General features: G+C 40.6%; 1 protein-coding gene across 2 annotated transcripts; it reads left to right on the top strand.

Annotated features, from left to right (window-relative positions):
• Window positions 1-430: 430 nt before the first annotated feature.
• On the top strand, window positions 431-120,217 carry GABRB3 (gamma-aminobutyric acid type A receptor subunit beta3). Of its 2 annotated transcripts, XM_068424458.1 has the most exons (9): window positions 431-510; window positions 699-790; window positions 961-1,028; window positions 87,122-87,342; window positions 92,961-93,043; window positions 94,152-94,289; window positions 103,843-103,995; window positions 107,721-107,965; window positions 119,867-120,217. In XM_068424458.1, the coding sequence occupies exons 1-9, from the start codon at window positions 431-433 to the stop codon at window positions 120,215-120,217; spliced, it is 1,431 nt and encodes a 476-aa protein (XP_068280559.1). The 2 variants fall into 2 exon arrangements, with proteins under 2 accessions (XP_068280559.1, XP_068280567.1); XM_068424466.1 differs by lacking the exons at window positions 431-510; window positions 699-790; window positions 961-1,028 and adding an exon at window positions 114,680-114,685.
• Window positions 120,218-144,179: the final 23,962 nt, after the last annotated feature.

Genomic DNA, 144,179 nt, shown 5'->3' on the forward strand with positions numbered 1-144,179 from the left:
CCGGCGAGCCCCGCTCCCCGCGGAGCCCCTCCTCGGGCTCTCCGCCCGGAGGGACGGCGGCGCCCTGCCCTCCCTCCCTCCCGGCTTCGGGAAGGCGGCAGGGCGGGCGGCGTCGTGTGGGGACAGCGGGCGGCGGGGAGGCAGGCGGCCGGGCTCCGGCGGAGGGCGGCTTCCTCCGGGGCTCGGCGGCGTCCGGCCGCGGGCTGGGCGCAGCAGGGTGCGCGGGCGGCTCCCGCGGGCCGGGCAGCGGTGTTGGGGCAGGGAGTGGAGGATTTTTTTTTTTTTTTTTGGGGGGGGGGGGTGGGGGGAGGGCCGAGAGGGGGAACGGGGACTGTCGCCTCCGCCTCTTCCTCAGCGGCAGCCGGGGCAGCCGGATCGCAGCGGCGGCGGCTGCTGCTGCTGCTGCGCGGAGGGAGCGCGGAGCGGAGGGATGTGGGGCTTTGGAGGAGGCAGGATCTTCGGAATCTTCTCCGCTCCCGTCCTGGTGGCCGTGGTCTGCTGCGCCCAGAGGTAGGAGCCAGCGTGCCCCGGCGGCGGCGGGTCGGGATGCGTTTCGCCAGGGGAACAAGCTGATGCGCTCGCCCCCCCCCCCCCCCCCCCCCCGCCACCCCCTTCCCCGCTCCCGCCGTCGCCCCCGGCCCCCCGCACCCCGTCCTCTGCCTCCCCCACCCACCACCCTCCGTCTCTCTCGCCCACAGTGTGAACGATCCCGGCAACATGTCCTTCGTGAAAGAAACTGTGGATAAATTGTTGAAGGGCTACGACATCCGCCTCCGGCCGGATTTCGGAGGTGAGTCGCCCTAGCCGGGCTCGCTGCCCGGAGCCCCCCCTCACGCCCCCCCTCCCCGGGTCTGCCGCCGCTCCCGCACGGCTGAGCCGGTTCCCGCGGCCCCAGTGCCGCGGCCCATCTCGCCGCCAGGTCGCGGAGCGGCGGCGGGTAACGGTCTCGTCTGCCCGCAGGTCCGCCCGTCTGCGTGGGGATGAACATCGACATCGCCAGCATCGACATGGTTTCCGAAGTCAACATGGTGAGTAGCGGGGGGGGCCCGGCCGGCGCCGGGGCCGGGGCTGCCGCCCGGAGGGTCACGGCCACCCGTTCCCCGTTTCTCCCTTCGCACGAAGTCGCTGCTGCCTGGGCGGGCGGCGGCCGAGCTGAGCAGGGCGCCGAGCGCTGCCCTCCTCGCCTGAAAACTTTATTTCCCCGAAGACTCGCTTTCCCCCCTTCCTTCCTTTCCCCTCCCGCTGCCGGCGGCCGCCTCCGCGGGCGTGCGTGTCCCGGCCGAGCCCTGGGGTGCTGGGCCGCCTGACCCCCTCCCCTCCCTGTTCCCCCCCGGTTGCCGCCGGCCGGAGCTCTCTGGGGCTCCGCCGGGCCACCGGCACCTGCCGCGGCCCCGCAGCCGGCGGGATGCGGAGCGGAGCGGACCGGGCCGGCGGCGGCGGTCGAGGGGGTTCCCGGTGGCGGTGGCAGAGGGCTGCGGCTGTCGGTGTCTCCGCGTTTCTTGCGCGGTTCAGGCTTCCCGACAGCCCAGCTTGTCGGTGGATAAACTCTGACATGTGCGAGCGTGTTAATTATTGTTGAGCATCTAGAGCCGGCGCGATTGCGTCTGGACTTCGGAGGAATTGTCATTTTGCTTGGCGAAGGGAGCCTGTTGGAGGGCTGTCAGGTTGACTGAGGAAAAGGCAGGTGTTCAGGGTGTTTCTGCGGTTCGGTCCCTGGCGCTGTGCAGTTTGGTAGCTCGGGATTGGAAGGCAGAATTGCTGTTTGTTGCCCTAATTGTAAATCTGAGGTGGATTTTTTGTGTTTATGAGCAACTTACTCGTTCCCCCTGTATGTCAGATTTTTCCTTTTGCAAACTTGAGGTAAAAACACCAGCCTACTCTGCAATGCTGTGGTTACATTTATGGCATGAAAAATAATTCTGCACATTTGGAAGCTGAGCTCTCTTTTAGTAAATATGACACTAACACCTGCACTACCCTTCCTTCCATGCACTGTGGCAGTGTTACAAGCTGGCATAGCTTGACTTTATACATCATCTGTGTATTTTCATTAATCCTGCCCCTCCTTTCACCTGCTCTACGCAAAATTCTGAGATAGAAACTTTTTGCTTTACTCTCAATCTTTTAAAAAAACGGTTTTAACAGAGATACAGTTACCTGTTTGAAGCTAAAAGTGCCATCACCGTCTTGTCTTTCTACTCATTCAGGAGGGACACATGAGATAGTTCTTAGTTATAAGAGTTTATTTTAGGCTTCCTGCAAATTCAGGCAGCTGCAGAGACATGTGTATTCCACAGGCTTTTCTGTACCTGTAGGATCGCTTCTCAAAAAAAAACGAAGCTGAGTCTTTGAAGAGTAATTGAAAAGTCTGACTTCACTGTCCCCACTGCCACCTTCCCCACCTTTGGCTGTGCTCCAGACTTAGGGAAGTACTTCATTACACATTAAATTAATATATAACACGTTGTGTATGTGAAGTGCCACATAAGCAACATATATCAGAGAAAGGCAGACTGAGACTGGAAAGAAAATGAGGGTATGTATGGGTTTTTTTTTTCCCCAGCTGTGGGAAAGCCTGTTAGGTTTAAATAACAACTTGTCAAACCCACTGTAGCAGGGGTATAAAGAAAACTAAGTAATTACACTGCTTGTTATGCTGCTAGACTGGGTAATCAGATCTTGAATGAGACAGGAGCTCCTCAAGAGGATGGGTGCCATCCCTTTCTCCTGGATCGTGAGCCAATGTACCAATTACTGTAGTTTCTTGCAGCCCCACAAGTCAGTGCCCACTGTTTCCCATGAGTTGCCAGAGCTGTAAAGAAGTGAAGAGGTTTTTCCCGTGCCCTCTCATGGGGCAATGCAAAGTCTGAAAAATATCAGTACAGATCTTGCAACAGAAACAAATGGGTGTTTCTGATGGGAGTTGCTAATGTACTGTTGTTTCAAAAACTGTATTAATTAACTTCAGGAAAAAATGGGCAGAAAGGGCTTCTGGTTGGTGAATGCCTTACTACCACCAGACTTTCAGCTGAGCTTGTGTCTTCTCCCTGTGAAAGAAGTCATCTTTGACTAAGCAAAGCTATATTCAAGTACTGCCTGAGTTGATTACTTCCACATTTTTAGGTAGCTTTATACTGATCTGCAAAGATTCTTGAGTAAGTATCAAGAAATGGTGAATGAGGATGAACAGAAGGAGCTTTTCAAGATTAGTTACTAAAGTATATGTTCTAAGATAGTAATTTGGAGGAGGGGAAAAAAAAGTCACAGTTACTTTGAAGACCTGAGACATAGCTGTTGAACTCCATGCTGGTTGCTAACTAAACTTTTAATCTTTGACATATTCTTTCATTTAATTCCAAGTAGATATTGTGAGCATTGACCTTTAGCCTCATCAACTATTGGAATTCTTACAAGAATTTATCTCTGTGAACTGTGATAGTATGGACATTAATTCCTTCAATTTAAATCTAGACATTGGTGTAACCTTTTATAAATGAGCTTGTTAAAATTCATCTCTATATTAAAAATAAAATAACCAGAGAATTAACATTCTTCAATTTTATGAATATAAATAAAAAGTTATTACAGCAAGTTTTATTAAATTGCCTTCTAGGCAGCCTGTAATGTAGCTGTCAGTGATATGATGACAATTCTTTATAACAAGAATTACAGCCTGTATCATACTCTTTTCTAATCTTAATCAAACTGTAGGCTTATATGTAATATATTCCTCTGTGAATCTTCAGTTACAAGTTATTCATTTGTCTTTCCAGCATTTTAAAAATTTATTTATGTATTTTTAGTCTTTTTGTTGAAAATTATTAAAAATCCTTTGCCCTCCGTGCATCCAGGCTACCTGTAGCTATTTTTCAGAATAGACTTATTGAATAATACTGTACATCTTCCTCACATTACATGGAACAGTTAACATTTTTCTTTACTTTTGATGCTGAAATGCTAAGATAGATCAGGAGGACTGATGTAAGTATCAGGACTGCACAGCATCAAATGGTTTTACTGAAAAGTTTGAAATAAGCAGTTTCTATTTGATCTCATAACATCTTGAAAATATTGAGTAGCATTATCGAAATTGTTGCTCTGCTATACTATTTACATCATACTGAAAATACTAAACATTTATGAAGTAAAAATAATATGCTTTGGTATTTATACTTTGAGTTACATATATGGTAGCAAGAATGAATTAATGAAGTTGCATGTAAGTGCATTGTTCAAGGAAGTGTTGCAGTCTGTTAATGACCTGCACATATATATATATGCATATATATGCATATCTCCATATGTGCTTTATTTCCCTGCTTTACCAGTGCATACTTTCCCATTATTATTTGCCTGTTTCACAAATTATACCTGTAATTGGGTACTTAACCACCTACCTGTTTTTGTGCATACCTCATATAATTGCATTTAAAACTGCTGTAAATGCCTGTAAAATGTAAGTAATGTACATCTCCAAACAGAATACTAATCAATAATGACAGATGTAATACTGAGAAAATACTGTAAGTCATTTTACAAATAAAGAGTATGGAAGATTACTGTTGTCAGATTTCAATAATTTAGCTTTATAATTTATCATTTTACATTATTTGGGTTGATCGTGTTCTGTACTTTCTGTGTTTTAGAGGTATGTTTTGCTTAGATTATGTGAATTGAAAAAGAAAATAGTTCTCGTGCTTTTTACTAGTTGGTCAGCCTATTTCTGATCAGACAGAATCCACAATTCGTGAATTTTTATAGTCTGATTCTTGTTCAACATTTGGCCTGTGTATCAAATGCATTAGTTCCAGGCATATAATTTTCAAGCACCCAAATACTCCCGTAGCTTTTCATCCTTAGGAAGTTAAATAATCAATACGTTGAGTCTCCACATAACCCCCTCTTTAAACTCATTATTATACCTGGAAGACTAAGGTGCTGTGTGTTCATTTTACCGTAATTTTAGGATGAGTTCTGTAGTTTGTGGGAGGTAAAGCTGTATAGTGGATGAAGTAGGGGATCACTGCAAAAATGAACCTTTCTCCTTAGAGATAATGTTTTGCGGAGAATAGTATGATCTCCTCTAAGAAAGGAAACTTGTGCTGCTGCTTTCTAAAGTGCTGTCTGCATTCTCCTTGTGTACAGAGGGGACTTCAGAGCTGTTCATCCAGGGTTTTTCAAAGACTCTAATTTCGATAAAATTAAACCAGCAAAACCCAGGCAGCATCACTGTCTGTATAGTCATCCTGCTGTTTTGAGAATACTGTACTCAGAAAATTAGTTTGACATAAAGTCAGACCATAAAACTTACGAGTTGTTGTTTCTGAAAAAGAAGTAGTCTGTTCTATGCTAACACTGTAATTTTTTATTTTTACATATGTTCCATTATAAAACTGCAAGTACACATATGGGCTTCATTTGGTGCCTGCTGATTTTCAAAGCAATTTTGATATCTTTCTGACAAACTGTTTTAGTTGCTGCTTTAAGGTCAACTAAAGTTCTTACTCGCCCAGGGCAAATATTGTCTACTTTCCTTAGACAGTGATGCATAAATAATTATTTTTAGGTGAATTAATTCATACTTCACCTGAAGTACTGAAGGTGCAGAACCTTCATACTGTCACGTCTTACTTTAAATGTCAAAAAAATGGGGTGGGATTCCGTTCATGTAAATTGAGTTGTATACAATTAGATGTCTAAATGTGAGCTGAAGAGCTGAATTGCTAAGCTCTACAATCATAGTTAATGGGGATCTAGAACAGAATGTGGCTGCTTAGGCAAAGGTGTCTACTGTCATTTCAGTTTCATGGTATCGTACTTGTCCTCCAATTCCCAGTTCAGGTTGGTGCAGTTCTCTTGCAGGTCCTCTGCCATGTCGGTGTGCTCTGTGCACATGTGTTAGACATGACATCAGCTCCTGAAGTTGAAACAACTAAGTCTTGTTCTTGTTGGTACAGGTGATGGAGTCCAGAGAGCTATTTATCTTAAAATAAAGATGACACTTTAGTAGTGCTTCTTAGCTATTTTAGGTGCCTCCAGGTATCCGGTTTGGACTCCAGACAGCTCTCCAGAAGGGTAGGGGACTCCCATAGATCCTGTGCTGTACCTGCCAGCCCTATGCAGGTGTCCTGCATAATCCAGGGCATCCAAGATGGCACCAGACACCCTTGTTTAGGTAAGTGAGTTGTTCTTTAGGTGTCCAGCCAAAGCTCATACTCCAGGCTCCCTCTGAAATCAGGAGAAGGAGACAGGCACTAATTTGTGTCAGATATCTTAGACATCTGTGTTTTTTTTTTTTAAGGTGGAAGGATTTGTCTTTCTGGGAGGTGTCCATCTTTCCTGAATGGCTATGGAGAGAGCCAAGGCAATGGTGGTTAGTCTTCAAGTGGCTGCAGCTAGGCATGGTGAAATGTAACCTATGTTCCCTATGATAAATGTAGCTTTTATTTTCTGGCATAAACAGCTACTTTCTAAATACTTTGCAAACAGAATCTCAAAAGTTACCTCATACAGGAAATCATAACTGAGTTGGCATATTTTTCTTTGAAGATTCCAATGCAGAAATTCAATGAATTGTACTAATAGAGTGATTACATAATCATTTTTATTGCTAAGTTTTCTAGCTAGAAGATTAATATGTGCAGTGCTTATAACTTGATCACCAATCATGAGAATATAAAATAGAATATATCTTTATATGCTGTTTTTTGCTTTTATATATTTTATAATTAACGTACTTAGGGAGACTAGTAGATCATACTAAATAGATATGGCAGATAGACCATATAAATACTTTTGTGTATATATATATCTATATCTGTGTATGTGTTTGATAGATAACAGGGAAAAAAAGGGAGAAGAAGTAAATACTGCTCAAGCAGGGAAGCATCTTCTGAGGCCAGCATAGCCCTGCAAAGAGTGGTCTCACTGTGCTGGTGGTGAGCCAGCAGCCATCCCCAAGGAGACGGCAGCAACAGGTAGTGCTCCTGGAGGACAGTCTATCTTAGCAGGTTACCTGCCCTCTAGTTGCCAGCTGACAAGAGCATCCTTCCTTCTAATCCTCTGACTTTGCCTCATCCATTTTTCTTCCTCAGGACAGTACCTGTGAACTCCCCCAGCCTGCCTCACGCTCTCTCTCCACTCCTGTCATGTTTTGTAGTTCCTGTCGACAGAGAGAAAAGTGCTTATAGCAGGCGGTGTGATAGGAGAATGACTCCTGTTTGGCCAGGGGAATTGATGACAGGCTTCTGCACATCCACAGAGTAAAGTGGCTGCTGTGAAGGGGGAGAAATACCTGGTTATGCAGAGACAAGGACATAGTTAGTGTTGCTGGGAGGTGGCAATAGGCTTTTTAAAAGCCAACTCCAGCTGCCAACGTTGAATCATCCTGACTTGGGTGATGAAATAGATACAATCTGTGATGACATGAATCTGGAATAATTGCAAACATTTCAGGGGAAAAAAGGGAATTCAAAATGACATTTACAAATTAGAGGAATGGCCCTAAATAAAGAAGTAGCAAGCACAAAGTGCTACATTTTGTAAGGAAGAGAGAATCCAGTCCTTAAAATGAGAAAGAATTGGCTAAGCAACACTGCAGAAAAAAAGGATGTGGAGTTTTTACTAGACCAGAGTATAAAGAAGTGAAAAAGTTAATCCAAGTCACAAGTGCAATACAATTGAAAAAAGATGCATCTTACTCTTGGGTACATAAATAGAAGTGTCATTCATGAGACATGGGGATTTAACTGTCCAGTATTAGTGAAGCCTGAGAAAGAATGCTGTGTGCAGTGTTTTTGCACTGGCTTGCAGGGAGATGGAAACGAACAGGAGGTGTTAGGAAGGAAAACAAATGTTTCTAATTAAAATAATTAGAAAACAGGGCGTATGTGGCAGTGTTGAAGTAAATGGGTTTGTTTAGCGCTGAAAAACAGGATGGAGAGGACATAAATTTCCCAATATGTAGGAAGCTGGTGGTGAGAGGAGGATGATGAGCTGCTCTTTAGAATCAATTGAAGTTAAGACCTGAAGACATTAATTAATTGATTTCAGATAAGTTTTAGATAAATACATTTGTTGTAGCATCTCCTTTGTTGCAGGTTTTCAAGAAAGGTCTAGAAAAATAGCTCTTCCAGTGGTGTTGCTCTTGCCTCTGGAGAGGCTGGACTAGCTGATACTTTGAGATCTTTTCCAGTACTGTATTTCTGTGAATCTGTGCTCTGATTTAATTATAATTTTTGTCAGTGCTCCCCTGAGTTATACACACAAGTGTGTCTTGGTGTGGTTTCAAATGCCCCTTGCTGGTCTCGTGCTGATGCTGCAGAAGGTCAGGAGTCTCCCATAGGTCATTTGTAATATATGCCAGTGTCATAAGGATGTGCCATGCCATCTGAGATGTCATTAGTTACCAACGTTGTGTATGTATCTTCATCGTGTTCTCGGTATCTTTGCATTGATTGCAACAGGCATCGCATGAATATCCTTTCAGATAAACTGTTCATAAAAAAAATGAGTTGTAAGGTACAAAGTCAGGACTTCTGTGCATGTAAACATAAGTAAATTTTTACTTCTGTTGACAGCCTTTCATCGTGCCCAAGTAATGAAGTACACTCATTTAAGTTACACAGGAGTGGAAAATTCACAGAAACTTTATGGATTTATACCTACTCTATGCCTAGCAATTTTTCCTATTCCTTTGAAGACAGAAAAGAGAGAAGGGAGTGCTATTTATATGAATACTTCTATTCATGCACTGAGTGCTTATTCAGATAATTTAATGTCTGTAGTCACACCGAAAGCTTAGCAGTTTGATAAAGGCACAGCAGACAGTCTCATGCTTGGCAGAAGACAACATACAAATGCAGGAACATCCATGACACATCTGACTAAAGGTCCACCCAGCCGAGTGTTCTGACTCTGATACTGGATGGTGGTGAATGCTTAGGGAAGAATAAAATAATCACTTGTTAATACTTCTCTGGTGTACTCTTGCAGCCTCCCATGATTTGTAACTTGAGAGTTCCTGAGTTTCAAGACTCCGAGAGAGAGTACTTTTTGTTTAAGTGTCACCAGAGCATTAGGATCATTTACTAATGATACACTTCTCCCCACAATTTTCATTTTAATAAAGATGTGATTATATAAAGAATTTAAACTCGGGTAATACCAAGTGCAATCCATCAATACTGAAGGTTAATAAAAACTTCCAGTGGAATAGGTTGAGTAAAATTTAGTTACCATTAGGGGTTTTACCTTATCCAGGACAAACTTTCTTTTTTCTTCCCAGAGTCATAAAAAATAGCCGGAAGAAGAATAATTTCAAAAGGAGAGTTCATTTAATATTTGTAATTGAATTTCGCAGTTCCTTATAACTACAGAGATTGCAAGGAAAAAATCCCCAAGTCTAGGCATGTCTAATTCATTATTCACTGTTACAGATTTGAACCAATAATTTTGGCAAAATAATTTGTTCTTTCAGCAGTTAGGAACAGGTTACATTTTGCTGTGATAATGTAACCTGCAATATGAATGTAATATTGCATACAGCAGAGAGGGAAGGTAAAACAGCTGTGCTGGGAGGTCTGCAGTTACGCTGGATAATTGGCAGTTCAATAGCAGTTAATGACTTTTTTCTTCATACTAATATGAATGTTGAATTTTCATTAGTTCATGGGTATGTCTCCATGGCACAACACAGCACTCTGCAGAGATGCCAGAGGTACCTTTGGTGCAGTTTCTGGAAGCTGTGAAGTTATGTTGATACAGAGCTCTGTACAGGATAGTTGTATCAGTGGGACTTAGGTCCTTGAATATGGCTTGTTTCACAGGCTTTAAATAGGTTGTCCAGCGTATGACCAGCATCCAGCCAGAGCTGATCATCAGAACTCCCTTTAACAGAGAGAAGCACTTCCATAAGACAGTATTTTTTGTTCTAAGACAGATACTTAAGGCAGTAAGGGTAACTGGCCCTCCAGAAGTGCCTGTCTAGAAGTGCTAACAGGGTAATGGGATGGAGAAGACAGTGAGAGGAGTTGACTGTCCTAGTATAGATACCCAGTTAATGATGTTGGGATGAATTCCACCTATTGTTCCTCCTTAACCTGCCTTTTCAAAGGTAAGCAGAAGACTGTGCCGAACTGATACACAGCTGATCTTTAGCAGCACTAAGTAATATTACCCAGCAGGTTAATGCATGTAAAATTCTGTATACAGTTTGAACTATGGAGGGTTTTTCAAGTAGACTTTGTGTGGGTCTTGAATTGAAATACATGTCGGACAGAGAAGATAACCTTTAAAAGCAAGCTCAAGTCCATGTGATTAAAAAGAGCTCATCCCTTGCTCTTTTAATTGAGTTGTAAGATAGCCCCACTATCAAACACCGCTGGTCTGTTAACCCTAAAGTTACTTGAAAGGAAGAGCTTCATTCCCTTGAGTCACACACAACTATTTCCTGATCACATGAGGTATATTTTAACATCTCCCATTCAGGTCTTCACTTATCCATCATAGGCTTAGCACGTGAGCTCATTGCTTAGTTAACCAATCATTGAGGTGTAATCCAATTCACGTCCCACATGAGCTTGGTTGGGTAGGGCCCTCCACTCTTTGGGACTGGGCTGGTGCAGAATCAAAAGAGCTGAGGGCTTCCCCTTCCAAGAGCTGAGCTTGGCTATGCAGGGAGGCTGAGCCCTTCTCACATTTTTCAGTGGGGAAATAAGTCTGGAAGAATAAGAAATTTAATCTGCCAGACTTAGGATGCTAAAATGTAAACTAGTGGAAACCATTTTTCTACTTGATCATGAGTTATTTTGTAAGCAGATAGCTATTTTTCTTGGTGGTTTCTGATGCCACTGTGCCTTTTAAAATGCACTGAAATTTTGAAGTCGAAAATAATAGACAATACAAAAATGCATTTAAATTCTGAATTTTAACGTACACCAACTCAAGATGGGAGTACTGAGTAATGCAGTAAGTCTTGTTATTCATTAAAGATACAAAAGATGAACTTAGGCCTTTTTTTTTCATATAACACAATGACATGTCTGTGTTTCTCTGCACCAGCAGTGATTCGCTTTAGCTTCTGACCTCCTAGGCTATTCAGATAACAACACTTGGCCTTTCTAAGCATTTTCCCATCATGTAAAATAGGCTTTCTGTTTGGATACCAAAAACATCTCCCAAAACAGCTGCAGCTTTGCATACAAAAAATGTTTGAAGGACTTGCAGAATAGATATGACCTTTGATTTTGTTTTCAAAAAGACCCCATAAGCTATGGATCTGCTAGGTTTAAGAGTTGTGATGCTCCTGATAATTTGCAGAATGTCAAGACTTCTGTGCTTGAGCATGGCACTTGAGGTCAGGCACGCTCTTATCGTGTGTTAATCATTAGCATGGATTTGGCACAGCATTTTCCCAGGTGATGAGTGGGTACTCTCTGGAGGTTAGCACATGCCAGGTCCATTCCCAGTAGGCAGCTTGGATGCAGCTGCTTGTGCAGTGGAGTAAGTTAATCTAGATAGAAACAAGCTGTGCCATGCCACGCCAGCCTCCTGCCTTACTTTATTTGCTAGGCTGGATATATCCAAAAAGTGCAATTCATTGCATCCATGTGAAGTTATGTAGTCACCCTTCCTAGTGGGAGAGCTGTCACTCTCCAGAGGGTGATCCATCCTATCTGACTGGCAGTACCTGTATTAGAAGATAACTAATTGTAGAGACCTTGTTTCTTTCCATTCTCTGTACAGGGAGGGTGGCTTGGGCCAAATGTCTGTTACGATTCTGGACGTAGGTGAAGTGAATGCCACCTGCATGTCCTCTTGACTCTGCCCTGCTGTCACAGCTCCTTGTTTCTCTTGAGAATGTGTTTTCTAGAGAAACTAGGTGGACAAATATACTCAGCACCTTGGGAAACTGCTATTGCAAACTTGGTTTTCAGGGACAAGCTCTGTCTCTTGGTCTTGCTTGGCTTCATACATGTTGACAATGACTTCCCACGCAGTTCAAAAGCTGCGTGTTGAGCTGCACCACAGAGCAGAAAGCTTTGGTAGATGAGCGACAGCTATCAATGAAGAGAAGAAGGAGCTTTAGGTGGCATCCGAGCCAGCTACGCTGGGCAGTTAACATGCACTTAAATTCAGATGGAGATGTTGTTCACCTCAGTTTAGGTAGGTAACGGTCTTTCTGTGGAGGATTTCCAGAGTACTTGCCTCTCTTCATGAAAACAAACTAAAGAAAGTACCAGAGTCCCCTATGCAGCCTTTGTTAGGCACCTAGAATGTAGGTGCAAGTTAATTGCTTAGATGAGGTGGGTTGGACTTCACCTTTACCTCATGTGACAGAGAAAGTGGATAGTCCTTGGACAGTAAGGCATTATGGAATGTGAAGAGAAGTAGTTAGCAGTACCTGTGTGTTTGTGTGATGAATGAGAGGTGTTTAAGAGCAATTGTAAAGGGGAAATACTTCATTTCCTTTTAATCAAAAAATGGTGTCTCTTTTGACATTTCTACTGTTTTTTTTCTGGAAAAATAGTTGAGCTAGCTTTGGAATAGATTAGCTATTTTAAAAATGTTGATTATCTGCCTACAATTCTTTTTATAAACCCTCCCCCTTAAATGGACAGAAAAAAGAGGAAGAAAAAAATGGGCAGTGAATTAGAAAATGCATTTAAGATAGTTGATCAGCTTATCTTTCCAGTAGACCCACTTTAGTCACATGCTCATATATTATTAACCTGATTGTAAAGTACTGCATCAAGTTTGATACTGTACAACTTTCCCGGCATACCCATTTATGTGGTGTTTAGGTGCCTTTTGAATTGGATGCTGATGCTGTAATTTGGAAAGGAAGCCACAAGTTTGCATAAAGTAATCTTGTGATCCATTAGTGAAGTATTTGTCTTTACATTAAAAAAAATAATTTCAACATCTGAAGAAGGTCCCTTTTGCTTAGCCTTCCTAAAGAAATAATCTAGCCCTAACATGTGTGATGTTATCCCTTTCCTTCATTAGTCACATCTAAAAGGATCTAATTTATAATCTTGCCTTATATTTACCCACAGAGACACATGTATAATGGCATTTAGTAACTTGCTGGCACAAAGGCTTCTATATGTGCAAAGTGGTTTAACGGAAAAAAGAATTATTCCACTCAGATAAGTATACCTATTAATTTGACTGCTGGTGCTCACTGAACAGCTGTCTTTAAGAGAGAAGTCATAGTCATTTGTTACTACTTTTCTCTAAAAGTCCCTGAACGATTTGTTCTAATAGCTCAAAAAAGTGACCAATTCTCATGAGACTCCTGTATGAATCTTTTGCAATTTTTACTTCTCTTCCCTCTTGACTCTTGATTGTCCACATCTATTGTTCTCTGAAGCAGGAGGCTGCATTTCCTGGTTGTTATTCTTCTAGTCCTTTTCCTAAGGTGTGCAGTGTAGCAAAAAAAAAAAATAATCTGTTGTGGGAAAACCAGATTCCTTCCTCTCCCTGAAAACACCGCTGAATTAAGCTAAATACAAATGTAGCTTGCTATTTTCTGGCACACAATTAGCTAGTCCTTCTGAGCTTGAGTGTAGCTGATGCTTGCTACTGCATAGCGTGGTAATAAACGAGTTCTAAAATTCTTTGCAACACTATATGCTGTTTGATTGTAACATTTACAGAGTAATATTGAACGTCACCTGCAACCTACTATGTGTGGCATTGTTGAATGCCCTATGTCTCTTTATACGTTGATATGTTGTGACCTCCTTCATGATAATAAAATCAAAGCAAACCTGAAATAAAATGTTATGATGAATCTATACTTAATGGCAGATCACTTCTGAGGAATTCGATTAAAACACAGCAATAATGCTGACGATTCAGATGATGGATTTAGTTAATTGCTTCTCAAGGACACAAAATGAAATACTACCTTTCAAAGATGAGTGATAAATCTTCAGATATATGGAAATAATGTGTGTGAAGAATTGACTAGATGTAATGTTGATGACGGCAATCAAAGGATGAAAAGTGTCAGGGTTACTTTTCAATCTGTCATTGAATTGTGGTCATCTGTCACTGAAACCAAATTTTGTCCTAGCTTCTACCGAGACTACTAGTGTATTTCCATCTTTTTCTCCCCGTTGTCCCTTGCTGAATCGTCATGTCTATTACTCTCCAGTCATCTTTTTTGTCAGAAGTGCAATATTTTTTCATCAATTCTTGCAGCACAACCAACCCACTGCCACTTAGGCTTTTTCATATTCTACAAGATGCCCTTGCCTATAGCTGGCTGCCCTGCCTCATTGCTCAACGCTCAGCTTCAAGTCCTTTTCTGTGTCTCCTTTACTAGTGTGGGGTGGCTGTCAATACAGGCATGTTAATTTCTTCGAAAACAGAAAGTGCTTATTTTTAATGATACTGTTATGCTATGTCGTCTTGGTTTATTTATTTTGACTTGAATAGCAGACCTTTGTGCCCTATAAATAAATATAAGAAGGGTCAAATATTTAGAAGACTTAAGGGACCACACCTTTGCAAAAAACCCCTTCAGTTTACTCCTACCTGTGCTTTTGCTGTAGCGAGCCATACTATAAACCATGACTGTTTCTAATGGAGTTAGAGAATACAGGGAAGGAAGGCGGAGGGGAATTGTTCAATTTTTAGATTATTATTAAGATCATAGTGGAGTGAAAGTTCTATTTTATTTGGTTATCGTTGCTGATCAGGGACAGGGTATGTTTATTGTTTTTCACAAAAGCCATTGGTAAATAGGCAGTTACTCAGAAGGAGCTGTAGTCTCCACGTGATCAAAAACATGTATTCGGTATTCCTCCAAGTCACTTATTTTATTGATTGACTGAAGAAGCTCCAGAGGAGACTATTTTAGCATATTATGTCATATCAGACTTCTGAGGAACACATTTTCCTTTCCTTTCCAGGGAAAATACTGTGTCAAATTTGGCTATTACATGCAGTAGTGCAATTTCAGTGGTGTCAAAGAGAAAGAGTTACGGCCCATCTTCTGTCAGCTGTGACACAGACTGGCAGAAGCAAAGCAATCCAGTGCTAATGCTGATATCCTGACCATCAGCTTATCCCATTGTGTGTTCATAGGATGGCACAAAAGCTACAGACACACAGATCTTCACACCAAGACTGGAACTTTTAAGCAGTTAGGTATCATAGCCTGAATTTTTAGGTGCTTCGAAAGGGGAGAAGGGCCACACCTTCCATCTTATGTATATTCCCCTAAAAACTAGGACCACAGCATTGTGAGTATTGGAGAGTGTGTTAAAAGCAGAAGAAGAATTATATATAATATAAGACTAAATTCTGAAAATAGTTGAATCTTCATTTCTTTGGAAAAACTTCTGTCAGAGTTACCTCTGTTGATCGTCCCATGAGCTGTATGAATTTTAGGTCTCATTCTGCCCTCTTCTTGTTTCTAAAAGCAGCAGAACACATAGCAGAACTGCAGCTGGTATTCAGTTCAACATCTTCATACAGATGCAAACAGTATTACGTACTCCTTAGCTTTGCAAGAATATGGGCTGGAGTTCTTAAATGCTGATGTGTTTCTAAAACTTGCCCTTTTGCGTTAATCACTCTCGAGCTTATCTTTGTTGTTGTTAATCAAGTGTTCTCTTTAGTGGCCACCAACTGTAATGCCAGTCATGATTCATGCTGATATATTGTCTAGCATTGTACTGTAAGTTTTATGTATGAAAAGGGGCTTTTTTAATCCAGAGGTCTAGGAAGTAGCCAGATCCTTTTCTGGAGTCTAGCTGTTGGTTGTTGTCTCAGTGCAAGAGAGTAAATAGGAAACTGAGGATTTCCTTTGGGCAGAAGGGAAGAAAAACGCTGTTGGAAATATCTTCCTGGAGCTAATACCCCCTTTCCATCTAGGTGGGATATGGAGAGAAGCTTGTCAGGATGAGCAGAGGGCAGAATTTGTGTGCAACAGGGTCTGTTTGACGCTTAGATGACGTGGCAGCATTGTATTTCTGTAGTCCTTGCTCTGCTGCAGTTCATGCTGGGAGCTGTCTCAGTCTGGCCACTTCGGGATCAGAGGAACAAGAAGCTTATTTAAGACAACTTTTCCCATTTTTCCCTTCAGCTGTTCTGACTGTAAGCTCCCCCGATGAAGATCCGATCAGTACATTTTCAAAACATTGTTTTCTTTATACTTCTAAAGCAAAACTCCTGGTGAAAAATACAGAAACTGAATAAAAACTTTTGTTTGACTCAGTGTCTGTTATCTATCAGCAGGTCCAACACCATTTTTTTCTTCGTTTCCCTTCATGGGAATAAACATACTAGAACATTAGACACTGATAAAAGGGGAGAAAAACTGGTTTATTCATTATTCAGTAGTCTCCAGAGGCTTAGTGTCATTTAGAGTTAGCGTACATCCCAAAGACATTATTAAAGACTTTACAGTTCAACAGTTACTGCCAGACCACAAAGAAATATCCCCAGGAACTGAATTTCCCTGACATGCGTACGTGTGTGTGTTCTGCCATCCCACCACGACTCTCGGCTCCTTCTCTTGACTTACACAAAAAAGGCAAGGGGGACACACATACAGACACCGCTGCCAATAGGCTTCTTCATGACAGTTTTGGAAAATGTTCCTGAGTACTGTAAGTCCAACCAACCCTACCAAGAAATTCTTGGAGTGCTTCAGTGCCAGCTGGTGCTCCCTCAAAGGCTTCCCAGGCACTGCTCAGGAGTCCGCATGGGCCAGAAATGCTTCTGATACCCAGCTAGCCTGCAGCCACCCCTCTTTGGAAGGTGAGAAAGTCTGACAGGAAGGACTCGAGATGTTCTTGCCAGATGGCCTCAGTGCCAGAGTGTATGTTTAATATTCTAGTCATGTTTAATTCACTAGTAGAGACATAGCCATAGAGTCTCTTTGAGAAATTTATATACTGACCTGTAGGCCTAATAAATTCAGCTTTCTTTTTGTACCAGATGTACTGGCTGTACTGCATCGAGCCTTATTAAACATCCTCACTAAGCTGTACCTGTTGAACTTTTAAACGAAGGTGAATCCTCATCAGGAATTCAGAGCTAGTGAAAATACCCCACAGTTTTCTGTGACAGAAAGCTCCAGTGATGTTTGCAGTTCAGCTTTTCCCAGATAATTTTTTTCCGAAGGAAATGACTGGCTCCAGACTCAACAAGCCTCAGACCTGTAGCTGATGCTGCACTGGCAGGTTGTCCCTGTTAGATGTGGTGGCCAGCTGTGTGGATGCCATAACCGTATGTTTTTCATCCATGGCACCGTTAGAGCCTTTATGTGATGCAAACTTTCCTTCCACTTTCCCTTGTAGCGCTCCAAAGAAATATTTGATGTTCAGTCTGTGTGAGAGATGAGGGAGAAAATGTCAATAAAGCTAACACAGATGATAAAAATTTGTTTGATGTGTACTGATCAAACCAAGTGATTTTTTTTAATGCTATGTAGAATTATTTTGCAGGCTTTATGTTAACGAAAGTGGGAAACTGTCTATTTTGGAAACACGTCAGTGGAGAACGAAGGTGATTGACATCTCCATTTATAGCAGCAGTCTGTAAGATTTCCATTAAAAAATGCCTTCTCCATACTGAGCTGATCAGACCTACCTGCGTGCTCTGCAAACAGACCTTCGAGCCGCTCATGGGGTCCAGAGGGTCTGATTCTGCCCAAGTGCATCTCTTCTCTAGTGAAGAGCCTGACAAGTGAGATGTGGATGAGGGACAGACATTTTACAAAACCAAGGTACAATGCTGTACGTCTGTAAGGGAATTGTTTGCCAGAATGTCATGTTAACCATGCATTTGAAATTACTGGAAATTGCTTTTCATTGGATAGGCCTCCAAGTTCCACCTAAAGGAGCTGAATGGTCTTACGGTGTGGGGCCACAGACAAGAGAGGAAGCATGTCCTACATCCTTCAGCAGACCAGTGACAGACCCTGCTTTCCTGAGATCTGGTCCAGTTTTTGGTGACAAAGGCTGGTAATGTGCAACCCAGTAGGTCCAGAGCTGCAGAATGCAGCTGAGTGCCTGATGTCCACATTAAATGCTTCTGCAGGGAGTTTGCTTTGTAGAAGTAGTTCTGGTTTGGTTCAGTGGGCTGCATAACAATTTATAGTTGGAGCTCTAGGTGTGCTTATGGAGCATACCTGGTTTGTTCCCATCTAAAAGGAGTACAGTTGACATGCTCCCAAACAGTTTTGCAGCATGAACCAAGGTATAGTAAGGGAGAGCAGTTGGCAGATTCACTTCAAAAGCACGTTCCTGATTTGAACTACAGTGCTAATGTAGATAACTCAAAGCCATACTGACTCCCACTTTTAGAATGAATTGTCATTTCATTTTGGGACACTGAAGCACGTCCTCATCTGATGTGTTATTTATTCATCATTTAATTAGCAACTAGTTGTGAAGAGATATCTTCATCTTTGTTCTCATTTCTCTGCTATTTATGAGAAGCAGTGGTAAACAGGTGTAAGAATTGCTGAATCAGCTCATACCAAATGTCTCTTAGCCCAGTATCATATCAGATGTTTAACAAATAGCATAAAAAAGTAACACTTCCCTGGAAAAATCTCCCAGCATCCATGATTTTCAGTTCAGGAATATCTGTGGTTGCAGTCGGTTTCTTAATGCTTAAGCTAAGGGATATTAAATTAAGTGATTGCACTTATTTAGCTAATGTGCACCTAGATAAAGGATATCTCTATATATAGTTTTTGGCCACATTTTTGCTTGTAGATCATACTTTTTACAACATATTGTTATAACGCATGTCATCATCATTGTTAGTCATGCTCGTTAAATACCCAAAGCTGTCCAGTGTTAATCACTGACATTGCAGTGAAATCTACCTCTGCACTCACGCAGATTTCCGAAAGCTGATTGCTTTCACCGTTTCCTCTGAGTGCTAGAAAACTTCAGTGAACAAACAGTATAAAGCACTGCGTGGCTGTGTGACTGTAAAGGGGAAAACTGTAAACTCTCCCTTAAATTTCTGGACTTTTCGAGTCCTGAAATCTCAAAGCAGCAGTTCATTTTCTGTAAATTGCACTAGTCCTCAAAAATCTTTCTGAAATAAAGTTTGAATTACGTAATTGTGAATTCAGGAAGAGAAAATCCTAATGTCTTTGGATATTCGGTCATGGATTAATTTATGTCTGAGACTACTTTTCCTCAAGCTCCTTTTGCCTACAATACTGAGTTCTGCAGTATAAGGTATAGGAACGTGTAATCCTCAAGATGAGAGTTTCTGATGACTTCAATGAACTTGAAAAAAAGAAACTGTAATACATTTTGAAAGCTGTTAAAATCTGTATTTTTTTAATGCAGAATAGGAATTGAGAGCAGAAGCAGTATTCTTTCAAGAACTCGTGACTCCACCCTTTCCAAAAAGATAAAGATTCAGAACTAAGTCACCATGAAATCTTAAGACAGAAAATCGAATAGAGCTTGCATCTGTTGAAATGGACAATACAATTTTTATTTGCTTTATAAAAAGGTGGAGAACAGGATAGTTATCCTGTGGTCGGGCCATTCTGAGGTGTGGTGCCTGGAGACATGCACCCTTATTCAGGAGTTCATGAGTTCCCAGGTGTCTCAGATTAGGCATGATCTGTGGTACCCACTACACACACAGACCTTTCACTGACACACAGTCTTAACTTCTCAGTAAGTATTTCATAGAATCGTAGAATGGTTTGGGTTGGAGGGGACCTTAAAGATCATCTAGTTCCAACCCCCCTGCCACAGGCAGGGACACCTTTCCACTAGACCAGGTTGCTCAAAGCCCCATCCAACCTCGCCTTGAACACTGCCAGGGAAGGGGCATCCACAACTTCTCTGGGCAACCTGTTCCAGCGTCTCACCACCCTCACAGTAAAGAATTTCTTCCTAATATCTAATCTAAATCTGCCCTCTTTCAGTTTAAAACCATTACCCCTCATCCTATCACTACATGCCCTTGTAAAAAGTCCCTCTCCCGCTTTCCTGTAGGCCCCCTTCAGGTACTGGAAGGCTGCTCTAAGGTCTCCCCGAAGCCTTCTCTTCTCCAGGCTGAACAGCCCCAACTCTCTCAGCCTGTCTTCATAGGAGAGGTGCTCCAGCCCTCTGATCATCTTCATGGCCCTCCTCTGGACTCACTCCAACAGGTCCAGGTCCTCCTGTTGGGGACCCTAAAGCTCACGTTCTTCATGTCCACATCTTTAACGGTTGGACTTGATGATCTTTAACGTCTTATCCAAACAAAACAATTCTATGATTCTATGATCTTCTTCACTTTTATCTACCCTGGAACCAGTATAGAGTTTTCCAGATAGGTCAATCATTGTAGCTTCAGGTATGCTGAAGAGGAAGAGGAGAACAGAGAGTGGGCAGACAGAGGGAGAAGCTAATCCTCACAATAGTTTTCTCAGTCAGTTGGGATGCTGTGGACTGCTCAAATTCTTCTCTGTTGGGTTATTTAATCATAGAATCATAGAATGGTTTGGGTTGGAAGGGACCTTAAAGATCGTCTAGTTCCAACCCCCCTGCCATGGGCAGGGACACCTTTCCACTAGACCAGGTTGCTCAAAGCCTCATCCAGTCTGGCCTTAAACACTGCTAGGGAGGGGGCATCCACAACATCCACAATTTTAAAGGTCTTCCAAGAGTATTTTGGCAGAATGCCAGATGGTACAGGAGAAGTCATAAGTGTTTATACATTGTCCACCCCTCCTTGACCACAACTGTCAGTTGTCAGACTCCAGCATAGATTCCTGCTACGGTCAGATAGATAGACAACAGACACAAGGTGCCTTTTGAGGAATTAGAGCCCTTATTCTTGCAGGGTATGAAGAACCCCTGAGAGAAGTCTTCCAAAAGAAATCTGGAGTGTAGGGGAGGAGGACACCAAGTAGCAGACTTACTGTGATGTGAAGTCGTCTCTCGAGGCCACTTCCAGAGGCAAATCATTAATTGAGCTGTGCGGGAACCAGACTGTCCACTTAATGGCAATTTTGTTATTTACATGTTTGTTTTGGCCTAGAATCAACAAAAATTTCATATTGAAATGTTTTCAATAGACCGTATTTTAAAAAATACTTCTTGGGAGCAGTCAAAATGGTTTTTATAGTAACATGGATTTTTTTTCAACATAGGGATAATTTAATATGAAACTATACTGAAGTATTTACTGCAATATTGCAACAAAACACTGATTTTTCCCAAACAGGTTTTTTCTAAATGACAGTTTGTCAAAATCAATATATTCTGCCAGACAAAGCATGATTTTGATGCCATAATACTTTTTAGCAATGTGGAAGCAAGTACGGTGCTATTGGAATCTACTCATGGTGCTAAGTGCTCTTAGCAAAGTAGAAGTGCGTGTGTAACAAACCTGGTGTCTGTGTGCCTGCTGAATCTCTTTAGTACAAGTGGGACGATGAAGACTTGGAATAGCCCTTATTTACTTACTACCACGTAGCAGCAATGACACAGCTAACTCCATGAATGCAGAAGTGTATCGAAGCCTGAGCTTTCAAGGTCTTACTTTCACTGTTACTTTAGACAGCAAAGGTAACACCAGCGTTTTAGCACATGATGATCACACCGTTGCTTTGTAACTGGATTCCATGTCATGCTCTAGCAAGTCTCTGCTTGAAATCAATTTATTACATAGATATACTTGGTCATTTATTTGTTTATTTATTCATTCATTCATTTGTTTGTTAACTTTTTTCCAAAGAGGCTTCTGTGGAACAGTTTAGTCCTTCACAGTGGGATCCAGTTGTATCAGATACTTTCAGAGAAGTAAACATTACATGCCTATTAAGTATTTCTCTGAGGATTTATAGTAACAATCAATTCTGACTGACTAATCTCAAAAGATAGGGTATGAATATAGCCTTATGATCCTTTGTAAAGTTACGTCCACTCAACAAAGGTCTACTGATTTTGGAGTATTTTCTGTATTAAGTTAACTCAGTATATGAAGAATATGTGGGTCAGTATTTGGTCCTTCTCACTCTGGACAGGGACAGATGTGAAGGGTTGTTAATATCTTTTGCCTGATGAAGTCTAGGATGAGAGGTGTAGCGTTAGGACAGGTCATACCAGCCAGCAGTGTGCGTACAGGTATAACAGCGTATCCTTAAACACACAGTAAGGGGGTTGAACCGAAGCAGAGCCTGACTAAGTGTGTTTTTCTACACTGGGATTGTAAGTCATTAACTTGATGCATGCTTAGATTGGGCTGTTAATTCCTAGGTAAGACCATGGGTATCACAAAAATCATAGAATGCCCTAGTCTCTCAGGAGAGACTTATTACTGGGGCCATACTGGGATAATTTCATATTCCTCAAGATCCTGCTGTCATGCTTACAGTCCAAGCTCAGGGAAGTAGCTCCAGGGTGCATGCAGTGATGTGGCATTTGTAAAGACCGTGTCATTGCATTAGAGTGATTGCTGCTGGAGCAGCAAGTCAGGTTTAGAAATTACTCTGAAGGACGGACTGAATCTCCCGTTTGATGAATAATTTGCCCATTTATTTTTGCAACAGATTTATTTAATAAGGTTTTTTACACTTTAACCATCACAGAAAGTATATATTTTATATCCTCAGTAACATATCTATGTAATAGTGAATTATAGTGAGGAGAACAGTAAATATTCCAATTGAAACTGAAAGCCTTTCTTGAAGGTGCAGCATTTTCAGTGCTGTGTTCCAGTGAGACTGCTTGTAGCAAGCAATGAGCAACCTTCTTCCCAGAACCTCCTGAATTGCTGCAGAAAGTTTTTTTTCCTCTTTTTGGTGCTGACACATGGCCTGCGTCTCAGACTCTGTCTGCTTCCTCTATCACGCACCTGATGTAGCTGACAAACTCATTTCTTCGCTGAAATCATCCCGTGACCCAACATGTGTGCCTCTATCCACAATACCTCAATTCTCAAGTTAGTGATACTGTGACATTTTATATCAATTGGGAATTAGGGTTTTTTTAAGATGCTGTATATCATCTCCTGTATGAAAGTAAGATGGTGTTCTGCTATGCTACATTTCACTAGTTCGGTTGAGATTCGATACAGTAGAACAAAGTTACGGATCTGATTAGTCACCCCTCTGTCTGGGTTTTGTTTAGGTTATTCTTTTTTTGCAAGTGTTGCATTTTCTTCCTTTGCATGTGAAATAATTTAGTGTCAGGGTGGCATCACTTAACCTTTATTAGTTATATATATGGGGAAAATAATCTGTTTAAATTGACTGGAGTGACTGTAGAAAAACACATTTTAGGATCAGTGTTTTAGAAACATGTTGATTTTGGAATTGTTTCACAGAGGAGTACGACAAAATAGGCAGGCAAAAATCCCAACTTCAAAGATACCTCTGTAGTGGCTACTAAAAATACATTAACATAAAAAAAATATTTCTTGTAATTTTGACTGTATCTTAACCAATGCGTTAGAATTCCAGTACTGTGTGCATGTTAGGATAAAAAAAAATGTAAAAATTATTCAGGTAATAGTGCACAGACAAGCTCATAATTATTTATAACTTGTTGATTGATTAATAGAACATTAGTCATCTGAGTTTTCATTTTATTTTCCATTAAGATATCTCTTAATTTTAGAAATAAACAAAGACAGACTTTGAACGTTTTACATAAATGTGTCCTGGCTTATTGTAATTTCATTTTTCAAAATGACATTCTACTTTTTGTTCAGATCATGTTTCTGCTTGAACAGCTCGTATGCATTTTTGTAGTGTCTGAACTGCTTCTCCTCATAAGGTAGGCATTTGCCTCCTAGGTACAGTCCTGTGTTGCACTCCGTTTTCTGCAAATCCAGTTAACATTTTAGAAAGGTAAAATCATGTTCTCAAAGAGGAGTGAGTAAGATGAACCAACACTAAAAGTTATATTGTTTCACTCAACACTGTTTTTTGTTCCTGTGTATTAAAAAATACTGTTTTAAAGTGTATCCTTCTTTCAGACCTGTAGTGCTAGTAAAACTAACTCCTGTTTTCATTCCCACTGTGAGCATTTTTTTTCCAAGTACTTACCTGGATAAGACTGTAGGATAAAAAAAAGTGTTTATTTTGATATGTATTTCCTTTTACCAGAGTTGCTGTGTATTTTTATAATAATAAATTAGATGGCTGCAAGCAAAATGTAGAGAAGTAGCATTGAAAAAAAATTACTTCTTCCTTTCTTTCATGCAATTTCACTATTATATTTAAAGTTTTCAATACCAGCTCTAGACTTCTACTTATTAACGTGTTGTGGTTAAAACTCTAAGGTATACTTTTTCATTGTTTTTGTTGCAGAGTCTGATAAAAGTAATAGCAATTCTAACCATCTCCCTTCTGTCAGTTATTTTAAATGGTCTTTTGTACTTGGAGAGCTCATCATAAATTTCTAATGCTAGTGTCAATGAAGTTTGTTAGAAGTTCTTGTACTGCAGTGACATGTAGTGCATATTGTAATACAGTGGAGCGGCCACTGGAGAAAACCCCTTTAAATAAGCTGTGAGTGACTTCCAACCTCCCAGAGCAACCCCAAGAGTCTCTGGAGGCTCTGTGTAGGTTTTCTGCTCTGTTAATTAAAAACATTTTCTTTAATGTAGAGAACCTACCTTGATTATAGTCATAAATTCCTAATGCCTTTGTTGTCATCTGTTAGAAGTGCAGATGATTTCTGATTAGACTTCTTCATTTTGTCTTAAATGTTTTTATTGTCTTCTTGAGTGGAAGTGTGAGCAAATGCAGCTTCACCCTTTGGGAATAGAAGCTATTTTAAAATATAAAGTTATCTCGCTATTTTTATTATTTTCTATATTGTGAAGAAGCAGAGAACTGTAGAGTCAGGGAAAAAAAAAATTATTCTTCCTTCAGTCCTAAATGTACTGCTTCCCCCAGAAATTAGATAGAGCTTGAAATACTTACTGTCCCCCAGAGCCACTAGATTAAATCAAGTTGAGATTACTTAACTCTCCCAGTTAATGCATTTGAGAAATCGCAGAAGGATCTCATCACTCCTGTGGTGTGAGTGGCATAGGTGTGGCGATGGAGGACTTCTCTCTCCCAGGAGACTTCCCCAAGGATTTGCCATCGGGGTACCAGCACCACGTACCCCAGGCTATGGATGTTGCAGCAGCTTTGGTCTTTTAACCCCATTCCCCTCTTGCTAACAGCAGCACTGTCCCTTGTACCCACTTCAAAGAGAGACTGCCAACTGCAAAGGGGAAGGAAAAGATAAAATAAATGTCGTGTATGCTCTGGGTAAGCATTGTCAGTATACTCTGCTCAGTTGAAACACAGCCTCTGAGGGAGTGCAGCATGGAGGCCCACAACTTGTAATTTGGCTGCAGGAATTTCCTTTCGGTTCATCTATTGAAAACCGCCTCAGAAATGACAGCATCCTGGCTCTTCCAGCCGTGCTGTCGCAGGAGTCCTTTCTACTTGGTCTATAGTAGCGTTATGGCAGAGCAATGCAGAAAGGATGGCGAACAAGGGGAGAGCCTTGCCAGACTGGCGATGATGTTTGAAGGCCTAGGTTTAGCATCGCTGTGAGACACACTCTGGTCAACAGAGTTAAAATACATTCCTGATGCTAAATGATTTGCTAAATAAAAGTAGATAAACATGCTTTTCCGACTTCGTGTTGTACTTGGGGAATAAATCCTTTTTAAAGGATTCATTTGTGGAAAAATTTACTGGATACAGTTTCAAGATTCCTGGTCCATTTAAAAATACAATTTGATAAATTATACTTTAAGATAAAGAGTAAAATACTTTATGAGTAAAGCCTTATTTTTCCCTTACATTGTTTTCATGCTTTGCTAATTCAAGTGCAACATCATTCTTATGTACAATATTAATGCGCATCTTGTTTTATGCCACATAATCTTTTTTACATTTTAAATTTTAAAACCAGCAGCGTACATTCTGTAGGAAGGTCAGAAAGGAAAGTAAAAATAATTGCTAATAATTAATTAGAAATTGTTTACTACTCAATGACGGAATGGCAAACTGACTTAAGGGTTAGGTGACACCAGATCAAGCACAAGAATAGTTTCTCTGATCACCTGATGATACACTCTGAAGTAACATCCTAATCTTGACATAATCTCTGCTTGTAGTGCATAGATACTGAAAAGATACAGAGCAGTTCAGAATCATTACAGGAGACATAATATACTCATACTATACAAATAAAAATAAAAATTCCACATAAATATGAGGAAAAACTTCTTTATGGTGAGGGTAACTGAACACTGGAACAGGCTGCCCAGAGAGGTTGTGGAGTCTCCTTCTCTGGAGACATTCAAAACCTGCCTGGACACGTTCCTGTGTGATATGGTCTAGGCAATCCTGCTCCGGCAGGGGGATTGGACTAGATGATCTTTCGAGGTCCCTTCCAATCCCTAACATTCTGTGATTCTGTGATTCTGTGAAATAATCCGTATGGCAGTGGTTCAGAACAAATATGAGGGAGAGTTGGTCAGTGGGATATGTTAGGCAGTGGGGAAGATGGACAGTTAAGTGGTGGAAATCTCCATTTATAAACTGCATGCCAACATGCTTAGGAAGAAGTAATTTCATATCATTAAGTGACAGGATTGGCAGGATCAGTCAGTATCTTTTGCCATCTCCCAAGATACGTATGTAAACAAACAAAAAAACTCACTTAATTCTGCAGGATTTATTATATTAGTTTTTTGTTCTTTCAGCCCTCGTACAATAGTCTGCCTCATGCTCTTTTCCTGTGCACCTCCATTTGGTTTTGACTGATTTGTGTGTGCAGGTTGCAGGTGAAGCAGAGCGTGGTCTGCGCTTCTGGCTGGCTTTGGCTCCAAGGTTGAGGCATCAGTAAATTTCACCTGTTTTGTTAAATGAAATCAAATGAACAGCAACAGACACCTTAAAAGAAACTTCAGGAGGGATCTGAAGCTTGAGGGTGGTCAGTCCTGGGCTCTGTCTGAATGTCAAGAGCAGAGACCCCAGGTCAGCACAAGCTTTTGGGTAGATGATTTGCACAGTGTTTTTTGTAGATGCTTGTCAGTACTAACGTGTGGGGAAACTGGATAGCATTCAGATGTTTTAGTTTTATAAACTTACCTTTTAAGTTTGAATAATATAATTTTGGGTGTACCTGTCTCCTATGAGTAAAACATGTTTCTTCAGCACCATTGTGATCCTTAGCACTGCCAAATGACTGAGAATGTAGAAGTGTTAGATCTCTAATATTTGCCTTTGAGAAACTGATCCAACACTTGCTGTCTTCAATAAATTTTTGAATCGAGGTCTAAATCATGTTGGTGACATGACCTTAACCTCCAAGAATGTAGCATGGAATTTGGACAATGTGAAACCTGTATTCACTGCTAAATGAGAAAGCCAGCGCTGGAGTGGAGGGGCTGGGATCATCTGGCAGAAGGCGCAGTGCTGAGTGGGAGGGCGGCAGTGCTCCGTTTTACGGCCAGATGCCAGATTCGAAGTCTAATGATTGCTGTCGCATCTTGAAAGTGATTACAAAGCTGAATTGTGTTAGTGCTTGTCAGATATAAAAAACAATTTGTAAGGCGTTTTGTTGTTTTATGGATTTTGAGCAGTGAGAATTCACGTTTTAAAGTTTTCTTTCTGCAGCTGTAAGGGCTAAAGACTGAAAAACCTGGAGTTCTTCTGTAATTTATATGACTCCAAAACCCGAGTTCGTTTACTGTACCTTTCCCTTTTATGCTGACCTTTTATGTGAAGGTATGTACCTCTGAACGGAACTTCTCTAGTCCAGAAGACTGTGTGCCCATAAGCATATAGATGGGGCAAGAAATCAGAGGGAGGTAGTCAGGACTGAGAAGCAGAATTGGAGAGGTGAACTTGGAACAGTTCATCATACATAAAAAAGAAAGAAAAAAAATGTGTTTTTTAAAAATTCACAGGAGTCTGATAGGATTTATTTTTCCCTGAATTTTTAGTGCAGCAGACATTATTTTTGATTCTTCTCTCATGGGGTTGGTCCTTTAAAAAGTCTTTATGGGGTGAAAAAAAGTCTCTTGATGTGACTTTGTAATAATGTGAGTTAAGTTGTAAGTGACTGAAAGAAGCACATTATACAGACTCTGTAAAGTTAGTGGCTAAGTTTCTTCAGTCTACCATCAGGCCTTTGTATATAGAACAGAGTTCATTTTTCCCTTCTGATAGGAGGTGGAAAGATGTGATTATAGAAGTGGATAGTCCTTCATTTTGTAGCTGTTTCGCTTACCAGCTATGTGCCCAGAGCTCTCAGAGGTATTTCTAGCTATTTATATGCAATAAGCATATCTGAAAATGTTGGACAAGGAAGGGGTCCAAATTATCTGAAAGACACCATGATTAATTATTTCTCCTCCCAGTGAGACCTCTCTGGCCAGACAGCTCTGCAGCTCAGCCATTTCATTTAAATTTTTAGGCACTTCATAGAGAATGGTTCCATTGAAATCCTTTGACCTGTATATTACTGAGAAAACATAATAAATAATTCTCGCACTAGGGAGTTGTAATGTCTACATGGCATTTATCAAGAGTATAGATAGAATAGTTGAGTGTCATTATTACCTGAAACCTGGCTACAACAGGGCATACTATGGTTTGAAGACATCTTTTGTTAGAATTGAGAATTTTATTTGCGTATGTGCAATAGGCTCCCTTTTTTTCAGACAACGAAACAAGATTAAGAACCCATAAATACCTATGTCATGCATATTTAGAGACAGTGTTTACACTTCAGGGGGCTCTTCGGTGTTTGTCCGCTCAGTGAACTGCTAGTCATTTAACTAACTAATTGTGTATTTATTGAACAGATTTGAAATGATACGATATGCAATGAAACTGGGTTGGAAGTTGCAATTCTACCATATTTGTTAATCACAACAATTAGTCATTTTAAGTTATTTGGATAACAGCTAAAACATAATCAAGTTGAATCAGGGTTGCGAGGCATGCTTAAGAAAAAGTTTGCTGTATAATGAAAAGCTTAAGGGAAGGGAGAACAAATATGACCTGGGTTGTCTGCCACTTTGAGCTTGATTATTATTTTACCAGGACTACTTCAAACCATTTATTTGATGTCCATCCCCATTTCTTTGAAAACAAGGGATGGGATGATAGCTGCTGGAAGACTGGAAAAGACTGTGCTTGGGATCACAGAGATTTCAGTCTATATGGAAAGCAGCTGCCAAGCCACTTCAGAGCTTGATAGATTCTAGCATACTTAATTAAGGTAACTGTTTGTATTTGGGATGAATTCTTTGATTTGGAGAATGTGGAAAAAATGTTTTAAACTTTGTGTGTTTCTACATATTAAGCTGATCAAACTGTGAAAGTTTATCTCAGTGATCAGAGTACAGGACTAAGGCTGCTTTTGCAGTTCAGGGAAGAGAACTTGAACATAGACCTCAATTACTGATGCTCCAGTTTTAAAGTAAAATGAACCTTCTTTACTTTTACTGATCTTATCAGTGCTAGTGCACACTTCCAAGGGATGGAATACGAAGTCTACTTCAGATTTTCACATGCTGAGATGAAAAAAAGCACTTTAGTGAACATCAACCTGAATTACTCATGATAATACCTGTCACAACTTACGATTTTAATGATTTTGTAGTTGGATTAAATGTGACAAACATTTCACCTGGGTCTTAAGTACAGAACTCCTTCTTCTGCCCTCCTTTGTCCTACTGAGATGTATAGTAGGCTTTATTGAATGACTGCATGGAAATAATGCTTTGATTTACCCTGCTTATTGCAGGCTGGGATTTCAATTAGGATGAAAATGTCTTCTTTGCCTACTTTGCCTTTGTAAAAGAGTGTGAAAAATAAGGATTGAGTTCTTGGAGCTGTACAGATGATTCTATAATGTTTGTAGTCCTTTTAGTAATGTTTGGATATGATGCCATCATTTGTATCCTCATAAAACTTAATTAGGTATTGAATGTTTGCCTTCAAAAATGTTCAACCTGAGCTGCCTTCTTTTGAGAAGTCTGGCAGTGGACTGTGAAGTGGAGCATACTCAGTTCTCCTTCGGCATCACATCCTGCAATATTTTCTTCCTGAAATGTTCAGTAATGTTTTCATGTTTAGTTAACAGGTCCTATTTACTTTGCTGCATACTGCAGGTGAGAGGCATCAGACCACTTACCTATGTTCTTAAAAATATATTTAAGTGCCTAGGTCTATCTGGTTTAGGAAGACGTTGGCTGAAGTGATATGCTTGCCGAAATGGAGGGAATGATGAAAAAATTGTGGTAAAACTTGGAAGTTCTTGACTGTCAATACTATGTGCAAACTCCTATCTTACAGTATTAGATATCTCAAAACCCTTTTTAAACTTTATGTAATTATAAAAAGGTCCAGTAATTTCCTCCACTGCTGAAATCCGGCTACCTAGCTCCGTAGTATATAGTTTCTTGTTTTGCATTTGTAATAGCTTTTGGCTTAGAGGACACTCCAAATGAACAGTGCAGTAGTAGTACAGATACGGAAGATAAATTTCAAGAGAAATCTGCCGTATTTCTCCTGCAGTGAACAAAAACTGAGTTAAAAAATGATCCTAGGGCCCCTTGCCCTTTTTCTTCATCTTTGTCTTCATCTTCTTTGTCACCTCCGCCTTCTTATATCATCCACTTTCTTTCACCAGAATACTTCTCTGACATTTCTGGAGTGCAGTTTTTCTGTTTTTTTATTTATTTGGTTTCCTCCCTATTGGTAAAATGCCAGAGTGTTTTTCTACTAGAATTTTTCAGACTTCGCTGTTCTGAACAAGACGATGATAGAGCGTTAATGTACTTTCCTGCAAATATCCCACATTCAAAAACAAAATCGGGAGGCAAATAGCTTGTGCTGCGTTTGCACCCACCCACTTCTATATGGTGAACTTCCTCAAGTCATCCAAACCAAAAGTGGTTGGAGCAGGCTATATTCCTCCGTGAAGTTTAGTCTCAGTGGGACTGGTGCTTTCAAGGGCATATCAAAACACTCAGTGGCTGAGCATATTGGAGTGACGGTGTCACCATCCTGATATAGCTGTTGTGTTTTCAGGATTCAGCTAGTACCGCTGTGCCATAACGCAGTCCTACTGCTGCACCATGGGCACGAGAGCTGTCTGTGGGACATTTTAACTCTCTGTTCTCATTTGTACAGTGTATTTACTGGGTTTACTGAATCCTCCTGTGTGCCACCTACCACGCAGAAAAACCTGTCATGTCTAAACAATTTCTCTCTTGCAGTCCATCAGATTACTTCTGGAGGCAGACCTACTCAGACATGGCTGATAACTTGAATATACAGGAATGTACTACAGTACATTGCATATAGTTGCTGAAGTGACACAATCAAGCAGATCTTGATTTGCCAAATTTTATCTGTCAGCTTTCACTGACTGTCTACCTGAATGTTAAAGACCCACCCTGGCACACAATTAGGAGATTAATCTGGGACCATTTTAGTCCTGAAACTGATCAGGAAGTGCCTGCCCAAAATATGTCAAACAGTTTGCATTGTACATGAGACTTTTGATTCTGGAAATGACAGTGAGTTTTTGTCTGTTTGCTTACCCATGTCAGATGCATTTTAAGTGGTATCTAAAATAACTCTGAAAGGCTGATGGTTCAATACCATGGTAAAAAAGAATCAGAAGTGAGGTTCCTGAGCTTTTGAAGAAGGCACTGTTCACTGCAGTGCACTGTTTACCAGAGCAGGCGTTGCTTATATTTACACTGCTGCTGTGTGTGCCTTCTACAAGCACTGAAGCAATTTAAGTTTTGCCCATAGAAATGCTCTGGGTGTAAGAACATTAAGTTTGCAAACTGAAAGTCACGCCTTTTACATAATAATTAGTAGTTCAGTAGGAAAAACAATGTCTACCAGTATTTGGCTGACGAACATTAATTTAAGAGCCTGCTTCTGCCCTTCTAATGCCACTGGTTAGTAACTTGCTCTTAGTTGATGGAATAGTGACTCCATCTTATTCTGCCATTGCAAGGGATGGCATTCAGTGACTTTGATGGTACTTTCCCATTCTCTGTTCCTACGCTCGTAAATCTGCAGTGGATTTACTTAAATGCAGCCAGTATTTCACCCATTTACAGAGTAAAGGACTCCACCATGCCCTCTGTGCAACATGATTAAAGTTAGGAGAATGTGGTCAGTAAGGAGTTAAATAATAATTTTAACCTTCAGGGCTAGGGCTGCACAGAGCAGCGTTCAGGCTGAAATTATTTGAATATTTGCTAATCTTGCTTAATTGCTGTGTCTTGTGAAAAGTGTTCCTTTCCCCCATGAGACTCAGAACTCCAAAATGCTGAAAATATCTTCGTAGCAAAATGTCAGCAGGCTAAATTAGCCTAGACAGACAGTCCTATAACTGCAGCTGTAGCCTTGAAGTAATCTGCAAATAACCAGGCTAGGGTTTCTTTAGAGGTTGTTTGTGTATTGTTTATCCTCACATGTTATATTGTGCCACATAGGGAAAGCCCAAGGTTTTTAAAGCATTCTTCTGATACAAGTCATGGTTTTCCATTCCAGAAACAATTCTCCTAAGCTTGTTTGGCTTATCGGTCTGATATGTACAACTTGGGAAATGAATCTTCAGTAGCAAATTCTTCCATTAGTTGTTCTCAGCCAATCCACAGATGGAAAAACACTGGGTGAACTGTAAGGAATGATGTTTGTTTAATGACTGCTCGCTGTTGAGAGTGCCCGTGTGGCAGTAAATGAGTCAAGCTGATGAGATGCACAGACACCTGTGCAGGTTTATGTGTAATAAACAGTTTTTGCAGAACATTTCATGGTGTGTGAGCCAATGCCTACTGCTGCATCCTTCACCTTGCACACTGTTCCTGCTCAAGAACATGTTTGTGGCTGGGGAACTTCTCTGGTTCCAGTGGTAAAATCTGTAAATTATACTGTTCTGTGATTCTGGCATCCCATTCCAGCTGGAGTGGTGAGGTTAATGCCAGCTCAGCAGTTGCACAAATGAAGATGGATTTTCAAATTAGAAATACAAGAGTTTTGACAAGTCTGTTTTCCTTTGTAGGTGTTGGAATTTGTGTTGGGTATTTTGCTGATAGGTACTGATGATGTTGATGGATTGCTCTAACCCATCTTTTTGCTGTTTCTGTTACCTCAGCATTATCACTTTGTGATTTTGATATTTATGGTGGCTCAAGTTCTACAGGACCTTCTAATGTATACATCAGGTAGCAAAACGGTTGTATCAGAGATTTTGCTTCTCTCAAACTTCATTATGCTGTGGAAATCCCAGTTCTCTGTGTCATCCAGTTCGTGTTTTAAGTAGTCAGGAGCATGATAGACATGGCCGTTGCCATCACCTTCTCTCTGCATTGACTGGAGTTTCTATTACAACCTTTCAGTCTTATTTCCCTTTCCCTGACTCTGCATACTGTGGTTAAAATGGTCTAATTTCTGTTCTGGTATCAACTGTCTGCTGTAGCTTTCTTCACAACCAAACACCAAACTTCTTAGGGATCAAGAAATCAGACCAGTAGTCAGTAAATTATAATACAGTGCTTCTTTCTTTATTACTTTACCAGGACATTTCACAAAAAATTACACAAAAATAATTTACCTAAAAGAAAAAAACTGAGAATTGTTAGCTAACACTTGAATAACTGCAAATAACATGGGGATGGGTTTTTCAAAAACGAAATTTTCTGGAATTTTCTTTAATTTTCTTCCAATTTTTTGTAAGTCAAATCCGTATTTTAGTGAAAAACAGTACGTGATTTCACTTTGGCAAGAGAGAGAGTACGATCTCATTCTGATATTCCTACCCTTACTGATCAGTCCTTTTACATTTGGGGTTCTAGTGGGTTGTGATAGGCTTACTGTAGCAGAATGAAGATACTAGAGTCTAGCCTTCCCTACAATGTAACTTTAGCAAGTTTGTGCAATATAATGTAATCCTTATGTGATACAATTTGCATTAAAAATTCCCCCCGCCTGTTCCCACTCACACACATAACTTTGGTTGCTTTCCTGTTCAGAACATAAAGAGTGTCCTGGCTGTTGCCCTCTCTGAAGAGTTTTTCCAAATCCCATTAGGAAACTTCTGTTTTGTAAAAAAAATAAAAGTGAGATCATTTTTGCCCAGATGGTTTCAGTCCCGCTGAAGAAGACTTGTTTCTTTTTTTTTTTTTGCATGTTTACTTAAAACCAGCTTTTGATAGTAAACCCTGAAGTACTGCTTTCTTTGTATTCAGCTCCTAATGATCCAGAAAGTATCAATCACTGAAACAGTTATTAAAATTCTTAGTCAGTAGATGCAATTTAAGAGACCCAGACTGTCCAGAGGGCAGTAGACATAGATGGCTTTTAAAAATGCAAGACATGTAAACTAATTTTTGCCAGCAGTTAATCAATAGTATGAAAAGTAGAAAACTTCTGACACAGTAATAAGTTTAATTATTGTTCTGTTCATTCTGGTAGATAGAAGTTCCTCTAAATCTGTGTTGAAAGCAACAGAGTTTCATATATTGCTACAAAATTTTCTGGGCCTGTCAGCTCATGGGTGAACAGATTTTTCTTTTTTTGTTTGGACTCTTTCCCCCTTTCGGAGCAGGAATGTCCTCAGTGCATTTGATGTGGTTTCATGCTATAAATGCAGTGCCTAATTCTACTTTTCTTTTTAAACATCGTTTTGGTTGTTTAACCTGTAGAATAGTAAATATACACTTTAAGAAACGTTCAGTGATGTGCATGGAATTTGTTTCTACTGGTTGTAATTTTCGTTCTCTGTTTTCCTAATGCAAGCATCTGTGTGTATTTGACCAACCGTTTTCTTCTTTTTTAGTTTTAAAGGGTAGATTGGGAATGGCTACATGTGTGCACAAGGGATTTAAGTGGATTGTAAGAACAGCCTTTCAGCCTTGGCTATGCTACCTGCCTGTCTTGTTGCTGATTCGTAGGTTTTAGGTAAAGCCAATAGGTTTCCAGTTAAATAGTGCCAGAATAGAGAATGCTGCTTACAAATTACTGCCACCCTTAAAATGTGAGGCAAGGAGGCAACTTTGACCCTAGAAAAGATTTGCTGTAGGCAAAAATGACTGCTGTCATGATTGCTGTGATGCAGAAGCATGTATGCGTGCCCTAACTTTTGTCAGTATTCAGCAGAAAGGTGTGGTCCAGCTGGGTAGTTGCAGGAAAACTTACTTTGCTCCAAGACTGAAATAGGGAACACAAAACATAGCAGAACAGCAGCAGGTGATGTTTTTACATCACGACAGAATGATAATGTTGTAGAACATATGAGTCTTCAAAACCGGGGAGCGGTGGTGAGCAAACACGAAATCCCACTGTATGCCTTTATAGTTTACTAAGAAAAAAATATCAGAAAATCCTGCATGATAATCTCTCTGTGACAGCTAAAAAAGATTGACGTGGAGCTTCAAGGAGCACCTCAGGTAACTGCAATTTCTGCTGCATACAGATTCTTTGTTTATTTTGTGCTGCTTCAGCACTTTTCAAAATAAAGTCATTGTCACTTAAGTGACCATATGTAATGCAACAGGTTTAGTTGATGAATTGGTCCAAAGTCTTCTTTGTGTATATTCACTGGAATTGCACCACAAATGAAATTGGTTCTTTTTTTTTTTTTTCTATAGCACTGAATTATATTCTGAGTTATTTTGCATCAAAAGGCAAATGCTAATAATAGCAATCAGCTTGCTTAGTCCAACATTCTAAGTGTGTTAGCAGCATAATGTTTTCAGCTATTGCACTTTATCAGCAATATGCTTGGGGACTGTGCCAGCTGAAGAGTATATAGTATAAAGTAACACCACTGACATACTAAAATTAAGAATTTTTAGTATTCCTTAAATGTACAATGTTTTAAAAACTATTAAACATAAGGTTGTTCTCATTCAGTCCCTGACTCACTTTATTAACACTAACTATAAGATTCCCTTAAAGAAATTGCCAGTAGAAAGATATGCTTTCTCACTGCTGCATTAATCTAAGATTCTACACATGGCTTACATTATACATGATGGAAAAGGGAGAAGAGTAGAGAAATTTAATTAAATTAAATGACTAAGTTGTCTCAGTCCAAACACATTTGGTCAAAAACTGTGCCAGCAATTGCTGTAGTGTTCAGGCTGACCCCAACTGAAATACAGCTAAAATGTACTGTTTGAATTTTAAAAAAAGAGAACTAAACCAAACAGAAACTCCTTAAATAAAGACCTGGTGAATAATGTTAGCAATCAAAAAAGAATTTACAGCTACTAACTGAAGTTTTATTTGTGTATGTCATAAGGACACACACTTCTTGATGGAGTGTCTTGCTGTGAATCCTGGAAAAGACCTGCAGGGAAAGGTTCGCAAAGATTCATCATTTTTTCCCAGGTTCCCAGGTGACCAGCACAGTACCCATCTACTAGTTCCCCTACTACACGTTCAGGGGTGTTAGGGCACTAAAAGGTTTTGCCTGAATGTCCTGTTACTCATAAAAACAGATTTCCCCATACGTGCACAAAATGGTTATTCAGAGTTTTCTGGCTCTTACTCTTTCAGGTCACAGTCAAACTCTGCTGTGTCGCAGAGCTCTGTATGCTTTGTCGAGCTCATCCTTCATCCTAGACTGATGCCTAAAAATAAGGCCCTGGAGGCAATACTTTTCAAATGAGATAATACATGTATTCTACATATTTCATCTGTATCTTACATGTTCTTCTAAATACTGTTTTGTAAAATGAAGAAAAAACCCCAACCCCTGAAACCTTAGGTTTTATTCTTTTCTTCTCTACTGGTTCATAAATAGAGTTGTATTTTTGTTCATTTTGATTCTTATTTTTTCTTCAAGGTTTATTGATCTTGGATATTTTATTACAATGCTATTACAAGTGTTGTGATGCTTTGGTGCGTCAATGATATTTTCTTTGGTAGGAATTTTTATTATGAAAACACATGAAACAACATAAAGGAAGATAAAAAAATCTTCTGTTGTGTTTTTGATATCAAAACCATTGAAAATAATAATTTATCTTAGTAATCCATTCAATAGAAGCCAAAGCCTGATTGCTTAACATATACCATCCTTCCGAATTTAGCATTAGTGAAGCAATACCAGAATTCACAAAAGATTTAGAAATTAAGGACAATGCATTGACATCTTGTTTCAGGGAAAGGTGGACCCACTGCCATGGGAACTGAGAATGCCATATTGTCAGTATTTTCTCCACTGGCAAAGGTGGCTTTGCTGTTTTCTCCCTCCTGTGGCCCCATGTACTTCTCTCGCCTTCTCCACGGCTGCACAAGGCTCGTGGTTGTGGCAGTGCAGTGCTTTGTACATCCACATCGATTATTTTTTCAACTAATGTGCTTCACAGAGAGGCTCTGTATCAGTTGCATTGGCACAACCAAGGGACAGCATACAATGATAGAGAAATACAGACATAGAAAGCTGAAACAAGCTTTTATAGGTGTATGGGTGTATGATTTTGATTTTGGGTTTAGGTGGTTTTTAGTAGCATGAGAGAGCAATCTGCTGACTTTGCAAAACCTGGAAGTTTTGCAGAACTGGGATCCACTATCTTTACGAGTTCTGGTTTCTGGCTTTCCCCTCTAGAAATAGTCACTGCTTTGGGTTTCAGTTTTCCCTCAAATTTTGCTTTAAAAGTATTTCCGTTTTTAAATCCCATCCTAATTACAGTGTTATTAGGGCAATAGATCTCATTTGCTTGTTCGTTACTGTGGTATTGTCCTGGGAGTTTTCCTTTGTCACATAAGGATGCTTTGGGCACGTGTCAGCTGGTTAGACAGCATTGTGTTTCAGTTTGAGCTGTAAACAAAGTGTTCACACTAAATAACTGTTCCTTTTTCCAGGAGAAGAAATTGATAGTACTGAATTGCATTATTATCTCTGAAATGTATATGAACTAGGTCCATGATTTTCCTAACATACACCTGCAGAACTGATTATCATAGAAAAACATAAATCTGAGCAATCATAGTGGCCATCACTAGCTCTTGGTAAAGGCACGATACAAGTGTACAGGAACAAACATGGGGTGATTGTGCCCTTAGCTCAAACAACCAACAACTGCTCTTGCTGAGGACACGGAGATGCTCTAACCAAAGGAGAAGCTGGGATGGCACCTCAGCATCAAGTAACTGTACTCACAATCCTGCATTCCTCTTTGTGAAGTAAACTTTATTGGTTAAAGCCACTTGCGTGGTGTCCTAGATGGTTTTACTTCACTGGTGGGTTGGGCTGAGGGTAATCACTGCTAAGTTGCTGATTTACAACTGGAATTGCAGGACTTTAGTCACTTGTGTCCATCTGTCTGTCCACTAACTGTCTGCCTAAGCCAATTGCTTTTAATACGTTATTCTTTTCTACCACTCCCTCTCCTGTTGTACTCCTTTCCTCTGCCGTTTTTGCCTTCCCACTTCTTTTGTCATCCTGCCTTATGTATCTATATATAGAAAGCATGACACTCTGTGACACTAATATGACTTTTGTCACTGTCATGCTCTCCTCTCTGCTTGTTTTTATTCTTTAACTTTTCTTAGTGTAGTAAGTACTTTGGTTTAGGAGCTGGCTCAGAGACTTCTGGTGTGGGGTCCTGTTTTAAATTGATCCTGTATTACAGTCTTAAAACAAATCAGTGACAATAATTAATAGCGTCTTCTGAATTCTCTTGTGATGAGCATCGTGTGTAAGTGCCACACATTCAGTATAGCCAAAAGAATTTTTAAATTGGCAAAGAGAGGTCCTTAAAGGATAAGCTGGAAAAGAAATCTTTATTATGCTATTGTACGGTACTGTTGTGAGAAATTGGTTACAAGATTCTATGATTCTAAGGAAATTACACCAGCGTCTTTAGAAATTGCATTTAGTATCACAGGAACATCGCTGACTTCTATACACAGCACTTTGTCTTCAAGAAAAACCTTGTATTTATTCATTTTAATAAATAGAACCTACTGGAATAAAATATTCTACTATCAAGGACAAATTATATGTATTTTATTAAAACTTAGCATTTATGAAATGTATCAGGTAAAATATCAAATCCATGTGAAACACGTAAATAAATGATAGACATTATACTTATGACTGTTTGACGAGAAGTAATTTTTGAGTATAGTGAAAGTCATTTTTCTTGAAAACTAAGAATAGCTTCTTATTCAGATAGATTATCTAGCTATGTTGCATAGAAACCATTTTTCTCTATTACTGTACTTATGTAAGCGTACTTTCCCTCAGACACTGGCTTCAGGCTGAAAAGCACAATTGTATTTTTGTTAAATTAACAGTTTAAGGTCAGGTTCTTTCTCCTTCTGCCGCTTTATAGATATGTGTAAGTCTTATTTCACGTAACCTTTGTGCCTTTGTCTGACATACTGAGCTTCTGTAACATAATGGAAGGGTTCTCAGTAAAATGTTGTGGAAGGTTGACTTCCCTCTTCTGCTCTTAATCAAGTTGGTGTAAGTTACAGCTTCTGTTGTGCGCTCTCTGTGCATCCCAGAGGATGATATTAGTATAAAAATTTAAAAGTCGAATTTAAATAGTTCTATTTTTCTGTATCACTGATGAAAATGAACCCATTTTGTTGTGGCGAAAAAGGATATCTCAGAGTTACTGAACTGGGGTTTATTTTGTTGTTGGTTTTTGTGGTGGTGTTCCGCATGAATAGCTTTTGGGCAGATCCAGAGCTGTTTGGATAACGCGCTGTTCAGTGCTTTGAATCTTTGTGGTTTAGTTGTATTTAACGCTCAATTTCCCCCTCTTTTAATGATGGATTATTTCACTGCGAATAAAATACTTTTATATTACCTTTAGTTTGAAATATGTTCTGAACTATGATTTTAGCTTAATGAAGACTTTTTCCTCTATGAATTTCTTTTCTATATATTTTCTCTGCAAGACACCAGGACAAAACATTTGAAGAGGAGTTTTCATGGGTCCGTGGGTCCTCTATCCTACTTCATGATTCTCCATTTCCCCTGCCTCTCCCCCAGCCTTTGGAGAGCTGCATATGTCCACATTGGCAGTTTCTCGGTGTTCCTGCTGTCTGCATGTATTGATTTCTGCTTTCCCTCCTTGCAGACCTTCAGAGATACAAAGCTGTACCAAATAAGGCTGTGGTCCTCGGTGTTTATTAACACAGCGTCTGTATCTGTTACTGCTGTGATATGCCTTTATTATAGATGAAAAGATACTTCAGCCTCAGTGTTTGACTGGGTAGAGGTGTATGCCCTCTGAAGAAAATAAAAATAAGATCTCTGTGGTAGTAATCTTGAAGCAAACCATTTGACTAAGACAGTGTCATATGAAATGGTGCTTCTCTCCATAAAGCTCAGTGTGGCTGGGGTGTAAGAACAGGGCGGTTGTACACAGAAAAGACTGCACCGAGACTCTCAACAACCTACGAGAGAGCCTGGGCTTGTTCAGAGATCATAAATTGGTTCTACCCCTTTGTTTTAAGAGGGAACTCTAATGTGTGAATCTCCAGATTATGTATTCGTGTTAGCTGCTGTTGGAAACAGCTTTTTGCCCCTCTTTTTAAATATCCAGTGCCAGCATCCCTATAAAGATATATTGGGAAGCCTGTTGCTGATGATCATAGTTTCCCAAAAAGGGAAAACCTGCACAGGTGCCCAAGCTCAGTTAGATGTGCCAATTATCAGCCATTTTTTTCCATGTACAGCTGATCCTTGTCACACCCTGTGAGCTGAAGCACTGCAATACCTCATCCTCAGAGAAGACTCCAGACATGCCTTGAGAGCTAGTCCCCAGCGTCCTGTTCAGGGGCCTCGCTGGTAAGCGCTGTGATTATTTTCTGGCCTTCGTAGCAGCACCTGGAAGAGCTCTTGGGTCCATCTCTTTAGACATAAGATGCAAAGGGCCAGATGCGCTATACCCCATGCAGCATAGGGTCCATTCCTTGACCTGCTAAATCTCCTCCAGTTCAGTGGGATTATGTTTTTCCACTGCAAACGTGAAGGAAGCTTCTCTGATTCAGGAACTAGTGTCATCCTGAAAATGTCATCTTAAGGCACTGCTGGCTCTAAAACTTTCTTGCTAGTTGCCTTGAAAAAAATGTATGTCTCTCAACTGTGTGGAAGAGAGCTTAGTTCCACCATTTTTACTATCTTGTTACTCCATTATTTTCTCCAAAGCCACATTTGCCTGTAGTTAACCGTAAGGATTAGGACTCCAAATCTTGTTTGGTCATTTCACATCCTTTAAAAGTTTTTCAAAGCTTGTAATATTCTTCTTACCTTCCTAATTACCAAGAAATAATATCCCAGAATGCCTTCCTGCTTCTACTAATGGCCCTTTTCAGCTACATCTCACTTCAGTTGAGGTTTATTTGAAGTTTCCAGAACAGACAATTTTTGGAGATGCAACATGGCAAAAGTGCTAAGAGACTCTTCAAAACATAATTAGCACCTGTTTATCCTGAGTCTCATATCTTACAAGTGGCTTTAGCAAGCACTCTCAAATTTGGGCCAAAGAAGGGTCTGCTAATGAGAAATGTCTGCAATATCTGAAAAAAGAAACAAGCATTTTTTTGTTAGGCATTTCTTTCGGTTTTGTATTTTGTTTTTGGTTTTGGTGGTTTTTTTTGTGTGTTTGTTTTTTTTTTTGTGGATCTAAAGACTAGAGGTGAAGTTGAGAACCCTGGAAGGAAAGCAAAGAGCCAAATGGTGAATGATTACATCTTCCTCTTATTCCTCTCTTCTATAGCAGAACATGCACTAAGAAATTGAAACTTACTGTATTTCTGATTCTTGGAAGGAATAAAGTATAGGATCAAAGGAACAAATCTCACTGAAATGTTCTCCCTATTATTAGAAGAAAATCTCTTCTTTCTCCTAAAAAACAGATTAAAAATACCAAATCAGAGAAGCATCTCAATTGTGCAGTTTCATTCAGCTACAGAGCTTTTAGTCCCCCTGCATTTTCCATTCACCTATAGAGAGGCAGCCTGACAGGACTGCTGTGCACAGCTATTAGGTTTAATTGCCATGACTTTACTTTGCTTTTCTTTAACAAGAACATGTTTGTGGCTAAAAATAGAGCTATTCTTTTCTGATGTCGATATAACATCTCTAGGAGCTTAACGAGTTACATAGTTTGCCAGCAGAATAGGGATTTATAAAATACTTACAAGGGAGCAACTTTCTCTGTAGGGAACCTAAGTGTTCTCAGTTGAGGAATTGTTTTAGATGGTCAAGCCATATTTGTGTATTTTTTCTCTTAATTTTTACTCTGTAGTCCTTCCCCTGTTCAGCCCCCATTTCCTTTTTTTTTTTTCATATAAGATTTTTTTTTTTGCAAATGGTACATTTTGATGTACAGGAAGGAGCAATGCAGACCTCATTAAACATAAATGCTCAGATAAAATTAGATTATTACTGTTTAGCATTTTATATGCCCTGTGTAAAGAGTAGAGGACAACCCACAGAGTAGAGGCAAAACCAAATATGAACCGTGGTGCCCTGTCCTGCACCCCCAAATGGAAGACAAGCCTTGCCAACTCACCACTTCAAAAGCGAGTACTTTAGGCCAGCTACCTATAGCCAGCTGCATCTATTGCAGTTGACAGACTGTTTCGCTGCTGATTTTGGCAAAGTGAACTCAAGGTTACTATGCAGTGAATGTGCTCTTACTGAAAGTAAACTAAAATTTGCTAGCAGCAGCACTAAGTCCATCACCACCTGCCAAATGTTTTTTCTTTCTATTTGTTATGGTAAATTAATTACCATATCAAACAGCTAGACTTCTTTTTTTTTCCCTGAATTCTTGTTCACACAATGTGCTTGATCTCCTCTTGCAAGCTGGAGTGTGCCAGAAAAAGAATGACTTTTGTATTCTACTAGAATATAAACCCAGTAATACAATGTGCAGAAAATAATGTAAAACTCCTCAGGGTAGCTCTGTACCCTGGTTCTCAAAGATAATAGAAATACTAATATTGTCATCTTAGATATCAAAGATGTGGGCTGACCTATGGGCTACTTGTCAGTAGCATAAAAAGTCATCATCTTTTTGGATATGTATGTATGTATCTATATAGTTTTAAAATACAATTTTCATTGTTCCTGAAGGGACCAGAACCAGCCTGGTAGCCCTGAGGGTTGCAGTCTTCTGTTGATGCACCGGACAGGTAGCAGCACTCAATCCTGTGCCAGGATGGGAGGTGGACAAAGGGTTCCAATTCCTGAGAGTAGCAAGGTCCTGCTCCTGGAAGCCAAGCCCACCACCCCTGTGGCTGGAAGGGTACGACCCGCTGGTGCCAGCTCGGCCCCAGCATTGCGAGAGCAGTTCTGCATCACCCATCCACTGGTGGGCCATGCTCTCCTGGAATCAGCCACCTCTCAGCTGGATGTCACACTGAAGCAAGAGGCTTGTCTGAAGAAATACGTTGGTTTATTCTTTTGCAGCTGCTGATGTGATAGAACATTGTTAGCCGAAAAGACCTTATGGCCAAAACCAGTTTCTTTAAAAAAGACCTTCATTAGTTTATTGATCACCATATAATTTGAGTAAGTACATCGTAACAAACAGATAGATAGAAGACAGTAGTCAGGGAGTGGGACTCCCATCTCAAGGTACAGTTCAGTCATTTCTGCTTGAGAATTTTATCCTTAGCTCTTAGGTACTTGACTGAATGGTATGTGTTTTCCCAAGGTCTTACTAGCAGAGGTTATCCCACTCTTCTGAGAGAGTTTTTATCCTCCTACATTACTCCAATTCCTGCAAACAACTCTTCAAATCCAGAATAAAATTACCGTTCAGCATTTTGTCAGTGGATTTTCAAATTTTAATTTGATTAAAGACCATGACGTTAACATACTGAAAAACAGTATGATTACAGAGGAGGTGATGAGCCAGGCTGAGATCTGCTCAGGAGCTCATTTCAGAAGCCCAGGACCCCTGGAGTGCCAGTGGGAGCAGTGGAAGAGGTTGCCATATTATCGCTCTCCCTAGGTTGGACAGAAAAATCACACCTATCTTGTCACCAATGCAAAATTGTCCCCAGCCGTCACTGATATAATTGTGTTTGTGTCTGGAGGAAGGCATGTCTCAGGGAGAAGTGGTGATTTATTCTCTATGACTTTGGCCTCCCAGCTGAGCTTTCTCACAAGGGTGTAATTTAGGTCTTATTCAGCAGCTCACTTAGATGTGTCTTCAACTTGGAGCACGTATGTTGTCCCCTTTGCTTTCATGTGACCTCTGCCTAGGCATAAAGTTAGGAAATGGAAGTTAATGAAATATTTTGGGCAGCATGAATGTATTTAGCCAGGCTTATTAAAAAAAAAGTAGTTCTTAATCACCTTTCAGCATTAGTGTCTTAACTATGTTTGTGTTGTGCTCTTTAAGACTTCATAAAGGAGAATGAAATATTTCATATAAGCTGTGAACCACACTCGGTATGGGATTGACTGTCTGGCTCTTGTAACCTGCACTGGATTTAAGAGAAAAGACCTTCAGTGCAAAAGGATCTGAGCTGTCTGTTTTTTTTGTGGTCTTTCTAAAACTAAACACAGGTGAAAGTCTCTAGAAGGGAGCTCTTCAGTGAGTTAGCACATTATATCAATAGGAATGATAATTGTTACTGGTTGCTCCATGCTGTCTAGAGTAATTTCTACAGATTTTCATTTTGCAGCTATTATACTAATTATACACATAAATACACCCTGCACTTGTAGACAGATTTATTTTTGTTTGAAGAATGTACATAGTAATGGGATCTTTTCAATACAAATTAAGCCAGCTTGAACTATTTAAGTTAATTTATATAGTAGAACTTGCCTATGAAGCTTAGCATTTTGGTTTTGATTATAAACAAGGATATCTGCGAGTACACTCATTACTCCTGTGAAGTTTGCCTACTTGCAAAGAAGGAGTGAAGTTTTGTTTGGTTAGATTTTTTTTAAAGTTTACAATAAGATTTAAGCTGATACAAAGTATCTGTAGACATGTTTGGGTGGAAATGCTGCTCAGGTTCCCTTCCCCTCCCTGCCCCAGACATTAGACCCAGTGAACAGCAAACATTTCCGAGGTTTGTTGACTAGTACCCTTGTCTACAAACAGATACAGAGAATGGGCACAAGATACCAGTCCAAATGGCACCCTCTCTCTCCTCTTCCTTCCAGAAACAGGGGAGGGTACCCCAAGTTGCAAATACAGGAGTCACATTAGAAGTCATAAAACTGTCTGCTGAGTTTAGCATCGGGAGAAAGAGGGACTTCAAAGTAGTCTCGCCTTGCTTCCTTTCATGCGTGGCCTTCAAAAACATCTACCTCTCTGCAAGAGGAGGAGGAGGGGAACAGCAAAAAAGAGCGTGCAAAGGTAGTGGGAGAGGAAGTAGATCGAGGCTGCAAATAAGCGGGATGAACAGATGATTAGCAATGGGCTGTAATTCCAGCAGCTGGTCATCTGAAACAGACTGTCATTTCTCCCCGACAGAGCCCTGCATTGAATAATTAATAATTATGTCAGAGACACAGCAGTTAAAAAAAACAAACCACAAACAAAACAAACAACCCGCCCCCCAAAGTTCTAATTGTGCTGAATGTGATTGGAAAGAGTTCTTCAGCATTGGCTTTTACTAAGACAAGCTACTATGCTTGAATTTTTTTTTCCATAATTATAACCAAAGAATTCCCTGTGTACATATGTGATAGTTAAATCCTCTCATGAGTTCTCTTGTCTAGGTCTGAACCAGCACTAGTATTGTCAATATATTTTTATTTGGTCTCATTTGGATCCAAAGGTTTTAGTTTCCTTGATCAAGACTGAACAATACTTAGGTAAGTAAGTAGCCCCAGGCTTGCCTTTCCATTCATATTTTGTGTTTGTTTAAGGTTACAACTCATTTTATTTCTTCTCTTTCTGCCTGTAATTGCTAATGCATCTCTACAGTGTTTCTGAAACATATACTTGTGTGATCCAAGCTTACTTCAGTGCCCTTTAGTGACATTGCCTTTCCTTTTCTGTTTTCCTTCACATCTTTCTCATTTTTCCTTCTTCTTTTTAAGTATAGACACTCAAGCATTTTTTTTCTACCAGTAAGTTTGAATTCAGAACTCTCACGCTGGGAATCCCGCCACTGCCTCTTCTTCGCCTTCCATCACATTCGCTTCATGCGTTTCATCTTCTGGAAACAGCTGTAACTTTTGTGGCTGGTTCATTTTTGTATTTTATCAGATTGCTCTCTACCCCTCCACGAAGGGAGCTATCTTCCTCACCCTTCTGCTACTCAAATAAAAATGCCCACACCTTTTTTGATGCAGTTCTCCATCATGGGTAAGGTTTCAGGCTGCTCATGACCACTTTCTGCTGGAATGACAATGAGAGACCTCTAAATTTTAGTGCTTTCATGTGCATTGAGATGATGATGACATAAGAATAATTGACTATTATTTAATATGAAAAGATGTTAGTGTAGCAATACAATTGGTTGTATGTATTTCTTCTGAAACGTCCTTTTGCATCTCAGTATGTCTTTTAGAGTGTAAACTGTACAGAATGAAGACCGTATTCATGTCTATTCTGTACAGTAGCTAGCAAATACAGCCTAATCTAAGTCAATAGATTCCGGTGCTGCTTTAACATTGCTTTTTAATAATAATAAAAGGAGACCTTTTGTAGCACTAAATATTGTTTCAATTCACCATTACTGCTTGCTGCCGTTTTACCTCCCTGACTTTTTTTTTTTCCACCTATTGCCATTTAAAACAAGGAACACACAGACTGTGGGGACGGATGTTAACATGCAAATTCAAAGGGAAAGTCACTTGCTCTGTTTAACATTATGAACTGATGCTTTAAAAAATTATCTGCTTCAGTGGTAATTTTTCCTTGTGATGGAAGTTAGGCTTTAAATATGCAAAATGCAATGAGAGGGCAACAGCCGCTATCAGTAGGCTGGAAAAGTTGTCTTGTTTGCCTCAGAATAATTGTGTGACCTGCCTCTCAAAGCCAGGTCTATTTTAGTTACCAAACTACCTAGAAACACAGGAGAGAGAGTGCTGCAGAAACCAGCCAGTGGTTCAGCTGAGGAAGAGCTGCGGGAACTCCTGGAGCTTGGAGGGAGCTTGAAGGAAAGGTAGTGTCCTTTTAGTTCATGGGCGTTTTTAGGGCCGTAGATGCCTAGGAGCTCAGAAACTACTGTTCCAAGATTCTGCTGAAAGAAGACAACTGAGTCCAAAAGACTCAGAAGACAAAACTGTGATCATGTGAATGATGTGTGGCATAACAGGGAACAGTCTGTGGAGGGCTTTACAAGGTATATGCTAACAGTAGTAACCTCTTTGATGCCCTCCAACATGTATTAATCAATACATGTTCTGTATTGATTAATAAGAGAAAGGCAACTCCTAAATTCTGCAGAGGAAGGACAGCAGAATATTGACTTGAAGAAAACCAAGCAGCCCTCTTCTCTTCCTCCTCCTCGTCCGGTAGTATTTATGCATAAGTGGATTTCTTTAAACAGTCCCAAATTTTCATGGTTCAGAGAATGAAGCCTCTGTGGACTGTGTCGTTACTGACAAGGAAGAGACAGTTCAGTATCTTTCAGATAAAGCTATGGACTTTAGTAAAAAGGCTCTTATTTAAGTCAAAAAATAGCAATTGTAGCCCATGATAATTACATTATGCACTCTCCAACAACTGATAGCCATTGACCTGTATGGAATATTCCAGTTATAAACTGATTAAACCACTTCAGGCAATCGTTCTGTTTTAAGGGAAGCGCTGATGCCTGATGTAATGACCTGACCAATGCTAAGTGAATGCAAAGCCCTCTAAGCAGCGTGGTGCAATACAGACAGCCAAAAAGGCCATGCACTGTATGCTTATCAGCTGTGAATGCTGAGTGCAGGTTTCACAGCCATGAATAATCCTCAGCTGGCTAGTCATCCTCCAGCACATTCCCATGTAGCTGAATGTACAGCAGCTATTTATTTCTTGTCTGAACCGGATACATTTTCAAAAAATATCTTAGTATCCCAGGTAGTGCAAGAAGTTACTTTTATGTCCTATTTGAATTTGGTAAGTGGGTGAAAGTAACAGTGAGGAAAGTCATTGTTCTGCTCATGGCAACTCAAGCACTTCATCTCTTCCTCCAGCCCTTTGCTAGTCCTGGGTTAAAAAGAACCAAAAGATTGGGGATGTCACTTTCTGGTATATGTTTGTGTATACAAAAGGTGTGTCCCCTTTCCTGCCAGTAGTCCTTGAGGAGGTTTTATGGAAAAGGTAGGTATTTACGTATTAGGATACACATTTAAGGGCCACTAAACTCAAGAATGTAACTATGTTTGACATACTGTAGAGCCCTGAAGGCTTTAGAAACTTAGATTTGCTGTAACTGAATAATGTAGTTGTCATAAATTGATGCTACCCTTCCTGTATCTACATTTGACAGTATAAACCAAAGATTGCCATATTCTGCATGCCATACACCAAGACGTGAACATTTATCCAGGTTGCTTTGGTTCTTTATAAGCCAGATTTCTCTACTACATCAAGGTGATGCGCGACTTTCTCCGCACTGATGCTGCAATGAATGGTTAGAATGAATGCCCTTCTGAATAATCCTTTTAATTCTCTCTTTATTATTTTCAAGATGCTGAAGTTATTAAAATTCAGATTTTTTATGCTTTTTTCCTGTGGTGAATTGCTAAATAACTTTATTTTTCCATTTTCTTACCAAATTAGAAAAAAGAGTAAGGATAACAGATGCAGATCGTTTAAAGATTAAAAATAGGTCCAGAATGAGGAATTCTCCCTTATCAGTGTTTTATATTAAGTGATAAAAAGAAAAACATTTGCTTGAAATTTCCAGACACTAAATATTATTCTTGGGAAAGAGAAAATTGTTATGAATGGTCAGGTTTTGGTGAGTGTTTCAAAATCCAGCAAAGGTTAATTCAGAAGGAGGCAGATGACATAGCAGTAAGCAGTCATGAAGAAGTCTGGACATTCTTGTTTGCAGTTCAATAGTTCCATGCTTCCAAGCTCAATGTAAGTCAGATCAACTCCCTTACCTCACTAATCCTTTCAAACCACTTACATTACAGTTTGCTGCTGTTGTTGGTCAGAAAAGCAGAAAAGCAAGGAGAAGGCATGAATAGCAGGAGAGGAAAAGTTAAGGAAATCGAAAGCTGTTGGGAAACAGTCAGGAAAAAAGTTAGTATCCCTCTCTGTTTTCTGTAATATCCCAATCTGTTCTCCTCTACTTGGCTGGACCAGCTAGGATTTTAATTAGGTTAAAGGAGGATGTACACATTTGGTTGTGGAGTCTAATTGACGATAAAGTCCCAAGCTAAACAAACGGCAAAATTCAAGCTTGTACAGAGGTATTGGAATGGGGTAGTGCCCATTCTCCACCCGTATTCAATCAAAACAGATTCACAGTGACCCACATGTCACGTAAACTCCTTCTGTTTGTTTGTTTGTTTTATTTTTTCTCCCCCAAGAGGGTGCTGGCCCATTGCTATAACAACTTCATAGCATTATCAGAGTACCAAACACAAACAGCTAACCCATACCATGGAGCCTTAGCTCACCCCGTTTCACTGCGCCCTGTGTATCCTTTCAACAACAGTTTTACATAATGTGCACTGAGGATTCACATGGGCCTCCACACAAATTAAAGTTTCAACCAGATAGCACTCAGCATAACTGTGCATCCTCCCCAGATTTTCCATGTTGCTAGTTGATGGCTATTACAGAGAAGGTTAGTGTTTGGCATATGATTTTAAACAAATGAAACAGCATACATTTGCACTGTGAAAATTAATTACATTATTGTGTAAATTGGATTACGTTTTTTTCTCCTGTATCTTAAATTATCTGAGCAATAGTTTATCCAGCTATAATTAAATCCACAAACAAGGAAAAATGAGCTGCAGGATTATGCAAGGCTCGTGCTTGGGATTTACTATGATTGTGTCATTGGAAAACAACCAGTGAAGCAGTGTTTCCATGGCTGGCATGAAACTGGTACATCTTTTTCCTTGGAGAATCTATTTCAGATTCCAGGAGTACTATATTTTACTGCAGCAACTTGGAGATGGAGGGGTCTTAGCTTTTCAGCATTACAGAAAATGCTGTAGCAGCCCCCAATTAAGAGAGCTGGCCTGTTACTTTCCTTTCCACAGAGGGTCTCAGTTTTACTGGGCAGAAATTGTCTTCCCTCTCCCAACACCAGGAATAAACAAATGCAGACCATGAATTAGTACTAGCTTATATGTGGAAATATATAGATAAACTCAGAGGACCTTCCATTTAAAGAGGAAGAAGCCACAGTGAGCCTTTTTCAGCCATTTCCCTTCTTCAGAGTAATTCTTTTCCAGTAGATGTGGAACATTGCTCTTTATGGGATTTGAAAGAAAGGCCATTGAAGATCACGGTCTTTCCCAATATATCCTTTGACTTGTAAACCAGTTGGTTTAGTTTTCTTTCTGATTTTCTGTTTGGTCTCTATAGGTTTCTTTTGGAGTGGTCGTTTTTTCCTTCTCTAAGTATATTGAAATTAGAGTTGTCTTTTTGTGTGTGTGTGTGTGTGTGCAGAAAAAGTGAGATTGATTCAGAAGGCACTCATTAGTTTCCAAAGGAAAAAAAAAAAGGACTATTTAAGTCAGAATAATTAAATAGAAGAGGTTTCATTTTGCTTTATAGGCTTTCAGTGGCATGCTTATGTGTGGACATCTGAGGATCAGTTCCTTCCTGTGTTGAAGTGGGATTTGGCTCATTTGCTGTCTGGAAGACATAACCACGAGCATAGCTTACTCACATGTGGGGTCCTGCAAGTCTCTTCCATTTGACAATGTTGTACTTAGTGTGTAACACTTTGGTATTCACTCTCCTCAGGAAGAGGAGCTCATTGTACAGGTTAATGTCCTAGCTGTTTGGTGACAGAGTTAGTGTCACATTTGCTTCCTAATGGCTCCCTGAGTGTTTGAGTATTTTAAAACTAGTGAAAGAACAAGAAGCCTTAAGGATAGGAATGGCTTAAAGGCATTTCAAAATACCCTTCAGAATTCTCCTGGCAGGGACGCTTTTCTGAGAGATCTGAATTTGAATCTCTACAACTAAAGCCAGCTATCATCCCTGGTAGATGTCCTACTGGATAAAAAAAGTAACACCTCCCTTTTTTGCTTTTCTTCTTTCTTGTATTGGGAGTAGTTAAAAGTCCAGCTTTCTCTTCTGTTACTTTGTATTTAAAATGTTTGAAATGGCTGGTGATACTAACTATTGTCTCATTAGCATCCTTTCTTACATTCACTTTATAGTTGGTTTGATTAGTCCCTGTTGGAGATTCAAGAGATGTAACTTGTTGGCCTATATGCTGGCATGGGCAGTCTCCTATACGTTTTGGTACTGGAACAAAGAAAGAGGCAGAGCAAGATCTGTGTGGCTTTTGCTCTTGCACTGTTAACCCCAGCTGACACTAAGCCCCATGCAGCCGCTCACTCATTCCCCCCCCCCCACAGGGGTGGAATGAGGGAAAGAATCGGAAGGGTAAAAGTGAGAAAACTCATGGGTTGAGATAAAGACAGTTTAACAAGTAAAGCAAAAGCTGCACACAAACAAAGCAAAACAAGGAATTCATTTACTGCTTCCCATCAGCAGGCAGCTGTTCAGCCATCTCCAGGAAAGCAGGGCTCCATCATGGGTAACAGTTACTTGGGAAGACAAACACCATCATTCTGAATGTCCCCCCCCTTCCTTCTTCTTCCCCCAGCTTTACATGCTGAGCATGACATGGAATATCCCTTTGGTCAGTTGGGGTCAGCTGTCCCAGCTGTGTCCCCTCCCAACTTCTTGTGCACCCCCAGCCTCCTCACTGGTGGGGTGGTGTGAGAAACAGAAAAGGCCTTGACCCTGTGTAAGCCCTGCTCAGCAGTAACGAAAACATCCCTGTGTTACCAACACTGGTTTTGGCACAAATCCAAAACACAGACCCATACTAGCTACTGTGAGGAAAATTAACTCTATCCCAGCCAAAACCAGCACACCCACCCAGGTCTGGGTGGGGAAGAGGATGTGGATGGAAGTTCGGTTCCAGCCTTCCCAGGCCTCTGGCAGTTGGAGCACATGAGAAGCAGCAAGAAGCAGCTGTCTGCAGCAGAGCACCTGCTGGTGGGAATCACTGGTCTCCTCATGTGGAGATGATACGTAGGGATGTTACCTGACCCTGAAATAACTACCTGTCTCCGTTTAGCCCACACCCAGAGCTAAACAATAACCAGTTGTTCTATCACCCAAGACCCCTCCCCAGCTGATAAAGGGAATTGGGGAAAGGAGAGAGACTTGTGGGTTGAAACTTAAACACATTTAATAAGAGAGCCAATATCAATACTAATACAAAAGATGCAAAGTTATACTCACCCCGTAGAGTGGTGCCAAGTTCCTCCAGGGATCACAACCATTGAGAAGAGAGGAGAAGAAGAAAAAGAGAGGCAGAAGAGAACAGAGCAAAGAGGCCCCTATCCTCAGCAAACTTTTCCATTTATAGTGAACATGACGTTAATGATATACACCTGTGGGCCAGCCTGGGCCAGCTGCCCTGGTTTTCACTGCTAATGAATGGCCTTGATCACTATATCACAGCTGGCCACAAACTGAAACAAAATGTAACAGAAAATGGATTCTACAAATTTTATCCCTGCAAAACTAGGACACTACCTTATATGTAGACCATGGAAAAAGGCAAAGTGGGACTCTGAAGTACCGTCTTGGCTTTTCCAAAGTGATGGTATTCTTTGTTCTGTAGCTGAATTGTTAATAAAAATGGTTAATTCCGTTGCTGTCTTTTTTTTTTTTTGTCCCTCAGCACAAGTGACCATGTTTTCTCACACATTTTTCTGATTTAAGAGGTAGTGTGTTAACTTCGAGTGTTGAAGAAAGAGGAAGTATAGGGAGAAAGGGCAAAACTGTTGCCTATTTAGCATGGCTAATCCAAGCAGAAAAATGTTCACTTATAATTTTACGAATGGTTTTCTGATCATGTATATAAATCACGCCTGTGTAAACAAATTTATGTTTTTACTTAAAAGCAGATTGTTTCTGATCATATAATTTGCACACTTCTATCACAATTGTTCTAGTCCTGCCTAGCTCTATTAATTTTGCCTTATATCCCTGCTGGCATAGCTGACCACAAAGAAATTAGAGCAGTACACTTCTTGCTTACTGCCTAAACACAGGAATCTTGCCTCCAGGTTTGTTTGCATCTGCTTGTTTGGTTGGTTTGGTTTTTCCTGGTACTGTTTGTAAGTGGGTAATGAACACTGCTGTGTATTTGTCTCTGGTTTGCCTGAAGCCTTCAGTTTGATCTACAGATGCTTGAAAAAGCCCATCTGGCATCAGTACAGCAATACTTCTAATGTTAACCTCTTTTCCTGGAGAGGTAAAATTGCATCCTAGCTTCTAATGTCATCTACTGGTATTTAGACTGGTCTTGGTTTTCCTTGTGTGTTTGAAAACAAAAGTACAATTCAGATTCAGTCCTGCCAGTTGCTGTTCCTGTCCGTAGGTGCTCTGATGCAACTCATGCACCTGCATGTTTTACAGTAATGTTCCAGATTTGCAGTTGTCTGTCAGCCGGCTCTGGGCACTGCAGACAGCCCGGCCACCCTGTGCAAGGGGGCAGAAACACAGGAGGGGTCAGGGGGATGTATGACTTATTCTTGGGTGCTCTTCCAGAACTGCCCTGTACTCTGACATACAGATTCTGTGCATATTCATTCACAGGTGTTTTTTTTCAGATGGAGCAACTTGCTTTAAGCCCTTCTTCTCTCCAGAGAACCAGTGAAAGCTCCCCTCACCTGTGTCAAGCATAGGTAGTGTTGTACATCAGCAGCTATACTGTGGCTGTAGTGTGAGACAGCACCAAATCAGGCACCATTATTTTCAGCTTGTCACCCAAATCAGCGTACATCCGCAAGAGCTGGATTACTTACAGTCTTTTAAGCTCCCCCACTGGAATACTCTTATGTGGAACTTCTGATTTTGTTGACTACAATGGCCTGAATCTTACTGAAGTTCCTACCTTCCTTTCCTCCTTCCCTTTCCCCCTCCCTCAATCTCTTGGCAGCCACCAGCAGAAGTCAACTCAGTGCTGAACCTGTTGCAAGCCAGAATCTTTTTCAAGGTCTGTACTGCAGCTTTGCCTATAGAGGGCTGCTTTCATGCTTGTCTTTTGTAATACAGAGGTATCCTTCTAGTACATTTATCCTGGGCAAATCCCCCCAGCTAATGTACTCAGGAATGGCTGGGATGTCTTTTCCCAGTTTCTAAAGGTCATTCCCATAGGATGAGCTTCTTTTTGTTTCTTCTCACTAGATTTCTTCATGAGGGTGCACACAGTTGATATAGTATTGGTCATACTTTGTCCCAGAACTAAATCATATTACCTTTTTCAAATCCCAAAAGTTTATTCAACAGCTCTTCAATAATTACTGAAAAAAAAATAATAATATACAAAAATTGCCTTAGTTGGACAACAACTTGCATAGAGTATAATTTTACCCTTTAAAAGCTTGTGTCATACAGCTCTTTTGCTATCCATCCAATATTTCTTACATCACATTTTAATGACTCTGTAAAATGAGTGATGTCTGACACATACATTTCTGCTATTAATTTGCTTAATTGATTCAATGTAGAATTAATGAGAATGACTGAATCTTTTCCTGCTGTTCTTGTTGGCTCTGCTTTCTGAGTTTTCAAAGATTACTTCTGTACACAAGAGATGAACAGGATATAAAGACTCCTGTAGTCTCCAGATAATGCATATGCTTGAATACTTAAACTTATACCTTTTATCTGTTTTAGGTCATAAAATAGGTAGCAACTGTAATATCAGTATAATGAAGTTATATTTTGATTCCTCTTTGTACTTGGAAAAAGCTGGAGTACTGGAACCAGAAGACCATGGTTGCACAAGCACAGATGCTAGGCGTGTAATTCTAGAAGACAAATTCTGCACCAGCAAGATTCATTCTTCTTGAAGATGCTATTTCTATCTGGTCACTTACTGTACATATAGAGATGTTAAGAATTGATATGCCTGCCTATTCAAGGTAAAATCCTGCCCTCTTTGAAGACTTTGGCAATGAGCCATTCAGGAAAGTGAGCATTTACCCTGTCAGTGTTGAGGATTGTTTGGCTGGAGGTATTGACAGCTTTGGGAGTTGAAATTCCCATTTTGGTAACTTATTTTAAGGATGTCTGGGTGGAAAAGCTGCAAATGAACATCACAGACATGGACTGAAAAGGAGTTGAATGAGTTAAGTATTTCTTGTCTTTTATCTCATTTCTCTTTTGATTCATTTACAAAGAAAAAAAATGAAACCCTGATAGAGAAACAGCAGGGGCTTCTTCTATGACTAAGTTAGCAAAATGGAACAGAAAGTGGGAGAAGTTACATAGGAGGCATGAAATTTGTTTGACATCAGAATTTGCGGCCTGTGCTTTTGCCTGCTACTTGTGACTCAGTTGGCTATTTCAGTCTGATGTCTCTGAAACTTTGGCTCATCTCTTTTTTTTTTTTTTTTTTTTTTTTTTTTGATCTGTATTAATTTTGTAGTAGACAGGGTTGGAGTCCCTTGTTCAGTTACAAGTAGTTAGTGTCACTTTAGGTGCTGCAGGTATTCCATGTGGCCTTCAGGGATGGAGCAAGTCATCTGATGGTCATGTGTCCTACCTGCAGTCTTGTGCAGAAGTCTTAAATATCCAAGAGAAGTAGGTTTGTGTGTCTTTGTAGCTGAATCTTGCCCACAGCTACCAAAGGGACATGTGAATAAGCTTCCAGGCCAGCCAGAGGCACTACTACAAGGGGTTGTGAAGCACAGGACTAGATATGCCAAGATCTGCCAGAGCCATCAGAGTGCAGAAATACACTGGGCTCCAGGAGAATCAATTTTAGTGTCAGAGATCCATTCACCTCTATATATTTACACCTACTGTAATGAACTGCTTGGCAGGCAGGTTTTTTCCCCACATTATGCCTCTAGTATCGAAATACTTGCTTGGCTTTATGATTAATGAGCCGTCCAGACAGAGAGTTAATTTCTCTCTGGAATTAAAAAGAAACCCATGTTGGGCTTAGGGTCTGATTGTGAGTCAAAAATTGCTTTATAATGTTAAATATTTTATCATTGTTTGTTCACTTACCCTCTTTTTCCCTACAGTAAATAAAAAAAAAAGGTTTCTAATAAATATGAAATTAGAGCTTTAGGTAGCCTAACAAAATTAAGCTAATGGTTGTGTGTGCAAACAATTTATTTACCACCTTGGGATGAAAATTTAGAGTGTATTTGTAGGATGACAGCAGCACACCAGTGCTTGTCCAGTAGTCTGTGAGTCTGTCTGGCAAGTAAAACTGCCAGAACCAATTCTAGCTGAAGTAGGTGTGTTATTTCCTGCTTTATTTCTCTAGGCAAATGTGTCGTGAAATTTTTATAGAGGCATATGGTGTACTAGAAGAGGTTAGTTCTCTGTTTACTATCTTGAGTGGTAAGTAGACAATGGATGATCCTTCCTATTTACAGAACTTTTGGAAGCAGCAGAAAAGTGAAATATAAAGCTTTTTCTAAACCTGTTATAAACAGATATCAACACTTCAGCCCTAGAAATATAATGAGGGGCTGAAATGGACAAGAGTTGCTTGCAATTATGTGGTGAAAATTGGAATTGCAAGACTAAAACTGCATTTGCAATAGGCATTTGATTCAGATTCTGAGGTATTTAGTTCAGAGGTTGCTTTTTTTCAACCCTAATTAGTCCAAGTTGAGTAACTTGCCTGTGAAAACTGAATTGGGGTTCAAATGAGGTGCCTAAGTTATGAGTGCATTTGTCCTAGGATGCATATGCAGTCAGTGGAAAGAGAAGTGCACCTCCAGAGGCTTCAGCTTGCCTAAGATCTAAATGGCCCTCAAGAGTAGCTTGTCTTTCTCCACTGGCCTGGGGCAATTACGCATCTCACTCATGTAAGTGCTTAAAATTCAGCCGGATGATCCTGGGCCTGAGGACTTATGCTCTCTGAAGAAGTAATAGATGTTTTCTTTTTCTTTTTCCTGTCATTCATGAAAAAGAAAATGTGGTCGTCATATAGCCTGTATTTAGAATCACTGTCCATAAAACAAAATACAAGATTGGCTTCGTTTCAGATGTTTATTATGGAGTGTGGTATTTCTTTCCTTGGAAACATTTGCCTCTTTCATGTCCAGGAATATTTGGTATTATTGGCTGTGAGGGAGTTTTTCAATGATCACAAGTGTTCAGAATATGGAAGCTGTAACTGAAATATGCATTCACATCTTTCTGCTTAGAAATGATCACACGTCTGTGCCCGGGAGGGGTCCAGGGCTGGAGAATTAAGAATGCGATACACTAGCACTAAAATACAGTGAGAGTATCCTGGGTGAGCTTCTCATGGAGCACCATTCCTGTTGTTATCCAACATCCGCTTGAGTCTCTTTTCATTGCCTTCACTGCATAATGGCTCAGATAATGAACTTTGTTATTTTTGATAAGAAAAGAAAAAAGAGGGAAGGGGAGAGGTGGAGTAAGGAAAGGAGGGGTTAGGGAAAGGGAGGGGAAGGAGAGGGGAGAGGAAAAAGGCAAGTGTAAAGGAAAAAGAAGCAATGGTTTGGAGTGGGAAAATTTGAATTATTACTAAGTAGTCGGCAAGCTACTAGAAGGTTCAGAAAATGGTGTTTTAGTCTGGATGCCTAAAGTTGCGAGGCCTTCAGTTTGTGAGTCATCTTGTGTCAAGTATCCAGTAGAGTGAAAATGTTCTTTTTCTTGACAGATGTGAGATGGGTTACTGTATTGCAAGGTCATAAGCTGGTGTTTGGGTGCCAAATTCTGAGAGCTCTGAAAAAACAAAACCTTGAGCACTAAATGAGCTATAAGTAATACACTGAAAGACACTATATTGTGAACTAGAATTATTTTGTAAAGAGCCACTGAAAAAAACCCTAAGAAATCCTTATGACATAAGTACTGTTTATTTTGTTCATGCAAGAAAAAAAAAGTATCCACTTTCCAAGTTAATTTATCTCATAATCAATATTTACGTTTCTAGATTTGAACAGGCTTTTTCATGTTCATAATATTTGTATTTCAGAACAAATGTACTTCCATGACTACTTTATAGATTTCAGGGAAAAAAACTGTTTTGTTTTTATGTATATATCCTTTCAAGTGATGTGTACACACAGAGCATCAAAGCAATAATGCAAGGATTATAGATCTAGCTGCAGTTATGTTACATTTTTACAGACTATAAGTAAACAGTGTCTGTTGGATAGAATTTTCTTTTTATTTTCATCTGTAATTTGTTGTGCTGTCTCTTCATTAAGAGTCAAAAAGGAAAGAAAATCTCCTACTCATCATTGCCTTTGATTTTCCATCCTATTTATATATGTTGTCATTTGTTTTATGAAAGACAAAGGGAGAGCTTGTACTGGCATCAGTAGTAAGTGATTTACATAATTTACTAGTAGTCTCACTATTCATGTCTGTTGTCGGATCAGCATAGTGTACAGGTTAAATTTATCCTGGTTTCACCATGGTGTTTACTGGTGACTCCAGTTTACCAAAGTTATTTGACATTTGGGTACTTTCTTTTTTCCTTGTCCTCTTTTTGGTGAGTGCTTGGGCTTTACGTACTGCCAATGAGAGCAACATCAGTAAACCAACTGCTGAGGACAGTGTGAATATTAAAATGTTTTGTAAGACAATAAAAATGTCCTGAAATTGTTTTTTTGCAGCTGAAATAATAGTTTCTTTTCTGCAAACTTTCTGAGTGTTTTCTAAGGCCCAACAGTCCACAGGCTATCAAAGATGGATGCAAATATGTGTGGAGGAGTACAGAAGGGAAAAATATGAAGCGTTTTTGTCATAGGGAATACTATTTGGCAGAAACACACTCTATGAATTAGTGCCAGCCAGATTATATTGGTAGACAGAGATCACGTAATAGTCCAAAGCTACCGAAAGAGGACAGATGCAAGAAAGAAATGTGTTTATCTCATGTTCGTGAGGATGCAACTGATGTGCACTTGTGTACGTCAAATACCCTCAGAAGCATCAGAGTGGCTGCCCATGGAGTTTTGGGTTGCTTCTTCACTAAAACTGACATCATGGAAATTTGGCAGACACTCTAGTTTGATTAACGTAATTTTTTTTAATCTAAATAAGGTTACTTTTTAATCAAGTTTGCTTTAATATTTTCATTGAGCTGATTTCATTGAGCAAGTGAGCAGACAGATACCAGTTAGCATAGCCATTACATCCTATTGCATACCTTTATTCTGCTGCTCCTAATACTTCAGATTTATGTCGGTGACAAAGTAAAAGCGCTGATAGGAAAATGAGCACTAACAAATGCAAAAATATTGTATCTATCTAGTGCATAATATAAACTGTGTTACATTTTTTTTACAAGAGCTACAATAAAATTTGCATAGCAGGCCAACAGTTCTGCTGCTCTCAGCTATCACATACATCTCTGTAGCTTTAGCCAAATTGTATCATTGCTTTTATACAGATATTCATTGTGTCAGCTGACATTTTACTGCTTTCTATTTTTTGCAGCCTGAAATGGCAGTCACTGATTCTGAAAGAAAGAGGTGTTTTCACCTGCTACGCCCAGCAAATGCATCAAGCTGAAGAGGCTTGCTATTTCTAAGCAGACAACTTCTTTTTAAAATTAATTTCATTTCTAAAGATAATAAAATCTTGTATGAGCAAGAAATGAGCAAATCTTAGATTTTAACCACACACTCTAGTTAGTTATGGGCTGATGTTTTCCTGAACTGGAAACACTGAAAGTGTAATGCAGCTCTAGGAATGCGCTGATTCAACCTGGAGTTCAGTGCACAGGCAACTGGAAACTCATTTGTTCACCCTTTTTTAATATCGTAAGTATAAAGTAACACTATCTTTCTTTGTTCCACATCCACAGGGTGTCAATTACTTTTACTTCAACAGGGGCTTAAATCTCAAAAGTTGAAGTGAAAAATAAAGGTTTTGCTAAAAAATATTTCAGGCATATTAAAATACATTAATATTTGAGCATGTTTTTTTCCATCTTTTCTATTCATCTAGTGCTTCATAATGTGTATTCCAGACAGAATCAATTTTGTAAATACTAAATAGTGAAATTGGTTTTGTGAATATTAATGAATTAATCATTAAAACTGTAACAGCATGTGTGGATGTTACTGTGCTGAGGTTCATGCAGTTTGATAACATATACAGTCTTGTTACCTTTTTGGTGAGAAAGGGAAATGAATTAGTTTGGTGTTGCTCAGTCCAGTCGTGTTTATTTACAAAGGAAATACACAAAGTCAAGAATACATGCAATATATGCAACCAGTCCTGTTGTCCTGGTCACACTGTGCATAAACAAGAGGAATCTCCCTTGTATTCAGAAATAAGTGGGTCACCGCCACGAGCACTCTGCCCAAACACCCCTGCCCTGTGGGTCTTGGCTTTCTCTCAGGGCTGCACATGCAGATGTCTTCTCACTGATAGTGCATTTTTACTGCAGTCCTTTCTTCCTTTCACATATATTGTTGTAATTAAATTAGATCTCCAACATCTGCATTTTCAGATTGTCCTCAGACACTGGTATGATGCATACCTTTTCTTGCTGAGCTGAATCATGTGTAAGGTGCCGTCCTCTTAGTATTGCAGCTATTTCCATTCTTTCATTGGAAGTCTGGGTTCTCTAGTAAAACCATACCTGTGCAGATATTCTGTCTCCATTTGACTGAAGTACTTGCCGGGCTTCTTAAGGATAGTGCATTAGGGTTTGTTTTTTTTTTTTCCTCTGCCTTCATATGACAGATAGATAGATAAATATTTTTAGTCTTAATCTGTGTTGCATATGGTTGTCATTCTGTGTTCCTTTTGTTTATACGGGTTTAAAATGTATCAGCTAGTGACACTGTATCATGTGATAGTAATAGGTAATCAAAATATTTACTTCTTTTATTGCCAAACAAGGGAGATCACAACCCCTCAAGCCAGTCTGACTTCATTGCAACAGAGCATTTGTATTCCCAAATCATTTCCATCTCTGCTGCATGGATTATTTCTATGCTAAATCGTACATGTACAAAAGGGTAAAACTCAGTTGTGTTTTCTGTGAAGCTGTTTCTTCTTGTGGAGTGATAGCTACACAAAGTGAATGAGGTGTCATAATTATGGTTGGAGGCCCTAGTAACAACTGCACTGCATGTTTAAACAAACGTTAGGGCTGAAGTTGTATGGTTTTGTGATTGTTCCAGTTTGCTTCTGAGACAGAAGATAGCAAAGAACTTTGGAAGTTACTTCGTAGTTTGAAAACTTAAAGAATAAGACCAATATTGCTGGACCAAGACTGCTGAGGATTTTCTGATTAAAATTTTTGGGAACAACTTCTCAGTTAAAGTGATCATTGAAGGGAAAGTGTGTGCACTCCAGAATATTTTTTTAAGTATTGTGTTTAATACTATGTTTTGAGTAAAGGGTATCAGCTTTTTTTTTCTACATATGAAGAGTAAAAGAATAAAATGTTCAGTAAAGATGCAACATATGAAGAGTAAAAGAACAAAATACTCAGTAAAGATGCAATATTCAGAGTAGAAATTTCTAAAAATTATTTTGAGAAGGGAGTCTTTAAAATTACGTGCAAATAGTTTGGCTAATCCATCTGCAGGAAGATTGAGCATCCTGGGAAAGTTATGATATGTATTGTTTAGGGGGGAAAAAAATAAGGAAATACAATGACTTCATCAGGTTAGTTTGGTTGCAGTCTATTGTAAATCACTCCCTGCTAAAGAATATTTTAATTACCCTCAACAGTTATCCTGAGGTCCTTTTGAGGAACTGATTTGAAATCTATATAATTCAAAGAAGAGTCTCTATAATGACTAAGTGTCGTTTCCTTAATACTGTATGTATAACTATCCAGGTCGTTAGACCTGAATGAACTGTCTCTCCTGTGAACACCTTTCGTTCTGTAATACAACATTGAAACACATAGCAATATCAGCCCATGGAAGCTGCCAGAAAGAGAGGGACCAGTAGCCAAAGCTACCTTCTTTTACCTGCATGCAAAGCTTAGAATAAAATGCAGAATACTTTTGACTGATCTTTGGAAGTCTTTCAACTTTCCTCTTCCTTCTGTCTTGAATTTGTGGGCCTGGTAAATTTGAGCCCAGGTGGCTCAGATCATATGTAAAAACCTGAGCATATTGATAAAATCATAAGGTTTCTAGGTGGCTTCAATGATCTGTATTTTCTCCAAGGCAAGGAGTTACATTTACTAGCTACGGGGTTTGGAGAGATTTAGATTAGTGAGGTTTAAACTGGTTGCATCTAACAGTGAATAAACACAGCTGATGCACAGAAGTATGGCAAGAGCCAACACACAGCAACCAGCAAAGTTCCCAAGACCAGCCCTGCAAAATTGCATGACTGCTTGTCATTCACAGCACTTTTGTAAGGAAGAGCAATACTTACTAAAACACGTTCACATATATAAAAGTGCTGGCTTGTGGAAAAAGATTGATTCCCACACCTTAAAATGTTCTATTTCAGTTTCTGCACCGTTACATCTGTGTGAATTCAGACTAAATACACAGCAGAGAAATAAGGAGAAATCTGTTGCTCTGGTCTGATAATATTGTAACAACAAGTGTAATGTAAAAAGCGCATAGTGGCAGAAACAAGTATGAGGGAATACATTTAGAGGAAGAAATATGATTTCCGTGGAAGGAGGAATGCATTTAAAAGCACAGACCAAATCAGATATACTTAGAAACAAAAATACGGCAAAGAGGATAAAGCTCCAGTGGCATAGACCATATAATGACTGACTGTAGGTGGAATACTAAAAAGATCAATAAATGAAGAATTTGACTGAGCACAAACTCAGTTTATAGAAGGAGAAATAAATAGCTAGCAGGCAGAAACCAACAGAAAAAGCCAGTGTTTGCCCTGAAAGGAGGGAAGCATACATGTTTAATTCTGGGTTGTATTCAGCCTTGCATCATAGCATTCTATACAAATCATTATTTTATTGTTTACTGGGAGAAACGTACATCTCCTTTACAAGACTACAACTCCATCAAAACCTGTACTGTTCCAATAGCACCACAGTAGCTGAATCTGGCCCTTTATTTGTAAATTGTCTGAGCGGAGTCTAGAACCTCAATCACACAACAGAAGTATTTTAAAATATGAAGCTCTTCTGCTATGACTGTTCTAGAGAATGCTTATCCTGGCATGGACATGCCATAGGTCTGGTGCATTAAAGCGCTGAATGTGCTCTTGTCCTGAGTACAATAGTAACTGCAGTTACACATAAACTGCACACTATCACTGTTGTTGCAGGTTTTCATCAATATCTTCTCCTTCTAATGCTTCTTTTCAGTCAAAAATGACCATCATCCTTGAATGCAAGAATAAGCATATTTTAAATAAAACTGATAATGCTAACATGATGATGTAGAAATAGTCTGAAGGCAGAAACTGCTTATACCTGGGCTGTAACTTACACCCTGGTTTTGCCAAGTGTCGGGGTGCCAAAGCAGAGCTTTACCTCTGCTTTGTGCCTCCGTTCTTCATCAACCTTTCTCATGAGCTCTTCCCTGTGCATCAGTCACACTTGGATCCTGATACTGGGGCATCAGTCTGTTCCTGAGAAACTCCAAAGTCCAGGTTACAAAAGGACAGAGGTCTCCAACTCCTGTTTACAGACCCATCCCGCCACTTAAACTACACTCTCAAAGTGGGCTTTTGTCTTCCTTTCCCATAATCCTGGGCCTTTACATGACTTTTTGGTGAGGCAGCCCATCAGCAGATGGCATCAGGCATCTCCAGATGCTGCAGAGGTTTGTCATCCCTCCAATATCATTAGACCCCATGCATGTGGTTTCACACGCTCTTGAGGTCCTGATGTGTGTGTGCAGTGTGAAGTACGTACTTGAATAGGATTAAGATATGTAAATACCTTTGTGGCTTTAGCCCTAAGTGTACTTGGGCAAGTCCCACAACTTCAAATTTAGTTCAGATTTTCTGGTTTTAACCCTATAAATCATCTAAAATAAACGCCTTGAATCTTTCATTAGTGGTAATCAATGACAGTGGCCAATGAATCAGATCAACATTAGGTAGGCAACTGATGCTTCTAAATATTATTAATACATTTTTTCTAATAAACTAGAAAAATTCTGATTAATTCTCATTAAAATATGAACAATTTATTGGATGAGAGCTTTGGTGAGGAGTTTAAGATCATAAGTAATTTAGGAGCCTACATCCTAACTGCTCCTAGGCACCTTTGAAAAAGAAGACCTGAGCCCTTTTTTTTATATAAGTTGGAGTTTATTTTAGGACTTTCTGTGAAAGGTTAATGATGAAGAAGTGTGCCTGGATGGTTCTTAAGGCAATCAATTGTAAACTGTCTTAGATTATGTCTGAACGTGGAGTGTTTCCTTCTCTAGGATCCAAGGTAAACAATGCAGATGTGTCCTGACTGTGTGTTGTGCTAAGATGTAGGGCAACACATTCCCTCCATCTCCTGTTACTCAGCTTGAAAGAAAACAGTGTGTATCATGCAGGGAGAGAGTCATAATACCCTCCATTTTTCATTTCACTGAGCTAAACAAGACAGATTCTCTCTTCCCTTGGACTTTCATTAGCCCTTCTCTACATCTTTTCCAGTTTAAGTTTTTGAGGAAAGGTGTCCAGAACTTCACAGCGTTTTTTAGGTGAAATTTTAACTGATACCTTGGGCAGTGGCACTTCTACTTCCGTCACCTGCTGCATGCTAGGATTACAATAGCATCTTTCACATATGTGTTTCATTGATAACTTATAGCAGTCTGGCAATGACCCAAAATACTCAACTTCGTCTTCCATGCTTCCTACCAACTGATCAGCTAATGTTGTTGGTTTTAGTCCCGAGGCGCATGACTTTCCGCTTCTGTGTTCCCCAATTTCAAACCGCTTCATCCTCTTTGACTGAAAGGAGACCTTAACTAAGTAGGAGTAACTGGAGTGTGTCCAAACATGTGACAGTTGAAGAAATTCTAGCCTTATGAAAGGCAGGGGGTATTTCCTACTGTTTTCAATATAATTTGCATGTCATTACTGGCAACACTCAAATAACGTTACATTTTGTAGTCATTTGAAGAATATTCCCGCAAAGGAAGACCGTGCAATCCTAAAAAGACAAAGTATGTAAAATAAATTCTTGTACTCCAAAAAAGCAATATTACCTACTGATATGTTTTAAATCAATTTTAATTAAATTAGCCTTCTAGAATTCATAGCCTCAGGTAAAGGTTTTGAAACAATAGCTCCACACAGTGACTCTTCATATATTTCAGATGGCTTGTGAATGATCAGCAAATTACTTTTTTGAAATGGTAACTTTAACTATAAAACAGTAGCTTTTTAAAGCCTAGGTAGGGTAGCTGTGTTACTGGAAATACGAGTTAGTGTGACATGAAGACACTGGATGTTTCTGTCATGTACACTAGCATGGAACCAAGATTTAAAGCCTGCATGCCTGCACATACAAATGCATGTATAATCTGTGTATCTGGTAGGAAAGATAAATCCTTTATAGTTGTATTTAGTTATTATATTATCAGGGACCCACTTTATGAATCCATTTGGAATATTTCTACCATGTCATGTTATTCTAATAATAACAGGCACATCAATGTTCTAGCAAAGGCCTTTTCTAAGCATAAAGTAAATCACTCCACTGGGGAACAGGATATGGATTCAAAGAAAGTAAATTCTTCTATTAGTGTAAATGCATTTGTTACAGTTAGTTGTAAAAGATAACCAATCATCCATGTCTTTCAAATGCATCCATTTCCATCATTACGACCAGATTTCAAAGAGCTTTTTTCCCAGTATAGCATCGGATAGTTTAATGTGGTCAGCATCCAGCAGCTTCTACTCAGAGGGCGAGCTGCTGGATTTGGGACCATGTAGAAAAGCTGGCCATGTAGGAAAGAATTCTTTCTGGGATGAACCTGGACAAACGTGAAAGAGAGAATGTAAAACTAGGTTATATACTGTGAAGGACAAATTGCACATACATTTAGTTTCTGAGTTTGAGATACAGTCTAATTTTTGTTGGTTTTTTATATAATTAATGATTTGGTAATTCTGTTTCTGCTAGTAGCTGATAATTGCCATTCTAATTAGAAAAAGACAGAAACTTCTTATAGTCGTCACAGGAACTAGCTCACTGTGTAGAAAAAGTATCTGTTTGCATAAATAGGAACAGAATCAAAATTCACTATAGCACACTAAGCTGGATGAATAATTATTTTTAGCTTATCCACAGATTTACAGTGGCATGCAATATGGTTTCAGGTACATCTTTCTCATCTAGCAGAATTTCAACTATTTACAGGTTTTGTACCATGTAGAAAATTTGATATATGGTTATGAGCAGAGCCATTTTGTCTACATACTGTGAATAAAATCAGATCATTTAATGGTGAAAAAAAATTCTTAAATTTTAAACTGCCAATAGAATTTATCTGTGGATTGAATAGATACTTTAAAGTCAAGTGTTTTGTTCTTTACTGGCACAATCTTCTGCTCTATGTATGAGAGGTGATAACCTAACCAACTGTGCACTTGGTGTAAGTAAGTAGTGCAACTTCTTGATTTGATTGAGATTATGTTGTTCTTGCAACAGTTGTCAGAGTTCAGCTTTTCCTGATCAAATCACCCTACAAACCTGTCGCACCCTCTTTCCGCAATATATTTTCTAACCCCAAAGAGTCCAGAGACTCTCCAGCATGCTGCCGTGTGGAGCAGCAGCCTCACCAGGGACAGGGCAGACAGCAGTCTGTCAGAAATATGGACATCAAGCCAGCAGCTACTCCTCTGTGCAGCAGCAAGACCCTGCACATCAGGTGAGCAGCATTGCCTGCCTGCAGGCTAGAGTGGTGGTAGCCTGCTGGGTAGTAGCAATTTGTCCCTGGGCACAGCAGCAAGTCCAAGAGCTGCGCTGTCAAGAAGTGACCCAAAATCCGGGGCTACAGACACAGGTGAGAACGGTGGAGAAGCTGCATGAGGGGCTATGGGACTGGAGGTCCCAGTTTGAGGAGACAGACACAATTGAGGGGAGAATCGTGCCACAGGGGATTTCTAGTTAAACTTCTGTCTCCTAACATAGACCAGAAATGTAAGCAATTGTTGTGTTGTGTTAAAAGGGTAAATGCACCACTTTAATTGGGTTTTTCACCAATTTAAAAATCTTTCAGCACATAAAAAACACTGAAATAAAATGTGAATGGTGTTGCAGTTGGAAAATAAGGTCAAGAATATTACCGCTGTCAATCAACATAAATTGGAAGGAACACAGTTCTGAGTTCAAGCTCCAAACTAATTTAAATTTCACATACACTAAATATATCTATCATCTTCAAACATTATTTTCACTTGGAATAATGCATATCTTGTGTTTATTTGCTAACTTCCCAACTATAAAATAGATATTTTAGCTATCATCTGATTCGTTGCCATGTCATTTGCTTCAAAGGCATTTTACCTTCACAAAAATTAATTTTTTCATATTCTTATTCATTCTATGCATAAAGTATCAAAAGGTAATAATTAGATGCATCTGCTTACATTTATCAGGACCAGATGTTAGACAAATTAAAGTGAACATAACTATCACTCAGCATCATTCAAGAAGACACTCTACAATAATTTCTGAACTTTGACAGGCGGTTAAATATTCTACATTGGCATATTTGTGCTATTTGCAAAAATCTCATGTACAAAATTATCTTCACATGCAGTTGAATCAAAAATAAATTGTTTAAGTGTTCCAGATCACAACTTCTACTTCCTTTTCCCCTGGAACGATACGTTGTCAGCCCCGACAGCAATGCTTATTAACACCACAGGGCAAGTGCATCAACTCATGAACAACGCAGCAGAGTCCTAACAACTTAATAGCACACTCCAAGAAGATAAGGACATGAGAATGGCATTATGAAGTTAGACCAGAAGTCCGTCTTTCTCTGTGTCCTGTTTTCAACTGCAGGCAATGGTGAAGGCTCAAGAGTGTAAAAGTAGGATGAGACTAAATGGTGATATTCCTTTGATATTCTCCCAGCATCAAACTATGAAACTGCTCAGGGACTTCCTGGGACCTCTGCATATTTTTGGTGTCAAGCAGTGGGTAAGAGCTGCCCAGTTTAAACATGCACATCCATACACATATGCATGAAAGCACAATATCCTTTCATTTGTTTTGAGCCCAACATCTAGTAATTTCTTTTGCTGCTGTTTCTTACAGTTGAGGAGCTGTGAATAGCTGTTGGCTTCTTCCACAACATTATGATAGGTATCAGCAATATACCTCTTAGTTGCTTCTTTTCTAGGCAGAAAAGTTCTTGTGTATTTAATCTGTCTTTATATGGGAGGAGTTCTGTGCCTTTCCTTCCCCTTGCTGCAGTTCCTGGTACCTTGTGCTCTGTCCTGTTGGGGACAGGGACCAGAACTGTACACAGTATTCAGTATGTAAGTAGACTAAAATGATGCAATGCTGTAATTTTTCCTTTTTTTCTATTTCTTTTCCAAATAGTTTTAACATTCTGTTTTCTTATTTTGACTTTATGGAATATGGAACAGATCTGTTCATGAAACTGCTGATTAATATCGCAACATTTTTTTTCCTAGTGGTCATAGTTAACTCAGAACCTACCACTTGGTCCATAGTTAGGACTGTTTTTTCTCCATATACATTACTTTGCATCAGCATTGAATTTTATCTGTTTTATCACTCAGGCATTCAGAATGCTGCTGTCCTTCTGCACTTCCTCACACATCTTTCATTTTTATTGTTCAGAGGAATGGTGTAGCAAATATAAGCACCTTAATGTGTATCCCCTGTCGATGGGGACCCTGAGGATAATGGCCAAAATGGAATCCTGCACAGATACCCATTCGGGCCTGTAAGTCTCCTCCCGCTGTTGTGAAAACTGACTGCTAGGCTCTGTTGTTCGTTTCTTGTCTTTTACCTCGTCATTAATCCATGACAGGAACTACTTTCTTGTTTTATGATGCTTTCTTTAAGACCATTTGATGATTGATTTGTAACAAGTATTTATGCCTTTAGCAAATTATTCCTTATGTGTTTTTGGCTTGCTTTTCTGTTTATCTTCTTATCTTTTTTTTTCTCCTTTGGATGTGACTTCTTATTTTTGAAGTATATCCTTTTAGTGCTAACAAAATTATTTACCTGAAATTTTAAACATTCTGAGTTTTGTTTGTTTGTTACTCAACAGTTATTTTTGATATACAGAAGTTCATATTATGATGACTATAAATAATCTTTTCTCCAACTTGGAAATGAGCTGCCTCATTTTTATACAGTTTACTTTTTGAAATTTAATAATATTTTTATGTCATTATAGACTTTTCTCAGTTTTAAAGGATGACTTCCTAATTCCATCAGGATTATGGAGCAGTTGTTCTGTCACAGCATTTTGACCCATGACTTGGACGTTGCTCAGAACCAAGTCAAGAATGTCTTGCCTTGTTTCAGCTTTCACCAAAAGCTTCTCCATTAATCAGTCATTTGTGGTGTCATTTAGTCTCTGCATCACACCCCAACCTGACATTTACCCAGTCTATGTGGGGGTGATTGAAGTTTCTGATTACTAATTTGTTTTTTTGCTGTCTCTTAAATCTCTCTTGGCACCTCACTGACACCATTGTCATCCTGATTAGGCAGTGACAACTTATTTCTAATAGTTATGTAGGCTTGATGTCTTAATCCATAGAGATAATGTGTAACATTCAGTACAATTAACTATCTGATGCAAAGCTTGCTTTAACGTTCACTACATCCTTCTTTTCCTTGCCTATGTAGTTTGTTTTATGTTACAGGTTTCCACTGACTGCTTTCCTTCCATTGAGTCTCTGATGCTCCTGTTTGTTAGGTCAATAGTCTCACTTAAAACTAGGTATCCTAGTTCCTTCATCTTACTGAAAAACCTCTAGCATTTCAATAGTAGCATGTGTGCCTTTGATCTGGTTGCTTATTTTTCTATGCTATTGTTAAATGGTATTTTTGGGTGCAGAATGAGCTTAACTTGTGTCCTAAATGAGCTTTACCAGCTTCTGTCTTATCTTTTTCTCAAGGGTATAAAGCATTTTTAATTTCACCCCTCTACAATTCATCCTCAAGCCAGATTTTCTTCTGTACCTGTTGGCTTTCCTATAGTCTTTAATTCAATCCCCTTGTCTGGTAACCTTACTTGTTTTTAGTTCCAGCAGCTTTACCTGAATCCTATTTTTGCTGTACAGACTTTGTACAAAGTTTGTCCAGTTCATGATGAATCTAAACCCTTCATCCCTACACCATTGTCTGAAGGACTGATCTCCAACCAGCATGAAGAAGCATGGCTGGAGCAAGAGCAGAGGTAGATGATCAAGGATATAATTCTCGTATTTGAGGAGGCCATCTGATTATCATAACTGAGGTGCTCTGCAGAATACTAATCTCTGGCTAAAAGCAGTGGTATATAATGTACCTTGCTCACGCTCCTTTACTCAGACACATTTTGTTTGCCTAAAGGCCTCGTGGGGAAAATGATTTCTTGCTTCTTAAATGTACTTTGCTGTTTCTGAGGTGTTCGACAATAGTATATGAATTAGGTAAGTAATTGAGCAGTGGTTATAGGCTGTACCTGTGGTAGAGAAGACTCTGGTTCTTTAAATAATTGGTCTGAGTCTTTACTTCTGAATTCAAGGAGTGCCTTTGAAATCAGTGTGTCCACCGGGCACAGATGTATACAAGTCATTTTGCTGCAGGAGAAGCATTACATACAGCAGAGTAACTGTCTAGTGAGGGAAAAACACTTTGTGTAAGGGAGGTATATAAAACGAGTTTTAAGTTCTCAGTGTTTTCACCAAATTTCCAAGGAAATAAAAATATTTGTCTTCTGCCCTTCCAGTTGGTACCACACTAGGAGGAATGTTGCAATCACAAGTAGCCCCTTCTACATTCAATTACTTGAAGCAAACATACAGCAGAATACATTCACAGTTTTTCGTCTTTGCAGGTATCTTGTATTGCACATATGTGTTGATGTTGGAAAATAACCTACAATAGCCTTGAGGAAAGTATTGTTACTGTATGTAGATCAGAACCATAGAATCACAGAATGGTCTGGGTTGGAAGCGACCTTAAAGGTCATCTAGTTCCAACCCTTCTGCCACAGGCAGGGACACCTTTCCACTAGACCAGGTTGCTCAAAGCCCCATCCAATCTGTCCTTAAACACTTCCAGGGAAGGGGCATCCACAACTTCTCTGGGCAACCTGTTCCAGTGTCTCACCACCCTCACGGTAAAGAATTTCTTCCTAATATGTAATCTAAATCTACCCTCTTTCAGTTTAAAACAGATCCCCCTTGTCCTATCACTACATGCCCTTGTAAAAAGTCCCTCTCCCGCTTTCCTGTAGGCCCCCTTCAGGTACTGGAAGGCTGCTATAAGGTCTCTCCAGAGCCTTCTCTTCTCCAGGCTGAACAACCCCAACTCTCTCAGCCTGTCTTCATAGGAGAGGTGCTTCAGCCCTCTGATCATCTTCATGGCCCTCCTCTGGACTCGTTCCAACATCTCCATGTCCTTCTGTTGGGGGCCCCAGAGCTGGACTCAGTACTCCAGGTGGGGTCTCACAAGAGCAGAGTAGAGGGGGAAAATCACCTCCCTCGACCTGCTGGCCACGCTGCTTTTGATGCAGCCCAGGATATGGTTGGGTTTTTGGGCTGCAAGTGCACATTGATGGTTCATGTCCACCTTTTCATCCACCAGTACCCCAAGCCCTTCTCCGCAGGGCTGCTCTCAATCCCTTCATCCCCCAGCCTGTATTGATACTGGGGATTGCCTCCATACAGGTGCAGGACCCTGCACTTGGCCTTGTTGAACTTCAGGAGGTTTGCACAAAGCAGAAGGTAACCAACACTTTTTCCACTACAGGATCAGTTTTGCTCTAAGTATCCTAAGTAAATATAACCCCCTGGAAGTGCCCGCTGTCATCAGAGAACTCCACTTAAAAAAATCCAGCTACTAAAACTGGAAATTTTGAAGATTTGTGACTAAATATGTATTTCATGTCAGTTGTTTAGACTGTCCTGTTTGCGGCTTCAGGAGTCAGGCAGCATTGCAGTTTGAAACCCTCCTCAGTTTTCTTACGCAGTGACACATTTTGATTCCCTGATTTCAAAAGCTATTAGCAGATCTTTGCAGGGTATTCAGATCACGTACACGAGGGGAGATGCTTCCTCAGCAAGACATTTCCCTTTAAAATCACTCACAGCCTAATTTTTTAAAGGGCACTGGCAGGGGACATGCTCTTTTCCACTTCTTTCACAAGTCTCTGTACAGCAAGAGGGTTGTGTGGGGGTTGAATATTATGTATGTTTGTAATATTTCCTCTTGGATGCAGTGTTTGGCTTTTTTAACTTATTTATTTAGAAGTTTTATGAGCATAGCCGTGTCATGGGATGAGTTTATCCTACTCACAGTAAGGAGTTTTTAGTAAATGCATTTTTTTCCTTTTGACTTAGCACGTGTCCCAGTTTTGTTACTGCAAGATGTAAAGTTGGATTTAGCGTTACTGATAGAGTGAAAGGGTGAAGTGAGGGAAGCTGTCAGTGTCAGTAACGTGTCTGGAGGGAAGGGAATAGGCTGCGCAGGGCAGTTCACTGATCACCTTTCTGACTCTTGGCCATTGCAGAGAAATCTCTTCTAGTTTATTTCGTTAACTCAAAAATGAACACATGATATCTTGGTCCCAATGAACTGCCATTTACATAAAAAGAGCCACAGTTGCTGTGGACACCCTGTCATGGTGCCCATAGTGGCGGGGGCTTCCCATGGAGGGCAGCAGGTCAGGGCCTGGCAGCCAGGGCCCATCCCATACCCAGCCAGGAGCAGGGCAGCCAGGGGGCACCGGGGCAGCCCCAGCCCCGGGCATCAGGCACCTCCCTGGGGACAGGGATGGGCTGAGGCCAGGCCGGGATGTGAGCCTGTGGGTGGGCCTGGCTCAGGGGGCCCATGGCTGGTCATGGCAGGGCTGTGGGGAGCTGGAGACTGGCCCTGCTGTGGTATTGTGATATTCCCCCTGTACTGGTGAGGCCGCATCTCGAGTACTGTGTTCAGTTTTGGGCCCCTCGCTATGAAAAAGACATTGAGGTGCTGGAGAGAGCCCAAAGAATGGCAACAAAGCTGGTAAAGGGTCTGGAGAACAAGTCTTATGAGGAGCGGCTGAGGGAACTGGGGTTGTTTAGCCTGGAGAAAAGGAGGCTCAAGGGAGACCTTATCGCTCTCTACAACTACCTGAAGGAGGTTGTAGTGGGGTGGTGTCGGTCTCTTCTCCAAACAAGCGATAGGACGAGAGGAAACGGCTTCAGGTTGCGCCAGGGGAGGTTTAGATTGGATATTAGGAAAAATTTCTTCACCAAAAGGGTTGTCAAGCATTGGAACAGGCTGACCAGGGAAGTGGTTACAGTCCCCATCCCTGGAGGTATTTAAAAGATGTGTAGATGTGTTGCCTAGGGACATGGTTTAGTGGTGGACTTGGCAGTGCTAGGTTAGTGGTTGGACTCGATGATCTTAAAGGTCCTTTCCAGCCAAAATGATTCTATGATTCTATGATTGCTGGGGCAGGGACTGATGGCCCCAGGGGGCTTACGTGGGGTCCAAGGCCATGGGTAGGGTAGGGGGAGCCCTGGGGGCTGACATGGGGCCCTGGGTCCTGGGCAGAGTGGGGGGAGCCCTGGGATCCAGCAGGGCCAGTGACGTCTAGGGGTGCCCTCCAGGCCTGGCACACCCAAATGGTGTGTGCCATGATATTGAAAAATACACAGATCATGTTTCAAGTTACACATTTTAAATATATTTGATGGCCAATGTGTTCTCACTCTTTCTGAAAGGGCATTTTGTTCATGGTGTTTGTCTTCAGTGGGATTTCCTGTAAGAATATCTGGTCGTTCAGATAATCACAGACAGCAAGTAGGAGTTTGGGTGTCAGCCTTGCTGCTCTGGTGACAGTGAGATTGGCTGGCTCCCAGAGTCAGCAAATGAATAGGTGTCGAGGTGAGAAAATTTAAAAAGTTCTCGCCACAGTGGAGTAAATAATCCTTTTTTTAACGAAAAAGCGTGGACATGAACAGATATGTATTTCAATTTTCATTCAAGTGCATGTTTCCCGTAGCTCTCTGTTCCTAAATATAGTTGTGGTTTATTTGTTAACTCTGGAGTGATTAAAAAAATACCATAAGAGTTCTGGAGTGCCTTTAGAAAGGTCTTTTTACAATTCTATGGTGAGAAGAAGACTGTAGACTTTTCAGTCTGAAATAAGGGTTTACTGAAAATTGTTTTGAATGGTTTTCATGTTCAATCATAGCAAATAAGAGAAGACACTAAAAGAATTATGCATGCAATAGTCTAAGAAATAAGAAGACCTGAACAAATGTGACAAATAATATCAATTTTTAGGGCTTTCTTTGAGGTTTTTTTTTTCCTTCCAGTTTTTTTTCAAGTAATGTCAAAGAGAGATATAAGTTGATGTATTTATGGAAAGAACAAAGTAGAAGTGTGATAAGTCCTTCATTCTCTAAAATGGGTACCTGGTAGATCCCAAGCTTTTAGCCTCTCTTCATGTCTGATAACTGAAAAAAAAAAATATCCCATAGTTTTAAGATTTTAGGGCACTAGCTCGTTTCTCCAACTCACTGGTGGCACATCCTACTGTGTAGGAGGCACAATCCATTAGTTGTCAGTTCCCATCTCTCTAAGGTCAGCTGCCTCAGTCGTGGGAATCAGCTGACAGCTGATAAAGGTTGATTTTTTCCTTCCCTGTAGGTTGTTAGCAGGATTTCAATTAGTGCAATTAGATGTACCTGTTTTCTTGAGGTCCTGTCACCTCTAAAATAAATAAATTTGTGCTTTATGAAGCAAGTTCAGTGCCTCACTGAGCCCAGCATTATTTTTCTTTTCTATAAGTCTTTTTTTTCTTTTAAAGGATATTTGGTGGTTTTTTTTCCTGACTTGATCTCTTTTAGAGTTTTTCACCTATAGCATCTAAACATTTGACATTTCTATTTCTATTCCTCTTTTTTAGGATGGCTCCATCAGATGCTGAATTTTATGTTTTATCTGTCCATCATCAAGTGGATTGTGATTGCAATTTGCCACACAATCTTTGGACAGATCTTCAGGGGTGTAGTGAAAGACCATACTTCTTTCAGCTAGCTTTCTGCCACCAGATCAGAGTGTATGATACCCTTATGTGCAGAGGCGTGTATTAGTTTTTCTTTGATCAGTCCTTTGGGAATAGAAACTCCTGATTGCTGAGAAGCCTATGATGTTGTAATACCTGTGATGCTCTGAACTGGAGAAGGAATATCTTAAGTATTCTCCCTCCACCCAAAACTGTCAGGGATTAAATAGCCCAGACTGACTTCTTATTATCCTGACTTATGTCCCTGAACTATTTGCAGGAACTTTGTTCTTTCTTTCTCCGTATTTGCCTACCAAAGCTCAGCCCAAGCACTTGCTTCCTTGTCAGCTGGTGTCCTCTGATGTTTGGATGAGAGAACACCCCAAAAGCGGGAAGACATCCTCATCAGTTTGTTGTGGGCAGAGGAACACAGAGAGAGAAAAGCCAATGCCCAGCTTTTGAAGAGTAAGCGCCCATGGCCATGGCAGGAAGGTGCCATGGGGCGGTACCCACTGAGGGTGCCTGGCTGCTCCCTTTATTCCTGTTGAGAAGCTTCTCTTCTGTTGCAGTGACCATGGCTTGTCCCCGAAAAGCTGGGGAGAAGCTGCTTTGGCCGGTTGCTATGTCAACTGTGCTCCCTTTGCCTGCAGAAAGACAAGTGCTGGTTGATATGGCAACCCTCCTCGAAGCACCCAGAGATGCTCAGTGGGGGACAGGTTCTTTGCAGGAGGCACCGTGGTTGCGGTGGAGATGGAAACTTTTGTGCCAAAGGGTATGAGAGGGCAGGAAACACCCATGCAATCATACATTTATTTGGTAAACTTTGTTTTGTAGCATCAAGTGAGTTCTTGGAGGCTAAATAATTCCTTAGATCTATTTATAACAGAATCCTTGTATGTTTCAGTAGAAGAGGAAAAAATCGTGGTAATTTGGTACAAAGGATACCAAGACAACATGGATGTATGGAGGATCACCCTGAAAGCAGTGTAATTGAGAGCTGCTTTAGCATTGCCTTTTCTTAACAGAAGAGTATTTTAGCCACGTGCTTGGGAAAATACGTGTCATGTTTTCAACCTGACATTATTGTAGGGTTTTTGAGTGATGTCAGAGAGAAGCCTGGGTCAGGATCTTGTAGGTGAGATAAGTCTTTACTATAACAACAGGTAGACCAAGAAACATTAGAGGAAGGTGCTTTGGTGGAGTAGAGTGGATGTGTGTGCATCTGTGTGCGTGCACATGTCTCCTTCACTCAGGCTGCTCGTGGACTACATCTAACACCAGAGAGGTTCTGGTCAGGCAGTTTTCTTGTAAAAGATTTTGCAGAACAATAGATTTCGGTGACTTTCTCCATTTGCTGGCCATTAAATGAGTAATGTATGGTTTAGACATTGGGCAAGTCAAAATGTCAACAGGTAAAATACAATGTAAATTTTTTCTTGAATAAAATTTTTCTTTAATATGAAAGCTGCTGAAGCTTTTAGAAAATTTTGAATGATGCAAAAAATATTTAAGTGATCATCTCACACAACCGATTAGTATTGCTGATAAATTCTGACTTCTAAGGTTAGCCTTTCTGGATACATCTTTATTAAATTCATCTTTTGGCGTGTCAGTTAATGCATGCATGAATCTATTTCCCAGGTCTCTTCTGTGGATGGTAGAGGGACAGATTTACAGCTATTTTGTCACAGCATAGGATTCATGAGTCTGGCTTTGCAACTCACTTTGGTCTTATTGGGAAGAATGCAAATCAATCATCAGTGCCTCAGAAATAGCTCCTTATACTACAGCAGCCATGTCTAATTTTTCACAGAATCACAGAATCACAGAATCACACAGAATCACAGAATGTTAGGGATTGGAAGGGACCTCGAAAGATCATCTAGTCCAATCCCCCTGCCGGGGCAGGATTGCCTAGACCATATCACACAGGAACGCATCCGGGCGGGTTTTGAATGTCTCCAGAGAAGGAGACTCCACAACCTCTCTGGGCAGCCTGTTCCAGTGTTCGGTCACCCTCACCGTAAAGAAGTTTTTCCTCAAATTTAAGTGGAACCTCCTGTGTTCCAGCTTGCACCCGTTGCCCCTTGTCCTGTCAAGGGATGTCACTGAGAAGAGCCTGGCTCCATCCTCTTGACACTTGCCCTTTACATATTTATAAACATTAATGAGGTCACCCCTCAGTCTCCTCTTCTCCAAGCTAAAGAGACCCAGCTCCCTCAGCCTCTCCTCATAAGGGAGATGTTCCACTCCCTTAATCATCTTCGTGGCTCTGCGCTGGACTCTCTCTAGCAGTTCCCTGTCCTTCTTGAACTGAGGCGCCCAGAACTGGACACAATATTCCAGATGCGGCCTCACCAGGGCAGAGTAGAGGGGGAGGAGAACCTCTCTCGACCTGCTAACCACACCCCTTCTAATACACTCCAGGATGCCATTGGCCTTCTTGGCCACAAGGGCACACTGCTGGCTCATGGTCATCCTGCTGTTCACTAGGACCCCCAGGTCCCTTTCCCCTACGCTGGTCTCCAACAGGTCTGCCCCCAACTTGTACTGGTACATGGGGTTGTTCTTGCCCAGATGCCGGACTCTACACTTGCCCTTGTTATATTTCATTAAATTTCTCCCCGCCCAACTCTCCAGCCTGTCCAGGTCTCTCTGAATGGCTGCGCAGCCTTCCGGTGTGTCAGCCACTCCTCCCAGTTTTGTGTCATCAGCGAACTTGCTGACAGTGCACTCTATTCCCTCATCCAAGTCATTAATGAATATATTGAATAGTACTGGTCCCAGTACCGACCCTTGAGGGACTCCGCTAGACACAGGCCTCCAACTGGACTCTGTCCCATTGACCACCACTCTCTGGCTTCTTTCCTTCAGCCAGTTCACAATCCACCTTACTACCCGATCATCCAGACCACACTTCCTCAGTTTAGCTGCGAGGATGCTGTGGGAGACCGTGCCAAATGCTTTACTGAAATCGAGATAGACCACATCCACAGCTTTACCATCATCTGTCCACCGGGTTACATGCTCATAAAGGGCTATCAAGTTGGTTGAGCATGACTTCCCCTTGGTGAAGCCATGCTGAGTGCCCCTAATGATCCCCCTATCCTTGATGTGCCTAGAGACAGCACCAAGGACAAGTTGCTCCATCACCTTTCCGGGGATGGAGGTGAGGCTGACCGGTCTATAGTTACCCGGGTCCTCCTTCTTGCCCTTTTTGAAGACTGGAGTGACATTCACTTTCCTCCAGTCCTCAGGCACCTCTCCCGTTGCCCACGACTTAGTAAAGATGATGGAGAGTGGCCTAGCAATGACTTCCGCCAGCTCCCTCAGCACCCGCGGGTGCATCCCATCAGGGCCCATGGATTTATGGACGTCCAGATTGCTTAATTGGTCCCTGACCCAGCCCTCATCTACCAAGACAGATTCCTCCTCTATCCTGACTTCTTCTGGGGCCTCAGGCGTCCGGGGCTCCTCAGGACAGCCTCCAGCAGTATAGACAGAGGCAAAGAAGGCATTCAGTAACTCCGCCTTCTTTTTATCCTCTGTCTCCAGGGCCCCCACCTCATTCATCAGTGGGCCTACATTGCCTCTAGTGTTGGTTTTACCTGCAATGTATTTGAAGAAGCCCTTTCTGTTGTCCTTGACCTCTCTTGCAAGGTTTAATTCCAAGGAGGCCTTAGCTTTCCTAGTTGCCTCCCTACATCCTCTGACAACAGACTTATATTCCTCCCAAGTGGCCAGCCCCTCCTTCCATGATCTCTACACCCTCTTCTTCCACTTGAGCTTGCCCAGCAGTTCCCTGCTTAACCATGCAGGTCTCCTGGTACCCTTCCTTGACTTCCTACCTGCTGGGATGCTCTGATCTTGAGCTCGGAAGAAGCAGTCCTTGAATGCTAACCAACTATCTTGGGCCCCCTTACCTTCTAGTACCCTGTCCCATGGGATATCCCCTAGCAATTGCTTGAAAAGGCCAAAGTTGGCCCTCCTGAAGTCCAGGGTTGTGATTCTGCTAGCTATTCTGTTCCTGTCACATGAGATCCTCAACTCTACCATCTCATGGTCGCTACAACCAAGGCTGCCCTCAACCTTCACCTCTTCAACCATACCCTCCTTGTTAGTGAGGATAAGATCCAGCAGCGCTCCTCTCCTAGTTGGCTCATCCACCATTTGCATCAGAAAGTTATCATCAATGCACTGGAAGAACCTCCTGGACTGAGGATGGCTGGCTGAGTAGGCCTCCCAGCAAATATCAGGGTAGTTGAAATCCCCCACAACAACCAGGCCCTGTAATTGAGAGACTGCTCTCAGCTGCCTGTAGAAGGCCTCATCACCCTCCTCATCCTGATCCGGTGGCCTGTAATAGACACCCACAACAGTATCACCCCTGCCAGCCTGCCCCTTAATTCGCACCCACAAACTCTCAGCTCGTTCCTGATCTGCCCCTGGACAGCGCTCAATACATTCTAGCTGCTCACTCACATAAAGAGCAACTCCACCACCTCTCCTTAGTGGCCTGTCTTTCCTGAACAGGACATAGCCATCTATGACCACATTCCAGTCATGCGAGGCGTCCCACCAAGTCTCTGTAATTGCCACTAAATCATAGCCCCCCGACCGAACACGGATTTCCAACTCCTCCTGTTTATTCCCCATGCTGCACGCATTGGTGTACAGGCATTTCAGGGAGCGAGCTGAGCACACTGATTTCATCCCAGGGGGATGGGAGGCCTCCTGGTCTACCTCAACACTAGAGCGTTGCCCCAGTGGTGCAAGCCCAGCTACTACCCCATCCCCCTTCAAATCTAGTTTAAAGCTCTCCGAATGAGCCCTGCTAATTCCTGTCCCAGAACACTTTTGCCCCTACGACATAAACCTTTCCCATGTATTACGGTCACGCCTGGTGTCTTATAAAACCAGCCATTATCAAAGAACCCAAAGCCCTGCCTGTAGCACCAGTCTCGTAGCCAGGCATTAATAGAGAGAATCCTACTATTCCATCCCACGTCATCACCTGAAAATGGAAGGAGGGAGGAGAAAACAACTTGTGCCCCAGACTCTTTCACCAACGGTCCTAGGGCCTTGTAGTCTTTCTTCATCCCCCTCAGACTACGGGATGCAGCTTCTTCCCCACCTGTCTGGAAGATCAGCAGGGGGTAGTAGTCTGTGGCCTTCACCAGGTTGGGGAGTTGCCTGGTGATATCCCTGATTCGGGCTCCAGGCAGGCTGCAGACCTCCCTGTGATGGGGGTCAGCTCTGCATATTGGGCCCTCAGATCCCTTTAGGAAGGAGTCTCCAACCACTAAAACTCTTCTCTTCTTCCTTGTGGAGGAGGTAGCTATATGCCTGTCAGGTTTTTCTGACTGTGCTGGGACCTCTGATATAGGTTGCCTCTCCACCACATCCCCATTGGACCGGTTGTATTCCACTAGGGCTTCATATCTATTGCTCAGAGGCACCTGTGGAGGCAAAGTAGGCAAGGAGGGCACTCGCCTTTTGCCACGGCCATAGACTTGCCTCCACTCACTCCTCTCCTCTAAGTTATTGTTTTCCACCTGAGAGGGGCAGAGTACAGGGGTCCCTCGATCCTGGGAGCTCTCCGGCAGGTGCTCCCATTTTTGTTGCAGGGAAGGCAGAGCCTGGCTCCACCAGTCTATCTCCATTTCAGCCTCCCAAATGCTCCTAAGCCTTTCTGCTTCGGCTTGAAGCCTTTCAACCTGGCTTTGCAGCTGTGCCGCTCGGCCGAGCAGATCATCTACCTGCTCACAGCGCACACAGCCCCCTGACACCACAGAGTCGCTGTAGCATTCCCTGCAGCCTGCAACCTGCACCATCGCCTCCTTCCGTGGGAGCTCTGTCTGGGTTCCCACATCCATTTTGGTCTTCTTCCGCCGGGTAGTTACCATTGTTCTTTCACTGAGCTGGGAAATACCTGTTGGTGACACCCCTGGTTCACAGCTCCTTGGCACCTTCCTCGCCTTGTGCACTGGGAGGGAGTCAGCGCCCTCCCCAACGAGCTGCAAACGGCTGTGGCCTCTCCCGCCCTGGGACACACCCAGTCACTGCTGAGTCTCCCTCTCCCCTCTGGCCAGGGACTAGTCCCTGCCCTCCAGGAGGCTTTTTATCACCCAATCAATCACCACCCCCAATCAACAGGGGGTGGTGCATTTAAGTCGCCCGCGGTGCCTCTGGCTATGCCCCTTCCTTTCCTGATTCGTTGCCGGGAACCTCTGGGTCCGGGGTGGGGGGGAAGCAGCTCGGGACTGCTGCTCCGGGGGGGCCAAGAGTATGAAAACTGCCCGGTTACAGCCCGATGTTGCTCTCGCCCCCGCACTAACCTCAAGTCGCTGTCGCTGCTGCCACCGCTGTCAGCCCTGTTTTGCAATTGTGTGGAAGGTGAGGGAAGGGACCTTGAAGTTACACAAGAGACTATGGCATGGATTTTCAGTACATCTTTTTATCCACTGAATGTGTATTTACTTTATTAACTCATCAAAAATAAATAATCCAAAAGCTGATGGTAATAATCACATTTGTCTGTTGGCTGGGAAAACAAGGATGTGAATTTACATCCAAATGCAAATCTAAAACAGGAATCTGCATTTCAAGTGAATACAAGGCTATCTTCCCAAGCAGTTCTTTTTTGCATAAATTTTTTCAATATTTCCAGTAATTTCCAATATATTTGTTTATTTTGTATGAATAGTTTCTTTTGCTTAACTGCCATATTAACAGTATTCCATCATAATTATTAATTGTAGTGTTCTCTCTAGCAGTCATTTTGAAGAAACACAACATTTTTACAGCTAATGGAAAACTAACATCCTTGATACATAACACAGTAAGACTGTAAACAGTGATAATCAATTTTAGAGCATTATTGCAGCTATAATGTTGTTAATTTTCTTTTGATGAGCAAACTATGTTTTTAAATTTTTCTTTCCCATTTATTGAGTGCAGGAGAGAAAAGCTAAAGATAACAAACCCTCTAATAGAAAACAAATTATTTTTTGCTTTTAGTGTTACAGCACATTAGTATTTATTGTTCATTAGTCCTATACTCAGTGCATTAGGTACTGTACAGTAGCATACTGTAATATATTCTGCCTGTCTGAAGTGGCTTTGTAGTTATATCGTAGTTGTGCTTCCTACATGGTATGTTCAGTCTGTGGAGAGACAAATATGCAGAAAACACTTAAAAATTTCTTTGTACATGGTTAGTACATACAATATTTGTGAGTCTCTGTAGTTCTTGATTAAGATGTTTTGAAATCACAGATAATACACACGAAGACCACAGGTATATTATACTCTGTTTAAGTTGTATATCAGCCTCTTTACCATTGTATCTAAATTCCTTCCCAAGTATTATCCACTATTTGAGTTTTTTTCTTCCCTCCCCACCCCCCAGGGAAAACTATGTTGAAAAAACACCAGCACACCTTTCCCTGTGCCTTTCCTTACATTAGTGGTGTCATTGCAGTGTTAGAAAGCCAAGGATGCTCGTCATCATTCTTTATCCTTGTAGGATGTTCCACTGTCTTTGAACACACAAAAGAAAGCTCATGTGGCCTGTGAAGTTCAGATTTTCCTGTTTTGAGGATGTTTCTCCTGTATTTCAGGAGCACCATGTTTGTCCTTCTGTCAGGGCTTTGAGGGTATTGTTACCATACTCGACCTGAAGCATCTATTACTGTGAGGAACTGGAAAGGGGGACTTTGAATGTGGCCATGACCACATGTCAGGGCCCAAGTTAGATTCTGGGCTCTGAGAAGGTTCTTTACGATCCCAGAGAGCGACATTAAGACACAAATGAGGTCAGATGCTGCCACTCAGACTGCTTTATTGAACGAGAGGGCAGAGAGAAAACGAAGTGATAGGAAAGGTAGGAAGTGAGAGGAGAAAACTAAGCACGAGAGCAGAGAGAGCAGCAGAGTTAGTCACCGCCACAGACCCAGTCGGTCCTCGTTCCTCAGTAGGGGGTGCACAGACGAAGAAGAAGCAGAAGTAGGCGCTGCCTGGAGGGGGAGGGAGGCAGCAGCAGCAAGCAGGGCGGAAGCAGGGAGGAAGTAAGGACCCAGCAGCTGGTCCATGGGGTCCTTTTTATGGAGAGAGGGCGGGCATGTGCACTTGCTTCATCCAGTGGGCAGGTGTCTCCATGCTGCCTTGTTGCTGGTCTCCTCCAATGGATGCATGCCCACGGGCCTCAGCAACAGAGCTTGTTGCTGGCAAACTTTGAGACATTTATCTGCCATTTTGTGGTCCCTCACACATGGTATTGTATGGGGGAAAAAAATATGATTTATGGAGGTCTTTGCTGCTGAGAAAATTGTCCGCTGCTTTGTGCAGTAGTTAGAATTTCCTAAAGCTGGCAGCTCAGTGATGTCTTTGACATATAATAGCACCCTAATACAGTAGCTGTAGTGGGATTAATCTCTTCTAGCATTAGACATCTACCCTCTTGACCTCTATATCAGAGCTAGTCATCATAAGCTCCCATGGAGGAAGGTGGCCCTTAATAAACTTTGTAGGCTACTTACCTAGGGGTAAAGGTCCATTTTCTCATTTTACCTAACAAATACCTAGAACGTTTTTTCCAGTCCACACTCAAACCATTTTTGCATTTTCCTCTGGAGTACAGAAAACGGGAAAACTTCCTTTATGGGTACAAAGCCTAGCAAATTAGTTAATTGAAGAGTGAGAGCTGACATCCTTTTGGGTTTTAATAAGGCTAGTTTCTGCTGGTGGTGACTTTGGTAGAGCCGCCCTAAGGAACTGGCCTTTCCTGCTCCTTGCACAACCAAGCAGTGTCAGTGCAGTTCTAATGCAAGTTTGCTGCTGCTTTTTGGTTTGAGGTGATTGGAAAAAGTGTGATGGTGAACAAGCATGATTCATATTAATCCTTTCTGTCCCATCATCTTCAGAGCAGGTGAGGCTGTCAGAGCACAAATGTACAGCGATCCTTCAAGGTGTGTGGTAGCACACATGCTTTCTTGGGCACTATTTCTGCCATGTCTGTTGTTCAAAGTGCAGAGAGTGGGCTTAGGCAGATGTGTCAGTGCATCTGGGTAGTATATTGCCATTGCAGAAGATGCTGCTTGAGCATCTTCCGTAGTAGATATCAAGTGAAGAACTGTGAATAAACTGATATTTTGCGTGCAGTCATGTACTTTTTAAAAAAATAACTTTTCAGGTTATCATTGCTTTCAATACATGCAAATATAGTCATATACATTAGTGGATGTATAGATAGGGGTTTTTTGTTAAAAGTTAAGATGAAATAAGAAGTGAAGGTGAATTGAGAAAGCACTAAAGAAATTTGTATCTTAGAGGATGTATTTTGGAAGTTTGTCTTTCAGTCAAGACACTGAAAGTTCTTGATGTTTGCTGGATGTTGCTCTCTCTGTGTGTAGTTTGTAAACTTTTTTCTCTGTTGTTCCCTGCCGTAGTAAATTTTATTATTTAAAAATAAAATGACGGACTAGTACTGCTTGTATTGTTACATATGCTTTACTTAGCTAGTTAATTACTCCGTTAGCTGTTAACATGTATTGTATCTCAAGCCAAAGGAAGAAGGAGGCTAGCCTAAAGCTCTCTTCTGTTCAAATGTACTGCTTCTCTTAGATATTGGTGCTAGCCAGTTCACTTCTTTCAATGCTGTGCAGTGCCACCCCATTTCTTTGTTTCTGTTCAGCATTATTTTGTGCACACGCTATGCATTTACACATAGTGAGCTTTTGGTGTAGTGCTCATGTGTCCATGGCTCTTATAATCCCTGATTTCTTGACATTGATGTGCAAACCATTATAGAAACGAAGCACACAGCAAATTTTGAATGTTAACAGAAACAAGCTTTAATTAAGGCAAAACAGAGCTGGTAGAGGATATTTGTTCTAATGCATCAATGTCAGAAAATTGGTTGCAGAGGACACAAGGGGAGATGTGGCTTCCTGACATGCTAATGGGAGCGAGGCAAGTGCACCCAGTGTAGCATGTACGTCGTTCACTGATGAGCAGGGACCATTAGTCCCACTGAAGGAAGCTTCTGACAGAAAGGTTGGAGCACGTTCTCCTGAGCAGTCATGTCAGATCTGAGTTTTGAGGAATGAGCTTCCTCCTTCCAGGCAGTTCCACATGGGCTCCTTTCTCCCATCACTGGGCCCTTTTGTTTTCAAAGGTCTGCTGTTAGTTTCCTAAAACAGGAACATCTTGTCTTTGATATCTATAATGATTTATTTTTCTAAGCAATTAAATTTGATTTCTTAAAGCTATAGCAGTTCCTTCATTAAAGAGAATGAATCACTGAATAAAAAATGCAAAGGCTCTGAGTGAGAAAGGCATGCTCAAGTTTCATTTAATGTCAAGGAAAGGCTGTAGGGCTTGAGGAAAACAGGGCAGGATCAGTGCCTGAAATTGGGTTGTCTCCACATGAAACCCATTACAAGAATGGACCATTCCCAACAGCAGTACTTAGAAAGCCTGAGCATCCTTTTCCCAAACAAGCAGCAAGCCTGAGGGATTTTGCATCACCAGCTTGTAGAAACAGATGCAAATGCAGGTATCCTGTGGCTTGCACACCTGCTGCTAAATATTTAAATGTGCTTAGAGATCACATAAATTTCTCAGTGTTTTGTGATGAGCTTCATGAAGAGTTTTATCATTTAAAGCACTTCTGTAATTTGAAAATCAGAGTTTCAATGGCCTGTACTTATGGTCTCATTTTTTTCTTTGTTAAATATGGCAGTATTATCATACCTAAACCCAACGTTTTCTTTAATTGTAAACATTCATTTCTATATATAAGAAAGTATTATTTTCAGGTGTTTGCCTTTTATCATTTCAAGCATAAAAATAGGCTTTCTAAAAATGAAAAAGTCCTTCTGCACTTTGAAAGTTATGGAAGAAAGAAAAGACAAAGGTTTTTCTTTTCTAACAGGAAATTTTTCTATTATTTCATGTGGTTCTTTTTTCAATTTTGCTGGTACTTAAAGTTAAAATCTTCCCAGACATTTTTTTTTAAATTTTTTATAATACCATTACGGTAATGAATGAGGCCTATTGTCTAAGACTTTCAAAGTGGTTCAATATAGCGTTATTATAACATGACCAAGTTAGGTTAGCAAATTCTGAAATGAAATAAAGAATTTTAAAATGGATATTTCAGGCTTCTGTATCCCTGTTTAGACTTTTATGTTAGTGATCACAGTTAATAGCAGACACCGTGAACCTTAACTGACAAAGTTATGAAAGCCAAACATTGACTTTAGTGGGACTTTACCACAATTTACTGTTCTTCTATGTACCGATGTAGCCTGTTGACAAGAAAATCTTTATGACACCACAAGATGCAGTCTCACACAAAGGCACATGTATAAACAACATCTTTGCAGCTTATTTTTCAGACAGAAATTTGCATACTGCTTCAAAATACTCTGTATGCTTTTCCATTCATCTATCACTTTTAAAAATGGGGAAGATGGTGGTATTTACCTATTATCTTGTTTATCATTCCACAAACATCATAATTTCAAGTAGTTGTCAGGGGAGCTACATGAAAGAAAAGGAGAAGGACAAAAGATACAAATACTAGCTGAATTTCTTAAGATTTGAAATGCTCCCTTAGACTAGATTGATACTTAAATTATCAGAATTATTTAATAGGTGATAGGAGAATTTAATGGTTTTATTAAGCATTTTTTTCAAATAAAATATTTAAATTTAAATTAAACCAACAGTAAAATAAGCTAGTGTCAGGGATGAAAAATTATTCTTCTAGTTACACTAAGGATGATTGACTGTTGTGCTTCTCTTTTTTCCCTTGCCAGGATTACACTTTGACTATGTATTTTCAACAGTACTGGAGAGATAAGAGGCTGGCTTACGCTGGCATACCTCTCAACCTCACACTTGATAACCGAGTGGCAGATCAACTCTGGGTGCCTGACACTTACTTTTTAAATGACAAGAAATCATTTGTGCATGGCGTTACCGTGAAGAATCGAATGATTCGCCTTCACCCGGACGGAACGGTGCTTTACGGTCTCAGGTCTGTACTTCCACGATGAAAATTTCATCACTGTTGTTATGTATTGTTGATATTTGTTTCCTGGTACAAGGTTATTACAAACATTGGGTAGTGTATTATGTAACCTTCCCTGTAACTCTGAAAGATGCCCGTAGAAAACAAATGACACACTCGATGTTTCTTAATTTTGCCAGAAGCGCCTTCAGTCAGGTTTTATCTGTTTCTATGGAGTCACCATATCTGGAAAGCCCACTGGCTATAGGAAGCAGAAAGGCACACATTAGTTGTAAACCTGAAAATTTTGTCCAAAATACAGGCGGTAAGATTGAATGTGGGTGCTTATGTTGTCTCTTGATGTGTCAGTAGTCAATAAAGAAAAAGCCATAAGCAGCCATGGTTGCATGGAGTCAGCCATGGTGAAGACCATGACTATGGGTACCTTCAGTGATTTCTTCAAGCAGGGATCAGCACTGCAATGTGTTATATTTCAAACCAGAGGTACAAAGCGACCTTACATTATCCTGCTTTCTACCTCTTTTAGGCTTGACCTGTGTTTTCTTTGTTTTCTGTCATATCTTTTATGGTTAGGAGTGCTGAAAAATCCTTCCCTTACTTTAACTACACTAGCAAAAATCTTAATGGAAGACTCAGTAGTATCAAAAAGTTGCTTTCTTTGGACAGGTTACTCCATTTGCTGCAGTGGTTTAAACTGCACCGGCAAAACAAGTCTTTGCCAGTGGAAGCTCCATTTCCATCATCAGAAGTTTCTTGTATTTTGAAGCATAAATAATACTCAAGATTGCTGCACGTAGGTAGTGCAAGATAAAGAGCCCCTAGTATAAAAATGAATGAGATCTGAAAAGTGGTGCAGGTGGATTTTATGTCAAGTATCATTATTTTACCTACTTTCGTTTTTTATCAAGTTGAACTTTTTACCTGAGTTGGGTCTTGGCCCCTCACCTCTAACTCCTATTGCATATCATGTATGGGCTATAATTGGATGAGTCTTTCTAGACAAAATAAAAGCAGACTCAGCCTATTATGAAACTTTAGAGAAGTTTAGGATATTCAGGAAATACTGTCTCTAATTAACTGTTTTTAGCAAAAGGAGGCTTTTATCTTGCGTGCTGTTGACCCAGTGTGGAACACTGCTGGTTTAGGATTCTTTCCACAAGTAGTTAGTTGTCAAAAAATGATGCAAGATATTTTTGTTTCCTTTATCTCAAGAACCATCCCCACAAGCAATGTAATAAAAGAGCGATGGAGATCAGAACTCTTGTGATCGTAATAATGTATAGAAGTCTTTCTGTCACACTTTAAAAGCATTTGGAGTCATTCAGGTGAGGATTATCTGTCATGAAATAGTGTATTTGAATAAGTTAGCTTCCTCTTGGGCAAAATGTAAATGTCCACAAGCAGATTGCGTTTCACTTGATAGTATTTGCTTAGCAGGGATTTCACCAGTGGCTCATGTGTGGCACACTTCTTTCCATTCCGTTTCCTCTGAAAGCATGCAATATCCAGGGTCAGATATCCATGGTGTGAAACAGATGAGTTATTTAATGAAGGTTAACTGCCTGAAATTAAGTCTTGGCAAAATATGGGGCATTGTGATCAGAAGCAAGAAAATATCTGAGCCTTAGCTCCGTTAATTTAGACTTGTGCTTTGTGTTGCTCTACCACTAGCCTATCTTCATGTATTGTGGCTTCAGAGCATCCTGATGGCATTGGCCTCAAGCCGCAGTCTGGAGCCAATGATTCCTTCTGTGGGCTGAGACCACAACCTGGAACTTTATTTGCTGCAAAACAGAGGGTCACTGAGAATAACAGGGGAAATTTTGGAGGGTTGCAACCGATTATAGAATATCCACGGAGCAAAGCAGTTCCTCAAAAAATATATAATGAAAGTGATCCTGACACCACATTGTCTCTGTGTTCTCTTCTGAACAATGTAGAATTTATCATAATTGTGAAAGACTTGACCTTCATTTATCAGAGTTTTCTTTCTACTTCAGAGAAAGCAGGTTGCTACCACAGCGGAAGTCTATAAGAGTGGGGGAATGGGACAGCAGCTTTTTGAAGTTGAACCCGTTTCTGGGGAATTTTTTCCTTTGGGCATTATACTGACTTTGTTCCACCTTGTTCAGAACAATATACAAGACATATGATGTTGCAGATTAATAGACCAAAAAAGAAATGATGACATTACAGACTGGGGATCAAAAATAGTCTTTCCGACTGCTTGTGTGTTTGCCATATATAGACCTCTTGTTCTCAGGCAGTACAATGCTATATGTTATAAATATATAGAGTGGAGGGCTATACGTATTTTATGTGAAAGGCCTCATGTAGTTATCACCTGTATATAAAACATGATGGATGTTTGCAAGGTGAAAATGTTAGTCGTGATTGGTCAGACAAGGAACCACACTTCTTTCTGTTCTTTTTTGGATGAATGTATTTCTGTATCAAGATGAAAAGAGGATCAAGTTAGCCATCAGGACTGTGACCTGTTCACATAAGAAGTATTTATATTGCTTAGACTGATTTATATTGTAAACTTTTCAGGGACAGAAAATACCGTTCTGTCAGTTGTTTGTGCAGCACCTCCCCGCACATCACAGGTGGGGTTCCTATACAATATAGCAATATAGTCAAAGGCAATCAGCCCAGCAATAAAGTAGTAAAAAGGGATAAGATAATCTATATCCAGAGGAAAGATAACTGGAGTAGGGAATTTTAAACAATTAAAAATATTTCCTTTTTGTATTGCTTTCACCCAAAACGTACGTGTATCTGTGTAGCGCTTTATCTTTTCTGGCTCACAATTGTTTCTCTGTCACTGCTGCGAAGATGAGTTCTTAAAACCTTGTTGTCCTGCTGTGTCAGGCAGTATCCCATCCCATAAAAAATAAACCTACTCTTCTTGGGAGCATGCACAAGCCTGAGCAGTTAACATTTGCTTTTGGTGAGCATTTGTGCAAGTTAAATTTGGTTACTTGAATGTTCATTCAGGAGGGACCTCTGAGCACTCAACTTACTTTGAGTAAATGGGGTAAATCTGTTTCTATCTAGCTGTATCTTCTTTTCTAGTGGATATTTATGAAATTAAAAACATACATTTTGCTGTAGTGTAAAAAGTTACTTGAGCAAGAGTGTGCAGTTTCTGGTACTGGAACTTGTGACACAGAAGCACTATGGTATGAGAACAGGCCAAAATAAAAATACATTCCTTAAAAAGTCATAAGGCAATTAGTAAGCTGCATGCAAGTTTGCCAGCTGCATAATTTTTAATAATTCTGTCAAATTAATCATTTGTAAGTGTGTGTGTTCTGTATGGCTGGCATTTAAAGCTAGTTATACAACATAATACTTAGAATCCTGGTACCACACTCCCTCTTGTATCAACTTCGCTCATGTGGATTCTGCTGCAGAATCTTAAATGAGACCTAGGTCAGCGTAGGGGAACGTGCTAAAGCATGGGATGGAAACCTCATAGCAGCAAAGCCCAAGTGTGCATGCTTGTTTTACTTTGAGCACAGTTATCAGTTGACTGAGGAGCAAGATCATTTGCTTGCATAATCAGTATGGCTCTGTAAAGCTGATCACTGCTAAGACCTTGTTCATCAATGATCACAGATTTAAGTCTAAATTTTCTTCTCTAAGACCCTATGGTAGTCCTAGTTTTATATGCTTAGCTAGAGCTGCTAGTAGTCATCATATTGAGGAGACATTCATCTCCATAATTAATAGCCCTGTGTCTAGCACCTTGTTTGAGGTCCAGAAGGGCCCTTGCAAATGTTGATTGCAGAGAAGATGTCCCCCTAAACTGCAGGGTACCTGAGGAATTGCTGTTTGTAAACTATTCCAGCCCACTGGGTCATGTGTTAACAGGGGAACTATAGCATCTCCCAGCAGGCAGCTGGACGAAGATTGACCTAAGTATCCTCCTTTGATACAATACTTGGTATCTGAAAGCGTGTGGGACTAAGATAAGGGTATTCAGAAGACACTCAAGTGTGAACAGCAGTGGCAGAGACATGATCATGCCATCGATAAGGCTGGGAAGGACAAAGATCAGCTGTGTGGCTTTCTCACTGGCCACTGGTAGGAACCCAAGTGAGAAGATATGCTGAGTAACAGATCCTTGAGCTTTTTCCTCTCCTAGCTCATCCAGAGCCTTTGTGCTCATACAACTGTCTCTCCCTGTGCAAAGAAATTATATTTTCTTGCGAAAGCACCTTCTCAGTCAGAGAAGGGTGTCCTCTGTCATCCTATGAGATAGTTGTAATGGTCTTAATCCCTTCCTTTGGGTATTTTGTGGTTATCCATCTGAAATGACATATATGCTAAGGATAAGCGTTCTTTCCTTCCTTTTCTGGGAGATTGGGTAGGGCATTCGTAATAACAACATGGGGTTTTTTTAGTGTGAAAGAGGTGAAGAAAGGCACCTACCTACTTTTCCTCTCTTGAAATGTTGCCCCTGAATTTTAAAGTAGTTTAGCAGATTAGAAGACTGTAATTTCAGAAGATTAAGGGATTAAAGAGAAAGCTTCAAAACAGAGAAAACACATGGACAAAACCTTAACACTGAGGGTTCCAGCTTTTAGAGGAACATCTCCCCTCTTGTATTATTAGCAAAAATTATCACCAGAATATTATTCGTTTAGGAACTGACTGTGTACAAGGTCCATCTCTTGTTTATATCAGAAAAGGATCAGTAAGGAATGGACATAGTCAGGCCCAGAAGATAATTTAAATGTGAAATTTATATGAAGCCATTATAAAGAAAATGATGCATAATAATGTACATGCTCTTGATGAAGGCTGTGATTCAGCAAAACACTGAAATACGCCAAAGATTAATTGTGAGCATATGGTTATATCTGTCTAAAAGTTAGTACAAATATATAAATCTGTTAATTTAAAAATAAAGTGCAAAAGCTGTGTGAAGCTGTTAATACAGTTGTTTTGGTTGTGCATGTGCATTGTTGAAACTCCTGATATACAAGAGCTTGATGAAGAATGCAGATTCATCAATAGTGAAATGTTTTGCACGTTCATCCTTAGTGTGCTAAATTGCCTGCATTGGAAATAGAGAAGCAAAAATATATTGTTTGGGGAGAAACTTTAAAATTCAATACGGCGCTTCATTACAAAATCCTCTTTGAATTTGAAAACTGGAGAAGTATATTCAGCTTTGAAAGAAAGCATTTTGCTGGACTTAAAATATTTTTTCAACATTTCAGGTTTTTTTCTAGAGCTACCACAAAACCAAGGAGTCAGTTGTTCACACAGCTCTAATCTTGACAATTGTAGCAGACTTTACTTGCTTCAAATTTTCTGATATAAAGTAATATTTTTTAATCTCAGCAAATGTTTGTGTAATATTTGCATAGGTGGGTAGGTCCATTGAACCCCAAAGGGACTGGTTGCATAAGGGTAAGTCGCAGTGAGTTGTTCATTGCAGTCAGTGTAACTGCTGTTGTATTGAACTGCTGCTTAATGTAAAACTATGGACCAAATTCTCAATTATTGTAAGCTATTCTTCAGAGAGTCCTCACTTTGAAAAATAAACAACAACACCACCACCTTGATTACTGGCTGTACAGTAATTCTATTTGACATTTGTTTTTCAGGATCACAACTACTGCAGCTTGTATGATGGACTTGAGAAGATACCCATTAGATGAACAAAACTGTACTCTGGAAATAGAAAGCTGTACGTACATAAGGAAATGCGTGTAGAACCTACTTCAGATTCCTTTTATAGAACTGTGTAATATTTACACTGGTGTCTATAAACACTATGTGAACCATGTAATTATCACCCTTTGGATTTTTTGTTTGTTTGTTTCTTTGACTTATTTAAAAAATGTAAGGGGTCATCCATTTCTAGATGGATGGATACATCCTAGAAGAACGGGTTTAGGACAGGGTTAGGTTAGAACCCTAACCTATTAGGGTTAACTTATTGCTCCAGCCTGACTCGGCAGAGGCAGTGACTGGATGCTTATCTTCAACACAAGAGAATGAATGTTCGTATTTTAATCAGATTCATTTTCAAGAGAGCGAACACTGTGATATCTTTTTCTCTCAGTATGCTTTATTGTGCATGAATGGTCTTGCCACAGGACCCCACCCTGGGCTTTCAGATAGACCCCTTTTATGATTTGCAATTGTGTTCCAAACAGAACCAGATTCTCTCTTCCACCTAGTCATGTCCTAGGATTGCAATATTCAGATGTATATTTGTGCTTGAAGAGTTGCTGCTACATTTCTGCTACTGGCTGGAGATTGTGGACCAAATACAGAAAATACTGGTATATATTCTATATTCAACTGTAGTCCTCCACTACGAAGGTAGTGGAAATAGTGTGACTCACACTCTTTAGTGTGAGTGGAAAAGATCTACCCCAATTATGTTTGTCTGTATTCATTGAATAATCTACCTTCTGGTGATTAGCAGTGTCAATATACATCTGGTTTCAGTGCTAAATGCGTGAGATGTCTTAAATCATGCTAAACTGCAATTTTACAGATTATTGTGGTAGCATTTTCTGTCTCGTTGGGGCCATTAATCCCTATGTGAATTTTATGAGTGATAGCAAAAAAAAAAACAAGAGTATTTTGCCTCAAATTCCTGGGCAGACTATAATGGCACAGCTCTTCAGGAGACCTTCCCACAGGCATACGGAACAAAATACCATACACCGCTCCAGCTGTTCTGATTCTTTTCATTGTCTCAAATAACAAACTGCATGTACTACGTTTGAAGCTGCATTTCAGTCTACTGTTATTTCTGACTTACTCTCCTGCTTTGCCTGCAGATGGCTACACAACTGATGACATAGAGTTCTACTGGAGAGGTGGAGATAACGCAGTCACTGGCGTGGAAAGGATTGAGCTTCCTCAGTTCTCCATCGTGGAACATAGACTGGTGTCAAAGAATGTTGTCTTTGCCACAGGCAAGTACTGTCATTTGCCCGTTTAGTGTTTGATTTCCTTGTGTATGACAGTTACTGTTTTATTAATCATAATTAATCATTATTAAACATAATTATATATAGCCAGTGTTGTTTGTTTGGCTAAAGAAATCACTTACTTGATAAAGCCTGGTGGTCGGAGCCCATGAAATACAATTTCTTGTTTATTTTTCTTCTTGTATGTGTGTGATACTTAACCAGACACCTAAATATCTGTGATCTGAATAAATATGAAGTCATTCATCATGAGTTTAAATGTAGCCTACAGGGTTACTGATCATACATAAGTATGTTTTGGCATACTAGGTCAAAAAGCCACCATTTTTATGAACACCTCCCTGCAACTTTTCAGTGCATGTTTGTTTTGTTGTTGTATAGTGAATGTAATGTCTTTTATATCTTGGTTTGCACTGATGGGTATATAGTACTGTATACATAGCCAGTGCATTTGTCATCATTGTTAAGATGTTAAAATTAAATCCCTGGGTTTCCTCCTTGTTTCCTTGAAGATGTAATAAAAGTTACTGGTAACTCACAGCATTGGATGTCTTCAGATGACAAAGCACAATGTTGATTTACATGTTTAATGTTAGACACCAGCATAGGAAAATGTTATGTGTGACAAGACCAAAGCAACACAGAAAGCATCAGCAAGTGTGGGGCCACTATTTGGGACCTCCATATTTTCAGTGCTCTTCACACCACAGTAGTGTGCTGTTCTGTCTGTCCCAGTGCACTAGAACAAATGAAGCACAGCTCTATTATGTTTGTAAGCATCACTTCACCCACTCTTTGGACACAGCACCTGTTTCAAAGTACACAGAAACACAAGTTGTATTTTAGAACAAGATGTAAATATTGCGGGGATTGAAATTAATATAAGGAGGTTTGCCAGCTGCTGCTGTTCTTGTTTATCACTGTGGATGGAAGGTTTTTTTTCTATAGAGAAACAGATACTCTAACCCTATTTCCTTCCATTTTCACAGAATCACAGAATCACAGAATCACAGAATGTTAGGGATTGGAAGGGACCTCGAAAGCTCATCTAGTCCAATCCCCCTGCCGGGGCAGGATTGCCTAGACCATATCACACAGGAACGCGTCCAGGCGGGTTTTGAATGTCTCCAGAGAAGGAGACTCCACAACCTCTCTGGGCAGCCTGTTCCAGTGTTCGGTCACCCTCACCGTAAAGAAGTTTTTCCTCAAATTTAAGTGGAACCTCCTGTGTTCCAGCTTGCACCCATTGCCCCTTGTCCTGTCAAGGGATGTCACTGAGAAGAGCCTGGCTCCATCCTCTTGACACTTGCCCTTTACATATTTATAAACATTAATGAGGTCACCCCTCAGTCTCCTCTTCTCCAAGCTAAAGAGACCCAGCTCCCTCAGCCTCTCCTCATAAGGGAGATGTTCCACTCCCTTAATCATCTTCGTGGCTCTGCGCTGGAGTCTCTCTAGCAGTTCCCTGTCCTTCTTGAACTGAGGGGCCCAGAACTGGACACAATACTCCAGATGCGGCCTCACCAGGGCAGAGTAGAGGGGGAGGAGAACCTCTCTCGACCTGCTGACCACACCCCTTCTAATACACCCCAGGATGCCATTGGCCTTCTTGGCCACAAGGGCACACTGCTGGCTCATGGTCATCCTGTTGTCCACTAGGACCCCCAGGTCCCTTTGCCCTACGCTGGTCTCTAACAGCTCTGCCCCCAACTTGTACTGGTACATGGGGTTGTTCTTGCCCAGATGCAGGACTCTACACTTGCCCTTGTTATATTTCATTAAATTTCTCCCCGCCCAACTCTCCAGCCTGTCTAGGTCTCTCTGAATGCCTGCGCAGCCTTCCGGTGTGTCAGCCACTCCTCCCAGTTTTGTGTCATCAGCGAACTTGCTGACAGTGCACTCTATTCCCTCATCCAAGTCATTAATGAATATATTGAATAGTACTGGTCCCAGTACCGACCCTTGAGGGACTCCGCTAGACACAGACCTCCAACTGGACTCTGTCCCACTGACCACTACTCTCTGGCTTCTTTCCTTCAGCCGGTTCACAATCCACCTTACTACCCGATCATCCAGACCACACTTCCCCAGTTTAGCTGCGAGGATGCTGTGGGAGACCGTGTCAAACGCTTTACTGATATCGAGATAGACCACATCCACAGCTTTACCATCATCTATCCACCGGGTAACATCCTCATAAAAGGCTATCAAGTTGGTTGAGCATGACTTCCCCTTGGTGAAGCCATGCTGAGTGCCCCTAATGATCCCCCTATCCTTGATGTGCCTAGAGACAGCACCAAGAACAAGTTGTTCCATCACCTTTCCGGGGATGGAGGTGAGGCTGACCGGTCTATAGTTACCCGGGTCCACCTTCTTGCCCTTTTTGAAGACTGGAGTGACATTCGCTTTTCTCCAGTCCTCAGGCACCTCTCCCGTTGCCCACGACTTAGCAAAGATGATGGAGAGTGGCCTAGCAATGACTTCCGCCAGCTCCCTCAGCACCCGCGGGTGCATCCCATCAGGGCCCATGGATTTATGGACGTCCAGATTGCTTAATTGGTCCCTGACCCAGCCCTCATCAACCAAGACAGATTCCTCCTCCATCCTGACTTCTTCTGGGGCCTCAGGCGTCCGGGGCTCCTCAGGACAGCCTCCAGCAGTATAGACAGAGGCAAAGAAGGCATTCAGTAACTCCGCCTTCTTTTTATCCTCTGTCTCCAGGGCCCCCACCTCATTCATCAGTGGGCCTACATTGCCTCTGGTGTTGGCTTTACCTGCAATGTATTTGAAGAAGCCCTTTCTGTTGTCCTTGACCTCTCTTGCAAGGTTTAATTCCAAGGAGGCCTTAGCTTTCCTAGTTGCCTCCCTACATCCTCTGACAACAGACTTATATTCCTCCCAAGTGGCCAGCCCCTCCTTCCACAATCTGTACACCCTCTTCTTCCACTTGAGTTTGCCCAGCAGTTCCCTGTTCAACCATGCAGGTCTCCTGGTACCCTTCCTTGACTTCCTACCTGTTGGGATGCTCTGATCTTGAGCTCAGCTAGTGTCACCTTCAGCATCCAGGGCTTACCTGCCTCTCCACAGGACTGGATATGCTTTTGTAGGATGGCTCTTTTGGACAACAGTGAGAATACAGAGAACTTATTTGGGAAGTTTTTATGACAGTCCAAAGTAACCTTTTAGTTCAGTACGAAATGTTTCAGTAAAGGCATGATGTAGTAGTTTAGAGATGAGAGAGATTTGTTAAATTCAGGAAAAAGAGAAATCTGAGGAGCTGTGAGACAAATATGAGAGAATGAAAACTAGGAGTAGACGTTTATATGACTGACCAGTTTTTCAGAATCATAACAGTTCTTTCCAAAAAACCCTTGTGGAAGGAGTAAAAAAGTCTCATGCTTCAAGGTTTAAGATAACTTGACATTAGACAGAAGGATGAGACAGTCACAGAGAACAGATTACTCCATGTTTCTTGTGCCATTTTTGAAGCATATAATTTTTGTCACTGATAAGACACAATACTGAATTTACTGTTATTTTGGTACAGGACATTATGAAAATACTTGATTAATTATGAAATTTTGTGGCAAGTGTTTCCGTGCAGGGGAAACATCACATTTGTTTCTCAAACCCACGTATTTAATTCTAAATCTGAAGCATGCTAGTGAATCTGACAGATAAAATCAGCACACTCTCTTGAAATTTCTTCTCAAGACCCTACTTTCTTATGGTCCTAGTAATTAGGGCCAGTTTCTACATTTTTGTGGAAAATAAGTCAGGCATGCTTTTTTTTTTTGGCTTTGAGGTTATTGAAGTCTCAAGGGAAGATACTAGTTTTTTGAGCGCAATATCTCAGTGAACATTTCAGATATTTCAGTACTAGTGTGCTTTGATTGTATAAAACTAAAAGAAGACTTCACAGTCATGCCATAAACAGCTTTTGGAGTTGTTATTTCTCCTATCCTCCATGAGGAACAATGCTGTATAATCTTGTGTAACTTATGCAAATGGAAAAATCTGTTCCCATAGTTACTACTGAGAAGCAACGGTAAGCATGGGAAAAACCCCATAGATAATGACAGAAAGAATAGTAGAGAAACTGCATGCATATTGAAGCAAAGCATTCGAGTTAAAAATCACGTTGCCAAATTAGCAAAATGGGTCTTGAAAAAAGTCTAGAAGTCAGTATGGACAAGTGCAAAATACATCATCTGTACAAATAATTACTCCTATCCAAATTCAGGATAGGGAATACCAGGTTAGGCTAAGGTTCTGTATGTAGAAATTAGGGGTTACTGTTGATCTCAGACGGAACAGAAGCCAATACCACCTTCTTGGGGGAAAAAAAAAAGCAAAACACATCCTATAAGGAGTCTGACTTGCATTGGTAAGGCCTGAGCTGAGTATTTTGGTCATGGGTAGCGCTCTTCAAGACAGTTGTGGAGCAATAGAAGAGGGTCTAGGGAAATATAGTAAGTATGAGTGGAAGTCTTACTAGACTTACTAGACTTCCACTAGAAGAAATGGAATACCTGAGATTGCCGGAGAAATGGGTATGATCATGTAGTTTAAAAAAAGAGAACACTTGGTGGGAATTGAAAATCTTCAAGTGTCTAGAAGGTATCTGCAGAGACATGGGCAACAGCTTGTTCTCTTTATTCATGACAGAAAGAAGAGAAAGTAGTATTTAAATTGCTATGAAGAAGAAAAATCTGGTTTGACTATCCTTCTAACACCAGCTGAAGGCCATACAGGCTATCATAAGACATCTAAAATGGCACTGGGTGCCTATATGTCAGTAACAGAATTGAGCCCATAGTCAAATTATATAAAACCAGTGCTGTCAGTGGAGTGTAAAGAGCTATTCAGCTCTTGAACACCTCTGTTCTGTCAAGTGAATAGCTCTTAGGATACTATTCAGTTGCCTAAACATAGGTATCTGGTGCCTCTTGAGATGCTGTAGAGCATCCTGCTTAGCAGTTAGGCTGCTGTTCCGGAGTCTTACAGTCTTGTGCCCTATGTGACAATCTAGTGCTTCAGTATTAATTACTTAACTAGTGTTAAGTTCTACTATTCAGTAGCCTAATGCATCTCAGATGGCATTAGACACCTCTGTATAGGCAGTTAAATCACACCCTTAGAATCAGCTGGCTGTAAATCTAAATCTCCATGGTTTACACTGAGAGCTTATGTGCCATCCATGTGTAAATATCTGCATGCAAACACCTGAAATTTAGTGCCTAGACATGTGAGCTGAATCTGCCTCCTAAATGTTTGTTATGCAGAAATGCTAAGAAACTGAACAGGAATGGGAATATGTAAAACATGACGTAAAAGCTTCAAGATACATAGCAGTCAGAGCCAGATTAGCAATCTCTTGGTAAGAGGAGGGTAGTCTTAAAAGATTTGAAAATTAAGTATTTGCTGTATTCTGAAAGATCAGTCTGTAAAGTACATTTCCAATTAGCCAAAGTACCTTCCCAGAAGAACAGATTAAAATAAGAATTCTGTAACTGACCAACTCTGTTATCTTGGTTCATACTTGGATAAAACAGCAAGAGACGAATTTAGCCTTGGAGCTAGATATTTCAGCTTGCTAGCTTTTAATGAAATTGAAACAGAAACAAGTAATTACTTTTTACCAAGTGCCCAAATATATGAAAGAGGGACATTTTGGTCTCAGTTATTGATTAAGTATTCATTTTCATGCCTTCATTCTCAATACTGTTGTTAGATTTAAATAATTCAGGCCAAATTCTGATATTCCTGTACTATTTAAATTAGCCCATAGACATCAGCATGTTATATCAGAAGGGAGGAAGGGCAACAAATCTGGTCCCTGAACAGCAACACTGTTCTTCAGGCAAAAAACAAATTTTAATGGAATGTTAACAACTAGACTTTCCTGGTAATTAATCTCTAAATGTACTGAGCTGTAATTGACAAATCATTATCCAAGCATAATCAGACAAGTAACAGTGTAATTGTTGAGCTCACCAAGAAATCCATTTTTATTAAATAAATTGCACAAGATGGTTCCTTCATGATAAATAAAGATGTGGGCTTACAGTCTTTGTTCCATGGGGGAAACAAGTAGGGGAAAAAGGAATGTTTCTTCTTTTAATTCTTTTTGTCCACAGATTCCTGTGGTCTGTTTGCTGGAGGTGAGATATTAAAGCAGCGATGGCAGACCGGAGGCAGGGCCAATAGATCATCTATGAAGGCATAAAAGCAATACAGGTGAAAGTAATACAAACTTTTGTCGTCTCAGGGACAGCTACCTAAAGGAGAACTCTGGCTGCATAGTATGAAAAAACAAGGCTACCAGTTCATGTTTCAGTTTCAACCCAAACTATACAAAGACCAAATTATTCTGAAATTGCCTGAGATCCAGATCTCCCAATAAAATTTGAGCTTTGAAAATCACCACAAAACAGGGTGGCATTCTATTTACTTCAATGAAACTGAGCAAAATGTCAACTCCAGTAAGTAGCTGTAATGCCAGCAAGACTTTTGGTTAGATTGCCCAGGAGCCACAGACCCTCAAAACCTACCCTGACACTTCGCAGGGCTGGGTTTCATCTTGCTCTGATTTAAGGTGAATATTAATTTCAGTGTCTACATATGAAAGGTGTCTTAGTTGATGGGAATCTAGTCAATACAGTCAGTGGAGTCTGGAGGCAAATTCAGTACACCAATAGGAGTTTATTTTAGGAGGAGGTGCATAATTCTCTAGGTTTCATTTACTAGACTGACTAGATGAACTGACTCTCCTGTAAATGTAATCAGAACTTAGACACCTAGCTCATGTGTATGCAGTTCAAGTGAGTCGCTTAATCAAGTGCTGTTTGAGATGGCATAGGGCAGTCTCCTTAGTCTCCAGCTGCTGATCAAAAAGATGTAGTGGCTATGTCATATCCACCAGCTGCATGCTGGTGTCGGAGCTGTCATAAGACATCTCAAAAGGAACAGTGCACCTTCAGATTCGCAACTGAATCTCTCTGTTACAGTCCAGCTCCAACTCTAGAGCAGGAAGACAGACAGCACTGACAGCCCTGGCCCTAGGTATGGTTCTTAGCATTCTGTCTTCTAGCTTCAGGACAAAGAACCTGGTGCTTGAAACAACTTCATGTTCACGTCTCTGGCCTTGAGACAATCTGTCTGGAGAGTCCACCTTTAAGGCCAGATCCCACTCGTTTCAGTAATTACCATATCTCATTAGATGGAGATGGTGATAAGGTAGTGGATGACGGTCATGAGTGGAGCATTCAAGGTAAATGTCTAAAGTTTGCTCTGTTACACTGTTTCTCAGTTCAGGATTTCATTACTGAACATTACTGACATACATGATGCATTATTTCTCTCCACTGTTGACACACGCCTCCTCCATCCACACTGCTTTATCCACACCCAGCTTTATCAATAGCAAAGTGCTCTCTTCTGTTTCTGAGGTTCCCCAGTGTGTCCAGGGTCCTTGGCACTGGAGCAGCCCGAGAAGAGGCTTTTATTCAGTGATTCAGTTCCACTGAACATTCTTGAATGAATCCTTCAGACTATCAAAGAATCAGTATTTTATGGGAGATTTTCTAGTCATCATCTCTATCAATGATATTCCACATACACCCAGACCTCTACAGGACTTTTGGAAAGGACGAGATTTATAGAGAATCCTTTGCATGGGTGGTGTATTATATGAAATAATTTTCCTCAACAGAGCTTTACAAAGATTTCTGTCTGATGCACTACTCTTATTGCAGAAAAGTGATCAGTTCTGCTACATTTTTAATATCTTTCATGGTGGCAGGGTATGCTCCTGTTTTATTTACATAGTCTGCAGACACAAGGCCATGGAAACTGTTTCATAAGAATCTCAATGAAAAGTTAAACTTTGTTAGCAAAAAAGCAGTCGTGATTTCAAAGAGAGAATTTGTCTTTTGAAATGAAACATTGTTCATTGGAAAATGAAGATGTTAAGCAAGCTAAAGGCTAAATGATTCTTTGCTGAAAGTTATGTTGACTGCTTTAGACAGCAGAAAACCTTTTCTGATTTTCATGATGAAATAAATTCTTCTGACTTCACCAATTTTCTTCTATTGGTGAAACTAGAAGGCATTTCATCCTGGAAAAAATTGCTACTGATTGAAGTAATCACAGCAACCAAATACATCTACCAGATATTTCTTTTTCCAGTGATAGTTCTTCTGAGATTGTTTGATAAAACAGTTAAGGATAGTTGCATAAAGTTTGATACTCTCTGGATGCTTCCATTGCCTGGAAATGGTGTAGCATTTTTTCTGTCATATGACTCAAAAGTATACCAAACTATCAGGAATGTGATGAAGAGTAATCTGCAGTTTTCTATTCCTTCTTTCACTTTCTCGGGAAATCCATCACTCGTGTATATGTGCAAATGTGATTTTTTATGCTCATATGCAAACATATGAACATAATATAAAGGATAGTTTGTTATTTTTTATTTGCTTTGAGATGTAATCTTCCATACCTTGCACATATTTGCATTAGAATGGGTGGGATGTGATCTAATATCTAATTGGGCTGTATGTTCAGAAATGTTTTTTAGAATGTTGGCTAGAGCTTTTAGATGAGCTGTTAGAAGTATCGTGTCTAAGACTAGTAATGCAAACACTGAAATCATGGAGCTAATGTGTGGGTGACTACCTTTTTCTTGTACAGCTGTACTCAGATTTAATCCTCTTTGCATTTGGTGAAAGAAGTCACAAGTTTTTTAACTGTTTGAGATTTCTAAATATATAAAATATATTCAGTAAGATTAACACCGATTTTGAAATACACCATTTTGAAGTTAAAAACTAAAATGTTTTGTTTGAAATATTGACATTGAGTTTATTCATTTTTATTATTTTTTTGCTCCAATTGTAACAGTTCCTGAGTCTTATATATATATACATATACTGTATATATACATACATATATAAAATAATCTCTTATTTTGCTTAAAATATTTTTGGAAGAAAAATTCTGTCTGGCTCTAATGGATGTCAGAGGATCTTGTCTGAAGGCTTTTCCTCACTGGGATTCATTACAATTTATTTTTGACACCGCAGGTAGCATGTTTCTCATAGTTCAGATGTAATTAAGAAGTGCCATCTCATGAACAACTCTTCCATGTAAAGAAAACCTATACACATTACTAAGCCTCTCTATATAAATACTATACATAAAACTGTGTATTTGGATAAGCATTTTGCTTGGAGACCTAAGCATCTGCTTTTAAAAACTAACCAGTGCTCACCCATCTGTTCTAGATAATCTAGAATAACTTGCCTCTCTCTCTTTTCTTCCCAAATACAAATTGCTTGGATATCCCTATATTCACTGCAAGGTTTCTTTTAATACCAACCAGTAATAGAGTGAAGGCGTTTTCCCTACTGTTCTGCAGATGTCATACTACCCCATAAAATGCACATGTTTTAGTTTCTACGGAAACTGAAGACAAGTAGCTTCAAGTGTCTTTTCTTCAGTATAAATAACATTGTTTTCCCTTCCCTTTCTTCAGGTGCCTATCCAAGACTCTCACTGAGCTTCAGGTTGAAGAGAAATATTGGATACTTCATTCTTCAGACCTACATGCCCTCCATACTGATCACCATTTTATCATGGGTGTCATTCTGGATCAATTATGATGCATCAGCAGCAAGAGTCGCCCTTGGTATGTGCTAAAAATGAGTGGGACATTAAAACGTCAGACTGAATGTAGCCTTCAGAGGTTGTTAAAGACTGCAATGTGATGTCAGTGTTTTGATATTCCAAAATCATTTATGTCAAACTCATGTCATCCAGTATTGCCTCAAATGTGATGTTTTCCCCTGCATGCAAGAATGTAGCTACCACTAGTTCTCTGTCATGAGCTGCTCATATGGGTCCCAGCCTTGTTCTCGTCAAAGTTAATGTTGTTGTCAGTAGCTTCAGCAAGGGGACCAGCTCCAGAATAATACTCCAAGGGCTGGGCAGCCACAGCTATGCATTTGTGCAATATCGTATTACGTCCTAGCATTGGAACTTGGGTAACTGAAGATATTGCAGATTAACTGCAGTTACTGTACAGTAGTTCTGCAGATACTGTGGGTTAGCTGGTGCATATGGGCATAGCACAGTCTAGCATTACCACTCAAGCAGCTAGTGCATGTTCACCAGTTTGCAGATAATTAGTAGCTTAATGGGAGGTGGGACATAGAGTCCAAACAGCTCTGATGTATTCGTAAATGAGCTACTGGATACCAAAGATCCACCCTGGAGACATTATGACCGAGTGAAAGGAGCACTTCAAACACATCAGTCAGGATCTAGATTTTACGTACTGGCCAGGCCTGCAGGGAACGGATGGTTAGACAGAAGTTACCAAACCCAGTGACATTCCACGCCCTTCTATAATAGGCTCATGTGGTTTTTTCTTGTTTAAGGAACAGGACTGTCTCGTGTGGCCTATTTCTGCGTAACACAAGTTCATCAAGCACTCTATTGTGATAACACAAATATCAGAACAGAAGTCAGAGAGTACATTCAAAGCAAGTCCAGGAGCCCAGATGTTCTGTTTCCAATTAATAGAAAGTACTTTTGAGAGGATGAAAATCCATGTAATAGGTTCTTCTGAGAAAACAATTAGAGCCTTGGTGATTATGTCTTGCATCACTTGATGTTTGTATAATGAAGTTCAGTACCATGGGTCTAATTGTATGTTCCTTTCTACAGCCACTCTTATGAGTCTGAAGCTGATATGAAATAGTATGAAAGTTTAAAGGCAATACAGCACCTTTGGACATATGTAACTAGCTCTGAAAATCTCATTTCAGAGGAGGATAAGACCTGACTTAGGTATTTATTAGAGGAAGAACTCCCTGTGCAATCCTTAGGGACATGGAGACAAGCTTTTACTCAGCTCCTGCAGGAAGCCTGTGTTCTCGGAAGGAGCCTGGTTTTAGTTTATTCACTTCCATGTTTTGCTCCTGTCCTGGGTCCCTTGCTGCACACGCTGTCTATGGTCAAGGCTGCACTGAACCAAGTAGTTCCCTCAACAGAGAAACCCAGGCATGGAGCAAAGGCCAGCCAGTTCATTCCACCTCATTCCATTCCATGTGCTATAGACACTGCAGGTAGAGGCTGATATAGGGCTCATCTCAAGAGAAATATTCAAAATTCATCAATTCTGTTCAAAATTGAGTTTTTGCTAGTTAGCCCTAGAAGTTCCTAAATTCAGTCCTTTGAATGAGGAGAAAAATAAACTCAAAAGGTCTCACTTTTGGGAATGGCTGTAACCACAAGATTGTCCTATTTTTATATGATAGGTGAGTGTCAGCTGCTTGTCCTCCAGCTGTGCTTTAAAATAAATTATTGATCTACAGAAGGGCATTTGCCTGCAGGGTGTCAGCAGAATTTCCCAGGGGACATATTTCCTTTTGATTAGTGGTAGCCACCTTTCTGTTCAGTGTGCTTAATCTTTTGGATCACCAAGAGAGCCACCAAACTCTCCCCGTGTGGTGTTTAAGGACTTATCTCTGGAATCGAGATTACAGCCTGAGAACATACACCAAAAACGTGGGCATTATAACACCCACTGGGCAGGCTTTCTAAGTCCCTTGCTGACCTCGGCTTTGGTAAACATCTGTGGGATGATAGTGAGATGCCAAGGGTGTGCTAAAAGGAATCTGTGGGATTTCTGATACAAAAATCAATTTGATCTTAGGTAACATGTGAAATCCCTTATGGGAAGCAGCAGCAGGTAATCCTACAAAGAAGCTAATTCAGGCTAGAGAAATCCCCCGGGGCTGCAAACTGATGATAGTGTTTGCTGCAGTCCTTCAGCTTTCTCACCTCTTTTCCTTGTGCTGGCATGGAGGTTTTCTGGACACTTTGTCAAAGTTTCTTTAGGTAAAAATAATGTGTCAGCGTGTCAGCTATACTCCTCATTTTACTGCAGAGCTGGGTGAGTTACACCCAACGCATTTTTTAAATAAGCTTGTTCTGTGTGTGTCTCCACTGTATTTCAAGCCATGAAACATCTGACATAACACACACTTGTTTCACAGTTTAGAGGAAAACCGCATGACGCTGACCTACTAAATATACAAAATATCTGTTACAGAACCTCATAGGCTACTACTGCAGTTCCCTGGAGTGACACTGTTTACACCAACAGCTTGATTTTGAGTAATATTGTCTTTATTTCTGTCTCTTCAGGTAAAAGAAGCTGTGCTTTATAACATGGCAGCAATTTTATTTCGTTCTTTATTTTTATTCTGCTTGCATTTTAGTGACTGCTTGCAAACTGATCGTATAATTATGGAATCAGAGAAAATAATGGAGGGGACCTATTAGAATGGCTTGCCTCTTTTACCAATGTAGACTTATTCCACAAATCAGTGTTTTCAGCCACCTGTGATTTGCGATTCCCATAAAATTTTCAGCAGAGATACAGACCCTGCAGTTTATTGTGAATTCAAGCGGACTGACAATAAATTTGATTTTCTTACCAGCTTTTCAAAACAGTGCTCTGTAATATATTTTCAGGTGCTATGTCCATCCTTAGGTAAATAAATGAGGGTTTGACATACCTTACAGATTTTTCTCAGTACTTTATTAGTGTCCAGTCGATCACCATAAAAATGCTGCTCTCCCTCCTTGGCTTTTTCTTTCCACAAATGCACATAGCTGTCTGCCTCTCACTGCTCCTCTCACTTCTTTCTATGTAAAAATTAGACTACTGCTCTAAACTAGTAATCTCAAATCCCTCTTCTATATTGTCCTTACCTGAAATAGGTGTGTAAAATAAATGGGATGAACTGCTCTAGAAAGGTGCCTATCTCTCTCCATCTGCTACAGGGGGGCCCTACAGGACTAACTTCCACCAACTGCTTAACTCTTAGAAATGTAAAACTGCATGAGAGGAATCTTTCACCATCTATACAAACACTCTGCCTTAGTATGTGCACATGATTTTATCTCTCTAGACCCCTAATTAGTTTTGTTACTTTTTAAAAAACTTCTCACCATTGTGTTGAGCAGCACCATGCTGGAAGAGCAGACCTTTTAATGCTTGGCAGACTGTTTGCCTTCCTGTTGCAGATCAGTTTGGTCTTCATGGAAGAGATGCTCAGTACAGCTACACTGGCTTCCATGAAGCTACATTAACTCATGGCAGTGGTGCCAGGCCCCCCTGTTAGCTGTTCCCCCAGTCATATGAAGGAAATATTGCAACAGAATAATAATGCATCAAGCTTTAATTTTGCTATCATTTGCAGTGATGTAATCTGTGAGATATCTTTCACAAATTTTCGAGCTTCTTCACACTGACAAGGCAAATTTGACAAAAAGGAAAATAAAATTGAACCATGGTATGCTTGGAACTGTAAGATATGTGCTCTTTTTTTCTTTGTGTAGGAATTACAACTGTGCTGACTATGACAACAATCAACACTCATCTGCGAGAGACTTTGCCCAAAATTCCATATGTTAAAGCCATTGACATGTATCTTATGGGCTGCTTTGTATTTGTCTTCTTGGCCTTACTTGAATACGCCTTTGTCAACTACATTTTCTTCGGAAAAGGCCCTCAACGACAGAAGAAACTTGCAGAAAAAACAGCAAAGGCAAACAACGATCGCTCAAAGTTTGAAGGCAGCCGGGTAGGATTCTTTAATCTATATATAGTCTCTCTTCTCTTTTATTACAAAAACTAACTGTATGAAATAAACAAAAAAAAAGCTTGCATATAAACATCAGCAACCACATCTTATTTTTGTGGGCAAACTTTGGCATTTTTATATTCAAGAACCTACATAGAATAATATATTTAAGCATACAGAAATCAAAGTGAGTATGATCTATATGACAAATAAGTGTAAGAAGAAGAAAACTATAGGAGTGCAGCTAGCTTGAAAATAAAGGCTCAGATCTCTAAAGGCATTTCTTTGTCTAAATCAAATATAATATAACTGTGATTTTGTTTAAGTACTATGTAAGGGAATCCAGGATCTGAGCATATTTTTTCTCAGTTCAGTTGGAGCAGATGCATTTATAGTGGGAGAGAACAGACAAAGGATTAGTTCTGCCATGCTAATTAATTGGCCAGCATAGCTGAACCTCTGTATGTGGGATCGTCATCTGCTGCTGTTTAAGACCAGCAGAAAATTATGATCCCTAGAGAAACTTTCAGATTGATTTCTGAAGCACAGCATTGGCATGGTCTGTGCTAATTACACTCCAGCCTATTTCCTTGCCTGGAGTATTACTTCATCCAATTAATATCCTTTTTTTTTTTCCCTTTGGAAGAAAAATTCAAGGTATTCAACACTATATGATGTTATCAAGCCATATCAGTTCAAATAGAACATCTTTTTTTTTGGCTAAAATGCTCCCAGTGCGGCTTTTTCATTCAGTTTTGTTGAGTAAGACTTTTTTCTATCATCTATAAATTGAAGAGTTCACAGTGACAAAACTACTACCTGTTTATTAAATACCAGTATCATAAAAGTAATTTCAAGCTCTGTTTTTGATCCTAATGATTGTGTCTGCTATAGTAAATGTAATGCAGAACTGCACCTAATTATCAACATTCGTATCTGTGGAATAATTTTTGAACCAATAAACTCATTTTTGTCCACTGTATTATGAAACCAAATTCTCATCACAGTTGGCAGCACTGCTTAGTACTAAGCTAGCAGCAAGAATTAATTCCCTTTCCTGGAAAAATAAATAGTTATAATAATAAAAAAAAAAGCAGATGGGGAAAAAAAAAAAGAGTATCACAACCGAAAGTAACGGAGAAGATTTTTGCTGCAAGCAGGTAATGCAGATGTATGCACTAAGGTTCGGTTCTTCTAATGGAAACCATCTAGTAAATCTCATCCATTTAAATGGTTTACATAATTCAGTACCAGTCTTGTTAATGGGCCCAATAGCACCCAATGTCTGACTGTCCTATCTTGAGATCAATTGGTCTATTTGTCAAAAGAAGCATAAATACCTTAACTAATGAAAATGGGGGGTTTTCGTACCCAGATCATGCCATTTTTATATCCCAGATATGATCATACCATGTATCAACCTTTTTTTTCCTCACTTTTGACTTACAACCTTTTCTTTTCTTTCCGGACCATCCTAAGCAAGTATCATGGACTGTTTTGACTTTTCTGATGGTTTAATATCAACCATGCATCAATGAAATTAGGATACAAATTCAGCATGCCAGAGCTGACAGAAGAGTGTGTTACTTTGTCCTTTGGAGTCCCAGCTGTGAAAGGGAACTCTGTATGCTTTGTAGAAATGCACAGGCTCATACTGATTGTGAATATTTGCTGTTCAAATGACATAGGATGAATAATGAAGTATGGTCCCATTCTGTGTAGAAAACATTTTGTCTCCAGGCCTCAGCTGGTGAAGTCAACAGAGCTTCATTGGAGTTACTGGATTCAGTGCCTTCAGAGAAGCAGTGCCAGCATATAACAAGAAAAGCAGAAACATTAGGTAGAGCTGATCAGAAATCTTCCTTTGAAACAAAGCATAGACAGAAAATGCAGATTCAGTGGATGCAGAATGTCAAATCCGAATTTCTCATTTGAGAAACACTAGCAAATGCAAAGCAGAGGGAATTGCTCAGAGCAGGTAAGAGGTTCCGTTGCTTTTAGGATGAACAGCTCAGGAAAAATGGATCTAGCAGATCTACTTTGGACAAAGTTTACCAGGGCTTCCAGACACCACAGCCCTGAAGGGGGAAAATGGATTCCATGGTTCTGGATAGTGCCCACGGTGTACCATGCTGTACAGATATCCATGGATGTAGTGGGACAGGTGGTCATGCCAGAGTTTTTAACATACTTGCCATGGAAGACAGTATCTGAAAGCTCTGCAGCCTTGGCTTTGACCTCTTCAGGGGCCGTAAAGAGGCATTAACTTCCAAGGTCTCCTTTGGTGGCTCTTGAAGATCATTCAATATGATGGAAATAATGGCTGCTTGGCAGTTGCTTGCTTCTTGCTTTAGAGTTGGGCCTCAGGGGCTAGATGTCCTGGGAGAGGCTCACAAACTGGAGGGCATACTGCACAGTAAGGGAGGCTCAGAGCCGTAGATGAATATTTTGCGTGAGTTCAATGAAATTATTGGTTTTGTGATTTCAGTGAGGCTTCAGGCTTGCATGGAGTGTATTTCCATTCGGAAAGGGAAGGTTTCTAATCCTGGGAAATATTTCAAATCTCACGTGATTTGAGCAACATTTTTAAAGAAAGGGAGAATGCCTAAAACCAGGCAGTCCCCTTTTCAGCTATTGCCACTATTTGATGACTGTGAAAATGTATGCTATACTGGAAAGAAGACTGAAAAGGGTTCAAATATAAAACTGGAAGAAGGCATTATTTTTAGTTTGTCTCTGAGACTACCATTTTGGGTTGATTTGTGTTGCTGTTTTGTTTTAGTAATTGAATTTGCTTGTATACAGACCATGTGCATGAGCTCCCTGTCATTGATTTAGAATGCTAGCTCAGGGCACTAGAAAAAAACAAAACAAAACAAAAAACCAAAACAACCCAAATATAAATAAATAAACATTAGTCCATTTATTGTCCACATCAGATGCTGTTAACTTGTGGGTGTAGTGACAGAACAGCTCTGTGCTGTATCAGGTCCAGCCTGAGTCAGGAGGGGCTGCGGAGCTGTGGAAATCACTTGTTTGTGTTGGGAGGCAGCACTAGCAGAGCAGAGGCAACACAACATAGTGCCCGGTGTTCAGGCCCTGAGTTTGAGCGTTGCTCTTACGGTACCTGAGACTGGGAGTGCTGCTGAGGCAGTGTCTCTCTCTCTCAGGCAAAGGGAACAAAAGAAGGATGAGGGAAAATGCCACGTCATTTTCACTCAGGAGCGTTTTAGCCCATGGAAACCAGTAGAACCAGCATGGACACTGGTATTGTAGTTCATTTTTTACACGTCCGAGGACTGAAGTCTGGAGTGCAAGCTAGCAGGCTTGGTTATAAACAGCCCTCTTATAGTAGCAAAAGGGCTTTTTGTGCTTTCCTAGTCTCATTTGATTGTAGAGCAGGAGAATCCTAATAACAAAAATGTTCTAGGCCCCAAAATCCACAGATGTGGATATGTTTGTGTTTTACTAGATAATTGTTTTGCAAAGGAGCCACTGTTCATGCTCAGTGACTCTGTTTCCTAATGCATGCATTTGCATTGTCCTGTGTCGGAGATTATGCGTTTGAAAAGCCAAAACTGGCACAGCCATCTCCATGTTGATGCTGCTGCTATGGATGTGCCTCTCCAGCGCCAAGGTTTTAGGCCCTTCTCTCTGAGTTATTCCTGATACACTAACACTGAGGCTTGCTGTGTTGAGGAGGGCTCCACCAGCTGCTGCTGCTGAGCTGCCTGTTGGCTTCACTGCTCCCATCATGGCTTTCTCTCCAGCTCTGCCTGTGTGTTAAAGCCAATGAGCCCAATAGCTCCAGGCGCAAGGGAAAGAAGAGCCCGTGCAGCATGGGAAACTGCACAGCCAGTGTCCTCATGTTGCAGAGGTGACAAAGAAAAGCAGTGGGGAGAGGAAAACTCTGCCCAGTATTCTCCCATGTAGCACTGCTGAAGGTGACATGATGACTGAGGCACGTCGGACTAAACTGAGTCTCTGGAAATGGTTTCAGAAGATTCAGAACTGGTGATGAGATGAAACCTGAGTGAGCCTTTACGAGTGACTCATCTGTGGATCAGCAGCTGACTACAAAGAAAATGTCACACTTAGCTGTCTCTTCTTTTGACTGCCTTTGCATCACATTTTATTTCAGATAATGCACTGTAAGTAGTGTTCCTCACTGAACTTTTCCAGCCTATCCCAATAAACCATAATTACTGGAGACAAACAGGATGCTGCTTTGTTGTGTATAACCAATTTTCTTATACATACCAGTTTTGGATTGAAAACTCTCTCTTTTGAAAACCTTGATACACTGCTTCATATAGGAGGACAAGTTATAGGATGAAGAAAGAACTGAATCTTGATTTTTCATAAAATATTTCTTCTGCCTATGGTATCGGTGCCTAAATTAAAGTCCTCTTGTTTGTGGAAGAACTGTCAGAAAAGAATAAGTGGCCTGTAAAAAATGTTTCCCCTTGAAAATTGATCACCATTGTTCGGATCAGTTCTGTTTCTCCTGTTCACATTGGCAGATTCAGGCTTCATTTGTAGCTCTTGGTGCACTTCTAGTTTTGCTACATAAATTGTTTCTTTTAAATAAGGCTCAGAGACAGCCTAATTTGCAACTAAATTGACATGAGAGAGCTCTAAGGCAATCCTGGTCTCACCTGTTGTTCACTCTTGTGATAGAGGCTACTGGCATAATCAGCTGGTGAACATGTGTTTTGGACATTGCTCCTTCTGGGCCAATCCACAGAGGTTATGATTTGTTACAGTCCCCCGCTAAAAATATTGCTTCTTAGTTCAAGCTGTGGCAATTTACGTTTTCAGTTTGGTGGGACCAAAAGTTCAGCCCCAGGGTATCAATCAGGAGGGTAACTATCACACAAGCTCATTCAAGCTTCAACCCGCTGTGGCTGTCAGACATGTGGGAAGAACTTACTTTGAACAAAAATAATGCATAACCCTTTATAAAAAGGCCCTTCTCGTCAGGCAGTCCCTGCATTTTTTTTTAGCTCTGGAGATTCCTGGCTGAAACCCCCGCTGTTAGCCAAGGCAGCAGCTTCCCACCAGGCATTGCTGAGAATAGAGGCTCAGGCCCCTTACATCTACTTAGCGCTTTTAAAGAATTGTTAATTGTAGCAACCCTTCTCACAAGTGGGATTTTATTCTGAGAATGAATATCTTGGCTGCTGTGGCAGAATTATCACTCAGTTTAAATTGGGAAATATGAGAATAGCAAAGCTGGCAGCATTCTCCTGTGCATGTTCATCTTCCCTGGATACTTTTTTTGGTGCTGTTTTGAACAGTGGGATATTTCTGAAACATAAGTGTGATGAGTAGGTGCCAAGTTTTGAAAAATATCTGTCAAGGGTGATGAGCACAGTTCTTGTGGGAAGAGATCTCATCCTGTAGCGCTTACAATAGCAACATTCAGTGTGCACTGGGAGACTCACACATGTACTAATTTTCCTCTGCAGCCATTTTGCACAAATATGAATGGTGCAAATCCAGAGACAGTATGAAGGATTGTACGTGCAATCCGTAGTACATTCTTAAGTTGTAAGAATCCAGACAATGTGGAATACAGGGCAAAGGAGGACCATACATTTGTTTCCTTTTCTTCTTCTGTTCAAATACATCAAGGTTAATTGTCAAACTCCATTCTTACTTGGACAGTGATATTAATATGAAAGTTCCTAATTATTTTTCTTTTTCATACTTTTCTTGTTTTTCAAGATCTTTCCATCTTCCGGGTTCTGCTTGTTACCCTGGGCTCATCTACTAGGCTGATACAATTATATCTTTCATTTTTTTGTGCTTATTAATTAATATAAACAAATGAAAACAGTAGTGAAAAAAGTATCAACTTTTAGACTCAGGGAGAACACTCAATATTATCATTTTTGTTTTGCTTGCAGTTTTAAATTATTTTTAAAATATCCAAGGCATAATGTGGTCAATGAATTTTGCTTTAAGCCCAGATAATACTTAGGGCCTGATCACATACTGTTTTACATGTTGGAAAGCCATTTATACATAAGTAAAGAAGATGAAAACTGTTACCAGGTAGTTTACCTCTTGCAAAACCATGAACACTTGCACCAGGGCAGATCAGGTGAGAACCAGGTAGCTGGAATCTAGATTACAATTTCTACCAAAAATAATTTCCATTTTATTATAATTTTAAGGGGATATCTATTTTCTGGGATAATGTACTTGAATAGTAATTTTGATGTAAAATAATGCAAGACTAACGACAAAGACAGTTTTTCATGCTGTTATTTAAACGTGCTATTTGCATTTATATTGCTTCATATGATGGAAAGTGTTTATATGATATTTAAAAATTTGGGAGTGATGAACTCCTAAACATACCTATGGGGTTTGAGCAAAATGCTTCCTCTCTTTCTTTTTGTATAGTAGAGTGAAAGACTTCTGAAGAAAAAGATTTCTTTGTAAAGTACTCCTTAAAATTTATGGAATATTAAACAGAGAACTAAATGGACCTGAAATAATTCAGACATTACCTAATAGTAAATCAAGCCTTTTGGTAGTTTCCCAAGCCCAGTAAAGTATTCTCAAACTGGCATTAAAGTTGAAGTTTTCCAAGAATCTTGATTGAAGAAAGGTATTCAATAGCAACTCTTGTCTTTAATTTCTATAAAAATAGAATACTTAACATCTAAATGAGCTGGTATCTTGTTTAGAATTAAGAAGTAGATTCAGGTCTTTCCAGGTGTAAAAGGGCATTGAACATATAATCCAAGTTGAACCCATTGGTGATGTGGTGTTCCTCCAAGGGCAAGGACCAAAGGTTCTTTGTGAGCCTTATCTTAATTCTTAACTTTCTGGCTTTGGTTAGGTAAGTTATGGTTATTTTTGTGTAATGACAGTAGGCTGCCAGAGTCTTTGGATTTTTTGTTTGTACTGTAATATGTATAGCTTAGAAATGGTGAACCTTCAAAAGTGAATCTGGTTTTCTGTGTATAAAACATCTCACAGCATTTCATGTTTCTCAGCCTCCAGATGGAGTTATGTGAGATTCAGTCACTTCACCCTGGTGCAGGAGCTGTAGTTGTTCAGAGGTGGGAGGGATTGGGTTTGATTAAAATTGATTCTGAAAGAAGAGCATCAGTTTTGCTTATTTGGATCCATGCTGATTCAGCAGAGAATTAATTAATGATTTGGTACTTGGCTGTTTCCATCTGCTTTGATGAGCTCACTGGGAAACACTCCGTGGAAACAAGCAGCCCTGGCTTGTGTGAGGGAGGAGATGGGAGCACTGGCAGTGGAGACCACAGCAGGCAAAAGGGAATGAATGGCTTCAGGTGGAGCCACGGTGGGCAGAAAGGAGACTATAAGAAGCGTGCGGGGACAGGGCTGGCAGAAAAGGCAAAAAAGAGAAATATTTAGTTTAAAGAATCACAGAATCACAGAATCAGTCAGGTTGGAAGAGACCTCTGGGATCACTGAGTCCAAACATTGCCCTGACACCACCATGGCAACTAGACCATGGCACTAAGTGCCATGTCCAGTCTTTTCTTAAACACATCCAGAGATGGTGACTCCACCACCTCCCTGGGCAGCCCATTCCAATGTCTAATAACCCTTTCTGAAAAGAAATGCTTCCTAATGTCTGACCTGAACCTCCCCTGGTGAAGCTTGAGGCTTTGTCCTCTTGTCCTATTGCTAGTTGCCTGGGAGAAGAGGCCGGCTCCCACTCCACTACAACCTCCCTTCAGGTAGTTGTAGACTGCAATAAGGTCACCTCTGAGCCTCCTCTTCTCCAGGCTAAACAACCCCAGCTCCCTCAACCTTTCCTCGTAGGTCATACCCTCCAGACCCTTCACCAGCTTGGTCGCCCTCCTCTGGACTCGCTCCACCACCTCAGCATCTTTCTTGAAGTGCGGGGCCCACAACTGGACACAGTACTCAAGGTGCGGCCTCACCAGTGCCGAGTAGAGAGGGACGATCACTTCCCTAGACCGGCTGGCTACACTATTCCTAATAGAGGCCAGGATGCCATTGGCCTTCTTGGCCACCTGGGCACACTGCTGGCTCATGTTTAGCCGGCTGTCGATCAGCACCCCCAGGTCTCTTTTCTCCGGGCCGCTTTCTAACCACTCTTCCCCCAGCCTGTAGCGCTGCATGGGGTTGTTGTGGCCGAAGTGTAAGACCCAGCACTTGTTCTTGTTGAACCTTGTGCCATTGGTCTCGGCCCATCTATCTAACCTGTCCAGATCCCTCTGTTGGGCCTTCCTACCCTCCAGCACATTGATACTCCCACCCAGCTTGGTGTCATCTGTAAATGTACTGAGGGTGCACTCAATCCCTACATCTAGATCATCTATAAAGATATTGAACAGCACCGGCCCCAGAACTGAGCCCTGGGGAACACCGCTAGTGACCGGCCGCCAGTTGGACTTTGCCCCATTCACCACCACAAAGAAGAATGGTAAGGAGTGAGGGGGCCAAATCCACAATGTCGTCTCTCCGATTTATAACAAGGTTGGAGAGCAAAGCCTGGTGTTAACATTTTGGGGAGAATTTCCAGTGCACAAACAGTGCCATTTTTGAGCCAGGTGATAAAATTACATGCTAAGGCTCATAAGGAGTAAAACTATAAAGTTTTATCAGACATTGGCCTTGTTCGTCATATGTAGCCATGACTGTCTGTAATCCGTTCAGCTACTTTTCTTAATCTATATCTATACCTGGGGTGACTTTTTCCCTGCAGCCACCAAACAACACTCATGTTCACTCATGGAGGATTTTGCCTTACCTGTATATTCAGGCAAACATGAGTCGACTTGCATAGGATACCTTGCCATTATTGGTTTGCTTCTTTATTCATTGAGAGAGCTTGTGTACGTTTGTCAATGTCATTTAAATCATTGCTAAAATCATTCAGAAGTCATGCTTATATGCAAATACTTTTTAACATGTTGCATTCATTAAGTATTCATACTTCACAACATCACCTTAAGATTGTCACAAGGCATTAGTGTATATTGCTCTAACGTTGAGGGCTTAGGTGGTTTATCCAAGGTGGTTTATCCAAAACCTCTGAAAGAATCAATACAATTTGCAGGAATAGATCATGAGGGTATCTGTGGACCAGAAGCCTGATTTCAGTTTCTGCAGACCCCTTCTTCTCTCCATCTGCTTCTTCCTTGTATTTGACTTGCAAGTCTGTTGCTCTGTTAACAGAGATGCAGTTCAAAAGCATGTTTCCAAGTATGTTTCATTTGACATTTTGAGAAAATACATGCTGTCATGCAACTTCATGGGACATAATGGTATCTTCAGACAAAGCATTTACACAAACATTGCAACTTTCTTGACTGCCTTTCAGGTTTGATTTATAGATGCTGTGATGAGCAGTGAAAAGTGGCAGCAGCACTGGCAGATCAGAGGCAGAAGCCACGTTAGGGTAGCATATAAGGTTGGCAGATAAGGTGAAGGCGGCTATGCAGTGCAATGAAATAAGTGGAATAAAATTAATTCCTTGGGCAAGACAAGCCTGAATACATAAGTGTACCCTCCAGAGTACAAGCTTTCAGCTGACACCTCACTTACAAAAATCCAGGCTCAGTGTAGAAGGATAAAGTATCTATGGATGGGCTAATGTCTGTATGTATGTAGGTGGTAGACAGAATCAGGAGAGATCACGAAGCCCTGAGGGAAAGAGCAGCTGACATCTGTGGTGATGGAAGGAAAGGGAGTAGAGACCTGCAAGGGGAAGGCAGTGCTGTCAGGGTGGAGCGCAGCAAAATGGTGTCTGCTGGGACATTTTTTAGTAAGCTGAAGGACATTTCTCAAAACCTGGGAGGAGATGGGAAAGGAGATGACATGATGCCGTGGCAGCCTGGATGAGAGATTTAGGTTTAAGCTTCATAAGGAAAATGCAGATTGTGGAGATACTTTACACAATGCTGTTACAAATCCTGATCATAATTTGTACTCTTTGTGAAAAAAAAAAAAGAGAAAACTGAATAAGTTCTTTTCAGAGACCACCATAAGTAGTGACGGTATCCATGACTGTATTTTACAGCTTTATGTGTATTCCCTGGTTACAGCTACTGCTCAACAGCATGAACTCCTTTCTACAAACCTCGAGCATGTACTTTTGTACCCAATGGGTTTCTGCTATGGGGAAAATAAATTCTTCTTAATCACCACTGAGGCTTCTCCACCCCATTATTTTGGTTCACGTTGTTTATTTTTATTTATAGGCACTCATCAGCATAATGTGCTGTTGCCTACAACAGCAGGATTTGTTGGATACCTTAGGATTTTTTTTCTACTTGCTTATATGTCATTCATAGCATTTTATATTCTTTTTGCATTTTCAAGAAGCTTGGCAAAGCATTACTGATATACTATCATAATTGTTTTCATGAGAAGAGATAAGCTGTAGCATCAATAATGCTACATTTTTCAGAATTTTAACAAGATAGATCGAAAAAAGCTAAATGCATATGAACAGATACTTAGCTATGCATACTTTTAATGCATCACACAAAGCTTGCAAAGGACGTGATTTCAAAAGCCCATGACAATAGTGTGTTTTGTCAACCACTTTTAAACAGATGCTTGCAGGATGAGATGTTCAACTGCTGCACAGTTAACACAGCTAGATCATGTGGCAGGTTAGAAAAATGTATTAATTGCAGGATGAATTGTGGATGAATAAATTGTATGTGTAAAACTGGAAATTATGCTGTATGCCTTGATTCACTATCTATTTCTGACATGGGGAACTGCATTCACTTGAGCAGAGTCACACATGCGTTAACTGGCTGAAAATACGCAGCAAAGAGCATTTATTTTACCTTCAGCCATCATTTTCCTTTCCCAAAAACTGGCAGGAAAGTTGGAGCTGATCCCTGCATCAGCTGTGTTCTCTGCCCATCCTCCAGCATACAGGGCATGGGGTACAAGGGAATGTGGTGCCCCACCGCTGAAGCTACCAGATACTCACTGATACAACATCGTTTGAGACTCCTCGTCAGTGCCACTTGTGGGAACTGGAAGTTTTTCTGGATTGAAGGAGCCGTACCCAACTCTGTGCTGCTCCTCCTCTGTCACTACTGAGGAGGACTAGAGAGTCTGGCCCAGAATTTGTTAAAGACTCTAAATGATCAGAACCTTTCTCTTAATGACTGAAAAATGGCATCACATTGCTCACCTGTGCTCAACACTGTGCTCACTGCCTCTTGGATGTGGAGGTGGAAGGGAAGAGTGCCGCCTATTTCCTCAGTTCAGCAGCCTTCTTCCATGTCTTAAGCTCATTGCTCACTTACCCAGGTGGAAAAGCCCCGCAGTTAAGCATTGCCATGTTTGGAAAACTGTTCAAATGACTTTGGAAGGAAAAGTTTAAGAGAAAATTTGTAAATAAGCTCTGTGACTGCAAAATGCAAAGTGGTCAGCAGGTCAGAACTATTCTTGTGATTTTAGCAATCTTCACAGCCACTTTTTTCATCTGGTTTAAAATCCCAGACAGAAAAAAGTTAGTCCAGTTTAATTTAATTTCCTGCTGTAGCAGAGCGAGAATCCTTCCCTTACCCTCTCCTCCCATCACCAGTAATGCAGAGATTTCACTGAACTGCACCATCCTTTAGAACGCGGCTGATTTAGAGGGAGAGGAAAATGATTGATTTTGCCAAATATGGTTTTGTACTGGATGTTGGTAATATCATGATAATGCTGTTTCTAAAAGTATTTAAGTACTTGCCTAATTTTAAGCATCTGAGTATTGCCATTTTTTCTAAGATTATCACATGTTTAAAATGAATACATGCTTTCCTAAAATACTTATGGGTTTGGAGATTTAAATACACCCACATTCTGCTGATAGATGTCAAGTCTTTTGAAACAATTTGTATTTTTATTTTTGCCCCCTAGGTGGACACCCATGGAAACATTCTGCTAACATCACTTGAAATTCACAACGAGGTGGCAAGCAACGAGGTCATCACCAGTGTTACGGATGCCCGAAATTCAACGATATCCTTTGACAACTCAGGAATCCAGTACAGAAAACAGAGCTCACATCGTGAAAGCCTTGGAAGGCGTTTGTCAGAAAGAACAGGCTCGCACAGCAAGAGGGGCCATTTACGAAGAAGGTCTTCACAACTGAAAGTAAAAATCCCTGATCTAACAGATGTGAATGCCATCGACAGATGGTCAAGAATGGTGTTTCCATTCACATTTTCTCTTTTCAACTTAATTTACTGGCTATACTATGTTAACTGAGTGACTGAACTTTTTTAAAGGACTTCAGTTATAACAAGTGAAGTACTACTTGCCTGCAGAGTTTATATATATATTTATATATAAATATATATATATATGAACTTTTACTATGTAGACCATACTCATGTATGCGTGAATACATATAGCAAAGAATTGTGTGTACTTAAAAGCACACACTGCAAAGGAAAGTATATGTATACACACACACATGTACACATTCGTTCTGAGGTTATGGACAATTTAACATAGAATGCACTTCAGAGGAACTTCTTAAATCAAAAGGCAGGTGTCATCAAAACAACAGGCCTTGAGAAAGTAAGTGTATATTATCACTACAGAACTTTGATTGTTGTAGAAATTTTCAAACAGCTGTAATAGTGTATAAAGTCAGTATTTAGTAACATTGTTTGTAAATGCTGCCATACACACTAATCATAAAGCAGTAGAGTTACACTGGTAAGTTTAAAATAAGTTATGTATATTGCAGTTTCATCAACTACAATTTCATCAAGCCAGATTTATTTTTCTCTGCTAAACTTTCTTGATTTTATATATGTCATAGTATGTTTTTTTTCCAGTCCTGAATGGGCAGCGTTTTTAATGATCTCTTGCTTTCTCTTCTGCAGTAAGCAAACTGATCATGGGAGTGTTGCTCTAGGTCTTTGGAGACGTATACATGTTCATAATATTTCAACCAAGCGTTTTAAGTGTCCATCAACAGTGAAATGAATCTTTTGTAAGTACTGTAAATGTACAGCACACTTTCCTTCCCTTGGACTGGTTCCAGCTGCCATGTCATTTTGAAAGAGAACAGCACATTTCTAGTATAATTTAGCGGAGAATTCAACTACTATCAATGTGTTTTACATCTGCTGTAGATTTAAAGATTGTTATTCCAGTGAAAGCATAGAAGGTGTCTCAGGTTATTTGCTACTTCGACATTAAACCACCTAGCTGTAGCCTTTTTTAAACATGCATTCACATTATTTAATGTTCTTATAACATTGCATTTTAATGTAAAATATATTTGCATAATATGCATATAAGTATATTTTCTCAATATTTTTCCTCCCTGTGCTTGCTATCGTGACCGCATGCTATGTCATGTTTTTGTTTCTGTGATGTTACAACTTTTTATTCTCTAGAACTGAGCAAATAGAGCACTTGCGATACTTTGATTCAGTAATGGAGCATTTTCATATTTTATTTATATACTGAAAGTATATACACGTACACTTATCAAGCTAGTGTGCTGCCGTCACAGATCACAAGAGATAGCGAACAGTATGTTTTGTTTCAGCATTAATTGTGTTCTAACATATCTTTCACGCAAATGTGACCAGTTTGGTTTTCATTCCAATCTATTCCCTCACCAGGATTCCACCTTTTTTCGGTCTAGTAGATGGTAGTCGTCAAGGTATGCCAATTTCAGATCTGTAAACTTAATTTGTTATTTATCAGAACTAAACCTTTCTAAAGAAAAGAAGATATATTTTTTGTAAACAGTGTTTCTATCATGTACATTCTCAAATAACAACAAATACAGTAGCATAAATAGATCTAAAAAAAAGAATTCAGGCTTAGCTCTGCCAGTTCTCTGCATGTAGAATTCTTCTGGACATCGATGGGAATTTTTGGCAGATAGAGAGCTTTGGATGCTAGTTAGAGACGTCTATGGGAGAAAAATGTGTGGATATGCATCTACCAAAAACACCAAAAAGGACTGAAACTGAAAAGGCTGCCTTGGCTCTGTAGTGCCCTGTGTTCTCACTAGTACTTGATTTATCTGTGGGCAGGGCAGTGATACTTGTGTTGCTGCTGTGTTTGGTCCGTTACTGTTCCCACCCCTGACTGTTTGCAGCTGAACTGTGAAACTTTGCTCGGGGCTGAAAATCAGCATAGACGAACCTGGGTTGCAAAGTCGGTGTTGCAATCCCATCCTCGGGGATGCCTCTTGAACAGGAATGAGCTCCGCACAGTTGCCTTGCAGCAAAGCTGCAATGCGATCCCCAGCTGGTAGCGTTCACCGTAACCCCGGCTGCCAGCGTGTGAAGGATCAGCACCGCAGTCCTGCTGCATCCTTGGCAGTGGTGCAAAGTGGCTGTAACTGCAGTCTTTAAGCGCTGTATCTGAAGACAACTATACAGTATGAAGAGCCTCAAAGAAACCCGTGTAGCTGGAGCAGAAAAACTTGGTTTTTAAAAGCTCCTCAGTATTAGCTCCCATTGGTAAACCACAATGTATTATGAGCTCTGTAATATCTCTTCAAACTGTGAAGGGACTATAGAGCACCTTGTCATCATTATAATCAAAGTAACTAAACAATTAACACCCTCTCAAAGTACATCTTTGATAGAATTGTTGAAAAGCCCTCACAAGTTTTTAACCTAATAACAAAATATAATTAAATAAAAAAATCTAATTTTAATAAAGCTGAAAAGTGGTAGGCTTTGCTTTAGAAAAATTACCCTAATGAAATGATCTTCGAGCAAGTCTTTCAGTAAGAACTACCCTGAAAAATGGGATTCAAGAAGAGAGTGGTCCCACCCTCATGATTTAATCATAGTTCTCTCTTTTCTTCAAGCCCCAGCTCCTAGAAATTGTGTGGTCAGGCAGAGATCTTCAACAAGAACAGGCTTTTTAGGTGTGATAGAAATGTGTAGTCCAAATCCCACTGAAATCAGTTCTCCAGTGGCTTCAGCCAGGATTTCCAAGCAGATGGAAAATCACTGTCTGGACAGAGCACAGAGGCAATGTGTATTTTCAGGACCCTGCATGGGCAAGAGAAATGAGTCTCTGAGGAGTCTCCGTCTCTTACCCCTTGCACAACTGGAGGGCAGTGTGTTACTGCAGCCCCTTGCATGGAACCGTACTCCCCACCTTGCCTGTTGCAAAAAGTGGGCAGTTGCACGTTTCAGCTTCTTAACAGGATTTCACATTCATTGGTCTAGTTGAGTTCCGTGGGGCACAAGCAGCTTGAACCTTGAACAGATCCAAGTCTTGCTTTGACTTGAAAAAAGCCAGGAAAATCTTACTTAAGGTTAACACTTCATCTTTAACACGCATTTTTGTGCCTTTTTTTTTTGCCAATTCCCTTCTTCCAGTCCCAGCACCACTTCTTACACACAGACACACACACACACAACCATGTGTTAAGAACAGTGTTTGCCTTGACCTCCCATTTTCTGGCTGTTGTCCCGTATGCTAGCTGCAGTATATGATTTTAACCATAGGTGGCTTTAAGACTAAAAATGGTAATTTCGACCAAGTTGCACCAGAGTAATGTATTTCATAGCTAATTAACTCATTTCTAACTCAGCACTACTATAATATTTTAACATAATTTGTTTGTAAAAGGCATTAAAAAAAGAAACCTGCAACTATCGTGTTATAGCCCAAAGGGTGAATAAACAGTAGAGAGATTATGGTGGTTTAACTCTAAGCTGATTTCATCCCATTGTAAAGATAAACTAAAATCCAGTCTTTGTTGCTTAAGGCACATCTATGTATTTTTGGTATTCTTCAGCAGTGGAAAAAAAAAAAAAAGAATCGTAAAATGGAATGGTGAAGAGATGCTTTATGAAAATATTGATAAATGAATATTCATTTATTAAAAAGGATTTAAAGATTAATTGCTTACTTTTTTTTCTGGGGATGGAGGGAGTGTGAGGACTGTGTGTTTGGCTAGATTTTAATGTTTAATTACATGTTAAATATGATGTAATGGTTTGTCTTACACAATTTTAAAGAAAAAAAAACATGAAAGCATTTTCTTATCAACACACAAGTAGCAAAAGGGATTCTTAAGCATTAAACTTCTATATTTCCTAGTGGGTTTTATGGTAGATTAAGGAAGAGGGAAAAACTATATCCACTGACTTAGCAAGATTCTTAATAGCAAACCAACATCTCTTCAAGTTGGGGCATTGCCAGTTAAGAGCAGAAAGTTTGTCCTCTGCTTTATATGAAAGCTCTGCCTGCACAGGAGGCAAAAGAGCTTTTGATATCAAAATAAGACAGTGGTGTCTGGTTTATTTGTTTCATTAATGAAGTCATAAATATTTCAAAACCAGGCCAAAAAACTTTCTCTGGCTGTGCTAATTGTGTTCATTACACTTTTTATTGTTAAGTATTAGTAAGTTATTTTAGAGGAGTCAGGATACATACAAATTCCAAGAGGAGTTTTTAAAGTCGTCTTGACAGTAGTTCACCAACCCCTTCCCCCAAAAGCAAAAAATACCCTGAAGATTTGGAAAGCAGATCATCCTTAAACCCAGTTGCCATGCTTTGCGTTGGAACAAGCTGTCACATGCTTGCTTAAATCTCATTGTAGCTAATGATATATGTCAAAACTTTTAGGAGTAGATAAAATATTCAGCACTGAAGATGTGATTGCAACACCTTTGAAGTCAACAAAAAGGCTCCGTCTGATTTCAGCACGTTTCTGCTCACTTTTAGCGATGCTTCCCACATCGTAAGTAACACCTATTATCTATTTATTACAGTCCAGCCTGTATTGTAGAGTAGGAAAAATTAATGGTGTACCAAGCTTAGTTTTGTGACTGGGAATACGTGGTAAGAGATGTATTTCTTTGTGTATTTTGGAGCTGATGTATGGATAAACATTATCAATTAAGTGCTTAAGTACTACTCATTGTATTAAAGGAGTTCAGGTTCTAGTAGAAATTATGTTGTTTCCCCCATATGTTTTCCCCAAATACATATGGTGCTATTAGTATCAAGACTATTTCCACAGATGTTGGTTTTATAGTCATGACTGTCACCACAGCAAACGCTACCTGCTAATAGAAGAAGTACAGCAGACAGATGAAAACTAAACTAAAAGCAGTGAAAATCCCAAGGCTTCTCTGAACTGTTTCTGAACAAAGAGTCTCTCATTAAGTGCCTTCAAACTGCTCCAAATACAGCATCTGAGCTTTTCTAAAATTATTTCAGATTTTGGGTGTTTAATTTATGTGGTTCTTATAGCTTGTGAGAGCCTGACTTGTGGACTTGGACATACACCTTCAGAAAATCAGACCCTTCGGCAGCTTACCCAACATACAGTGTCAATTGTCATACTTGAAAACTAAAGCCACGTGGATGAGATATGTTATAGTACAAAAAGAAAAACTACTGCCCCTAAGATCAGACAGATTTTAAATTGTTGCCTAATTAACTGAACTTTAGGTAGTGCTTAAGCAAGCACAGTATTTGTTTGGACAATGTCCCTGACCTTTGCAACGTGTGATGCGGTATGCCTTTGTCCCAGCATTGCAGCCTAATTTAGATTAGCAAGTTTTGTTCTTCCCTGGAAACAAGGGAAAACCCAGAAAGTGGCTGCTCAGGCCAAGTTTGCCCCTGCAGTGGCATACGTCCAGCAAGGCCCGGGAAGAGCACCTCCCTGGGTTCTCCTAGTCAGAGTTCCACAAAGCCACGCAGGTCCCTGCTCTGAATCCCTCCTTTGGAGGCACTGATCTCTCTCCTTTAACTCCAGAGGGAGCCTTAGGCTAAACTGAATTATCCCCCAGCTTACCACCAGCAGTTGGCTTCTTTCAGATGTTGCTGCTCTTGCTGCAAAAACCTGGAGATAAAGTAGCTATTATCCTAGCAGGCAGAAGACACACCAGCAAACAGCATGTGTACTTGGGGCTATGATACATCATGGTAATCTTTAGGTTATTTGTTCTAATATTGTATTTAAATATATTTCAGTTTATGTTCTAGTCTTCAAGAGTTATCACACTTGTCTCCAGGTGATGATGCTTTTTATATGAATGTATTTGGGAGTCTGGGACAGAGCATGGGGAGTTTTCTAAAGACTTTAAATCCATTCTGCAGTACTCCCCTGGCTGTTTCCTCCGTCCTTCATCCATATCACAGGTCAGAGTTTACACTACCCCTGGACTAAGTTAACCACCCGTCTACAGGTTACCGAGAGCTCAAGCCTGCAGACATGTGCTGCCAAGTGATGACTTGCTCAGCTATACCATTAGATCTTCTGCTTGTTAGAAAGTGTCTCACAGATCAGATGCTGTATTAGTCTTAACAACTAACTGCTGCTTCACACCTCCTCCATCTGAAATGCCAGCGCTGCCACTAGAGACCCCATTTTCCCATTCTTCGAAAATGACTAGAAAAAGGGGAAGGTGCAGGCTGTCAGGCAAAGAACCTCTCTGTGTACACTCAGGCTCAAATTTTGCTTCAGGTTATACATTTAATCCACAGGGACAGAAGTAATTTGGTACAAAATTCTTCCTGCCTAGGGCTACTCTTAAGAGTTTGCAGTCCAAAACACCAGTAATGTAGGTAGATGCAAAAGTATTTAAAATTACTAGCAATGAAGTCTTTCCATCTTTTTCCATCTGGGGATATTTAATGTGAAAGGCACAAACCATTACAGGAGCAGGAATAAGTGCACAGTAAATCTCCCAGTGCAGGCAGCCCGAGAGCTGGGCTGGAGTCAGGCACTTGTGCTCCTCTTGTTTTCAGAGGTCTTTCTTCTTGGCTGAGCAGCTGTAGGGTTTTGATGGAAATTCCCAGCTCAGCTGAGAATGGTCCCAGGATGTGGCCCAGAGCACCCTTTGGGCAAGTGCTCTAGGCATCTGCATCTGATGTAAAGAGCTGACAAAAGCACTACATCTAACTGCATCTTAGATGGGGGGGAGCCTCCTTTCATAAAAAGGCTTTGGGTGCCAAGCAAATACCTGTGAGTGCCTTCAAGACATGGATTCTCCCTAAGCTCTGTGTTTCCTGCTGCTGCTCCTGGACAGTTGCACACTGGATGTGCTGCTTTGCCCTTCAGAGCTGTCTAATTTCCCTGTCGCTGCAGAGGACACATGGGCTGAATCTGTTCCATCTTACATGGCACATTTATCTGAGGCACCCAGTTAGTCCCTCAGTCGTTGTAGACTCTATTTATAAACAATGGAAATACATACTATCATCCTGAGGGCTGTTTAAAGACCAAATCTGGAGTTCCAAGCCAACATTTTTAGTTTTTAATTCTTTGACTAGCTGCAAAACCACCCTCTAGAGATGTGACAACAGAGGGAACTGCGTGCACAGTGTTCTGCAGCTGGAGTTGCCATGCTTAAAGTTTGCATGTGGCAGGGAGTACAAGAGAGAAATAATGCCAGAGAAATGGAAATAATTCCTACACTTGCCTAGATTTACAATGCTTTGGACTAAACTGTTTCAGTTGCAGATGACAGAAGACCTCCTGCAATGCGAGTGATCCCATATCACGATCAACACTGTCCCATTCTCCTCCCCTTCAGTATCAGTAAGAGCCAAGTGTGGGCTTACAACTTTGGCTGGAAACTCAGGACCACATTGGCTGTTGGAAAATAACTTGTGATTCCTTATTGGGATTTGAAAACTGTGACATGACTTCATTTGCAAATGGGAACAATTTCAAGACACGTTTTCCCATGAACTTAACACCCCTGACTTTGCCTTATTCTAAGCTGAAAGCTACTGCATCATTAACTGGTTTTCAAATTACAATTTAATTTTTCATTATTTAATGTGAAACATTGACATTTTTTGTTGGTTTCACTAAAAAAACAATACCCATTTGCAGTAGGGAAGTAATTAATCTGTGTAATAAAAGTATATACAACTGCACATAGTGCAAGGTATTAACAGTGAAACAATCTAAAGGATACCCATAATCTGCTACTGCTGCATGGGCATTATTTAAAATATTGTCGACAATTACATTTGCGAAGTGTGCTTAGTTTATAATGACACTGATTAGGTATTCTGTATGGGCAGTTAATATCGCATACTTCCATGTATCTCATTTGCTTTGACAAGGCAGTTTTTGGTGAAGCCAATGCTGAAACAATTTCCTAATGACCTCACTGACGTTAAATTTCTCTTGGTAATCATTTCTTTCAGACCTGTAACATTCTGAATGCAGACGACAGTTTTGACATTCACAAAGAGGTAGGTTTAATTATCATCTTGATTACTTGAGCTGGAAAGACAGATGCCTAAATATCATGAAAGGTCGAGTAGAACAAATCCTGATAGTTGGTATCTTTCAGTGTTAGGAGTTGCTTCGATTGGAAGGTGACTTAAAGAATGACAACAAGTAATTGGAAAATCAAGGGCTTTTTTGTTTGCACAACTCTTTTCCTGCATGAAGAGTTGTTTAAACAAGGATCTGGTCCTAGAAGGTGTGGGAATTTGAGCTGGAGTACCAAAGACATGTACATTACCTCAAATAAGAGAGAACAGAAAGGAGAGGTACCCAAGACACCAAGATATATAAAGATCTGATAGTTTTACCCAGTGTCCCGTGGTAGGTAACACTTTGTTGTCGAGAGACTCACATAAAGCACAGCAAGCCTCTTCTTTTATAGCAGAGAATTTGTCAATATCCTTTACTTTTATGTGCATGATTTATAAATCTATTTTCTAAAGCAATTTGAGGATTGTAAAATCATATCATTATTTAGTACACAGCTCCTCATGGATTCTGGTTTATCAGCTGTTAGGTAAAGAGTGGAAAAAACATCTGCTAATCACTCATTAAACTAGAATAGATTCAAACAAATGACTGCTATTAAGAGTCCTGATCCAAAGGCCATTATAGTCAACAGAAAAGCTCTCAGAGGTTTTGACAGGCTTTGCATACTACCTGAAGTTAATATTAGCCAGACTGATGGAAAAATTACATCTTAATTGATTACATAAAATTCAAGACACAAAAGAATGCCAGAACTTAAGACATCTACGGGAAAGATCAAAATACTATAGAGGACTGAAACCTGAAATTGCAGTAGCCACAAGGGATAGAAACTTGTGCGATTTTAGTTTAATTGAGTATATTGCTGCTGGTAAGGTGACAAACAGACAGGTTGCATTTTCATTTGTCCATGGATGTCCAACTCAGGCTTGCCCCTTAGCAACAAAATGCCAAACCAAATAAAAAACCTCCTAACCACCCCCAAAAAAATGGTAGCGGAGCACCTCTGGCAGGTCAGACAACTCTCCCTACCTCCAGAGGCAGGCTGACGTCCTACTGCAACAGATAGGTATTTTAATTACTTTTTATTAATACAAATGTTGATATAATAATAATATTAGTATTGTTATTTAATAATAATATAGACATATTAAATGCTTTGTTGAAAAGGAAACCTTATCTAAGAGCTGACTGTGTTGAACCAGGCTACTGTAGCCCAGGCTATGAGACAGCTCTGATTTAGGAAGTGAAGAATTCTTGGCCAGAAGCTGTTTTCCAATGTACAAAAGTAAAAACAGGGCCTGATTCTCGTGCTGCTTCCTGCCCACTGACACCAGCCCAGCAGTCTGAGGGTAAGTTACTACAGGTTTAAACGAGGACAGAGAAATCGTGACAACCGAAAAGGATGAGAACCTCGAAGGCGGGAAGGCAAGGGGGGCTACCCTCGTGCTGCCGATAATGTAGCAATTTTGGAAGAATTTCTGTTTAATATTTAGGTGGCCCATTTGGAGTTCAATGCTGGCTGACATGTCAAACGATCTTGGAAAGCATATTTAGTATCTTCAGCTGTAATAAGAAAAACTGTTGATAACTGCTAAAGCACCGTCTTCATGGATATATGCCTTTTTCCATTGTAAAGTGATTGTAAAACATGAAGGTAAGAGCTTCAGAGGACTGGCTGGGTGAGGGTCTGATAGCTGGCTGTGGAAATCTTCAGTGCACTCAGTCCTGTTGATAGCTGCTAGCTAACAAAAAGGCTGCCAGCAAATCCTCCGCTCATTTCCATTTTCATTGGCTTTTTCGAGAGCAAGACCTGAACATTAGGAGCGTCCTGCCTTGTCAAAGCCAGGCAGCCCTGTCACTCACTCCTTTTCATGCAGTGATCAGCCTCTACCTTTAAGTCCCAGAGATGGCCCCTGTGGCTCCAGCCGAGAGAATGCTGCAGACTCTCACTGCTGAGATGGTTAGAAAGCTCTCAGGGCTGAATGTATGTGTGGCTGATTTTTTCCCCCCTTTTGTTCTTTTGCCAAAATTGCCCTTTAGCTCAAATAGCCCTTCTCCATCTGGCATTTACTCTTGATATGTTTCTAGAGAGAAATCGCATATTTCTCAGACTTCACTTTGCTGAGATAAAACAAGTTCAACTATTTTTAGTCACATTGTGCTCTTCTCTCCCCTGACCACCATCTTAGTCTTTCTTCCACCTGTTGCAGAAAAAAAAATAATAGCCCTCTTTCTGGATCATAAATATTATATACAGTTCCTACTGTCTTTGTTCCTCCTGATCACATCCTCCCTTGTGTTGTTTGGACACACTCTCCAAATAACCATTGTCAGTCTCTTCCCCTGCCCAGCCCTTAGCTCATAATTTACTTTCAGTCTTTTTTTATGTCTCTAATTCTCTTTTCCCTGTGCTATCCACTTGCCTTCTGATGTAAGGAAAGGAATTTGTGTTAACACATATTACAGGGAAGGAGAAACCCTGAGTTAAAGGTGAAGGGAAAGCTTGCATTTCATCTCACTGATGAATAACAGAGACTAAGTCTTCTGTATCTTTCATCCAGCTCCACTGACAAGGCAAGAACAGGTTTTGAAGCGCGGAGAAATACAGACACCGACAGGCAATTCGTATTTTCCAACATGCCGCGTTTCCTCTACAAGGTCCTGGGGCTCAGTCCTTACACACCTCTGTAACGACGTAAGCATTAATGCTGGCAGGAAGAGACTTTAAACGCTGAGTTATCTCAGGGTTTGAAACTGAAGCCATCATCCACACCTGAAGCAAGGTGCTCGGGACGGGGCTGCGGCAGACCTCGGCATCTACTCTCACCAGCTCAGCTGAGCATGAAAACTGCTCACAAACATCGCACTCAATAACCACCCAGGGAAAACCTGCAGCAATAGCAACAACCAAGCAGGGAGCAGAGCAGTGCGCTGCGCTCGTAACAAATTGCTGGTGTCTCTGGCTGCCCAGTGTGGGTCATGCCCTGCGGGCGCAGCCAGCAGCCTGCAGAAGCAGGGCCATTTCAGAAAGCCAAGGGATCTTTCTTGCTGATGCAGAGATGTGTTTTAAAACGCACTACTGAATACTAGCTGACATTTCCTAAAATGACTAAAACTATCTGCCCTTTCCTTTTCTTTTTTTGGTTCTCCACTTGCAGGGTTGCATGGAGACCTGATTTCCAAAATGTCCCTGCTGAAAAACAGATCCCATTCAAGCCCCAAGGCAAGTTGTGATCCCACAGTCATTTGTGACCTGCTGGTTCTAGTGCAAAATGGGGAGATGCCTTGTTTGGCGAGACAGAAAGAACCTGAAGACAAAGCTAAGGACAAAGGTCATTTAACACAGAGACCTGATCCATGAGCAGCTGTTGAACAATTAAATTGTCAGTGTCAGTCCTCTCTACGCCAACTATCTTACTCCCCAAAGGTGTCATGGGCTGACTGCTATGCCTGGGTTTGGGTGCACCAGTGCTCAGGACGAGCTGGAGGCACCTCTGTAAGGAAGGTGCCAGTTTTGGTACTGAGGGCTGAGGAAGCTGGGGAAAAGAGGTGATATTTATTTGCAGTCCTACCCTTTTTTATCTCTTTTTGCTAAACAAAGCCTCAAAGTCTCTGTCTTTGTTAACGAGACAGGCAAGGAAGATGGGGAAGAAAGCATCTGGCCTCAGCTCCCCTTCCTGGGAGGCCATGTACTACTAGCTCCGGGGGAGCTGATGGATATCCATCCCCAGAGACCTTCCCCTCCCCTTCATCTGAAGGATGATGGAACTGATGGGACACCATCCCACTCTGTGTGCCAGGAAAAGCCTCTCTGTGGCTCTGTGGCTGCTTTACAGCTGATCCTAATGGTGCCTGAAAAGATGCTCTGTAAAGGGTCAAATGCAATATCAAGAGAATCTGTATTACTAAATGCATATTTGGACTCTGGTTCTTTTAGGTTTTACAGTTATTCTGTATCAAGGATGAAAGCAACCTTGAAGAGGCAAAAGTTGAGTGCTACGCTAAAATTTGTTCTCATCAGAGCTGTTACTGGAGGACAAGAGGATTATTTATGTTTTTTCACATAACAGAGTACTTGTCACAGCTGCAGTTGTGGGCTTTTTTAATCTAATTGCTGACTTGAAATGCAAATGACTGTAAAATTTCACAGACACATTTTAAAAATGCAAATTGCGTGTGATGACAAAGTAATTTTCATGTACTATTTTTCGGTGCTCATGAGTAGCAATTTTTGTTTGTCTGGGGATATTTTTTGGAAACTTCCCAGGCAGTTAAAATGCCTAGCTTAAACTATGGAGACATGTCCTCGTATTTACAAATACAAGTGCATGTAATATTAGGGACATACTTTGCACATGTTGAAGAACAAATACATTACAGATAAGCATGCTCTCTGCAACCTTAATTCCCATTGCTGTATATGAATTAATGCAGTAAAATGCAGGTCTTTATCTGCATTATTTTTCCTGCAGTATCTACATACCAATATGGGCCAAAATTTTAACAACTGTCTGGGTAAAAAGTCTAAATGTTTGAAGCTGGTGGGGATGCTTGGATGCTCAAAAACTTCAGTAAGAAGGCTGAAAATGTAAATTTGCCCTCAGGAGCAAGGCTCTGTGAAGGTGGGGTTGGGTGTGGGTGTGCAGTTTGGACTAGGCAGCTACTCTGTGGTTGCCTGCAGCTGTTGGGTTGGATGCAGCGATGCTGGTGGTTCCTCCCTTTCTATTTTTAAAGATCTTGGCCTATAACATTTGTGCTAGAGTGTAGCTGTGTACTGGCTAAAAAAGTGGGATGAATCCCAGTTGCTGGAACAAATTGCTCTCGCTGAGGACAAAGCCAATCAGTTATTAACATAACATGCCAGTAGGAGGCTTGCCAAAGTTGATTTAGGCCTCCAGGCAATAATGATGTGCAAATAGCATTATATTGCAACTAAAAGCCTGAAACTGAGGAACAGGAGAATTGCAGAGCAGATGTGTAGCAAGCAGAAAACTAAAAGAAGAAGAAAGCATAAGAAAGATCTGTAAAAAAGTAGGAAGTTTGCAGCTTCTCTGCAAAGATACTCTGAAAAACGAGCTGGCATGTCAGTGCCACAATTCTTGTATGCACATCCTGTGTTACCAAGAGGGACTAACTTATTTTCAGAGATAGTTGCTCTGCAATTTCTCCAAAAATCAGATTACTGCTGTCTGTCTCAGGATGGGATATCCAATAACAGGCCCCTAAAATTGCTTACTACCTTATCTGAGATCATAAAAGGAAAACCAGAAATCATTTGCAGATAAATGTAAACTCAAGGTGGATCAAACTACAGCCTTGTTGTTGGCAACTTATCATGAAGTTTTGTACCCTCAAAATTTGTGTTCCTTCTCATGGATGGGAGCTGATTTTCAGAGATTTTTTTTTAATTTTGTTTAGTGGGTTCTTTAATACACGGCAGTGCTTAGTCAGTGGATCTAGGATATTTTACAGATATTTTTAGGAGGCTTAAAGAAGAATTTAGCTTCTAGTTCCTGAAATCTGATATCTGATATATATACACACATACAAGCAGGAACACTCAAAGGGAGTTCCTGAGAAATACCTGCAGCAAGCTGCCCGTGATTTTTCACCAGCTGGAGACAGCATGAGCTTAACTGAAAGCAGAAAAAACATGACTCTACAGCTCTTCAGAGAGTCACAGATCACAGAATCAACTAGGTTGGAAGAGACCTCTGGGATCATCGAGTCCAACCTTTGACCTAACACCACTGTGTCAACTAGACCATGGCATTAAGTGCCACATCTAGCTTTTTCTTAAACACCTCCAGGGATGGTGACTCCACCACCTCCCTGGGTAGCCCATTAAAGTAGTCTAACAAATCCTTCTGAGAGGCAGAGATTATGAGCTTGGCACGGCTTCCTTGTGGCTCTGAGATGGAGACCCAGACGAGTATCTCTAGCACCGTACTGCTCTGTGCTGTGCCAGCACACAGCTTGGGTCACCACTAGTTCAGACGTATCTACACCTTGCTCCATTGCATCATGTAAACATGCCCTTTTTGTCCCTTCTGTTACTCTCTTTGAATGGTGCAAATGTACAGTATAATCAGTTGTTTAAAGGTGGAGGTGTAAATAACAACTGGTTAGGAGAACATTGCAATTAATCACAAGAATGCAGGCTCGATCAACTCTGTTGTCATTTTTAATGAACCACACATTATAATTAGACACACCCAAGGGGAACTGTAAGCACTTGCCAGTGCAGATATGTCGAGTACAGGTGTACTGCATCAAGAGCTTGTTCTCGTGCCATTTGTTAGGCTGTTTGAGATTTCTTCATGAACCATGAGCTGTGTCTCAGTGATGGCTAGATAACTGAGCATGGAAGAAAAGTGAAAAAAAGAAAGGAAGAAAAATAGGTTCAGACTATTCCTTTGTATTTTTGTAGGGCTGCTTGTGGTTCCATAGGGTCTGCAAGAACTATGAAAGTAATGCAGAAGAAATCCCTCTGAGACATCCAAATTACAGACATATCTCAAGAGTGGAATACCAAACCAAACACCAGCAATAGAAATGTATTTCCCTTTAATATTACTAAACTAATACTGACATACCTAGGTTTACAGTAGGGGATATCAGAATGAAAAATTCTGCACATCCAACTCTGAAGAAAAACAGTGTCTGCAAAACTCAGCTGTGTGTGATGGAGTCTGATACACACAACTTGAGATATTAGTTATGGGCAACTTTAATGATTCTTCATGTGATTAATTTATGTGATCCACATACAAGATTAATTGGTTTTCCCACAGAAGGTTCCTGTTTTCTTTAATTCGATAACCCATCCATTCTGTCTACCATCCATCAATGTATGCTTTTTGAGACAATATTCTTCTGTGGATAATTTTCCCAGATAATCTGCTTGTCTATGGAACATCCACCAAATTATGTTTTACTTCTGGTGCAGATTAACAATATTTTAAGACAGAGTAACTTCCTGGTATTTTTCCAAGTGTGATTCAGGATAGATTTAATATATTCTTAGTCTCACATAGATTCTTCCTTTAGAGTTCCCAGATTCCTCAGGGTTCCTAGAAATTAGACTTACATAGCAATAGGAAATCAGGCACTGTCAGCATGGGCGCACAAAGAGAAAATCCTGTTTAACTAATCTGACATCCTTCTGTGATAGGCTCACCCATCTCATGGACGAAGGGAAGACAGTGGATGTATTTTTTCTGGATTTTAGTAAGGCATTTGATACTGTCCCTCACAGCATCCTTCTGGACAAGTTGTCCAACTGTGGGATGAGCGGGTTCATGGTGCACTGGCTGAAGCACTGGCTGAAGAGCAAATCTCAAAAGGTTGTAGTGAATGAGGCTACATCTGGCTGACGTCTGGTCACCAGTGGTGTTCCTCAGGGTTAAATTCTGGGGCCAATTCTGTTCAATATATTGTCAACGATTTAGATGTAGGAGTAGAATGCACCATTAGCAAGTTTCCTGATGATACCAAACTGGGAGGTACTGTTGACTGTCTTGAGGGACAGGAGGCCTTGCAGAAGGATCTAGATAGATTGGAGCATTGTGCTATGATTAGTTGGATAAAATTTAACAAGTCCAAATGCTGGATTCTGCACCTAGGATGGAGTAATGCTGGGCACAAGTGTAAACTGGGAGAGGAGTGGCTGGAGAGCAGCCCTGGAGAAAGGGATCTGGGGATGCTGGTCGACAGCAGGCTCAACGTGAGTCAGCAGTGTGCCCTGGCAGCCCAGGGGACAAACTGCATCCTGAGGTGCATCAAACACAGCATAACCAGGCAGTCAAAAGAGGTGATTATCCCACTGTATTCAGTTTTAGTGCAACCTTACCTTGAGCACTGTGTGCAGTTCTGGGCCCCACAATTTAAGAAGGATGTTGAGGTACTTGAATGCGTCCAGAGGAGGGCAACAAAGCTGGTGACAGGGCTGGAAGGAACGTCCTGTAAGGAGTGGCTGAGGACTCTGAGTAAAGCTTCCTCAGGAGTTCCCAGGAGATAGCTGGTGGTTTGATCTGTTTAGTCAGACAATATCTCTAAGCCTCATACATATACGCTAGTATTCAGAGGAAGCAGAAGATTGTTGAGCACCTGAAGTAAGAGCCTGACAGCATGGTTAAGTGGTTTTTTTCCCCTTGGAGATTACAACTTCCATGAAATGTGACACAGACTAGTCTGAGCTAGGAGGGAAATTCAAGAAGGCTGGAGACTAGAAAAACAATACTTTCAAGAGCCTTCCTTAATATTTATCTTGTTTGGGGTATATCTGAGATCATCCTTAGGGTCAAAGACTCCTATGCATCTAATTCAAAAAGTTAAACATGGTTAAGTGCTTTTTTTCCCTCAGAGGTTCCCTTTCTTCAATTATGTATCTGAGAAGAGCCATCAGGCATCGCCCAGAGATATTTTTTTGTAAGCAGATGTGAGGAATAGGAACAGCACAGTAGTGAGCTTTAGTAATTGAAAGGCAAATAAAGATCATAGGTGCACACAGCACTACTTGAGAAGCATGATACAAAAGACCACCTACCATTAATCTCCCTCTCTGAATTTTAAGAACTTTAGGCACATTCATTTTCAATTTGATGGACAGCTCAAACTGTTCGAATTTAAGCAGGAGGGTCACAAATCTCCTACCTTCACCTGTTGCCATCCAGAGGTACTCCAACTTGTAATTAGAGAGAAATCAAATCTAAAATAGGGAAAGGAGGAAGATGGGATGTGCCATAAAGAGAAAGGTGGATAAAGTCAGTCCTCTTGGTCACAGGCAGTCATCATGCCTATCCACAGAGTCAGGAGATACTGCCTGGCTGTACTGACCGAGAGAATTATTTTGGAATGGGATTCCAACCCAAGTACAGGTCATGCTAATGAAACAGAGCCAGTAGCAGGGTGACTGAATGGATAATGAAAAACAGGGGTTTTATACAGAAAGAGATAGATGTTGCTTAAAATGGTGGTCACCTCCACGTTCAGATAAACTTTGAATGCCTAAATACCTACTTGTAGATCAAGGGGAAGATAGAGAAGATATTTGATACCATTGAAGCAAAATAGCATTTTTTCCCGTTTCCAGTTAATGCATATTTTACAAAGGCATTGCACAGAATTTTCCCTCTGTGTATGTCACTTTCCCTTTCACACACATGCTCTTCTTATATAACTTGAAAACTATAAACATCCCAACAAGTGGAAGATCCCAACAATACCATGGGGATGGTACTAATCTGCTCCCACCCAGCTGAAGTGAGTGTTGCTGTTGCTTTTGTTGTTTTCTGTCCCCAAAGTGCTCTTCATCCGTGGTGGCCCTGGAGAGGAAGCATGCAAAAATATACGGACCCTTAGGACCAAGAGACAAATGACCATATGGCTACATTTTGTAACTAGATATTAAAATTGCTGGTTCAAAAAATCACTAGCTTCCACAGCTCATGCACAGTTACAGAAGAGTGTGCGACAGCATTAGGAAGCAATGTCCAAAGACTTCTCCACTGAGAAAATGCTGTCTCCATGTCAGCACAGCACCACTGACTTCATTGCACTCACTGTTGGTTTACACCCCTGTAACTCAAAGAAAAATTAGACCTAGTGGGGCAAGAATATAGTAATAAAAAATAAAAACAACAAACAAAAACCAGATGACAAATCACAGGGAAGAACAAAATGTTCATCACTGATGTAAGAGAAACAGCTGTTGTCCAGGTTATCCTTCAAGTACAAGTGGCCTGAGCTTCCTCTTCACCTGGATTTGAAAAATTACAGAAAAAACTGAATCCACTACAAAAATATCAGTGTGAATTCCTTGTGCCATTTTCCAACATTTTAAAAATTGCCCAACTGTGTTACGCCTTTGTTACACTGCTGCAAAAGGAAGCAATGATTCTTTTTTGGGATCAGAGCAGTCAGAGTGAACATTTGATGCACTCATTCTCAGTGACATCCAAGGAAATTATCGACACTGGTTAGGGCTGAGGTTGGGCTATTCATGATGCAAGTATCAATGCAGAACACTTGTGGTTTCAGTCATTTGTCCTGCTGGAATAAATAACTTCGTTCCACAGCAGAACCAGCGCCCAAAGGAGAGGCTGTGCAAGACTTCCCTAATGAGAGTCTTCTGCTTTCTGTAGACTGGGGTTTTGTAATGGTGACCTACTTCAATTTCTCCTTGCTCAATTAGAGTACCAATGTTCTCCATCCTTTCTTTTCTTGCTATTGCTGTTATTGACAGGAGGGAAGGTGCTTTATTTATTTTTTGTTTTGCTCTTCAACAGTCTGGAGAATGGATACTTGACTGCAACAGGTCACACAAGATCTGAAGAACACAATGTGCCCCTCTCAGTTTCAGTTCACGTGTGCTGTCTCTCACCAAAGTCTCTCAGTGTCTGAGACAGGGGGAGGGGATCACTTCTCTGCTCTCATCAACTCACAGAGGAGCTTAGGTAAATAGCTTAGAGTAGATCACTAACTTCTAGCTGGAGAGGCAACCACCTCACCTTCCTCACGTTGTCCCAGTGCTTGGCACAGAGTGGGAAAACGGCCAGTAAACAGCCCGGCTTTGCCTCATCTTCAGGCACAAGAGCCTTCCTGTAAATACATTTCCAACAGTCTATTAAAAATGAATTTCCAGTTTTATCACAGAATCAGCAGGTAATATAATGCCTCTGAGATCAAGACAGAGGCTGAGCATGTGCTTGGGTGCTCCTAAGCTCCCTCAGCTGGGAGGAGATGCACAGGATCCCCTTGGGGCTTAAGACATTTTATTACCAAAGTACTTGCCAGGGTAGTCTCTCCTTTGAAACTTCTTACTCTCCTTGGAGGAGAGGAGGGAAGAGGGCAGGGTTCAACAGGTATTTGTTGGGACTCAATAACTTTATTTAGGTGCTCACACTGTGTTCCTAGGCACTGTACCTAATCTGCAGAAGTAGACTTCCTCTCAAAGAACAATTTAAAGCACCTTAGTGAGTCTCCTCCTATTTGCCCTCCAGACATTCCTACGTACTCTATTATCTTCATAGGAATCTAGGCTTCATACTCAGACACCTGATGGTAGCTATTTATGTCTCTGAAGGTCACTTCAGGAACCCACTGGTTAAAGATGATCTATCAGTTTCATAAACACACTCCAGTCCCATCTGTATCTATAGCATATCTGTGCCTTCAGTGATAGATGGAAATTCAGTAATTATTTATCTAATAAGTTGTGAGGCCATAAAGGCTAGAATACATCTTACTGCAGAGGAGACAAAAGATTTTATTGAATAAAAGCAATTGCAAAATTTGTCTGTGTGCAATATTAAAAACGTAAAAAGCCATCTGTCTTTTCTTCATGGAGAACAATTTTGTGTGCTATGCAGTCATTAATGATGCATACTGGAAGAGTTTGCTATATTTGTTCGAATTGAAGCTAGCACTGTGCCTAATGGAACACCAATTAAGGTTCCTAGAAGTCAAAATGCTGTGGAAATAGGTAAATGAGTTACCTAGCTACAAAAAAAATGTTACCACATTCATGCATTCCTGGTATAGAGCAACACAGACTGCAGAATGCGAAAGCAATATTTTTTTAGAAAAATCTCTATGCCCTCTCTCTTTGTATGCATATTTTTAGCATAGGTACACATATGCCATTCACATATACCCTATACAAACCAGTAAGTAGTGTTCCATTTATAGTTCACTTGAGGAAGCTGATGGAACAATGTTTCATTATACCTGTCTACATAAGCTTATGTACATGCACACATAAACTGTGTACATAGACTTTGTAGAGGTTAAATTCAAACGTATGAAAGACTGAGCAATAAATGCCCAGTTTAAGTAAAATCTGTAACTGTTTAAAGAGCATTAATGCTCCAAACTCTTACAGTAAAAATAGATGTCATTATGCAGCTCAGTGTATACTGCCGCTCATTAACTTCAGCACTGGCTTACATGGAACTCGTGAAGCTAAAATAACACTACTATCATTGCCAAAAAAAGCACTCATGAGCTGGGAAAACTCAAATTTTTCTTGTGTAATTTGAATGTAACACCTCTCCTCTACTGCGTATGCCTTATGAGAGAGTCTTTATATGTTCAGACACTGCTTTTCCATATGACACTGGCAACATTTAGTATATATGTCATCAGACTGATTTGCACCTGCTTCTGACACCGCTTATCTTTGAGACCATTAAGTCTGCAAACTGCATTATTTCAATTTTTTTTACAGTAACTTTGCATAAAGTCTTCATAGATTTAAAAATACAAATAGAAGAGAAACACAAGGCTCCTTTAGGCATCATCCTTTTGACACGGGTTTGGGCAATCCACAGGGCTGGCACTTTTAGTTGTTTTGCCTGGGGCTGGCAGAGGCCCCCACAGCAGCAAGAGTGCCATGTCCCCACCTGCAGGGACCTCCACCAGACCCAGTAAGGCACTCAGTCTATTGTTGCATTTCACAGCTCCATGTTGGAGAAGACTGACACTCAGAGTTTGGGGGTATAATTCTCCATGTCCTCCCATATGTCAGTCCCAAACCTAAAACTATCCACACATTTTTACCTCGAGCCTGCTTTCTACTCACTGACCTCTTCATCTCTACCTCCTCTTCCACATCCCCACAGCAGCCACAGTCCATTCAGCAACTACATCACTGAACTGGTCTCCATTTCTGTGAGCTCCCTCCCCATCCTTCCTCCCATCTCCTCACCTTGAGACACCTTGTCTCCCGCTCCAGGCCACTGGCCTTCTCTGCTCCAGACCCGCTTCCCAGCTCTGGGGACTACTCCCAGGCTTCAGACCTCAACTTCCTCATCAGTCTTAATATCCCTGACTGATTTGATCTAAGTTTATATATGGACCTGGAGGGCTCTAAGGCTTGTGCTTTCTGAAGAAGAAAGGGTAACAAAAACAGGGTGTATCATTTTTCCTCAGAAAACAAACTCACAAATGTGATAAACTCATGAGAGTTGGCAGCATTAAATACTATACGTTGTTGAAGGCCTCAAAAGTCACGAATACTCAGTAAAATACTGAGTAATACACTAATATGTGTTTAAGAAAAGACTGGACATGGCACTTAGTGCCATGGTCTAGTTGACAGGGTGGTGTAAGGGCAATGGTTGGACTCGATGATCCCTGAGGTCTCTTCCAATCTGATTGATTCTGTGATTCTGTGATTCTGTGAATATTCAGTAAAATGGACCACACAGAAATTTTGTGAGCTGGCAAATACAGTCCCTCTCCATCAGAGGAAATAATTCGCGTTGCAGACAGGACAGCAGGACCTTCCCCCACACCTCACTCGCCCCTTGACCTGAGTTTTGGAGAGCGCCTAACAAACCAGCTGAGACAAAGAAGAAGAAAGGAAATGCTTTAAGAAGAAGAGCTACAGTAACTCTAGAGAACTCAATATGATGTGAGGAAGGGCTCACATTTGCTTTGCTGTTTCTAGTGGTGTTTGCAAAGCCTTAGAAGAGTCTGTTGTGCCTCTGGCAGTTATTCATCCTGGTGATGCAGAGCTGGGCTCTCATTCTTTTGAAGCACATGAAGACTTAAAAAAATGGAGCTATAACTCCTTATTCTGTTGCTTGTTTCTCCATTACTTTCAGAGGAAGAAATGAGTTTCCAGTTTAATTTATGATAGGGGTGAATAAAGAAAAAATTAGGAGAACAACAACAGGTAATAATGTCACATCGTTTCAGAAGGAGCTATGGACCAAATGGAACAAGGTTTTTGGAATTCCCCTGTTCCTTTCTTTAAAAAAACCTGTTCCGGTGCCCTACCGATGTACACTTGTTGAAGTACTGCTCTGTCATTGTTGGTGGTTGAGAAGAACTCACAGGAGAACAGGAATTTGAAGTAGGAGAAAGCAAAGAAGTGGATAAATGAGGCTGAGAACAGCAGGGCCTCAGAGGAGAGCTGAGCTGTAGGATCACGACTCTTGGTGCTAACCGATGAGCCAGGAAGGAACAGTGACCCAGGAAAGGGTCTAGCTTCCTTTGCGTGCCTCAAAAACTTGGAAACGTGCAATAAATTTTGTCTTTTAGACATAAGGAGAGACAGATTTTGAATTTCAGGGCAGAGAGAGTATGTGTTCGGACTAATCTAGTTACAGTCAACCTCCACGAATGAGACAAGAGTCCTGAGGCTGAATAGAGAGAGGCAGCAAAGAAGACGTTATCTATCCTTTTGAGATGGTATCTATCCTTGGGTTTTTAACCTTTTCTTTAACCAGTGACAGTTGGAGGTCATCTCTTTTTCCTGTATACTCCCTCAGATTGTTCCAGGAAAAACATAATCTCCTCCTCAACCTGGAGAAATAAACCTTGGCTGGCCTATATCCATTTCCAGTGATTTTGCCTAGAGGCTGTTTCTTGGGAATGGTGCAACACTGGCTCTTATGCCTACGTCAGCTCACCAATGTGGCTACGTTCACTGTCCGGTGCTATCACTTGTTTGAGAGTATCCAGCTACACTGCACTTCTTACTACTAACAATATCAGAGCAAGAATGGCTTGAAGCAAATATACTGGGGGCTGCCACCTCCTGCTAGCACTCTCTGGCCCAAGGAGGAGCCGTCCCATGGTAGTGTGGTAAAGGCAAAACTGTTTGGAGAACCTGAGGAGGAAGAAATAGAGGAGAAACATGGGCTCCTGAGTGTGTCACCATGGCTGTGATGTGCAATGGTTTGGGGACTATTTTTCTCTTCTTCTCAAATATTTGCCTTCTCAAACATGACAGATCTTCCTTTTCCTTTTTTTTTTTTTTGAGTCAGTCTTGTCTTTTTTGCTTCTTTTCTGCTCTTTTATCATGTCATTGAGACCATGGTACTGATTTCAGCTTCGAGTCACATCAAACATAGTCTTCAACTTCTGTCATTTTGATGTATGGCTTTTCAGGCAGGTTCAATTTAAGATTTTCTAAGGACTTTGAAGAAATTAATGCTCAAATTTTATAGATTCAGCAGAAGCCTAATGCAACTCCATATTGCAGCCTCCCTGCTGGTAACTTGTGGACGTTGGAAGAATTTGTTTCAGGACTTTCCTCTTCCATTCAACACCATTCAGTGCACTTCTACTTTAGCCCGAAATTCTTTCTGTTAATATGCAATACTGCTAATCTTTTAGAGCTTGTGATGTACCTCATTTGGTGATACCTTATCAGCATTACTGTAGAGGATGGGTTTCCACTGAATGCCCAGAAATGGATGATCAATCTAAAGTATCAGACTTAGTCTTCAGCAGAAAACACCTGGTGATCCTGGGACCCAGACCAATATAATGTGATCTCATCTGAAATCTGATTAATAAGCTTGATGTCCCTATGAGCTGGAGGCTTGCACTTAACAATGACTGAGAGAGGCAGCTAGAAGTGAAGTGAAGCAAAGCACGGTCTGACCCTGAAGGGCACTATTAAGTATTTTGGTTTGCTTCCATGAACATTAGAATGACAGGATGAAATATTTTAATTAACCTAGCTTTTGGCTTTGCAAGCTTGGTCCAAACTTTTTCTGTCTTTTAGAAGCAAACTTACTCTCCATCTGTACTCTTCCACCAGATGTATCTTCTCTGGCCTTTCCCAGGCTAAAGCAACTTTAGCAAAGGTAGTAAAATCTACCTTGGCAGACAACTTGCACTGCTAAAATTAATCTCCCCTATGGACTGAACAGGCGGGGCAAAGACTATTCAAAAGGTGTACATATTGATCCTATCATTCACATGCCAGAAGTAATTGCTCCCTCTGAGCATGTTTATAGATCTAGACTAACTCCTGGTTTCCTCACAGCATGTCAGGACTGAACAAAATCTTTCATAAATCTGTGTGGTTTCTGGAGAAGTTTCTGTGGCAGGTCTAGCAGAAGCCAATCACCTGGGACAGAGTCTTCTGATGGCCAGTGCTACCATGAAGCTTCACAAGCAGCTGGAGGTGCAACAGGGACCCTGTGGATGTGCTTCTCTGAGGGCTCACAGGACCACTGA

Source organism: Nyctibius grandis, chromosome 2, assembly GCF_013368605.1.
Source record: "Nyctibius grandis isolate bNycGra1 chromosome 2, bNycGra1.pri, whole genome shotgun sequence".
Lineage (NCBI taxonomy): Eukaryota > Metazoa > Chordata > Aves > Nyctibiiformes > Nyctibiidae > Nyctibius > Nyctibius grandis.

Excerpts from the sequence above, each read along its gene's own strand:
- GABRB3 (XM_068424458.1), top strand. The coding sequence starts at position 431 with ATGTGGGGCTTTGGAGGAGGCAGGATCTTCGGAATCTTCTCCGCTCCC. Across the intron at positions 94,290-103,842 it reads GAATGTTGTCTTTGCCACAG|GTGCCTATCCAAGACTCTCA; the intron begins GCAAGTACTGTC and ends CCCTTTCTTCAG. Across the intron at positions 107,966-119,866 it reads CAAAGTTTGAAGGCAGCCGG|GTGGACACCCATGGAAACAT; the intron begins GTAGGATTCTTT and ends TTTGCCCCCTAG.